Source organism: Pituophis catenifer, unplaced genomic scaffold, assembly GCF_029215685.1.
Source record: "Pituophis catenifer annectens isolate HBS135680 unplaced genomic scaffold, rPitCat1.0.hap2 SCAF_3, whole genome shotgun sequence".
In the NCBI taxonomy this organism is placed as follows: domain Eukaryota; kingdom Metazoa; phylum Chordata; class Lepidosauria; order Squamata; family Colubridae; genus Pituophis; species Pituophis catenifer.
This window is the reverse complement of record NW_027256883.1, coordinates 68,281,349-68,425,527: the sequence shown is the minus strand read 5'-3', so window position 1 is coordinate 68,425,527 and position 144,179 is coordinate 68,281,349. Positions and strand designations below refer to the sequence as shown.

The 144,179-nt window shown below is 38.8% G+C and overlaps 2 protein-coding genes across 7 annotated transcripts; one reads left to right on the top strand and one right to left on the bottom strand.

Moving 5' to 3' along the window:
• Positions 1 to 31,876: 31,876 nt before the first annotated feature.
• PHACTR1 (phosphatase and actin regulator 1) lies at positions 31,877 to 131,088 on the top strand. Its single transcript, XM_070940994.1, has 12 exons — positions 31,877 to 32,030; positions 82,253 to 82,333; positions 88,499 to 88,666; positions 91,053 to 91,259; positions 98,864 to 99,188; positions 106,120 to 106,331; positions 108,218 to 108,374; positions 114,984 to 115,039; positions 118,283 to 118,344; positions 122,333 to 122,473; positions 122,990 to 123,066; positions 130,965 to 131,088. Exons 1-12 carry the CDS (start codon positions 31,892 to 31,894, stop codon positions 131,086 to 131,088), a joined length of 1,749 nt encoding a protein of 582 aa, XP_070797095.1. The 5' UTR covers positions 31,877 to 31,891.
• A 73-nt stretch (positions 131,089 to 131,161) lies between these two features.
• Positions 131,162 to 141,312, bottom strand: TBC1D7 (TBC1 domain family member 7). 6 transcript variants are annotated; one of them, XM_070942497.1, is made up of 9 exons: positions 141,234 to 141,294; positions 139,366 to 139,452; positions 138,987 to 139,106; positions 138,714 to 138,794; positions 137,040 to 137,227; positions 135,097 to 135,234; positions 131,886 to 132,031; positions 131,472 to 131,601; positions 131,162 to 131,327 (listed from the first exon to the last, which is right to left on the bottom strand). In XM_070942497.1, the coding sequence occupies exons 3-9, from the start codon at positions 139,096 to 139,098 to the stop codon at positions 131,241 to 131,243; spliced, it is 882 nt and encodes a 293-aa protein (XP_070798598.1). In that variant the 5' UTR covers positions 139,099 to 139,106; positions 139,366 to 139,452; positions 141,234 to 141,294; the 3' UTR covers positions 131,162 to 131,240. The 6 variants fall into 6 exon arrangements, with proteins under 6 accessions (XP_070798598.1, XP_070798599.1, XP_070798603.1 ...); XM_070942498.1 differs by having other exon boundaries at positions 140,868 to 141,259; XM_070942502.1 differs by lacking the exon at positions 139,366 to 139,452 and having other exon boundaries at positions 141,234 to 141,312.
• Between the last annotated feature and the right edge of the window lie 2,867 nt (positions 141,313 to 144,179).

Sequence of the window (144,179 nt, the reverse complement as noted above, 5' to 3'; positions counted from 1 at the left end):
AGACAGACAGACAGACAGACAATGATAAACAGACAGACAGACAGACAGACAGACAGACAGACAGTTATTTGAAAAATTATTGTCCAACCTCACCCACTGAAACTGTATGTGGAACATTCTGTGTACCTGGTTCCATGCAAGATCAGATTTTTTGCAATCAAAGTTTTTAGGAACTTAGAAGGTGGAAAATAAATGTGAAGTCCCTGGAATAAAGCCAGAAAGTTTAAAACTGAAGCAATGAAGATAAAGTAGAAATGGGGTGGGGGAGTATAACAGCAAGAGATCCTAGCAAAAGGAAATCAAATGGTAAAGACCATTTGGCTTAAGATACAAATTTTATGGTAACTATGGTCACTGGGTTTTATTTAAATAGTTGACAAATTACAGTCTTTCCTCCCATTTATTTTAGTATTAAATGAAAATTTGATGCCCAGTTCTCAAGATTTCTCAACAAATTTACAATCTGTGTGGTTCTTACTAAGAACTAAAGATACTATATGGATTCATAGAATGTTAATCATTATATTGTGCAGTTATGAAGAATATCGAAATTATCTATTAACTCCAAAAGATCTGTCAGAATCACTACAAGAAAGCAGGTCATGCTGCCAGGCAAAAAATTAGACAGCTACATGCAAGTTCCCCTTTCCAAGAGAACATCAGAGTCCAGACGGTCATCTGTCACAGTTGCTTTATTGGATCTTATGATGAGTAGTGAGTTGGATTAGATGACCTCTATGATCCCTCCCAATTCTACGATTTTATGAAAACCAATTATGCTGAAAATTAAATTCCAGGGTTTAAAAAAAAACTTGAATATTTTTATGCCAAATGTTTTAAAGAAATTTATTTAGAAGTTATAAGGAAGATTCTTCAGGTGGAAATGGAGGATGACTCTAGATCCCGTTCCACAAGCTTCCACATTTCCATCAACTTTTGGTTCAGGCATTTCTTGGTAAAACAGAGGAATATGCATTTGTGCAGAAGGGAGTGGTAGCCACAGAATGCATTAATTAAGTAGCCCAAAAAATATGTTGTGCTTTGTTTCCATGCTTTGGGTTGCGAGCCATCCAAAGGTTACAAATAGAAATTGCAGGCCATTTGTAGAATAAACAATTTTGTCATTCTTTCTTCCATATCATCCCTATTCACTGCTAAATTTGAGGAAATATGATTTCTCTGAACATGACTGACAATTGCTATTAAATATCGCAGTATGTTGGCAGATGCTGTAAAAAGACTAATTTTTCTACAGTTCATTTTCAGCACTTTTTGTGTTTCACGCTGGCCTACAAACATATTCTCTTTGATGGACAGGGTTCACAGGGTCAATCATTTTGCAACATTTATGATAGGTCGCTTCCACCTGGGGCCTTTTCACTGTTCCAGAAGTAACTTGGCACCTGTGCAGTCTCATAACATCACCTGCATTTGATTGCTGAGCCAATACGTTTCTTGCTCAAGTGCCACGTGTTGTATTGAAAAGATGGTATTTCCATTGGCAGTGCTGAAGTTCTGCCGAGCTTGCAGGTAAGCTGTTTTTGCATTGGCAGGAGTTTGGCTTCTTCCACCTGGCATCTGAGCTTGTCAGCCATTCTCCATAGTTCAGTAGTTGTAACATCATGCTGAGACAATGTCATCTCTCTGGCCTTAATGGCAAATGGTTTGCATCTCACCCTTCTCAACACACATTCATTTTCCTCTGGAAATCACTAGGCAAAGGCATAAAAATGTAGATGGGAGGTAGGACAGTTACTGGTAGCAATTTTTGCATTATACTCTTTGTCTGGAATGAAGACAACTGGTTCCTACTGTTCTCAGCATTTTAAAGACAGCTGGAGTGAAGACTATTTACGGTTTGGCCTCAAGCAGCTCTTGAGGGACTGGCAAGAGGTAACAATGTCAATATGAAAGCACCCATTGTTTGACATTTTGACCATTTTGTTTTAAGAGTAGCAGTCCAAAACCTGTGGAGAGCACCAGCTCAGAGAAGGTTGGGTTGGGTTGGGTTGTGTGGCTCCACAACTTCGTAGATTTCCTGTTGTCTTAGCTTTACAACTGGTATGGGGGGAGGAGTGGAGAAAAGTCTATATTTTCCCAACAGAGCAACTGGGTGATGTTGCACTGGTTCCTGTGATCACCATTTTTCTTTTAATTATGGTAAATTATACTTGATCGTTTGCTGTTTCTCCACAGAACCTGTCCCTATTCCAGACAGCGCTCACATTCTCAGCCAGTATAGCCACTGTTATGAAAGTCAGATACACAATAGTGGCCAAAATTGTGGAAACCTTTTGGGAAAAGTGTATTTTTGAAGTTCGATGGCTAATAACACCATTTTTATTTTTGGAGTTTCAAGATAATCATATTCCACTGCTGGAATGGCCTGGGAATAGCCCAGACCTTAAACCAATTGAAAATCTATGGAGCTGGCTAAAGAAACTTGTTAGTCAGACTCAGAAGCGACCCTGCAATAAAACCCAGTTAATAGAAGCAATCATTCAATCTTGGTTTCACATTATAACAGCTGCAGAACTGAAAGACTTGGTTCACTCCATGGGAAGATGTTGTAAAGTTGTAATTAATGCTAAAGGTTACCCAACTAAGTATTAACTGACAATTTTTGTATATCTCATTTTATCTATGGTGATAATTTTTGTATATCTTGTTTTTTCTACGTGTTTTATTTTTTTTTCTTTTTACTATAATTGCTATTCCAATAGCAAATCCTTCATAAAAGTTATTGCATTACATTCTTAATTAAATTATCTTTCCATTGGTATATAATTTTATGGTACTACTCTAAAAAAAAGTGGTGTTATTAGCTAGTTTTAGAAAATACACTTTTCCCAAAAGGTTTCCACAATTTTGGCCACTACTGTATCTAGTGATTACCAGGTATGGGTAGCTACTCTATCTGCTATCTGAACAAAAAGGAAAGTATATAGCTGTGTTTTAATTTTTGTTTGCTTGATTTGTCCCTCTTAGCCTTTATAACTCATTACAACTTCATTCATTTATATTGATATTGTTTCCTGATTGCTTATTTGTACCTTATGACTATCATTGTGATGTACCTTAATGATTCTTGATGAACGTATCTTTTCTTTTTATGTACACTGAGAGCATATGCACCAAGACAGATTCCTTGTATCGCACTTGGCCAATAAAAAATTCTATTCTATTCTATTCTATTCTATTCTATTCTATTCTATTCTATTCTATTCTATTCTATTCTATTCTATTCTATTCTATTCTACTCTACTCTACTCTACTCTACTCTACTCTACTCTACTCTACTCTATTCTATTCTATTCTATTCTATTCTATTCTATTCTCAGGCATGATTTTTCTCATTTCTTTCTCATTTTCTACCGGTTCCTTCAGTTCCTTGATCTGTTTCTTCAGATGGGAGCATCCCATAGTGTTCCATATTCCTTTCTCACGCCATCCTTAAGCTTAGTTTCCTTAGAGTGACCCAGTGTCATCTCGTCTTAAGCCAGGTGGGACGGCAATGTTTCTTCTTCAGCCAGCTGTCTAGATTTGACAGATTTGGATAAAAGTTTTGTTTAAACTTTATTGAGCTTTTCATTGGCTTTCAGTGAAGGGGGGGGCGGGGAAATCCAACAGATTTTTGTAAAGGATGATAAATATAGTTTTTCCAGGTCAATGGCCCTTTGGAAAAAAAGGGATGATGGGAAGGTATTCATCCTCAGATTAGCAGTCTAAACTGATTCAATGAATCTGCTCTTCTTTGTGTTGACCCTTAACAATCCATCCAGAGGGGAGGATCCAAGTGCAGATAGTGCCTGCCCTGCTCTCAGTCAAACTCTGCCAACTGTGGTCCATGGGTATCATTGTTAAAAGCAGGACAGCTATAGCTTTTCATATTTTAAAACACTAAATATTTAAAAAAAAACCGTATAAAAAATGAAAAGTAAAACAATTTAAAAGGTGAAATTAAACTTGATTTATTGAAAACAAACATCATCTTACCTTGGGTGTCAGTTGGCATAGGGACCTGAGAATTTCCTTCTCAACCTTTCACGGTATTCCCAAATTTTGAGAGAATTGCTGGACATGTTTGAAACCTACATTTGGATCTATCAATCGAAATTGGGGAGTTATGATCCAATTAGGGTTGCAACCTAGGGGACAGGATTAAAATATTTAGAATTTCGCCACCTATGGCTGTTTTTTTATGCATAGTTCATTTCAAAGCCAATAAAACTTTTTTTTTTTTAAGAAAGAAAACCTGTCCTTTTTTAATCCTGTTTTTAAATTCAAACTGGTGCACTTCATGATATCAGAAGCACAAATGGGTCTTAAGTGACTGTCCCAAGCCTGGATCTTTTCTCCAAATAACTTTTCTAGATGAATATGTAGCAACAGAAAAAAATCCCACGTGTATTTGAAAGAGTGGGAAAAAAATAATGGACTGGTGGCTAGGGGGACACTCCCCCCCCCCGGTTCAGACAACCTGAGTGGTTACCATGGACACCAGGCAATTTGAAAATGACATACCCCCAGAGACTGGGATGCTAACAGATAGCAGCTGTAAAGATATGGAGCATAGATGCCTAAAGCTAGGCTCTTAAAAACTAAGCACAATGTGGCATGGTCTAACTTTGGGTATCTGCCCTTGTTCACACATTGTGCTACGTCATGGATACATAAATAAAGCACAGGGACAGGTTCTAACAGGCTAAACCAAATTAACCATTTGGTGGTTTAACACAGCAGGTGTTCTCAGGGACTATGAATGTCAGCATTTTCTGTGACTTAGTATTTTCTCAGCTTTCTTTCCCCCCCAAAAAATAAATAGCAATAGCACTTAGACTTATATACCGCTTCACAGCCCTCTCTAAATAGTTTACAGAGTCAGCATATCGCTGCCATGGAACCCATGGCAAAGCAAGATCTCTTGAATTATCCTAATTCCTTGCTGGTATGAACACACACCAACCTTTATAGATGTCTATGGAGATTCTCAGTCATCCAGGTCATGGTTGTCCCGAATGTGCTTTTTCAAGAGGCAACTAGACTTTCTTGTTTTTTCTTTGAAGACATTTCACTTCTCATCCAAGAAGCTTCTTCAACTGACATTTCGCTTCTCATGCAAGAAGCTGAAGAAGCTTCTTGCATGAGAAGCGAAATGTCTTCAAAGAAAAACAAGAAAGTCTAGTTGCCTCTTGAAAAAGCACATTCGGGACAATCTTTATAGAGCATCTCTTTTATACTGCCCCCTTTTAGTTTCTTCTCCTATTTTTCTATCACCAAAGTAGCTGAGATTCGTAAAGAGATTGGGGAGGGGAGATACTGAAGCCTCTGTTGCTTTTCACTGGGAGACGAATTAAAGAGTTCTTTGCCTGAGGCATGCTGTGTGTAGTAATAAATCAAAAAGTAAGGAGTATCGCTTGGCACCATCACCTTTTTTGATTCATGTTATAAACTCTGCTGGTTGGGATTTCCCCACTATGCAGAGAGCATGGCTTTTAAGCGTAATTTAATTCATATTTTTAAGCCTCCTTGAAGGTTTCTTTTTCTAGACATAAAGTCATCTATTCATTTTTCCTTGCCACCCTTTAGTTCTCCACTTAGAACCTAAAACAACAGAATTGGATGGGACCTTGAAGGTTATCATCTAGTCCAACTCCCTGTACAAGCAGGAGAGTCTATACCATTTCAGACAAGTAGCTGAGTCCAGTCTCTTCTTGAAAACCTCCAGTGATGGGGCACCCACAACTTTTGAAGGCAAGCTGTTCCCCTGGTTGATTGTCCTCACTGTTAGGAAATTTCTCCTTAGCTCTAGGTTCCTTCTCTCTTTGATGCGTTTCCATCCTTTGGTTCTTGTTTTGCCTTTCAGGTGCTTTGGTAAATAGTTTGCCCCCTTCATCTTTGTGACAGCCCCTCAAAACTTTCAGGGCAGTTTCAGTTTCCCATAAAAGAGAAAAAGATGAAAATCAAGGAAGGAAGGAAGGAAGGAAGGAAGGAAGGAAGGAAGGAAGGAAGGAAGGAAGGAAAGGAGGGAGGGAGGGAGGGAGGGAGGGAGGGAAGGAAGGTAGGTCTGCCAAGAACAAGTCCCTGAATCCCAGGTGCAGAAATAGAATACTAAACCATGTTTTTCTATTATTAAGTGGCCTTAATGGGTGGCAGCACCTTGCTTGGGCTCCAAAGCTGAGCTGGGCCAGGTCTCCTGTATAATGCAATTTTTTGCATTATACTCTGTCTGGAATGAAGACAACTGGTTCCTGCTGTTCTCAGCATTTTAAAGATAGCCGGAGTGAAGACTATCTATGGGTTGGCTTCAAGCAGCTCTTGAGGGACTGGCAAGAGGTAACAATGTCTATATGAAGCACCCATTGTTTGACATTTTGACCATTTCCTTTTAAGAGTAGCAGTCCAAAACCTGGGGAGAGCACCAGCTCAGAGAAGGTTGGGTTGGGTTGGGTGGCTCCACAGCTTCAAGATGAGAACTTCCCAGGAATTCCAAGCTTGTGTGTGAAGTGGGAAATGTCCTCTATGAAGACCCATCCCTGAAGTCCTCCCAAAGCAAGCTCAACCTGAGGGAGTATTTTTATAGTTCAGTGGGTTGAAGAGCAGCGGCTTCTCCTAGACTTGCAAGAGAAGCGTTTGCCTTGTGCTTCAGAGTCAGGAGCGGGATCAGAAAAACAGAGCTGTGGGCATTGCCAAGACGGGCAGGGATAGTAAACAGAGTTGTGGCAGCGAGGGGTGTGAGCCTGAACAGCTCTGCTTAAAGACAGGAGGACCAGAGAGGTCACCCATAAATAATGCTTGCTTTCTTCCTTTCCTTTCCTTCCCTCCCTCCCTCCCTCCCTCGCTCTCTGCCTTCTCCTCACCATCCTCCCCTCCCTCCCCTTTTAATTCTAGTGTGTATTGAGGGGGATGAGGCTGAATGTGGCAGAGAGACGCTAGGGAGAGATAGAGAGAGACGCACATACACACAGAGAGAGAGAAAACGCGCGCATGGCGGACTCCACACACCCCAGGCGGTCCCGGGTGCTGTCTTGCTCGTCCTCTTCTGGCCGCAGAGATGGTTCTTCTCCAGACAGGGCTGAGGCGAAGCCCAAAAAGCGAGCTTTCTATCTGGTGAGAATGAAGCCCCTGAAGGAGCCGGCGATCATCAACAACAACAACAACGTGTCTTTCGTGATCCACTGTCACATAGGCAAGGAGATCAAGCACATATGCAGCAACTGCAGTTGCGGGAAAGAAGCCCGTGACGGTGAGTGGGATGGTGATCTGAGTCGCGAGCAAGGAAGAGAGGAGAGGAGAGAGGGAGAGAGAAAAGAGAGAGAGAGAGAGAGAGAGAGAGTGAAGAGAGAGAGAAGAAAAGAGAGAGAAGAGAGAAAGAGTGAAGAGAGAGAGAGAGAGAGAGAAGAAAGAGAGAGAGAGAGAGAATAAATCTTTTTTGGTGAGGTTGGTCCATCTCCCAATTCTGGAAAGCTGCGCTTGCTGCTCCAAAGGAGGAGAGGGAAAAAAAGCAGGCAGGGATTCAACGCCTCGGCTCGCCGTTTGGCATGACAAGCAGAGCAGAAAATAAATAAATAAAGCGCCCGCCCTTTTTTCTTTCTTTCTTTCTTTCTTTCTTTTCTTTTTTTTTTTTTTTTTTTTTACTATCACTTGCCCTGGTCCGTAGCGTTCCCGGGAAATGAATCCATAATGGTCTTTCTTGAGAGGGGGTGGGGGTGTCGTGTTTGTTTTAATCGCCAGGGTTTTTGTTGTTTTTTTTCCCCCAGCCTTGGCACATCAACTTTTTTCCTCTGCCGCTCCTCCTCTTTGCAAACATGCCGCATTACGAGTTCGGCTAAGTTAATTAGGAAGCTTTAGGAGCCTGTTTGTATGGGATGGATGGATGTCGTGCGATGTTCCGTCTGTAAAATTAAACTGTCTTGGTTGGAACGAGAGGAGACAGCGAGTTTTACTGGCCAATGTCTTATTGGGATGAATCGAGCATCTTTAGTCAGGCTGTGTGGTCAACACTTTCCCTTGCTCTTTTTTTGACCCACAGTGCAATACTCAAAGGGGGGGGCTTCAAGTAGAAGTCAGTGGAATTGAAAGGGTTTTTTTAAAAACAGATCGGCCCAGCCCCTTCTTTGTGTTTGTCAGAGGCGAAGAAAAGGTTTCAGATGAAGGGTAAAAATAAAAAAAAAAAGTGTTCTCGTTTTATCTGAGTCAGCAGCCGAAAGAGAAAGGGGAAAGTGTCAAGAGGCATAAGCAAAAGCCAAGCAAAAATATGTTGGAGGTGTTATCAGCCATCTCCTATTAAATATGTTTCATCCTCCTGGGCTGTGCGGTGGGGAGGAGTGTAGGGATGTTCTATATTTTACTTAACATGTAAATCTACTTGTGGTAGGAGCAGTTCAGAGGAAAATGCCAGGCAGTGTTCATTCACTGAAGGTCAGTGAAAGGTTTCTAACTGCAAATTAGAAGATAGAAATTAGAAGAAGATAGAAATTAGAAGAAGATAGAAATTAGAAGAAGATGGGACTCTCACAGCTGTTTGTTATCTGAGTTGCCACTGTTTTATTTTTCTAACTTTTTAAAATTAGGTTGTGAATTTTGAATAGCCACCATCCTGCCTGGAAGAATTAAATAGTACCCGTATCTCAATTCAGGTGGTACTGAAAGCAGTGCAGCAATTAAATAATTGTGATGTACAGTTCCTCCCCACCATTCTCCCTTTCACAAATGGAAACTTACTAGTGTCATTAAAATTACACACAATTACACACAAACAGGCTGAACTGAGATTGCATAGAGCAACAGGACAGCTTTTTTCCTACCAATTTTTTTTCTTTCAGTTGTGCAACTGGGACTAAGAAATAAAATTCACTCGAATTTCTATGCCTTTGTTATCCTTCTCTCCCTTCCCATCCCTTCTGTGTATTATCTATGTCAGCAAAGTTTACTAGAAGTTAAACCAAGGAATTTGCAAAGCAAGGGCAGTACGTTGCCTTATGATTTTAGTGTGGTTTGTGGGTTTCCCAAAACTGGGCTATTCCACTTATTTAACAGATACACTAAAACAGGCTTGGATTTAATTCATCTTTAGATTGCAGTGTGTTTATTAGCATCTTTGGTCTCAAAATGTATCAAGGCTAACAGAAGAGGAAAAACATTCCTGATCATCTAGATTTGTGCAGCTTGAATACGGTAGACCTAATGCCTATCTACAAAAAGCCAATAATCTTGTTAAAATGTGATTCTAATGGCTTGAAACACATTGCAACAACATTGGTGGACCTACACAAATAAGACCCCTTCTGCAGAGGTTTTAAGTTGACACTCAGTTGTTAAGTACCATGTATGAAGTTAAAGAAGTACCATAAATGATCCAACTTGTAATAGTAGCAAAGGCGGAAGAAGAAAAACTTGAGGTGACTTCTAATTTAGATGTTGCCAATTTCAGTTCTTTTTGCTTTTTTCTTCTTCTAATGCTTCTTTTTTGAGAGTGGCACAGTCACAATCAGTTAGAATCTTGTTCCCTGAAAGCCTCTTGAAAGCCAATTGAAAATTAGTAATAAGCTCATGTGCAGATTCTATTCGTTTCAGTGAGACTGGTATTACAGAAGGTCTCAGTGGATTATGTCCATTGTTCATAACCTGTGTGCATGCATGTGTGTGTGTGTGTGTGTGTGTGTGTGTGTGTGTGTGTTTCCATTCAATTATGTCTGGTTCTCGAAAACTACCTCGACAAGTCATTGCAGTTTTCTTTTGCAAGGTTTTTCAGAAGCGGTTTGCCATCGTCTCCTTCCTAAAGCTGAGAGAGCGTGATGCATTCAAGGTCACCCAATTGGCTTCATGTCCAAGGAGGGACTAGAACTCACAGTCTCCTGGTTTCTAGTGCAGTGCCATAACCATCACACTATACTGGCTCTCTACAGCACCATATACCTCACAGCAAAACAATGCTCATTTTGTGGAGTCCATCATTCAAGTAGCACATAAATCTTCATGTAGGCCAGGAGTGAGCAATCAGAAGCTCCCAGAGATATCTTTGAATATCTTTGTTGAAAGCTAGCGAAGTAGTTCTCACCATCTTGAGGTGGAAAACATGAAAACGGAAGTCTAAGTTTTGAAATAAGCATATGTCAGTGCAAAAACAAAGAGAACCTGCAAAGTTCCCCCAGCCTTTCCCTTATTGTTTCATCCTTAGTTATCTCTAAGAAAGAGATAACTTTCTCTGCCTTAGACATTACAGTGTCTTCCTCAGAAGAAAAAAAGGCAAGAACTTGAAAACAATTTTGCCCAAGGAGCAAGCTTTTCATTTTCCTGTTTGCTGTTCTTGGAAGGAAGGCATATTGGATTTGTTTTTAAGAATAAGTCTCAAGGATTGCGCCTGAGATCTGTTTACAAAGGACACAAATAACTTTTTGTTTCCCCAAAAGGGAATGTATTCTATGTACCCGGTGACATTGATTGAGTAACATTTGCATATCCCAAATGCAGAAATAAAAGCCGATGATATCGATAAACGTGAGATTTCTCTCTCACCACAGTCCGCTGCTCAATTTATTATCGTGCTGGAAACAATGGATCAAGAATTTAAACATTTCTGCTCTCTATACTCATCATTCTTTCTTTTTGAATTGTACTTGAGCGGAACAATTCTTCAAATAGAACAGGAACTTGAGGCTCTTGGGCATAAATTAAGCCATTCCATCTAGCTCATTGGGCTCTAAGCCCCTAACCCCAAAGCCCACTCTGCCAACTTTAATACACATCTTTTGCAAATTACTCTCTATCAAACACTTTGTGGCTTGGTTCCTTTAGGAAAAGTATGTTGTGATCAAGCTGAAGAAAGAGGGTGGAGGTTTGTTCTCCGAGCTTGTGGGATGGTTTCCGAATATTTCATTACCAGGCTAGTTAACATCTGCAACTGAGTTTAGGGAATGTCGGTGTCGGTGTTCTTCTGTTTATAAGAGCTACATGTGGTCAGTAGGTCTTGTGATGGGGAGGTTAGGGTTAGGGTTATACACTACAGTATAAATGAAATTGGTTTGAAATATTCTCAGCAGTAATGCTTCAAGATTTGGTAGGCAGCACTGTAACAGCCTAATCAGAAGTCTCAAAATCCCCAGATTATAATTCAAATACATTCCTACCCTGGATCAAATATTCAAAGGGAGAAAGGGTACAATTTTTCCGTGCTACACAGATAAAAAGTTTAAGAGGGTATTGTACCAACATAGGGATATTAGAGATGGGGTAAGTGTGTTACTAACATGTTTATACATTAAATAATGAGCAGAGAAGTAATAGTTAAGAAAGCTCCCGCTCAAGAGTCACTAGTCACCTCATCACATAGAAGTTGGGGGGGGTGCATTCTGTTGGCATAATGGATGGTTTTGAAAGATCACTTGTAGTAGTCCTTTAAGGGGTCTGAGTAGATGGGCATAAAAGAAGGACCAGAAATGTTTCTATAGACTACTATTTAGCACCTCCAAAACATCAGCCACAATAGAATTTAGTTTTCAGTCTGATCAAGATTCTATTCTCGCATGCAAGAATCTAAGGATGCTACAGCAAGAAACAGTAAACTCTTAGGTAAACACCTGCTAGCCATTCATTCCTATTAACACATTGCTTTTAACTATTATCCCAAGCAACTCAGGGAAAAGAAAAGATTTAAATGCTTCTTAGGAATAACATTTGATGTTGAGTCTGATGAGATCTAAACCAAATCAAATGTTTGGGTTTTCATAGAAGTGAAAAAGATATCTCAAAATAGATAGGTAACTAATAGTTATTATATAGAGAGGTTTGATACAGCGGTATTTGGTCCCTTACCACATTCTCCTCTTAGTCAGATGAATAGAGATAGATAGATAGATAGATAGATAGATAGATAGATAGATAGATAGGATGGATGGAACCAGGGGTGAAACCCAGCAGGTTCTGACAGGTTCTGGAGAACCGGTAGCAGAAATTTTGAGTAGTTCAGAGAACCGGCAAATACTACCTCTGGCTGGACCTAGAGTGGGGTGGGAATGGAGATTTTGCAGTATCCTTCCCCTGCCATGCCCATCAAGCCACGCCCACCAAGCCACACCACGCCTACCAAGTCACGCCCACAGAACCGGTAGTAAAAAAAAATTGGATTTCACCACTAGATAGAACCCTGTTTTTATCTGTCTGTTAAACCATGATCTCTGGCAGTATTTCATGGATTACAGTTTGTTTTTACATAGCAACCACCTACCAAGGAGACAATAAGGACATCTATCTCCAATTGGGTACCTGTTTGGATTACAATGCCTATCATTCTCAGACAACTTGGCTTTTCATTTTCTTTGACCATGTTCGTGTATTATGAACAGGGCAGTAGTCCAATATATCTGCAGAATACCAGGCTGGAGAAGATACTGGACTTGTACAGTTTCTTGCAAAGGATTCTCCATATTATTTGAATACTTCTTCCCCATTTTTTCCCAGTACAGAATATCCATAAATGTGAAATAGCAAAGGAACTGAGGCTAAACGCTTATCCTGTGCTTGTAAGCAATCTAGATGCATGGGAGATCTTTGATTCATGTGCAGCAGAATTAATGTAATTGTTACTAGTTGATGGTGTTGATTGTGAAGGATTGTGTTGCTTTTGATTGTGAAGTTGTGTTGCTGGCGAAGCGCAGCAGGAAAACCCTCGAGCTTTGGCTAATCACAAAGGACAATAACTTTATCGTTTAGAAAGAGTGGTTTCAATTCCCATCTGGATATTAAGACTTTTGACTCAGCTGTTCCAGTAGAAAGGGAGGGGGGGAGGAGGGATTCTTTGCTGTTAAATGAAACATTTTCTGTTAAATAAATAAGGGGTTTATTTTGTTGCAATTAAAAGTAATTATTGAATCAAATCACTCTTTTCTAGGGAGGTTATAAACCCAGGAGTTTATGTTTTTCCATTGCTAATTGGAATACAACTCCAGGAACTTTAGCAGTCTTTCCTAACCAATTCTAATATGAACATTACAGAGGCAGCTACTAATTCTTTGAAAAAAATTAAGTCCATATTTACTCAAAGCTGTCTCGGTACAACCTTTAATCTATCCTGAATAGTGGCCAGTGAGGGGGTGGGACAGATACTTGAAGCATGGAAAACAAAGGTGAACTGTAGCACCATTGATTTCATGGTAATAAGTAGGAAGAAAGGGGAATAATAAAAACAAAATTGTGTGATATGAGATTATGATTTCCAAGAGGGATTTGTACAAACCTGGAGATCCTGTTCTGATTGAGGAAATATACAGGTAATCCTCAATTTACAAGAGTTCATTTAGTGACTGTTCAAAGTTACCATGGCACTGAAAAAAGTGACTTATGACCGTTTTTCACACTTATGACCTTTGTAGCATCCCCATGAATGATCATGTGATAAAAATTCAGATGCTTGGCAACTGATTTGTACTTATGACTGTTGCTGTGTCCCGAGGTCATCTGATCCCCTTTTGCAACCTTCTGACAAGCAAAATCAATGGGAAGCCAGATTCGCTTAACAACTCTGTTACTAACTTATCAACTGTGGTGATTCGCTTAACAACTGTAGCAAGAAAGGTTGTAAGATGGGGCAAAACTCACTTAATAAATGTCTCACTTAATAGCAGAAATGTTGGGCTCAATTGTGGTCGTAAGTCGAGGTCTACCGGTATTCATGTCTTAAGTCCTACTGATTCAGATTCAGATGGATAACTAGATCTCAAATATTTGAATAACAATTTTTAAAAAGGTCACCTTTATTATTTATTTGTTTCTTCAATCTATCTGGCTGCTTATCTCAGCAAAATACATGAGGAAAAATTAAACAGCGAGTTGACATAGACATTATAGGTGTCAGCTGGGGCAGGAAATCTGTTGCACAGCTGGAAATCTTCCACCTTAGGATATTTATGAAAGAAAATTGGGGTGTATATTATTCTTCTTTGTTTAGCCTATAACTGTGCTTGAATTAACTGCAAAAAATATAATGAAATGGGACTATTTTGGGCTGATCTTGTAAACTATGAGTTGCGCTGGAATTGCATGATTTCAAACAAAACAAATCCTGAATCTAAGACCAGGGAATATAATACTAACGGCAAGTGGAATTGTTTGCTCAGTGCTTTAGGCTTTCTGAATCCTAAGAGAATTTGGGAGGGCCCTTGGGTAGAGGTTAACTATATGGTTGTGAAATCCCACAAGTTTTACATTGTTTGTATTTTCTCCTACCTAACAGCCATCTGCTTAGTTAATATGTGCAAATCTAAGATATATTGGTTTAATGCTTTCTAAGATGTCTTAGATTGACCGTCCCCCACATAGTTCCCTCCAGATGTCTCACTTCACAGGTCTAGTATTCCCCAACTACCACAGCCATTGTATATCTGGAGATCACCATGCTGTGAAAGACTATTCATAGAGCCACTGGCAGAGCTCTTCATCATTATGTTGTGTTCTTTGAATACTGCCTTGAATCACTGGGCAACTGGGTGGCCTTAGAAAATAGAATTAAGAACAATAATGGTTTTCATGCTGCAAGGAAAGCAAAGTAATCAGCAAACATGATCTAAATGTATCACTATAAATCCCTTGTTCCACATATCCAGTGTTTCAAATGATCATATCACTTTCCCTGGAATAATACTGTAAACCTGCGGACTCCAAACTTGGCAACTTTTACAACTTGTGGACTTCAACTCCCAGAATTCCTCAGCTAGCCATGCTGAGTGGCTGGCTGAGGAATTCTGGGAGGTGAAGTCCTCATGTCTTAAAGTTGCTAAGTTTGGAGACCCCTGTTGAGAACTATGGACGTTTTTCTCCATTCCCTCAATTAAACACCTTGTTGCATTTTTCCCCCTCAATGGTTTATTCATTTCTTTATATTTATGTTGTTGTACATAATTTATATGCTTCCTTAGTCATAATTCTGGATAGCTGACAAGTAGCAGATAAAAGAATCATAAAATATAAAGCCATGTAAAAACACTGTATAGTTAATTCATTAGCACAAGATAGAGTAGGATCATAATCTTCCAGCTAGACTCCATAAGCCGGGTTGAAGAGGAGAGTCTCCACCGCTTTCCTACAGAATAACCAGAAAAATGTCATCCTCACTTTAAGGGGGAAGCAATTCCATAGCATTAGGGCATTTATGTGAAGAGCCTGCTGCCACAACTCTGCCCATCTAACCTCTTGGAGAGGGGAATCTAGATCTGAAGACAGTAAGGAGGAGGGTTTTGATGGTGATCATTCTAGATCTGTTGCCAAGAGGTAAAATGTATTTGAAGTGCAGAACCGGAAGATAACATTAGGAAGTGAATCAGACAGGCAGCTTTCTAATTCACTAAACTATAAATAGCTGGAGGAAGTATCACATCATCGGACATGCAAGATTCTATTATTATAGCCACTCTTAAATAAAAGTAGTTTTAGCTATTCTGTGGAGTTGATTTCTTGGTTTGTTTTACCTAATGGGACTGACAATATCCACCTACCGGTAGGTAGAACATATAAAACTCTGATTGCTTTTGGTAAACTAGCTCACGAAAGGAGTTGAAGATCAGAGCTGTTCAGTCTTATTCTGGACCATTTTGCCTCCAGATTTTTATAACATTGCTATGACTGTCTTTAAGGACATCCTGCTCTCCTGATGCATGTGGGCAGTATTGCCTGATGTAGGATTAATAAATATTCTATTTCTGTTCCTGCCTTCTGTGCATAGTGCAAAGTGAATATTATTTTTAAAAGTTAAGAGAACAAAAAGCTGTGGCTGTTTCTTTTGTCCTTGAAAATAAAATTTGATTTTTTTAAAAACAAAAATCAACATTCTTGTCCAGTATGATGTAAAGATGTAAAGATCAGCTGAATCATGCTTATATATTGCAAACAGTGAAACTACAAATAAGCATGTAATACAATAAGTTTATGCTTGTGGCTGCAAATTGTAACAACATAGCCAGAAACAAAAAGCAACAGAAAATAAAATGTAACCACAAAAAAAAATAAAAAAAAAATAGATTGTTCATCAAAGAAATTTCTTGGAAAAGTTAAACACAATAAAAGCTATTGACATGGAAAATAAACATACTATATAACTAATTGAAGGAGTTTCTCTTTAGCATGGAGAAGTCCCAACTTCAATCTAATACTTGAAACCTTCTTTAGATGTCTAATGTCCTAGACAACCAGTGCCAAACAGCTTAAAGAATAAAGAATAAGTTTAAAGAATAATTATAAAGAATAGTGTTTAGTGTGCAAACCCTATTCTAAAACCTTCCAAAAATGTGACAGCTACACTTCTACAGTTGTGCATTTTTGGAATGCTATTGTGCATCTGCTTAGTCTTTTTTCCCCAATTAAGGCTCACCATTAATGGCACATCTTCTTTTGCTTTTCAACAAAGCATCCAGAAAAAAGAAAAGATACTGCTATGTATGGCCTTGTCACTGAAGTCATAGGGCTTTTTAGCCTTATGCTTTAGACCTTAACTCATAAATAAAAAAGCAAGTCTTAAGCAGACTGTACTCATTAGCAGTTTTTAGTTGGATAAAGACAGTTTCACATATTGTGCTATTGATTGACACTCTAAATAGAGTGTTACTCAATTACCCAATGCTGCATATCCCATAGTAGTAAACTGTAGTTTCGACAATTGGTTAAAAATAATTAGCTCTTCAGTCTGTCTAGGATACATTTTTGTTTTTTTGTTTTTGTTTTGTTAGTTGTATGTTCTTTTTGTGACTAGATTGTATGGTCTAGACCAGGGGTGTCCAATTCAAGGCCCGTGGGCCAGATCCGGCCCATGGGGTTTTTAGATGCCCCCACAGATGCCCCCGCAACACAAGTGATGTTGAGCTGGCCACGCCCACCGTAGCCATGCCCCCTAGCCACACCATGCTCCCCCAAGGTCAAACACAACCCTGATGCAGCCGTCAATGAAATCAAGTTGACTTGTGAATCCTGTCACAATGAGAAAGCATGCTTTATTTACTTTCTTGCTAATGTTCCTCTTCCACAAGAGAGGCAAAGTTACACCACCAGCAGCAAAGTGTGGAGAATGGCATTTTTCTGCGTATGAGAATATGCATTTGAAGGTGGGTAGAAGATGGTAAAGAGGTTTATTGGACACTAGATTAACTGTGCAAAGGAAAAGACTCTTAGCATAGATCGGAAGGTGGAGATTACTAGTTTCTATATCTATGTATTTATTTCCCCTTATTCAAACATCAGATAGATGTTAAAATTAGAGCCTTCTTCCAGAGCTTACATTCACTGGATTTTTTAAAAGCAAACTCAATGAATCTTGAAGCTTTGGAAGAAGGATGCTGAATGGATAATCTTTCAATGTGGCAATATCATATTTGAGTCACATGGAGTTGAGAGAGGGGGTACTTGAACTTCCTGTTCCTGTGCAAGAATACGTATTCTATTGGTTGTTGTAGGGGTCACAGCTAACTTTGTAGGCTGTCTGAGTCCCAGACTTGGTTGAAGCTTGCTGGGTGATGCAATGTCCCCAGTGATTGTGCCATGTGGTGAGCTCTGCTGCTAGATGGGTTAATCCTATTATGTCCTGGAGACTCATGTCTTAATCTCATCACCCTGGAGCTGGAGGTCTTTTGTCTTGTAGATAGGCTGGCCCAGTCTTAATGAGCACCAAATATTTGCTGGGGGCAGGGAGCTACTCTCTTTCTTTAAAATATGTTTCTTCTTTTATCATCCAGAGAAATATAATATTTCCCAAAATATTTCATTTTTCTAGGAGGGGGGGGGTCCTAACTTTCTATACTTGGGGCATATTGCTAAGATTTACAGGTATCTTTAGATATCTACCCTGTTTCCCTGAAAATACAACAATCCCTGATAATAAGCCCAATCAGGCTTTTGAGTGCATGCACTAAAATAAGCCCTCCCTGAAAATATTTAAACGCAGAGCTGGAAATCAGGTAAGATGGCAAGAGGAGCCCCATCTTGCTGCACATGCCCCAAAATAATAAGACCTCCCCGAAAATAAGGCCAAGCGCTTATTTTGGGGTTAAAAAAATATAAGACAGGGTCTTATTTTGGGGAAAACATGGTATGGAGATTCTTAGTCATCCAGGTCATGGTTGTTTCAAAGGTGCTTTACAAATGACGACTGAATTTTCTTGATTTTTGCCTTGAAAGTGTTTCACTTCTCATCCAACAAGAGAAATATTTTCAAGGAAAAAAAACTAAGAAAGTCCAGTTGCCTTTTGGAAGAGCACCTTCGGATATCCTTAGATAGTTCTGCGGATTAGAATTGTACTTTGTGGACTTATGTGGTGGGATGCCATGATGCTTAACGAATCCAAAGCATCTTTCAGTTTGTAATGTAGCCCTGCATAGTGAGAAGTTCAGGAGGAATACTGGTGTCTATTTCAAAAGAATTGATGGTCTCAATGAAGTTGTTTGGTATCCAGATTGTTGTTTAGACCATAAGCAAGCCTAGCATAGACTCATTTATGGGAGAGAAAGGAACTGCCTAATTGAGTACTATGGGTAAAGCTTAATTACTAACTAGTTTGCTTGCCTCATAATCCATAGTTGGATTATGACAATGCAAGTTAGGCCTGCCTTTACTTAAATTCTTTCATTAATTTGAGAACTGCTATAGCTTCAAATAATGGCAGATGTTTACATTGTGATTCTTTCCTGTCTCTAGTAATGTTGCATAGTAACAGCTGGATAATTGGTCAGTTGAGAGAATATGTGAATTTAAAATGTATACAGTAGCAGTACATCTCCAAGTTTTCCATTAAAAAAGCTCAGCACTAGAAAAGAACTTCTATTTGAATCTTCAGAGCGATACCACCTGGTAAGAAAACGGCCCTCAGCAAGATGGACCTATACTGTAACTGTAAGTAGGGCAACCATATATGGGATTTCCATCTGCCTATAATTCATCTGTTCCAATCAAGGCTCACCTCTCATGTAACCAGCTACGGCTTGAAAGCTATAGAGGCAAAATTACAGGGAGTAATTTTGCTTCTTGATGCCTTGCTAATCCTTTTTCTAACTAAATGTTTCAGCACTAAACTCTCACAAACTGGTTCTTGGTGATGGTGTAGTCAAGAATTTGCATAGCCAGAGAGCTCCAAACTATACGCTATCAAGATAAATGGAAATAGAAATGGTATAGTCGATTTTGTTCATAATCCATTGCTAATAGAAACTTTCTTCATAGCCTATAAATAAAATGATATTTGTCCAAGAGCCGTGGTGGTACAATGATTAGAAGGGAGTACTATAGGCTACTTCTGCTGACTGCCAGCTGCCAGCAGTTCAATTCACACAGGCTGAAAGTGACTCAGCTTTCCATCATTCAGAGGTCAGTAAAAGGAGGACCCAGATTGTTGGGGGCAATATGCTGACTCTGTAAAACCACTTAGAGAGGCCTGTAAAGCACTGTGAAGCGGTATATAACTCTAGGTGCTATTGCTATTATTAGGCAGTCTTTCTCAGCCTGGTACCTTCTGGATATGGACTTCAATTCACAAAGTTTTCAGTCAGCGTTGCCATTAGCCATGCTGGTTGTCATTTCTGGGGAGACGCACCAGGTTGGAAAAGTATTATTAAAAATCGCAGCTATCTCATTGATAAATCTGTTTATTTCATGGAGGTGTAATGATGCTGAACAGTGTTATGTTGTAAACAGCTATGTGGTGCCAGTCCAGTTTTAGTGCAAGACTAAACTGGGCTATATCTTTTCTACAATGCATTTGACTTCATCCTAAATACGCTGTGCCATGCCATGTTTGTGTGTCCCTCTATTTTTTCTGCCATAAGACTTCTATGGCCAATAGGTCCATATGGAATGGAAATGGTAAGGAAACTAGGTCCATATTGTTGGTGGGTGGCAATTTTGATAGGCTTTCCAAATTCAGAGTGACACAGCACATCCTTTTGATAAGTGAAAGACAAAAGCTGATCTTCATAGGGCTACTAGTGCAAGATCATTCAATAAGACCACCAGAAAAGGAATGTTCATTTGTTCCTAAAGCAGGGGTGGGCAACTGTGGCCCTTTTACAACCTGTGGACTTCAACTCCCAGAATTCCTGAGACAGCCACACTATCTCAGGAATTCTGGGAGTTGAAGTCCACAGATTCTAAAAGGGCCACAGTTGCCCATCCCTGCCCTAAAGTATTGCAGTAATATTTAATTTAAATACAGGTAGAGCACAACTTACAACAATTCATTTAGTGAATGTTCAAAGTTACAACAGCACCGAAAAAAGATACTTTGTCACACTTATGATTCTTGCAGGTCACATGATCAAAATTCAGATACTTGGCAACTGGTTCATATTTATGACGGCTGCATAGGGTCCTAAGGTCATGTGATCAGCTTTTGTGACCTTCTGACCAGCTAAATCAATGGAAAAATCCAGATTCACTTAACAACCACGTTACTAACTTAGCAAATGCAACGATTCACTTAACAACTGTGGCAAGAAAAGTCATAAAATGGAGCAGACTCACTTAACAAATGCTTCATTTAACAGCATAAATTTTGGGCTCAATTGTGGTCATAACTCGAGGATTACCTGTACGTGATTTTTTTTTATTATGACCCTTTTCAAATGTTTGTAAGAATGTATAAAATTACACATGGAGAACAGGAGGATAAATACAGTATCCTTTTCTCCAAATGTTACCCTCCACCTTTAGAGAATGAATGGAGTGAAGAATTTCTATTCAGGAAAACTGTCCCAAGTGAGTTTGCACATTACAACCAGGCAGAGAGGTTATAGCATCCCTCCCCCACCCCGCAGAAGTCCCAAACAGATAGTCCTTATTTAGCAACCACAATTGGGATTGTCAACTCTGTCATTGGTATAAAGTTTGATGCAGGGAGGATGGGAAGCAGCAATTCCCAGACCAGGGATTACTACCATGTAAATATACTAGGGTTTGACTTCAAGACCATCAAATGTACAAACATCCACTGATTCAGACAGTGTAAGAGGAAGGAGCTGTGAGTTTAAGCCTCTGTAAGTATAATTATCTTTTATCCTTTTGCACTAGCAATCACCTTTTGTGTGTAGTTTCACTCTTTACTTCAAGGAAGATTCTAATCTAACCAAGATGTGCCTGAGAATTTTCAGCCAAATAAAATCAAACGGCTGAACTTAAACTATTAAGTGTCAGGAGATCTGTGATTTATTGCCAAGAACAGGCCAGGGAGCCTGGCAGGGTTGATGAATATAATCTTTGCGTGTCTAGAACATCTTTAGAATTTTTTATGATGTTCTAACACATTGTAAGCCCAATTAACTGACAGAGACCCTGCTCAAAGGTTTCCACGGGGCATTAAAAAAAGAAAACTTTCCAGTTCCACCCAGGTAGCTCATTGACAGGATCATGTAACTTAGATTGCTCATCTGTAAAATGCAGGGATCCTGTAGCACCATGACTTGAAATAAAATTTCTTTAAACCATGCATTCTGAACAATTATATTTCAAGTCACCACACTATAGGATCTCTCCTATTCCACATTATTACAGTGGAATAATTGGGGCTCTTCAAGTTATATCTTTAGCTCTAAATGAAGAGATAATCAAAGGTCAATAGAAAAAGCTTTAATTAATTAATTAATTAATTAACTTAGTCATATTTTTATGCCGCCCACTCTCCCAGGACTCTGGGCGGCTTACACCAAAGACAGTATACTAAATAACATATTGCCCCCTAACAATCTGGGTCCTCATTTTACCCACTACGGAAGGATGGAAGGCTGAGTCAACCTTGAGCCGATGAGATTTGATCCGCTGATCTGCTGAACTAGCAGTCAGCTGAAGTAGCTGTAGTACTGCACTCTAACCACTGCGCCACCTCGGCTCTTTTGATCGAGATGCAACATCTGGTCTTTTTGCATCTCAAACTAAGTCTAGAAAAGATTTGTTCTGTGACCCTGAGGTATTGCTGCCAATCTGAATAGAATCTCCCATCCCCTTCTGCTGTGCCTCAGATATGTGGGGATTCTAGTTCTATTCCCAAAACATCTGGTGGGTAGCTGGTTAGACAAGCTAATCAAACTAAAAAGACTAATCTGACTAGTGGGCTCAAATGATTTTCCAGGTTCTACTAATTCACATTTTAAACATACCTCCCCTCCCCCCCAAAATAGGCCATCTGGCAAGAGCATCTCTTCAGGAAGTAAAAAAGTAAAAATGAAAGCTACTGTCCATGATTGAATCCCCCTTTTTAACATGTGTCAAGTATGCAACACATGTAAAAAAAGAACACAGCTCCAGTTGCACAGTTAACAAATGCCATCTTAACTTTTTGGATACTCCTTCATGGATACTCCTGTTTGGAACCTCTGACCCAATATTTTTATGTCGGCCTTTGGCAGTGGTGGGCTTCAAAAAATTTTACTCCCAGTTCTGTGGGTGTGGCTTGGTGGGTGTGGCAGGGGACGGATACTGTAAAATCTCCATTCCCTTCCCAATCCAAGGGAAGGTTACTGCAAAATCCCCATTTCCTCCCGATCAGCTGGGACTTGGGAGGCAGAGAATAGATGGGGGCAGGGCCAGTCAAAATTTTTACTGCCAGTTCTCCGCTATCAAAATTTCCGCTACTGGTTCTTCAGAACTTGTCAGAACCTGCTGAAACCTCTGGCCTTTGGGAGGTGTACCCAGGGTGCATTCAAGCAGCAAGTAGCAAAAATTCTACTGAGAATATCAATAGGAATTATAAATAGTATGTTAATGCAGTCATATTTCAGATGTAGTTCAGAAGGATCTATGTTGCATTTTCTACATAATGATTCCGAGATTATCACTTACTACATGCTTATATGTTTTAGGATTGGTGAAACGATATCTCTTTTCAGAATTCAAGATGCTTATTTTTCAGAAAGATATAGTTGTCAGTGTTGAAATTGTAGACTTTAATCGTACTTTCTACAAGTTTACCAATAAGTATTATTACCAGGAGTTATTTTCTGTATGCTTCTTTGATCCTTTAAAAACTCTGCATTCTGTACTTTACAATTCTTTACTAATTCTTTACTAAGGAAACTGATTTAGAAATACAGTGATTACCTCTTCTTTAAAGTTATAGGTTTTTTTCATTCTAAAAAAAGTAAAAGTTCTATTAAATCTAAATTACTCATATGGTAATATAAAAGCCAATAGTCTTTTATTTGGAAGTTGTTTGGCTGGTATTATGCTAGCTTTTGGTGAAAGTTTGGTTTCTAAAATGAAGTTACTTGTAAAATGTTGATACCTCTTGTAAAATTGCCTTATTTAAGCTCAAGGCTAGGTAAACAGATATAAAGATATATAAACGTTTGGCCATTTGGGGTTTAACTACTAGACTGCCATAAATCTTCCAACAGAAATTAAGGTAGAGATAGAAGCAGCATGCTATTAAGAGAACCATAAAGGCTTGAAAAGTTAAAGGACAGAATTTTTGCTGTGTAAATTCTGCCAGTACCTTAAGGCTGCTTAATGGAAACAACTGAAGGCATAAAATCTGGGTCATCCAAGAACAGCCCATGGGTCAAGAAATGAAGAAAAGCTCTTCTAAAAGTAGAGAGAAGTTTCATTTACAGAACAAGCAGAGGAATTCACCAGAGCACCCTGGCAAGAAGTAGAAGGGTAGGTTTTTTTTTTTGTTTTTTTTACAGTGTTTCAAGAGTTACAAGCAACTTTTGTCAACATTCTTATATAATCAGAGTTGCTGGTTTTAGTTATTTAGAGCAGTTGATATGCTCTCCTCTTGAAGAATTGTGATCATTTTTACTATTCAGCACTGCTTTACTAGAAAGATGACTTAGATCCGTGATGGCGAACCTATGGCACACATGCCACCTGTGGCACACGGAGCCATATTGATGGGCACATGACCGTTGCCCTAGCTCAGGTCCAGCATGCATGCTTGCGCTGGCCAGCTGATTTTTGGGCCTTCTGGGCCCAATGGAAGTCAGCAAACGGGCTGTTTCAGGCCCCCAGAGGGTCTCTGGGGAGATGGGGAAGGCTGTTTTTGCCCTCCCCAGGCTCCTAGAAAGCCTCTGGAGCCTGGGGAGGGCAAAAAAACGGGCCTATCGGGCCCACCGTGCCATCACATGACAAAAGCAGGAGGAACATGGGGGGGGTCGCGCATGCATGCATGGGGAGGCAGGGCGCATAGAATTATGGATGTGGGCACGCACGCACGCAACCACCCTGCACTCCCCCAGCTTTTGGCACGCGATGGCAAAAAGGTTAGCCATCACTGACTTAGGTTATGGCACTTTCAACAAAGTCAAGCCCTCACTCTTTGTTATCAAATTAGCAGCCACTTGTATTGACTTAGCCCTCAGCGATGGCTAACATTCTGTAGCCTCCTGAGTTACAAGCTGAAAATCTCTTGCATCTCCTAGAATCAGAGGAATCCATAATAAAATCCTGGCTCATGCATCTCCTCCAGGTTTGTTGATAATTTTAAGAGCAACTGGAATGCCACACTGGAAAAGTAGATCAGCGTGAGAAAGAAATTCCTGAAGAGAACTATACTTGTTAGTACAGTTATTTTCATTTACAGTACCCAATGTAACCTGATGAAAGTGGAGGTTCTACAACTGTGTGAACTTCTTCAGTTTTAATAAGCTGGGGGTGAGGGAATTTATGGAATGTCTATATTTTCATCAACGAGTTGCATTCATTCCAGCCTAATTCCATGAGTACTCAAAACTCTGGATAACGTTTTCCTGGATAAAGAGCAGTAGTGGTTTCCACTTACCTTCACTACCAGTTCAGAACTCTGAGTGTGCATGCACGGCGCTTCTGAGCATGTGCAGAGTATCCGTGATGACGTCCGGGCGGATGGGTGGAGCCTCCCGCCGCCACCACTACCGGTTCACCCATCTGAAACCCACCACTGCCTAGGAGCACAATCTACCCAGAGCTAATGATATTTAAATCTGATGGTATTAGTGAGAAAGCCGAGGTGGCACAGTGGTTAGAGTGCAGTACTGCAGCTACTTCAGCTGATCGGCGGATCAAATCTCATCGGCTCAAGGTTGACTCAGCCTTCCATCCTTCCGAGGTGGGTAAAATGAGGACCCGCATTGTTAGGGGGCAATATGCTATTGAGTATACTGTCTTTGGTGTAAGCTGCCCAGAGTCCTGGGAGAGTGGGCGGCATAGAAATGTGAATAATAATAATAAATAAAAAGCTGGACATATTTAATCTAGTCCACTTAAATAATTGTTTGACATATTGTATGGAAAAAAAGAAAAGAAAAATTAGGGCTGCCAGATTTAGGCTGCAATAATGTGGACAACTAGTGATACGTGCCTAACTGGGGTTTGTAGCCCACAACTGATTTCCCTAGAGAACATTAGAAGAGGCTGAAAGACTTTTATAGTTCATTTATTACAATTTATTCAGTAATATAATGCCAATCCTACAAGACTCAGGACAATTAGCTGTGCTGTACATCACCGTAAATAACTGATAAAACATTTGCACTATCCTCAGTAAAACATACATAAAACAGCGATGATAAAGATAATGTAATTTAAACATTACATAACAGTTCCGCATTATGTATCACGAAGTGATTAAAGGAATGCCTTGAGGAAGCTCACCAAGAAGACATGAGAGGGACGGCTCCCTTCCGTTGTAGCCCTGAGTGCTTGGTATCTGCTGTTACCAAGTACTCAGTATCTGCTGAGACGATAACCCTCTATTCCACAAATTGTCCAAACTCCCCTATAAATTTGTCCAAATGGATGGCTATATCTGTCAGCAGAGAATGCAGTAGTTTAAATTTGTGCTCTAAAGAAAGAAGTATTTTCCCTTTGCTTTCAATCCTTCTGCATTTGCACAACTTCCGATTGCGCCCTTTCTTAGATCGTCATTGCACTCAGTCGCTCATGCCCTGGTTAGTCCATCTCCCGCTTGGACTGTTGCAATGCAATGCACTCTACGGCATGGGGCTACCCTTGAGAGCATTTGGAAGCTACAGCTGGCACAAAATACAGCAGTGCAAACAGTCTTTGGGGCCCTTAGGGTGGCCTACGTTACACCACTGTTGTACGAATGGCACTGGTTGCTGATTTGCTTCCAATTCAAGAGTTTGGTGATCAACTTTAAAGCTCTTTATGGCATGGGTACAGGTTACCTGTCTCACCCCAATTGGATTGGCCTCCCTCCCTCACTCTGGTAGAAAGAGACATGGTCTCCATCCCATCAGCCAAGGAATTGCAGCTGGCATAGTCCAGGAGACTTACTTTTCTGTCATGGCTCCCACTCCTTGCAATGTGAGACCCATCGCCACCCTCTTGGTCTTCCAAAAGACCCTGAGAACCTCACACTACCAACCAGGGGTGAAATCCAGCAGGTTCTGAAGGTTCTGGAGAACTGGTAGCGGACATTTTGAGTAGTTCAGAGAACCAGCAAGTACCACCTCTGGCTGGCCCCAGAGTGGTGTGGGAATGGAGATTTTGCAATATCCTTCCCCCTGGAGTGGTGTGGGAATGGAGATTTTGCAGTATCCTTCCCCTGCTACGCCCACCAGGCCACACCATGCACACCACGCCACGCCCACAGAACCGGTAGTAAAAAAATTGGATTTCACCACTGCTGCCAACTGAGTTGGCAATGGGAGGGAAATTTGAAGCTGGCTAATAGATTAGAAGATTATACCAATTATGTCCATTTATTATCTTTCCAATGTTCTTTCTATAGATTGTGGGGATAAAAAATTATGGAAGTTTCACATTGGGAAATACTCTAAATGTGCTATTATTCAAAAGACAATCCCTCTGTCTCAGCAGTACCTACTCCAACATGCTTGGCATTCATTTCTGCTTTGTAACATGAACGTTTTCCCAAACAATGTGGGAAAACATATTTCTGAATGAGATTTTACATTAAAAATACTAGCAGGACATCCCTCTTACGCTGTTCACATTAAATCTCTGCTGTGAATTGTTCAGAATGCTGGGGGTTTTTTTTCTTTTTTTCTTTTTTGGTAACAGATTCTGCTTATTAGAGTTCACTCTTTCTTTGGCAGTAGCTACACAATTAATGTAGCCTCCTTAAAACTGAGGGGGAGAAGAAACCGCTGAGCCACTGAGAGAGAAAAAGTATAATGGCTGCCATAATTGCCATCCGCTGAGTAACTGAATACAAGCAAGGTGGAGTTACAGACATGATATACTTTGATGGTTTTTCATTATAGAACTAGGCGAACAGGGATCCATATAGCATCATTCTGAACTACTTTAGAGCAATTTTGTTTAATTCTCAGGTTTTTGTTCAGCAAAATGGTTGTAACGGGTCCACTTCTATTCAGCATAACAATGAATATCAGGATGATGGGGCAGGGCTTGTGTGAAAGGAGCCTAATGCTTTTTTTAAAAAAAAATGCCCTTCCTTTAAGTATATGTTTGGTTCCAGATTTAGCCCTATGGAAATCTGTTACTTATGATTCATATAAGTGTAAAGTGTTCTTCAACACTTCAAGAAAACTAAACAAAATGTGGAGTAAAAATAAAATGGAATAAGAGAAGAGATAATTACTGCTTTCCGATTCTCCTAACCCCTGCAAGTCAACTATTTAAACTATGTGGGCCATATTTTCCTGTCATTCCTACAGCAGAGGCTTCATCTTGAGGGTTTAAGCATCACCATTGATTCAGTTAAATTAAACAATTGGTTGTGGTGCTCTGAATTTGGAAGAGAAAGAAGTGGATGTGGAAGGAAAAAAATGTGAGATTCACCTAGGATGTTAGCTATGGGTTAGCTAAGCACAATGTGCTTAGCTATGATTTATTGAATAGAACACAGTTGTTAGCAGCTATATAGTTTGCTAAACCATAATGTATGCATTGCAAAATAGGTAGCCCTTGATTTACGACCATCTATCATAAATATGAACCAGTTGGCAAGCATCCAAATTTTGATCATATGATCATGGAAATGCTGCAATGGTCGTAAGAGCCTTGGTAGTACAGTGGTCTAAGGCACCCTGTTATTAAGCTGGTTATTAAGACCAGCTGCCTGCAATTACTGCAGGTTCGAATCTCGCCAAGGCTCAAGGTTGACTCAGCCTTCCATCCTTTCTAAGGTAGGTAAATTGAGGACCCAGTTGTGGGGGCAATAAGCTGACTTTGTATAAATATACAAAAGGATGAAGGCTATTGCTGAGCACATTGTAAGCCGCCCTGAGTCTCCGGAGAAGGGCGGCATATAAATCATTTTTTTAAAAAAAAAAAGTGTGAAAAATGGTCCTAAGTCATCTTTTCAGTGCAGTTGTAACTTCTAATGGTCACTAAATGACTAGTTGTAAGTTGAAGACTATGTGTATTGAACCAAAACAATAGGACAAGTCTGTATCATATACGGAGGTGTTCTCTCCATCATTTTCTATTTCTTGCATAAAGAAGTGGGCAACCAATGCTGTTTAAACATTCTTTAGACTGTCCAATAAACATGGAAAATATTGCTGAATTAGCTTTATCTTAAATATCCTAAAGATATGTTCAGTATGAAGAAGCATTTTAAATGTCATCAGGTTGTAGGAGATGACCAGGCTGAGATTGAGAGAGGAGTCAAACGCATCATAAGTCATGAGTCCCTGCATGCCCACAAGAGATCTAAATCCAGCCTACCTTGAATGCCTTTCTTATCTCCCGCTCATTTCCCTTGATTGTTAGTTGGTCAGATTCCTGTAGAGAGCTTAAGTTTGCAATAAATCTTATACACATTTGAACTGCCTGAATCTCCTGATTTCCCCAGCACAAATAATCTTATTACTGGTTTGTCAGCATAGGCTATATCAACTCTGCATTCCAAAATTCTTGCAAATAACAAATTTCTACTTTGAACATATTCTAGTCTATAGAAAAACTGGGGTAGAATCATCCAAAATGTTTTTCACTATTAGTAATATTTCAAGATCTTTATAAAGCTAAGACATTTGGACCAGTGGTGGGTTTCCAAATTTTTTACTACCGGTTCTGTGGGTGTGGCTTGGTGGGCGTGGCATGGGAAGGATATTGTAAGATCTCCATTTCCACCCCACTCCAGGGGAAGGTTACTGCAAAATCCCCATTTCCTCCCGATCAGCTGGGACTTGGGATGCAGAGAATAGATGGGGGCAGGGCCAGTCAGAACTTTTACTACCGGTTCTCCGAACTACCCAAAATTTCCACTACTGGTTCTCCAGAACTGGTCAGACTCTGTTGAAACCCACCTCTGATTTGGACCAAATTTTGAAATTATAAAGTATTCTAACTGAATTTTGAGAATTAATTCTCCAACAGCCAGTGGGAAACAACATGGAGGCACATTTGATCATTGCAAAAGCAAGGAACAGCTGAAAACTGCTCTCTAGTTTCTATAGAAAAGAGGGCCAGGCAGAAAAGAGATATTCAAGTCACTTTGAATATTGCTTTTATATACAGGGCTTGTTTTTAGAATAAATCAGTGGTGATCATTGATTATTTGTGGGTTTCTAACTTTTCTTCAAAAAAGATTATTTATCAGTCATTATTGGATTCTTATAAGGTTGTCTAATTGCTCCTGCTACTAATAGTTGGGGGAAACCTGCCATATATAAAGTGATACTTGACAATGATCATGTTTAAAATGGATTAATATTGATTTAAAATATTGATACCTTCATTCACTCAGGAGTTCCCTTCAAAAAACTTTACCTGTGATTTTTCAGACTGGGTTTATCCCAAAGGGTAAGCTCATGATATGAGTAAGGATCAAAATTATATTTCTCAGTATTTTCCAACCTGCCTTTTATGTTGAAAAAATATAGTTGAGCATTCACAAAAAAAAAAAAGGCATGAAACCCCTGCCAGATCAGAGGAGTCAAATAAAAACATAAATCTGAATTTTCATTTCAGTTTTCTAAATTTCATAAAAAGTAGAATTAAATATATCGTATGCCCCCAAATAAAGCTGCAAATGAGTGAAATTGAAATCATTTTCTTTGTAGGGGGCTGTTCTTCCCATAGAAGCTTCATAAATTATTTACCAGTCTGCTTAAAACACCTGAAAGATATTGACATAGGAATCCCTTGAAGAAAATTCTTATCAACAATTATTTATCTTTCCCCATACACTCCTGAGGAGTTTTAACCATCTATTTATCTCAGTGCCAACCTGAGACAAACAATTTGGTGTCAGTACCAGCACTTTTGAATTCCCTTTACACCTTTCGTCAATTGCCCTATTCTGTATTATGTTTTAAGAAAAATCCCAAAATTTATTTTTCTTTAGCTTATTTAGCTGTCTTGCGCAATAGCTTATTTGCTGTCTGTTTTTATTGCTGTTGTGTATTTTTATGTATATTTTGCATGTTTCATTGACTTTTTATTTACTGTTCTCATGTAATAATTTGATTTTGATAATATCATGATAATTGCAGATTATTCTGTGTGACTTTTATTTGGTTTTTATCATTAATATTTTACTATCGTTTCTAATTTTAATTGCAGGGGCTTGGCAGTAATTGGTACTGAGTATTTGTGATTTACATATTACATAAATAAATGTTCCCATCTACAAATACAATCTTTTTTTTTTGAGTATTTATTGAAAGATATTTAATCAAACATCAAGTAACCCACCTTTTTTTTTTCCAAATATCCACAGACCACTTTAAAATCTCACAGGGAGGGACTACTCAGGGTACCGTCAGTCAAATTATATCGACTGGAGACTCCCAGGGGGAGGGCCTTCTCTGTGAGGGCTCCAACCCTTTGGAATGAACTGCCCCCGGAGATACGGAATATCCCGGATCTCCGTGCTTTCCGCCGTGCCCTCAAGACCCTGATGTTCCAACAGGCGGGGCTAAACATATGAACATATGAATGATTTTTTAAATGTGATCTAATTCTGGGTTTTATTTAATTGACCAAACTAAGTAATAATTTTAATTAGCAATTTTATGATGTTTGTGTGTCTATATTTTTCTTGACTGTACACCGCCTTGAGTCCTACGGGAGAAAGGCGGTATAGAAATATAATAAATAAATAAATAAATAAATAAATAAATAAATAAATAAATAAATAAATAAATAAATAAATAAAATCATTGAAGGGATATATTCCAATTTGAACGTCAGTAAATCTTGCTAAAAAGATCCATAATGATGAAACAAACTTAGCTTCAGCCACCTCTATATCCATAATGTTCTTTGATTGCCTGAGACTTCTGAATAAAAAATACAAATATTAATCAATCATATGTGAGGCTTGACATCTTTTTAGGGAAGACAGATTGCCCAGGATGGTGGATTAAAGGAGATATAGTCTATGATGTATGTACAAAAGTCACTGTTGAACATTTAGCAGCAACATTTAATTAAGAATTTGAGCAATAACTTGCAGTAGCTGTGTAGAAAGTCTTCAACATCCCTGGTATCTAGGCCTCCTTCAATGAAATGGAGGAAGAGGGAAATTAAGAAATGTATCATTGTAAGGGCACACAAACTGCATCTTCAACTTCCTCTTAAAGAAGCTGGATTCCCAGACTCGCGCACTAACCAGCATAATTCTTGGACAATGCATGTTACAGGAGTAGCAGGCAATGACTTGAGTTCTAGCTCTAGGTTGTGTCATACAGATCTCTTCTAGTTCTCCCATGTATTTTAAAAGATAAACAGGAATCTCTTAAACTTCCTTCATAATCGAGAAGGGAAAGTTCTATCTGACTCTGGGGTCCTCTTTTCGGATTATTGGTGACCATTTGTTGCAAAGTGCTACAAATTAATGTGGTAGCATTTATTTGGTAGCACTTTCCAAATGGGGCTTCAACATGGAGAAATATTTCCCATCTGTTTTACTAAGATGGCTTTCTTCTCTTTTCTTCTTTTCCTTTCTTTTGTGACAACCCAGCTGAGGAAGTGGAGAGACTGGCTGCAATGCGTTCAGACTCATTGGTTCCAGGGACACACACCCCTCCTATAAGGAGGAGAAGTAAGTTTGCCAATCTAGGAAGACTTTTCAAGCCATGGAAATGGAGGAAGAAGAAGAGTGAAAAGTTCAAGCACACATCAGCAGGTAAGTTGAAAGCCTCTTTTCAGCACTGAATTGGATTAATATTTGTTTTTGTTTTGTCCCCAAAATGAAATAAATGGCTATTCTACAATTGTCTCAACAGCTATAAACTGTTTGAGTGGTTGGTACAGTAGTTCTATTGTAATTTACAGAATAGCAGTATCTTAGGTAGAAACAGAAAAAACAAGAAGACAAAACCAGAAGTCCCTTAACACTTTTCTCTCTACTGCACGGGTGTCAAATTCACCGCGTCACATTGCCGTCATGTGACATATCGCAATGTTTTTCCCTTCACGGGGCTGGGGTGGGCATGGCCTGTGTGTGATGCATCCGGCCCGTGGGCCACCAGTAGACTGAGTCTACTGCTTTGCCTCCAGGTTTAAACACCTTGTTAGTTCATGGTAGGGGTGGGCAATTGTGGCAACTTTACGATGTGTGGACTTCAACTCCCATAATTCCATGCTGGCTCAGGAATTCTGGGAGTTGAAGTCCACAAGTCGTAAAGTTGCCATAGTTGTCCACCTTTGGTCTATGAACCAAATGAACAAGGGCATTTCTTTTATGGAGTGGAAATGCATCACAACATGTGCCATTTTGTTACACAGAAAAAGGTGAGCACACTGTGGTGTTAGAATCCATCTTTCTCCATGGCATGTCTTTACTCACCAAGTCTCAATTTGTACAGATGCTTCGTTGGCATACATTTTCATCAATATCCTCTCCATTATCCATCTTTGTTGTTGCTTCCTGTAATATATAAGATATGTCTTGACCAGATTTTCGAAACTGCAGCACATCCAATATGTCTCTTAATAGTTGATACCATTCATTGCTTCCAGAAATCAACCCTTTCTAGGTTTCTCTTTAAATTGCTCAACATACTGTGCTAAAAGTGCTTTTCTATAAACTAGCCAAGGTGGTAAGTGGGTGTTCATTTGCATGAGAGATAGGAAGCTCATTCAGGAAGCCAAAGAGAATATCAAGGTAATTAATGTATGAGATCCAATTAAAATGTCTTAAATTTAGAGTAAGAGCCCTGATGGATCTGACAAAATGTCTGTTTATTCAAACATCCTATTTCCCTTCATGGCCAACGAGAAGGCTTTGAGGAACTTTTCTTGCTCTTTCATCCCAGTAAGTGGTCTTCGCCACTCTGTTTCCTAAAACTAGGGTGCAACTGTCAAGTATAGGTAGTCCTCAACTTACGACCACAATTGAGCCCCACATTTATGTTGCTAAGTGAGGCATTTGTTAAGTGAGTTTTGCTCCATTTTACGACTGTTCTTGCCCCAGTTGTTAAGTGAACCATTGCAGTTCTTAAGTTAGGAGCATCGTTGTTAAGTGAATCTGGCTTCCCCGTTGACTTTGCTGGTCTGAAGGTCGTAAAAGGAGATCACATGATCCCAAGACACTGCAAAGGTCATCAGTACGAGTCAGTTGCCACTGGGCTGAATTTTGATCACATGACCATGGGGATGCTGCAATGGTCCTAAGTGTGAAAAATGGTCATAATTCACTTTTTTCAGTGATGTTGTAACTTTGAACGGTCAGTAAATGAACTGGTGTAAATCGAGGACTACCTGTATAGCAGAAAAGGAGCCTTGATGGCGCAGCGGACTAAAGTGCTGTTAAGTAGCACTTAGCTGCCACTGCCTGCAATTACTGCGAGTTCAAATCTCACCAGGCTCAAGGTTGACTCAGCCTTCCATCCTTCCAAGGTAGGTAAAATGAGGACCCGGATTGTGGGGGCAATAAGCTGACTTTGTATAAAAAAGAATACCGCTTGTGGGGGGCCAAAAGCCCTACTAAGCAGGCATATAGAAAAGTATGAAGGCTATTGCTTAACACATTGTAAGCCTTCCTGAGTCTCCGGAGAAGGGCGGCATATAAATCGAACCAATAAATAAATAAATAAACTTTTGGGTGGATGAAGAGGCAGGGGGAAAGAGGAAAGAGTTACTTGAGGTGGTGGGAAACTGTGGCTCTGAAGATAAAATCTTATCATTTTGTAACTGGAACTGTTCTATTGGGGCAAGTAGTTAAATGTAAATGTTCCTTATGACCCAGGGCCAAAGTTAGGGAGTATCAGTGATTTTGCTGAATGTGAATGGTGATGAACTTGCATAGGAAACCAAGTGGCACGCCAGTTGGTATGCCGTATTGTAGGCAAACTCTATCCACAGCCTGGAATTCAATCCTAACAGGGCTCAAGGTTGACTCAGCCTTCCATCCTTCCGAGCAAGGTCAGTAAAATGAGGATTGTTGGGAGGAATAATGCTGACATTGCAAATCACCCAGAGAGTACTGTAAAGCACTATGGGGCGATATATAAATCTAAGTGCTGTTGTTATTGTTATTAGTTGCTGTTGAAAAAAAAAGTCGAGGCGGATAGTCCTCGACTCACAACAATTCATTTAGTGACCGTTCGAAATTGGCACTGAAAATAGTGACACATGACCCTTTTTCACACTTATGACTGTTGCAGCCTCCCTTTGGTCATGTATCAAAATTCAAATGCTTGGCGAGTGGTTCATATGTATGACCTTTGCTGTGTCCCGGGGTCATGTGATCCCCTTTTACGACCTTCTGACAAACAAAGTCAATGGGGCAGCCAGATTCACCCAACAAGCGTGTTACTAATTTAACAACTGCAGTGATTCACTTAACAACGGTGGCAAGAAAGGTTGTAAAATGGGGCAAAATTCACTTGACCACTGTCTCGCTTAGCAAGAGAAATGTTGGGCTTAATTGTGGCTGTAAATCAAGGACTACCTGTAATATGGCATTTGCTTGTTTTATTTTTTTATGTGCTTGTTTGTATCCTGCCTTCGTTGTTTTTATAAATAATTCAAGGTAGAAAACATATTCAACAACATATTCAACAACATATTCTACCTCCTCCTATTTTCTCCATAACAACAAACCAGGATTGATCTGAAAGAGAGTAAATAGCCAAAAGTCACTCAGCTGGCTTTCATGGCTTAAGGCAGGACTTGAATGCAAGGCCTCGTGCTTTCTAGCCTGATGCTTTAACCACTAGACCAAACTGCATCTAGCTATCCTTTACATGTTCCATTACCATTTACCTTTGCCATACTGTAGATTTGTAGATTAAGTTTTCAGGGCAGAATCTATTATTATTTCTATTAAGTTTATATTTTGCTAGACTATGTATGGAGTAGAGAGTTGGTCTGTGACAGAAAACCACTTGAAGAGACTAGAAGCATTTGAAATGTGGATTTACAGGCGGCTGTTACGTATTAAGTTGGGTTGACAAAATTGGGAAATGAGCAGGTGATAAGTCACCTAGGAAAGCCAAATGAAATCATCAAAACCATACAAAAGCAGAAGTTAGAATATTTTGGATATGTGATGCGACACCCAGAAAAATACAGCATACTTCACTTAATCCTCCAAGGAAAGATTGAAAGCAAACGAGGTCCAGGCAGAAGAACATCATGGCTTCAAAATCTAAGGGACTGGTTTGGATAAAACTCAACAGTACTTTTTCATGCGGCTGTTGATAAAAATAGGATCGCCAATGTCCGATGACGGATATGGCACAAGAAGAAGAAGGCTATGTATTTTAATATCTGATCCAAACATATGAAAAACGCAAACTATACATTTGGGAGAACATTCTACAAGTAGCATACTGTACATTGGTTAGCTCAATATGGTTTTTGCATAGTCAGAAGACTATGGTATGCTGAACTCTGATGCCATGTTGTAAGCACCTTTTTCAAGCATCACTTCATCATCTTTAAGAATAAAGGCTCAATCATGGACTCCAATTTTCTAGTCTCACCGTGTGGTCCTGCCTTGAACATGGCAACAAGCTTTTGCGATGTACAGAAATGCATTGAAATAGTAACTAAGTGCTAAGTAACACAAGATAGTGGAAGCCTCAGCAGCTGCTAAGGATAACACACCACAGCTAGTCCTCGACTTACAACCTAATTGAGCCCAAAATTTCTATTGTTAAGTGAAGCAGTTGTTAAGTGAATTTTGCCCACTTTATGTCCTTTCTTGCCACAGTTGTTCGGTGAATCACTGCAGTTGTTGAGTTAGTAACACGGTTGTTAAGTGAATCTGGCTTCCCCATTGACTTTACTGATCAGAAGGTTGCAAAAGGGGATCCCATGACCCGGGACACTGCAATATGAACCAACTAGCTGGCTACCCGTGCTTCGCTACAAAACTATGTGATCTGGCTTGATAAATTGACACATACAGCTTGAAAATTAATGAATAGTTATGGTTGGCCTCTCCTCTCCCCTTCTCTCCCTCAGGCTTGCTCCACAGAAGCCTCCCCTTTCCTATCCCCTTCTCTCCCTCAGCCTTGCCCCACAGAAGCCTCTCCTATCCTACCCCCTTCTCTCCCTCAGGCTTGCTGCACAGAGGCCTCTCCTATCCTACCCCCTTCTCTCCCTCAGCCTTGACCCACAGAAGCTTCCCCTATCCTACCCCCTTCTCTCCCTTAGCCTTGCCCCACAGAAGCCTCTCCTATCCTATCCCCTTCTCTCCCTCAGCCTTGCCCCACAGAAGCCTCTCCTATCCTATCCCCTTTTCTCCCTCAGGCTTGCCCCACAGAAGCCTCCCATATCCCATCCTCTGGTTGCTGCTGTGAAAGTAAAACTGAAAGTGAAACTCCTCTCCTCTGCTTGTATTTTGCATTTAGAACAGATTTCTTTTCAGATGGGGAGAGGGAGTAGAACTCCTTAACATTAGAGTGTGCTAATCATAATATAGGAAATACTAATGGTCTGATGGTCATTTCAAAAAATCCTTTCTTAGTGAGCATCTAGAAGCCAAGAGGAACATATGTGGCAAATTTCAAGTTTGTAGGCTTTATGTTTCTGGAGGTTTCGTGATTACAGTGTGAGTGGTTTTCGCTTTTATATATAGAGATTGCCAAGTGTCTGAATTTTGATCACATGACTATGGGAATGCTGCAATGGTTATAACTGTGAAGAGCTGTCATAAACCCTTTTTTTAGTGCCATTGAAACTTTGAATGGTCACTAAATGAACTGTTGCAAGTCGAGGACTACCTGTACTTGGAACAAAGTAGTCCTGTATATGTAGCCATGACTGTATAGCATGTAGTCGTATTCTAGTGCCTGCTCAGAATCATTTTTAAGCAAACCTCCTTGTTTTTCTTTCAACCTTTTGCTAATGACAAAGCAATACTGTACCCTCAAATCAATTTCCATCTGAGAGGGAGAAAGAGAGCAATCTAGAGCTTATTCAGACATTTAATCACTTCAAGCACGGTATTGAACAATCCAAACCCTCAAGGGGAAGGCTTGTTTTTTTTTTTTAAATCCTTTAATTATGTAAGCACCTCAGTTCTACTTATGTCTTGAACTTTCTGCTATTCTACTTAGGGCAACAAAGCCTGCGTCCCTCGGGAATGTAGACATGAGAGCAGGTGGTGGACACTTTTGTAGAACACTGAAAACACTTGGCCTTGTTCTCGTCTGATGAAAATATACCTGCAATGTTATTTCCTGCAAGACATCCTAGGATTTTGATGAGTTGCTTTTTAATTACGAAGGTAGCATAATTTCTCCCCAGAGTCATTGAGAATATTGTTAACCTTTTGGTGATCACCAAAAGAGGAAAACATTGTCAGTGGCTTTTCTCTGTAAAATAGAGGTTTTAGGGATTGTCCAGTACCTTCCACTTCTTCATTCATATTCTCAAAGGGATTTCCTCCCCCCTCCTTTGGGAGAGGCATATGAAATAATAATTAGTGGAAGACACCTGCATAATCAAGTCTCTCACCTCAACTTCTTACCACTCATAGTACTTAAATTCAGTTTCAGCTGAGAATTCCTACGAATGTCTAGCCATGATAGGTACTTTTCAACTTGCAACCACAATTTCTGTTGCTAAGTGTTGGAAGAAATATCCATCTGGTTCAGTTCCAAGCAGGGAGAAAAACACTGGAAACATGGAGGCTGATTGGAAAGGTGGTTTATTGATGGACAGGATCACATGGGTTTGAGGTCCTGGGCAGCTGACCACATGGAGTGGAGAGTGAGAGTTATTTATACCCTCTCTTGGGCCTTGCCCTTGAGCTTCCTGTACCTGTGCAAGAAATGTATTCTATTGGCTGTAGTCAGACTCCCTTGGAACCATGTAGGGTCATATTTGTCTGAATCAAGTTTGGTTGAACCCTGGAGAGTGATGCAATGTCCCCAGGTGATTTTGCAATGCAGTGAGTCCTGCTGTTAGATAATCCTATTATGTCCTGGAGGGTCATGTCTTAATACCATCACCCTGGAGCTGAAGATCTTTTGTTTTGTAGATAGGCTGGCCCAGTCCTTCTCAATGGGCACCAAATATCTGCTGGGGGCAGGGAGCTGAAGCTCTGAGTTTCTGTCTCCCTTAAGATTTCTCTTTCTCTTTTAGGGGAAATATAATATTCTACCTCTTTAATATTTCCTAAAATATTTCATTCTTCTAGGAGGGGTAAGTGCTAACTTTCTACATAAGCAAGGCAGTTGTTAAGTGACTCATGTCCAATTTTTTGATTTTTTTTTGCCACAGTCGTTAAATGAATCACTGTGTCATGTGAATCATGTGGTCATTAAGTAAATTTGGCTTCCCCCATTGATTTTGCTTATCGGAAGCAGGCTGGGAAGGTTGCAAATGATGGTCACATGAATCCAGGATACGGAAACTATTTCCACGTGCCCGAATTTTGATCACATATTCATAGGGATGGGGCAATAGTTGTAGGTGCAAGTACCATTTGTAAGACACTTTTTTCAGTGCTGTTGTAACTTCGAATGGCCACTAAGCAAAGTTGAGGACTAGTTGCAGTATTTTATTCCTTTTTTTTTTTTTTGCTTTAATTTATATGCCGCCCTTCTCCAGAAACTCAGGGTGGCTTACAATGCGTTAAGCAATAGCCTTCATACTTTTGTATATTTATACAAAGTCAGTTTATTGCCCCCACAATCTGGGTCCTCATTTCACCTACCTTTGAAAGGATGGAAGGCTGAGTCAACCTTGAGCCTGGTGAGATTTGAACTTGCAGTAATTGCAAGCAGCAGATGTTAATAACAGTGCTTTAGTCCACTGTACTACAGGCTCTTTACCGAGCCTGTAGTGAATCTGTATTACAGATTCAAAGCTAAGTTTTATATAGAATGTGATCTAATGAGCTGATTGAGTTGAAGAACCACTCTGGTTGGGCTGATGCATAATGTTAAACATAAACCATAGCTTAAAATCCCAACCTCTGGGTTCATGCTAATTAGCATAATATAAGGTGACCAGATTTTAACATTGGTAAAGAGGGACATTGTGGGCGTGGCTTATTTTGTGGGCGTAGCTAGCTGGTCATGTGACTGGGTGGGCGTGGCTAGCTGGTCATGTGACCGGGTGGCCATGGCTATGTCTATAGGGTAAGGTGAACAGATTTTAACATTGGTAAGAAGGACACCATTGTGGGCGTGGCTCATTGTGTGGGCGTGGCTTGGAGGCCATGTGACTGGGTGGGCGTGGCTACCTGGTCATGTGACCGGGTGGCCATGGCTATGTGTATAGGGACTACTCAGAGGGCTGAAAAGTCATTTCTGACAGGTCCTCACACTTTTGACTGGTCCTCACACTTATGACCATCCTCACATTTATGCCCGTGCAGCATTCTTAACAACCATGTCACTCATTTCACAACTGCTTCTCTTCAACAAGGTGACAAGATAGGGCAAAAATGTAAAATGTGAGGACAGTCGTAAGTTCGAGGACTGGTCAAAAGTGTGAGGACCAGTCAAAAATAACTTTTTCAGCCCTCTGAGTAGTCCATATGCACAAAAGGACTAACCAGAGGGCTGAAAAAAGTCATTTCTGACAGGTCCTCGCACTTTTGACTGGTCCTCACACTTATGACCATCCTCACATTTATGCCCGTGCAGCATTCTTAACAACCATGTCACTCATTTCACAACTGCTTCTCTTCAACATGGTGACAAGATAGGGCAAAAATGTAAAATGTGAGGACAGTCGTAAGTTCGAGGACTGATCAAAAGTGTGAGGACCAGTCAAAAATAACTTTTTCAGCCCTCTGAGTAGTCCATATGCACAAAAGGACTAACCAGAGAGCTGAAAAAAGTCATTTCTGACAGGTCCTCGCACTTTTGACTGGTCCTCACACTTATGACCATCCTCACATTTATGCCCATGCAGCATTCTTAACAACCATGTCACTCATTTCACAACTGCTTCTCTTCACCATGATGACAAGATAGGGCAAAAATGTAAAATGTGAGGACAGTCATAAGTTCGAGGACTGGTCAAAAGTGTGAGGACCAGTCAAAAATAACTTTTTCAGCCCTCTGAGTAGTCCATATGCATTAAAGGATTACAGCAATAGAGAGGGATGAAGGAATGGAAATTAGAGTAGGAGTGAGGGTAAGAGAGGGAGGAAGAGAGGAGGAGAAGGAGAAAGAAAGAGGAAGTAGGGAGGAGAAAAAGAGGGTGGGGGGAAGAGAAAGTAAGAAGGAAAGAAAAGAGAGAGGTGGTAGGTTTGAGGAGAAAGATTGCTGTACAATAAAAAAGATGAAAGGGAAGAAAGCCAACCCCAAGCAAATATAAAGATATTAAGATAAAGAATGAATTGTTAAACTTTAAAGAATAAAAGAGAACAAATATGAATAAATAGCAATAATTAGAAACACACATACAAACATACAATGTATTTTCTTTGAACAGAATATTTGGCTGGTTCACAAATTTAAACAGCGTTTAGTCATTTCAATTAAATTTACAATTTCTATATTTCCTTTTTGCCATATTTATTCCTCATCTATTTTTTAAAAAAACCAATATTACCCTTCATCCTCATCTCTAATCTTAATCAAATTCAATTTTTCCCTTCTATTCTATATTATACCCCTTCCCATTGTCATCTATTTTTATATCCATCCTCACATTGTTTAATTATGTAATTATGTAATACAGTTGTTTAATACAAATTCAACATTTTAATATAAATCAATTAGTTATAAAACTATCTTTTTTGTATATTAATCAATATGAACATGAATATTCCAATTATTTCCATGCAATCCAATTTCTTACAAATCAATTAATTATATTTACCAATAATAATAAACCAAATAATTTCTCCCATATATTCCTCCGAACCACAACTTAACCATTTCTGCTTTCAACACAATATACAATTAATAGTATCTCAATTATTACAATTCCCTAGTTAAATACAGCTTTTTTTCCTTTGTGTTTTAAAATCTTGAACTCTCCTCCTAAATTTCCCATTGTTTGCAGTTTTTCACCTACCTTTTTTGGAGAGGAAAAATAAAAATAAAAATAAATCTCTCTCTGCCTCATTTTGTCACGCTGCACCAAAGACCCTGGTTTCGGTTTCGTTTCTGAAGCTTAGCTAGGGGGGAAAAAACTGCTTTACACTGATTGCCTGTAGGGCGGCCCTTTGAAGCCCTGGGCAAGAGTTTAAACAGTTTTTTTTTCTTCTAGCCATCAGCTGGGGCTCAAGAAAAATCGGGACTTTTTTGAAACGCCGCGGGACGCGGGACAAATTGCTCAAAAACGGGACTGTCCCGCCAAAAGCGGGACGTCTGGTCACCTTAGCATAATATGTATACTCAGCCCTACAATGTTGGGGTTCCTGACATGGGACTGTTGTGACCTAGGCCCAAGTAGTTATTACCAGACACAATCAGTCCTAAACAAACATATTTTATTAGAACAGCTGAGAATTACTTCATTCCCAGCTTAGTCCAAATTAAGTCCAAAACAAATTCTTCATAAACAGTCCTTCGGCCTTATCACCAACCTTTGTCTACTTTGGCACTCTGCCAAAGGCTTTTCTTGGCAAAAGTTCAGAAGCAAGAGACCCCAACAAGAAACAAATGTAGCAAGACCAGAAACAAATGTACCAATGTTGCTTTCCTACAAAGATCCCAAGAGGAATTGCTGCTCTTTTAAGCCTTCTGGGAGGGGCCAATCATCTCCTGGCCTTACTCCCGAGTCATCCTTTTTGCTTTAGCTGTTCTTGCCTTCAGGCAGCTCTTCACATGAGGGCACTAGGAACAGGCTCCTCCTGTTCCTCTGCCTCTCTGCTATCTGCCTCTGGAGACTCCGGAGTCCGCGCAGAGCTCCCAGGTGGCCCTGGCCCCATTTCTGCCTCCAACGGAGAGTCCTCGTCCGGGCCTTCCCCTGACTCCAGGACTGGCCCATTCTCCTCCCAAGTCTCCTCACTGTCCGACTCTGCTGCCAGTTCCGCAGGCTGCTGGCAGACCACAACAGGGACAGGAATGTTGTCAGAATGTTAGAATAAAGAAGGGGGATCCTAACTATGAATTCTACTTTCTGATTGATTGATGTTGATATATTTTTCCAAATGTAAATCTTCAGATCAGAAGGCATAATATACAAATGTTATTTGGTGAATCTCTACTATGACAAAAGTAGTTCTTACCTAATGCTAAATTGGCATTAGTTGTTGCAATTGTCTCTTTTTTTAAAATGAGACTTTGATAATATGGACATCCAATGAAAAGAGATCTTTATTAAGATTCTCTGCAGCTGAATCTTTTGCAACCTCTTAAAAATCTGCTGCATTGCAAATTTATAACCATTAAGAAGCAAACTATGACTTACTGGATTGAAAAGGCTTTTTAAGAATGTACTCACGCTCATGCTTTTGCTTTAAATGACACATTTGGGGTGGGGTGGGGGGGAGATCCTTCAATGTATCCAGACTTACAGGGAAAAAATGTTTAATGAGACCATTTGGATTTTATGCTAATTACACTTCCAGCTGCTATAAAGATTATGTACAACAGCTTCAAACTGCAATTTAGTAGTGCCATTCTAAAATGGTATTTTCCTCTACCAAAGAAGAAGAAAAACAGTGTGAAGTTCATCTGGAAGGAGGAACTTTATATAAACAGGATATAAAGCTCTAGCAAGCGAAATAAAAGTGATTCTCTTATGTTTTCTCTGCCATAACTGGTGGAATGTGTCACATCTCAAAGGATCTGTCATCAAAAGTAACAATAATGATGTTCCAGGAACTGCAGATACAATTTTTTAAAAAATGTTTCTCCTGAATAAGATAAATGTGTGTCAGTTGCAGCTGTCACACTGAAAAAATTTGCTGCCATCTAAACAAACTCAGTGCCAGATATCTACTAATGCAATCAGCCACATAACAACTAAGATTTATTTTATTTATTTTCAGAATTTGGAACTGAAATTTGAAATCCATGTCTAACACTATGATATATAACTCTACTCAGAAATAGCTTTTGCTGCTGATGACTGGCTGGGGAATTCTGGGAGTTGAAGTCCATGCGTCTTAGAATTGCTAAATTTGAGAAACATTGTTCTACACATTGGTGCACATGATTGACTGCTTTATTTATGCAGAGAAGAGAGTTAAAACTAAAACCCACCACGTTCTTGGACAAGTTTCACTTTTTGCAATAAAATCTTAAATGTCACACAATGTTTTTAACTTGTATCATGAGAATGCTCTGAAAATAACCTATTTTTCTACAATGTGTACCTGGGCCTTCCTGCCTGAAAGATTCTCTTATTTAATCAAGAAAATCCTCCAGATCCATTTTTCTACTGAAGGTGTTCAGCGTTTTAGGAAACATGATGAGTGTTTCCTTGACTATATGCTCAATCAAAAAATTCTCTTGATAAGTGTAATAGCACTGTGTTTTTTGTTGTCATAGATCACAGGCTACATGATTCAGATCCATACTTTAAAATATTTTAAATATTACCAATGAATTTGTCAGATGTAAATGCCTTATTCTCTAATGTGTAAATAATGTATATATGGAACATCAGGGGTTAACTTATTACTTGAGCTTTAATGTATTCATATTTTACCACTCCCATTCCTGGCTCCGCCCCTTGTATATAAAAGGAGCCATCCTCCCCATTTTCCTTGCTTCTATCTTGAATATTCAGCGAATATAGAATGCCTATTATGATTAAAGAGAATTATATTTAAACCTATAACTTCTATTATCTTTATTGAGTCTGATCCTGAAAATATTGCAACAAGCTGGTAGCAGAGGATGGTTAATTGACTCAATAAGTAATTAAAAATGTCCAAGAAAGATAGGCCCAACACCAGGGCCTACAGCAAAGAAATAGAAACTGATCAAGAGATGATCAACGAATCCACTAATGCGATTTCGAGAGAATCCGAAGAATACACCACTGAAGAAGAAGAACTGATGAGTGAAAATAACGACCAGGAAGAAATCGAGATAGAAAATAACGAACTCAGGTCAGAAATATTAAAAATACTAAAAAGCCAAAAGAATGATGAAAGCCTCATCGCGGACCTCCAGGAGATGCTGAGGAACAGCGGAGCAGCGAGAGAGAAAAACATCATTAAAGAAAAACCCAAAGATCAAAAAACTGTGAGTGAAATGACTACTGAGAAAATAGTTGTAAAAAAGAAAAGATGTGACCCCGCGCGAAATTTTGAACGGCAGCCATCTTGGTTTCAACGAACTTCAAAAGAGAGTGAAGCAGAGCCAATCAAAACGCTCAGTTCAAAATTTCTGGCGCGAAAAACGCTATCAGACGAAGAAAGTGAAAAAGAAGTCTCAAACTCTTCAGATGAACCAAAATCAGAAAGTGAAGACGATTTAACAAAGTCTCAAGTAGAGTCAGCAATGAAAACACTTTTTGCTGCTTTTGGGCCAAGATTGAAAATTTCTAAGACATCAACGAAGAAGCAAGCAATCAAACCGACAACTCAAGACCTGCACGCTCCCATCCTGACTTCGAAAACGACGACACCCGAGCCCAGAGAGCCATGCCGATTCCGTCCTACACCGCAGACAGAATCGAGTGCCAGCACACACAAGAGAAAGAGAAGAACCGCCGCCATCACCAAAGCCCCAAAAACCGAGCCAGAGACCGACTCATCTGAAGAGGAGCGGATCGAGAGAGCTGAAATGGAGAGAACCTTCCACAACGGCGCCAAAGAAGAAATGAGCAACGCGCATGTGCAAAACTACGTAGACGGCCCCGAAAGACTTGAACTGGCCAGAGAACCGCGCAGACTCGTTACAAGCATCCCAATGCCGTTCTGTAATTTCCTGCACTTGAGAGACCACGGACTGCCTCAGGTTGTAAGTAATGGACAAAATAATGTGGGGAACTTACCCAGTGACTTCCCAAAACTTAGAGTTGATGGCATTAATTTACAAGAGTGGTACCAACAGCTTCAGGTTATTTTTATGAAAGAAAATTTACTATTCTTTATAACTAGTCCTCCAAGAAGACCTTGGACTTTAAAAATAGACTGTTTACATCATAGAGCATTTTTCATAATAATTTCTAGCGTGTCTCCTGCAATGTATCATAGCATCAAACCAAACCTAACTGTATCAGAAATAATTCAATGCATGTTTAATCTATTTCACAGCGATAGCGTAGCCACAACCACAAGAATGTCTAAGGATTTCTTTTCTTCTAGAGTGAAACCAGGGGTTTCTATAAGTGAACATTTGATAAATCTAAACAAAATAAGAGCTGAGCTGCAATTGAGGGGGGAAGTGATTTCAGATCAAACTATGAAAAGTGTTATTATCAATTCACTTGATCCATCATGGGATAGCTTTATGTCACACTTAGATACCATTAATTTGGGATATTTATCAATAGAAAGTCTATCTAACAAATTGATAGCAGAAGACAATTCAAGAAAAAATCGTTCCAGTAACCAAACAGAACACAAATCTTTTAGGAAAGTAGTCTTTCAAGATAAATATAATGAAGCCTTTAGATGCCACAATTGTGGATCCAGGGAACACAGTAGAAGAAACTGTCCCAAAGTCCCAAGGGAGAGACATAGGCCAGAATATAGGAGCAAATACAATTACAGACAATCTTCCACAGATAGACACAAATATAGAAGTCCACCAAACTACAGAGAAAGTAGAGGGGGTAGAGAAAATTCAAAAGAGAGAAAATCTGGGTCACTAAATGGGCTAAATAAACAAGACAGCACCAAAACACAACAAGATGAGAACAATAATTGGCTTATTGATTCTGGTGCAACAAATCACACCACTAATAACAAAAGTATATTATCTTCATTTACAGAAGATAAGTTTGTGATAAAGGTAGCTAATCAAGAAAAGGTTCAAGTATTAGGCAGAGGAAATGTGACCTTGCCTGGTTTAGGGAAAATAGAGGGGGTATTATTAATCCCAGAAATACCTCACAACATACTAAGTGCTATAAAACTAAGCAGAGAATCTGACATCAATATAGTTTTCTCAAAGGGGAAAGCAACTATAGAAAAGAACAAAACAAATGTAGGCACTGTGATGATAAAAGGGGGTCTACCCTATCTGATAACCAAAGAAAGATGGTTACATAACATTGATTCAAATATGGAAGATTGTATTGAAGCAGATGATGAAAATGTCAGTAACAGTGACAATGATGAATGTAAAATAACTCATGATAACAAAAATACACACAATGAGAAGAAACCAAAAATAGGTAAACCAATTCATGATGAGTGTGCTCATATCTTACATAGGAAGTTAGGACATGCAAGCTTTCCTGTAGTACAAAAAATGACTGAACACGCAGAAGGTGTAAAAATAAAAAATTGTGAAAATTATTTAGAATGCTCAGTATGTAAATCCACCAAACTAAAAACCAGTCCTAGACCAAAAAAATCTAACAGATCAACTAACAATATTTTTGATTTGGTACATATGGACTTAGTTGGTCCATTAACTCCATCAATTACCTATAGAAAACGTTACTTCCTAACAATAGTGGATGATTACAGTCGCTATGGTTTTGTTTACACATTAAAGCACAAGGATGAAACCTTTCAGAAATTTAAGGAATTCTACAAACGCATAGAAACACAACATAATATCAGAATAAAACAAATTATGACAGATAGGGGATGTGAATTCATGTCTAAAGAATTCTCCCAATGGTTAAAGGATAGAGGGATGCTACATTTCACGTCCAATCCATTTTCTGCCTTTCAAAATGGGATTGCAGAGAGAAAGAACTCCACACTACAAACCATGATTAGATGCACATTAGAGGATGCTGGTTTAGGCAAACAATTTTGGTCAGAAGCCTTACATTATTCAAATTACACTCAAAATAGAACATGGTCCAGTATTGTGAATAAGACACCATATGAGGTGATGTACAATAGAAAACCTAAATTAGCACACATGCACATATTTGGAGTTACTGCAGACGTGCACATACCTAAACAATTGAGGAGAAAGGGAGAAAACGTATCCAGGAGATTAAGATTCATGGGATACGAAACTGGAACCAAAGGGTACAGATTCATCGATAATAATAACAAATTTATAGTATCCAGAACAGCTGTGTTTCATGAGCAGGCCAATTGGTCTAAGTTGCACCTTAATGAAATTTTTCCTAATAAAAGCAAAGATAATATATCTTGCGAGGAAGGAACAACAGAAAATCAAAATATTAACAAAAGTAAGAACAAAACCAAAACTTGGACAAATAGTCAGCATAAAATAAAGACAGACACATTAACAAAAAAGGAAGCCAGATATTTGCATGACAACCATAGCAAACCTGAAAGAAATATTAGAAATAATAGAAACCAAATACCAAATAAATACAAAGATTATATTATGCATATGGATGGAGAACAAATAACACCTAATACATATGAGGAAGTATTGAAACTTCCCCGTGAAGAAAGAGAAAAATGGGAACTAGCTATGGAAAAAGAAATGAAAAGTTTACAAGGATTAAATGTATTCACACCTGCGATCGCACCTAAGGATAAAACAATTATAGGTACCAGGTGGATTTATAAAATTAAGAATTTAGAAGGAGGTAATACCTTATACAAGGCCAGACTAGTTGCACAAGGTTATGCACAAAAATATCCAGAAGACTATACTGACACATATTCACCCACAGTGAGAACAGAGAGTGTCAAAACAGCTCTTGTAGTAGCATCTGCACTCAATCTAGACGTGTTTCAATATGACATACAGACTGCATACTTACATGCAAAATTAGATAAGGAAATATATGTAAGAGCACCACACAGTCAATACACTAATAAGAACGAAATTTGGTTACTAAATAAGAGTCTGTACGGATTGAAGCAATCTGGCAAAAGATGGTACGATTGTTTGGTAAAAGTACTAAAGACCATGGATTTCAACGCCACCACTGCTGATAACTGTTTCTTTGTAAAAAAGAGTAATGATCATATTGAATTTGTATTAATTTATGTGGATGATATTTTATATATTGGAAAGCATAAAGAGAGCAGGGAAATCTTTGTAAATAAGTTAAACGAACACTTCTCATTGAAATCACTAGGTAGAGTGAATAAATACCTTGGTGTACAAATTAACAAAACAAAAAGGGGATTCAAACTTACCCAAAAAGATAAAATCATTGAACTCCTAAACAAATGTAACTTAAATAATGCCAAAACATGTGACACACCTATGCAAACTGATTTTCTTAGAAACAATGATGAATCTTCCCCTGAGTTTAAAGACAACACATTTTACAGATCAGTTATAGGTTCACTCCTTTATATATCTAATTGGACTAGGCCAGATATTGCATTACCTCTCAATTTATTGTCAAGATATGTTAGCAAACCAACCTTGTATCATTGGGAAGCTGTCAAAAGAATTTTAAGATATCTGAAAAGTACATTAGATTTTTGTTTAATATTGGAACCCAATAATGACAAAGAACCAAAAATTACTTGTTATGCTGATGCAGATTGGGCTGGTGATACATCATGCAGAAAGAGTACCTCTGGTTATGTTTTTCTATTGAACGATTGTCCAGTTTACTGGTATACTGGTAAACAAGAACTGGTAGCCACCTCTACCACAGAAGCAGAATATGTTTGCTTGTCTAAAGCTGCAAATAACCTTGTATGGTTCAATGATTTGATCACAGATGTTTGGAAGAAACCTACTTTACCATTTATTATGCATGAAGATAATAAAGCGGCCATTGAAATTTCTAGATCCGATGCAATTGGACAAAGGTCCAGGCATATTGATATAAAATTTAAGCACGTGAGACAACTATCTCAAGACGGATTCATCAAAGCAATACATTGTGATACTTCTGAACAATTAGCTGACATATTAACAAAACCCTTACCTTCTAAACAACACAAATATTTAACTTCTAAATTATATGTATTATATTGTCCTGAATCTGAATGTAACTGGTGTTGTATAACGAACCGGCATTTAGAGGGGGATTTGTCAGATGTAAATGCCTTATTCTCTAATGTGTAAATAATGTATATATGGAACATCAGGGGTTAACTTATTACTTGAGCTTTAATGTATTCATATTTTACCACTCCCATTCCTGGCTCCGCCCCTTGTATATAAAAGGAGCCATCCTCCCCATTTTCCTTGCTTCTATCTTGAATATTCAGCGAATATAGAATGCCTATTATGATTAAAGAGAATTATATTTAAACCTATAACTTCTATTATCTTTATTGAGTCTGATCCTGAAAATATTGCAACAGAATTCTCCCTCTGTCCTCAACATAACGTTGAAACTCAGCCATATAATTTAGAGGAAAGTGGCACTCATAAATCTCCCATGATCGCATCACAGTCTCCTGAGCAGAATCTTGGTGAAATCTGTTGGGGTGCTGATTGAGAAAGAGATATCCTGAGTCAGAGTGGGTTGCCAACCCTTCATTAAATGCATTTGTTCACATTCAGTACTTGATGGAAGTAGCCGTTACTCAACGGTAGAACATTTGCAAGATTTTTTTGCTCTCTAAAATTCTCCACTAATCTTGGATTGCAAAACTCGTGATGCTGTGTTCATCATAGCAGGGGTGGGTTCTACTTACCTTTACTACCAGTTTGCAATGGGGCTGCGTGCAAGCGCAGAAGCTTCTACGCATGCACAGAAGCATTTTAATGACGTCAGGGTCAGTGGGCGGGGCCTCCCGCTGGTTTTACTACCGGTTCTATAGAATCGGTGCGAACTGGGGGCAACCCACCACTGCATCATAGTCATCTCAGTAGGAAATGGTGGAACTATATTCCAAGATGCGCGTAGGGCATCTGGGGAGATATCCATAGACACTAAGCAAAATGTGACTTCAGACAAAAGACTGTTCAAAAGAAACTTCCGTAAATAATCCTTTCAGAACTCTGCCATAAAAAGGTTAGACCCTTCCTTTGCAGCACAGTATGGCAGCAGGTGGTAGGAAATGAGAAACAAAAGGAACTTTGAGCTTTGAGACATTCTTCCCACAGGAATATAACCTAACATGGTGCTCTGTATTTTTCAGAGCTCCATGTTATTCGAGAAGTTAGTATAATTTTTGGCCAGCTGTTTTCTTTCAGCCAAACCTACCTCACAAAACCAAGCAAAAAGCAAACAATACCCCAAGCACGCTAACAATAAACAGCCCAACCAAAGAACCTTCAAGACCATTCCCGCCTACTTTGACAGGGCAAACTACCAGAATATAAAATGAGAGCAATTCCCTCTCCCACGAAAGCTGATGGTGTTATTTAGTTTGGTAATGAAACATCTGCAAGAAAACCACCAAGCTCGGAGAGCACCAAGGACCCTCACAAACTTGTATTATGGAGATAAAATGAGGGAAAGTCTTTTAAGTATCCCACCTTGCTTTTTCAAGAGAAGAAGCAGTATATAATTGTAAATAGCTAAAACTAAATACCTGTTATGGAGCGCCTTTTCAAGTTATCTATTATTTTTGCATGTCCTTTGAGTACTTATCTGATGATTTAAGGATGCAGCCTGAATGGGGTGATATGGTTATGCAGGCAAGTATACTTTTCAAATTAGTTTGCATCAACCTTCGCCAGTTTGGTGGGCTCCAAATATCTTAGATATCATGAACCCGATAACATGGCTTCATGGAGTCATGATTTACCATATATTGATCATCATGTCCTCTTCTTTTCAATTATACACAATTTCCTCTTGTATAAAAGGGTAAGTTAGAATCCATTTAGCTTAATTTTTCCATATTTACTTGTCTTTCATTAATCTTGCCAATATTAACATTAAGGTCCCTACCAGCTGATTAAAAGGTTGCCCTATTACAAGAAATTGTAGGCAGAATTTAGAAAAACTCATGATTGCTTATGAATCATTGTATGAACATTTGCAGGTACTTGGGAAAAAATGGGGATGAAATCCACTGAAAAAAGACACGGCAATACTTATTACTACTTAATGAAAATATACCATAATGTGACTAGGCTCTGCTTATACTGATTTCCATGGTTTTCTTTAACAATTTCTTAAGCAGTGTTTTTTTTTTCCCAAAAACATTTTTTTACCACGCATTGCAGCATGAGAGTTATTCTCTAGTTGAAAGAATTGTTATTTGTGGAGTCTGGGGGAAATTAATCCTGTGCCTGTTGGTTTCCTACAAAATACATTGAGTCAAGAATCTCACCACAGATTTTATTTGTCTGAATAAAATCAAATATTGTTGCAAATAAGGCCTTAGATTATGCATATATTCTATGTGGTTTTCATCTGATATAACTGCCAGAACCAGATAAATGTTTGTTGCTCAATATATGTGAATATATGAGATGTTGCTTACATAAATATTCTTAATGTATACATTATTTACAACATGGGATTCATAGCAATATAATCTCTTACTAAAGATCCTCTGCCTAAATTGAATGTCATTAGAACCAGAATCAGAATAGAAGGAAGGGACCTAGGAGGTCTTCTAGTCCAGCTCCCTGCTCAAGCAGGAGATCCTATGCCTGGAATGATGAACCTATGGCACGTGTGCCAGAGGTGACATGCAGTGACCTCTCTGTTGACACGCGAGCTGTCACCCCAGCTCAATTCCGCGCATGCTCAAGCACCTCCTGCCGGCCAGCTGGTCTTTGGGTCTCTGCTGTGCATGTGCAGAGGGTGGAGGTGGGGCGCATGCAGGGGTGCATGTGCAGAGGGCATATGGGGGCCACGTATGCATGCGCGGGGGGGTGGGATGCATGCCCGAGGCCACGCACATATTGCATTTTGGGGTTTCAGGCGCACAGCGCGCACTTTGGGCACTCAGTCCAGAAAAGGTTAGCCATCACTGTCCTATACCATTTCAGACAAGTGAATGTCCAGCCTCTTCTTAAAAATCTCCAGTGATCAAGTACCCACAACTTCTGAAAGCAAGCTGTTCCACTGGTTAATTGTCGTCACTGTTAGGAAGTTTCTTCTTAATTCCAGGTTGCTTCTCTCCTTGATTAGTTTCCATCCATTGTTTCTTTTCCTAGCCTCTGATGCTTTGGAAAACAAATTAACCCCCTCCTCTTTGTGGCAGCCTCTCAAATATTGGAATACTGCTACCACCTACTCCTTCTTTTCTTTAGACTGGCCAAACCCAAATCCTGCAACCGTTCTTCATATGTTTTAGTCTCCAGGCCTTTAATTCTCTTAGTTGCTCTTCTTTGCACTTTTTTCAAAGTCTCACTATCTTTTTTGTAATGTGGTGACCAAAATTGGATGCAGCATTCCAGGTAAGGCCTTACTAAGGCTTTATAAAGCAGTACTAATACGTCATGTGATTTTGATTCTATGCCTCTGTTTATACAACCAAGGATTGTATTAGCTTTTTTGATTGTTGCCGCACACTGCTGACTCATGTTTAAGTGATTGTCTGCTAGGACTCCAAAGTCCCTCTCACAGTTACTGTTTTTGTATCAGGTTTCGCCTAATCTGTACTTGTACCTTTGGTTTTTCCTGTCCAGGTGTAAAACCTTGTTTTTCTCTACATTAAATTCTATTTTGTTGGATAGGGCCAGTGGTGGGTTTCAAAATTTTTTACTACCGGTTCTGTGGGTGTGGCTTGGTGGGCATGGCATGGCTTGGTGGGCGTGGCAGGGGAAGGATACTGTAAAATCTCCATTCCCACCCCACTCCAGGGGAAGTATACTGCAAAATCCCATTTCCTCCCGATCAGCTGGGATTTGGGAGGCAGAGAATAGATGAGTGTGGGGACAGTCAGAATCTTTACTACCGGTTCTCCGAACTAAATTTCCACTACAGGTTCTCCAGAACTGGTCAGAACCTGGATAGGGCCCATTGCTGAAGTCTGTCAAGATCTTTTTGGATCCTGAGATTGTCTTCTGACAATATCAGGATCTGAGGTGTTGGCTACTCCTGCCAGCTTAGTGTCATCTGCAAATTTGATGACACTAATTTGATTACAGTATGCATTGCTGAAGGCTCTGCTATGTTCATTTCTGTCATAGAAAATCTAGCACCAGTTTAAAAGCCAAGGAGATGTTTACTTTTTGGCTTAGAAATATGCTTCCTAAACATAATGCCCAATCTTAATATTGTCTCATGAAACTTAACAGTGGCACAACTTGAGAAATGGGAATCTACTATTCATGTGCAGTCATTTATATGTATTAGAATATATATAAAAGAAACTGAGTGTGTGCACAGATGTATTTTTAAAAAACACCAATAGATTTAGAGGTTTAGGAATCCTTAAAAAGATATACAAGAACCAATTTGGTGTGGTGGTAAAGACTTCAGGCTTTGACATGAGTCAATGGTGGGATTTATTTTTTTTTACTACCGGTTCTGTGGGCATAGCTTGGTGGGCGTGGCATGGCAAGACTTGGTGGGCGTGGCAGGGGAAGGATACTGTAAAATCTCCATTCCCACCTCACTCCAGGGGAAGGATACTGTAAAATCTCCATTCCCACCCCACTCTAGGGGAAGATTACTATAAAATCCCCATTTCCTCCCAATCAGCTGGGACTTGGGAGGCAAAGAATAGATGTGGGCGGGGCCAGTCTGAGGTAGTATTTACCAGTTCTCTGAACTACTCAACATTTCTGCTACCGGTTTTCCAGAACTGGTCAGAACCTACTGAATACCATCTCTGCGATTGGTTCTAGCCCCACCTTAATAGTAAGCCAGTTAGGTGACCTTGGTTCAGTCATTTTCACTCACCCATAGGAAGAAGGCAATGGCACACCACTTCTGAAAAACCTTGCCAAGAAAACTCCAGGAACTTGTCCAAACAATCTCTGAGAATCAGACACAATTGGATGGAAGGAAGAAAAAGCTAGTAAGAGGAAGAAGCTGTTTTTTCCAGAAAAAAATCAGAATCACTTGATATGAGATTACTTTAGATCTGGTATTCCCATTCAGACTGGTAGTTGTGGGATTTGGAAGCCCTTACATTAGTAGGGCAACAGAGACGAGAAAGCTTCTCTTAAATTCTGAGTCTCGCGGTCTCAAAATTACTGCCACAGATATGAAAAATAGAGAACCACTCCATGTATTAATGTGTTTTTCTTCTAATTCTCATCTGGGAATGGTGGAAGAATTCCAACTCCATTATAGTTTAAACCTATAAACGTTCAATAACTTTTTCATTATAACTCTACAACAGGTTGAACTCTGCCCTAAATATTAACATTACAATAATAGGAAGTGATTGCTAATAAACAGTGGGAGGAATATCAAATTACATTGTGAAGTAAGATCAACATAACAATATCTATGCACTGAAAACATGAAAATCAGTGATTGGGTCATACTCGGTGCTAATTGAACTTCTAATCATTTTTTTTTGCTTAGATTTTAACAAAGGAACATCAGTTGTTACTTTAGCTGGTGAAAAGAAGAAACACTGGAGCACATCACTGTGGTGCAGCGCAGTTGATAATGTACAGATTGCATTATTTTGTACCACAGTTGCTGCCCCTTTGCTAAATTCTTCAGTGAAATGATTAGGAAACCCAATTGGTCAGCAGTATTTAAGACCCCATATAGTCTTTGTTGCTAATAATAGGCAAGCACTAAGCAAACTGGAAATATACATAATTATATATATATGTATGTGAAAAAGGCTAAACATAAGAATTTCAACCATTTTGTTAGCATTTAACAGAGCTTTAAATTAATTTACCGGTAGATGGAAGTCAGTCATATAGCCTTATGAGATCAGCAGGAAGATTTTTCTCTCAAAATACTTGGACGGGGAGATTGGATTAAAGGCTTCCTTCCGCTATGCCTAAGTATTTGTTAAAAACCTCAGTTACAAAGCAATTGTTGGGCAAGAGCAAAATGGATAGAGGTTTTTATTTTACAAAGAGTAAATTTTAAAAAAAATAATTTTTATTAAACAGTTTGTCTTTAAAAACAACACAAAAAACAATCATACATATATAAAAACAAAACACGTCAAGACATAACGTATTGAACATTACATACCGTCAATGCAGGGGTGAAATGCTCCCGGTTCGAACCGGATCACATGATCTGGTAGCGATGGCAGCGGGTGGTTCGGGGAACCGGTAGCAAAAATCTCTGCCCCCCCCTCCCCTGCCATCCATGCCCAGCTGAGCTGCACAATCATCAGAGGCTTTTTTTTTTACTTTTAAAAGCATTTTTTCTACAACCTCTTCTGCCAAACAGGTTGTTAAAAAAATGCCTTTAAAAGGTAAAAAAAAAGCCTCTGACGATCACAGCTGAGTTGCCACAGCTGATCACCCCCCCCCTCATGCGCTGTTCTACTTACTGCATGCCTCCTTTTGGCGTGCACTGCGCACCGCCCATTTGGTGCATGGTGCACACTGCGCATGCGCAGCCAGCGAACTGGTAGTAAACAGGTTCAGATTTCACCACTGCATCAATGGTAATTTTACAGCATTCCGTATCGACATACGTATTTTGCTTTTGTAGTTCTCTATTCATTTCTATTTACTTCTCAATAGTAGAATAATCACATTACTCCAACGTATATAAAGAGTAAATTTTAATTCACATGTGGGGGTTTGATTTAAAGAAAAATTATTGGATATAATTTCTTCAGCAAAATATTGTCATTAATTGTTTGATCCAAATGCTTAGCCTTCACCTAAATACTCTTAACAGAGAAATAAGGCCGTTCCATGAACAACTGTGACAATTTACAACAGTTCCTAAATGAAATCAATGATATCCACCTCTGTAGGTCACGTAGGAAGCATCTTAAGCAACCTTTCCATGTAAGGTTCAAATGTATTGGCTTTAAAAGGACCAACTTCAAAACAACTGTTGTTTACCTGGTTGAAAAGAGCTTCTGACATCTGAGGAAAGTTTTCTTTTAGAGGTAGAATGTGTGCCTTTTATGGAAGACTAATATATAACTCACACCAAACAGGCACAGAATCTAGAGAAATCATCTCTGCTTCAAAGCTGCTGAAATCCTATAAAAATGACAGCTATCCCACACTAATCAGATATCAGAAACAAATGGATTCACCGGAGTCTACTAATATAGGACAAGGACCAGTGATGGGATTCAGCCAGTTCACACCACTTCGGGAGAACCGGTTGTTAACTTTCTGAGCAGTTTGGCAAACTGGTTGTTGGAGAAATCATTAGGGCAGAGAACCGGTTGTTAAATTACTTGAATCCCACCACTGACAAGGACCACCTTTAATCCCGAATCCATCCTGACTTGCCTTTTTTCTTTCTGCAAAATCTCATTACAAGGCGACTTGTAGCTGATCCATCTCTGTTTATCAGGGCAATCACTACTTATGGAGATCCAGCCCCTGATATATCTCTGTTTTTACAATATGTTTTTTTCCATTGAGGATAAAATATTATTTGTTGCAAGCATTGTCATTATTCAGCCCTCATCTCCTTCCTGCTGGTGTTAAAATTTCTGTGGCACTTGTTGTAGGATGACCTTATTGGAACTTTCTTAAAAGGAGATGCTTAAGGGGAAAAATGGGTTTGCTTGAATCCAATTGCACTATGTGCATAGCAGAACTTTAATTAGATAATTCATGCTCTCCCATCCCTGCATGCCTTCTGTCTCTCGGGTCCTAAATTTAAAATAACTGGGACTAGAAGTAGCATTTGCCATTATGGAATAATCCTTCCCTGTGCCTAAATCACAGCATCCAAATAATGAGTGCAGGACTCTTCCTCTAGGTTAACATCAGACCCTAAACTATAAATGAAACAATTGAAGCCCCACCTGCTTTTAATATGTATTGCATGATGTAAAAAGAAGCAGAGCCTTGGTGGCGCAGTGGTTAGAATGCAGTACTGCAGGCTACTTCTGCTGACTGCCAGCTGCCAGCAGTTTGACAGTTCAATTTTCATTGACTCAAGGTTGATTCAGCCTTTGATATTTCCAAGGTCAGGAAAATGAGGACCCAGATTATTGGGGACAATATGCTGACTCTGTAAACCACTTAGAGAGGGCTGTACAGCACTGCGAAGTGGTATATATTGTAAGTCTAAGTGCAATTGCTTTGGTCACAAAGTTATAGCTGGCATTTTGACTTTTGGGACCCCTCTTCCCAGGGCTCCTGATTTTTGTTACAGAAGATGCCCCAGACGTTGTCACATGATGTATCATGACTTTTTTCCCCTTTGCTAAACTGGGGGTGGGTGTGGCTAGCACATGACGCATCCAGCCCGTTGGCTGCGAGTTTGACATCCCTGTGTTAGAGCATCTCTTGAAGGCAGACATGCAGTTGGGACTGGATTTACACGCCTGAAACTTGTGCTGCATTGAGCTGACAGTGGCTGCATCACGGGCTGAAAGGAATAGACAAGAATTAGAAGCTGCAAACTATCTTTACTTCTCTCAATAAACCCATGAGCATAGGCAGAAGATATCCAAGATTGGGCCAAAATGCTTAGCCTTCACCTAAATACCCTTAACAGAGATACAAGGCCATTCCATGAACAATTTGCAACAACTGATAGCAGTTCCATGCAGGGAAAGTAACCTCTCCCTTCTCCCAGCCCAATCCTGAGGCTTCTAAGTGATCGGGAGAAGAAGAGCTTTCTTCCTATACCTTTTTGTTAGATCATCTGCTACATCATAACAAAATCCTGGAGCCTTTGATATTTTTGAAAATCCAATTAGACAACGATTTCAGGACTGGGAAAAAAAGGATATATCCAGGAAAAACTGGATGTACCACACAGTAGTATGTTGTTCTTATCCTGGACTTCATGATTTGGTTACTGTCACTTCTCCTGACCCTTGTCTCTTTTTCGCAGCTCTCCCGTAGAGAGCTCAGGCAACCTATTGACAAACAATCGATTAAACCGCTGAGCACTCAGCTGTACCACCAACTGAGTCAATGGGATGAGTTTAGGGCAAGGACAAAACAGGGAGAAGATGACATTTGCCATTAGCAAAATGCTAATAGCATTTTGTCCTGTGTGCTGTACCACCCAAACTTTGAACTTGAAATGTTGAATAGAGCAGGGGTCTCCAATCTTGGCAACTTTAAGACTTAGATGCCTGAAAATGGTATAAATCAGGGATATAAATCATGGCTGGCTCTGGAATTCTGGGAATTGAAGTCCACAAGTCTTAAAGTTGTCAAGGTTGGACACCCCTAGTATAAATGTTACTGTGACTTCAAAATGTAATCAACATTAATTTAACTTTTGTCACCAATTTTGAATACCACTTTTAGCATCGAAGATTGTTATGAAACAGTATTGCTTAATTTCATATAGCAGCTCATAATACAGGATAAATATTCAAGAAATAAGTCCCTTCAGTAGATGACTAGGATTGTATTGCAATATTTACTTGTAGTTTTCTATATTCATGCCTAAAATGCACATTTCCTAATTGATGATAATATTCTACACATCTGATCAAATGAAATTGTCAGTTAAAACTTATGTCATAATCATTTGGTTAATATTTAAGGCAAACTCTCCATTGTGCTTACCTAACATTTGGATTTCAATTCCTAAGTTTGAAAGGTGATTAAAAATGAGACAAATTGCTTCTTTTAGTCTAAGACACAAACACAAATATTTCAATGGAAATATTTCCTCTCTGCTGGTGCAATATACTTGGATATTTTAGCAATGGAGTATTTTTATTAATTTTTATCCCATTTTTATCTTGACCAACTCAAGGCAGCATACTACCTAACGATCCTGACCCCTATTTTCCCAACAACAACAATCCTGTGAGGTGGACTGAGCTGAGAGAAAGTAACTGACTAGCCAGCTTTCGTACCTGAGGGAGACCTAACACTCAGCGTCTCTTGGTTTCTGGCCTACCACTTCAGCCATCAAATCAAACTGGCTCTCAGTTGCAAGTAGCTCATCTTTTAAAAAGTGCTTTCACTGGCTAATAAGTCATCCTCATTGTCAGTCCTTGACAATCTATTTATTGCCACAGCAGTCACTTAATTTAAAGTATTTGTGTCACAGGAATACATGGGCTGCAGTTTTTGAAATGGAAAGCCATTGTAATGAAACAAAAATGGTGTGCATGTATATGATTGTGCATGTTTCTTGTCTCTTGCCTTTTCCTCTGCTGTCCAAAATTAATTTTAATTAGGATTATATAACCTTGTGAGAAGACTGCCGACAATTAGAATTTGCAGTCATATCCAGAGCTCCTGGCTTTAATTACAGCCTTCATGGCTAAAAGTAAGACAGGGTATATTAAGGCTTTTATACATTTAAGATGAAGGAAGTTATGTAATTGTCTTTCATATTGGCAGCCAGAAATAGAGGGGGAGGACTAATTGTCCTCAACTGTTTAAAGCCCGTAGAAAACTAAATCAGTAAAGGAAGAGCACAAATTCATTATTTGGAATATTTCAGCATTATCCAGCATCTACTGTGCCAGAAACAACCATACACAGATGTCTTCCCAAGCTGTTTCTGCACTTTTCTTTGCCTTCCAACCTTTTCCATCCCAGTTTCTCTCAATAACAGCAATAGAAAAGTCGCAAGGCCTTCAGAACTAAAATGAGCATTGCCCTTGACTTTCAGGCCTCACTGCGCTGTCGGAGAAGGATTAGGGCCAACTAGGATGTTTTCTGAAAGAGCAAGAATCCATCTCACTCCTGAACTTCTTCCAATAAAAAGCATTGTTGATGGAGGAAGATGTGGATTTCCAGAGCAGCATGATTAAAGGGACAGCACCCTATGTAGATCAGAATGTATGTAAGATCCAAATATCTTCCCACCAGCATTATTTCTTTATGACTAGGCTCAGGGCCAGCAGTTGATGCTGCCAGCACACAAATCAGACCACAAATCAGCAGGCACATCACTTCTGCTCACAGCTCACCCCTTGGTCTCTTAAACCATGCTTCTTCTGACACATAAATATTGCCTTAGAGTCTTTAAATGGTAGTTGGAATTCAGCAATCTCAATACACATGAGAAACGTTAGCAAATAAAGTTGAATTCCTCCAGAGCTGCCAGGGCATGGTTTCATAAATGGGCAAAATGTTATACACTGTCCAGAAATACTCTAATGTGAGATTTGTGGCTATACAAATATGATTAATAAATAAAAAATGCTATCTACCAGTATATGGTCCGCTGAGAAAACTCATTTTCCAGGTGGAAATGAGAGTTCTGTAGGTCAAGGGCATTATGTGTTAATAATATGTTTTGCTCCAGTGCAGTTTGTATACAGATAGTCCTCGATTTACAACCATTTGTTTAGCAACTGCTTGAAGTTACAACGGCACTCACAAAAGTGATTTATGACCAATCCTCACACTTATGTCAGGCATAAGGCAGTTGACAACCGGCGTGTATTTACCACAGTTGTAGCTTCCCAGGGTCACATGATCTACATTTGCAACCTTCCCAGCTGGCTTTCGACAAGCAACCTCAGTGAGGGAAGCTGGATTCATTTAATGATATTAAGTGGTAATTCCCACTTAACAATCTTGGTTAAAAAAAAAAAGGCCATAAAATCAGGTGTGACTAACTTAACAAATTGCTTTGCTTAGCAATGGAAATTCTGGTGCCAATTGTGGTCATATGTCAAGAACTACCTGTAGTTACAAAGAGCTGTTCTTCAGGGGTGGAGTTTTGTTAACATTCTTAACAGTGGATTCATGTAAGTTAGTGGAGTTGGAGCAGTGTGTATTGCTTCAGTTCTTCCACCAGAACACTGTAGGAGATGAGTAGGCTGAGCCTGAGGGAGGGGTCAAATGTGTCATCAGTTTGGAGTCACTATGCTCCCACAAAAGGCTTAAGTCCAGCCCTCTGTGATTTCCGTTGACTATTATCTAGCGCAGTGGTGGGCTGCAACCAGTAACAACTGTGAGCATGTGCTTTGCCTAACGTGCTTGTGCTAAAATACACAATTTGAAGCTCAGCTGTTTATCTTCTAAGTCAGCCCCGGTAAGTAGAACAGCAGAGGCGTGGAAATCAGCTGAGCCAGAAAGAAGGAAATGTAGGACAGGATAATTGTCGGAACTACCGGTTCACCCAAATTGGCAGTAGCCCACCACTGATCTTGCGCCAGAAGTTGTGGATGCTCCAACACTGAACGTTTTTAAGAAGAGATTGGACACCCATTTGTCTAAAATGGTAAAGGATTTTCTACTTGAGAAGGGGGTTGGACTAATAGACCTCTAAGGTCCCTCCCAACCCTGTTATTCTGTTATTCGATTTGCCTTGATCGTTAGTAGTTCAGATTCTTGGGTTTAAGTAGCATAAAATAAACTCATAGTACTTTTGAACTCATCCTGGCTCCTAGTTTCTTGCGCCTGACAAAGATATCATGGTGGGTTCTAAATTTTTTTACTACCGGTTCTGTGGGCGTGGCTTATTTTGTGGGTGTGGCTTGGAGGTCATGTGACTAGGTGGGCGTGGCTAGCTGGTCAGTCATTTCTGGAAGGTCCTCACACTTACGACCAGTCCTCGCACTTACGACCCGACTCATTTGTTTGCTTTTAACACTGATCAGCTGTAGGACGGCCCTTTGAAGCCCCGCGGCAAGAGTTTAAACAGTGTTTTTCCCTCTAGTCATCAGCTGGGACTCAGGAGGCAGCAATAGATTGGGAGTGGGGCCAAATAAAAGATAAGAATAACGTGGGGGGGAGGGCCGGTTCGGTGACGTCATATCCTCACTGCTACTGGCTCGGCCGAACCGGACCGAACTGGGAGGAACCCACCACTGCATGGAACCCTTCTGCGTTTTTATTTGGAGAGTGGGGGAAAGTGCCATAGAAGCTTGCTGTAAAAGAGCAGCTGTACGAGGGATGGAAGACAGATTTGCTGGCCTTTTATTCAGAGGGAGTTTATTCTGGAACAAAACTCTGCAGTCCTGTAAGTGTGTATGCATGGAGACACAAGTAGAAGAAAAAGCTGGTTTCTTTTCTATGTATTTTTCACCTGATTCCACCAATTCTAAAAGCTTTGATTTGTTGTTGTTGTTGTTGTTGTTAGAGCAATGAACTAGTGGTGAAGCAGCAGAAGAAAATGTTCCTAATTGTATATTTCAGAGGATGCCAAAACAGGGAAGAAAAGCTGTGATTTGTGATATCTTTGTCCTTTCACTGCAGCTGCACAAAGCCAAGGTGCTGCTAACACAGGTGTTGGTTTGCCTTTCCAGCATGTGTAATTATATGCCTTTTTTTTTTTTTTTTAAAGCGGCCTCCCTTTGCTCTCTTGGAGGTGTTATTTTTTTACATCCCTTTACAAAGGCTGCGGCACCAACATGTGAAAGCTACGTGACTGATATTCTCGAGCAAAGTTGTAACTCCATTTTACACTGCCGGGTGATTAATTTGTTTAGAGAAACTTCACAGGGTTTTTATTATTCAAGAAAAAATTTGTTGCAAAATGCACGTGGATATTGGCTTTCCTTCAAATCCTGGCTATTTCTGCAGAGAAATACCAAAAGCAATTTTTGGCATGAGAGCTGACAGGAGGTTTGAGGTATGTGTGTATGTACACACACATATGTATACACACACACATCTGCGTATGTGAAAGCATATCATAAAGAACATTAAGGGTCCTATAACGAAAGGTAAATTTTATGTTAAGTGTAATGTCTATTATTTTTTTTAATGGAGTTTGTATTTGTTTGTTGAGCATTGTATGATAGAAATGAAATGTGTGCTTTAAATCCTGAATATGAAGCAGTTTTTAAACTCTATAATAATAGAAACTCTGGCTTTCAGTGTTCCTATTCACTCTATTTTATTGAGGTGTCTATCGAGTTTCATAACTAGGCTCCAGTTAACAAATATATAAACAGACTTCTCCATCTGTCTATAATGTAACTATAGCTACTATATATAGTCTTCTTCGTAATTTTCTTCTGCCTGAAGACAGGAAGCCAGAGCCATCTCCTGGTTGAACATCACATTCTTTTTAATTAGAACTTCTTAGTTTAATTAAGTGTTCTGAATCTGACCACATACAAGACTTTTTTGACCGAAACAAAAAAGAAGCTGTTCTTCTCCCAAACTAAGACATAATGCTAAGAGACAAGTTACAGGTTAGTCCTCAATTTACATCAGTTCATTTAGTGACCGTTCAAAGAACAACAGTTCATTTCAGGCAAGAAAGCAGGAGACCATGAGTCAGTGGTGGAATTCAATTTTTTTTACTACCGGTTCTGTGGGTGTGGCTTGGTGGGCGTGGCAGGGGAAGGATACTGCAAAATCTCCATCCCCACCTCACTCTGGGGCCAGCCAGAGGTAGTATTTGCTGGTTCTGTGAACTACTCAAAATTTCTGCTACCGGTTCTCCAGAACCTGTCAGAACATGCTGAATAGCACCCCTGCTTATGACTGTTTTTCATATTTACAATCAATGCAGCATCCTGATGGTCACATGATCAAAATTCAGATGCTTGGCAACTGATTCATATTTATGACCGTTGCAGTGTCCAGGGGTCATGTGATCACCTTTTGCGACCTTCTGACAAGCAAAGCCAGTGGGGAAACCAGTTTCAACATTAACAACCGTATTACTAAATTACCAACTGCAGTGATTTACTTAACAATTGTGGCAAGAAAAGTCGTAAAAAGGGGCAAAACTCACTTAATAAATGTTTCACTTAGCAACAGAAATTTTGTGCTCAATTGTGGTCATAAGTTGAGGACTACCTGTATATTGAACACACGGCCCTCATGAAAAACAGGCAGAGCTTCAGTAGCATCATTGTGGCTGCCATCACTTTTGTGAACATACTGAGTGGATATATCAGTATCTTTAGATTTTTTGATTCAGCCTGAGATCTTGGACTCAGTTTCTAACAAGAGCACGAACATGAGTGGGTAGTGTCTTCCTTTTGATTTCACAAATGCAAAGACATGGACCCAGCTTTAAAAAAAAATAGACAACATTTTGTCAAAATCTGTAATAAAGAGTTGGCAATGGAATGCATCTGATGTCACCATTATACTATTTTATGAAAAAAACTGCAGTCCTTCCTGCACTTCCAATATCATCTGATTAATTTCTTGATTATGTTAGTTTTAGTTATTCAGTCACTCTATTGATTCCTCTGCATTTTTTGAACAACATAACCCAGAATAACAGATGGCTCTGAGATCTTTCAAGTTAGCTATCTAAAAATACCATTTTGCTTTTTTTTTCTTTCTGAAGAGAAAAAGCTATGCATAAAATGCTACAGTTACTGCTTCTACTGTTTTAAAATGTTTTTAAAATGTTTTAATTTTAATATATATTTTGAATTGTGAGCAGCTCAGAATCATTTGCTAAGATGGGCAGCTATAGCAATTGAATTAATTAATTAATTAATTAATTAATTAATTAATTAATGGCCATGGTCAGCAGCACTTAAACATAACCCATGGAGGCAGACTTAAATAAGAAGAGGCACAATGGCATACACCCTCAATGGAAGAAAGACAGTCAGAAGTATAGTTATGACATGCCATATAAAACCAGTTTTCAGAGCATATTCATGCTGCACCGTGGGGGGATGAATCCTTAATACTCTTTATTTTCTTTATTCAAGCAAAAGTTGTATCAGGGTCTTAAAACGTATAATTAAGGAGGCCCTGCTCACTGTCACCCATGCCCTTGTAACCTCTGATTTAGATTACTGCAATGGGGTTGTCCTTGAAAGGCATTTGGAAATTTCAACTGGTGCGGACTACCTGTTGTGCAAGTAGTCTTGGTCCTAGACACACACTATATATAATACATCAGCTTCATTAATTACCAATGTATTTCCGAATGCAATTCAAGGTGCTAGTTGTTAGTTTAAAGCATTACATAGCTTGGGACCAGGTTCCATGAGTTTTTACCTGTCCAATTCTATCAAGCAGATTGGGCGTGCTACAGATCCCATCAGACAAATAGTGTCGGCTTGCGGGGACTAGCAGATGGATCTTCTCTGCTGTAACTCCTGCATTGTGGAATATTCTCCCTTTGGAGAATAGACTGGCCCCAATCCTGTTGGCCCTCTGTAAGACTTTTAAAAACATAGTGGCATACCTGAGCCTAATGCTCCAAATATGATAAGAACTCCATTTTTTTATTTTTATTTTTTGCTTTACTGTTACTAGGTAACTATTTGGTTGCTGTATATATTTATTTTTGGATGATGTTATTGTTTTAAATATTTGTTATTGTTTTCATGGTCGTAGAACTGTTAGTTGCCCAAAGCTTGGACTTACTTGGTTGACATGAGCAGATATAGAAATTAAATAAATAAATAAATATTGCCTTGAAGCAACCCAATGTGTGATCCAGATTATGCAATGACTTTATAGCATTTGATCCAGTGACAGATAGGGTATGTCACTGTTTGACAGCTAACACTTTAAAAAAAAATCAAATTGTGATATATAAGAATTTGCTGCAAGCCTCTTAAGAACTGGGGGATGGGGGCTGAAAAATGAAGATATGCTGGAGAGCAGAGAAGATGGAAAAGGAATTATTCCATTGGTTTTCATAGCTTATTTAATAGCATGCATTGTTCCTTCCTTCTTTGAATTTTGGAATAATATTATTATGTTAATCGGCGAAATTAATTCCAAACAATTTGTCCTAATTTGCTGTTATTTCAAGTTTCAGAATATTGTTCTCAATAGATTTTATGCAAATCTTTCTCATTGCATGACTTTGTAAATAGATACCTTTGGATTATTTTTGTCCTCATAATTTGGCAAGTAGTAATTATGTGAGATGCCACAAGTCCTATAGTCAAACTTCCATTTAGCCTACTGACGAGAGCAACACTGGTTGGCTTATAGTCTCTAGCTAAAAAGAAAAGTGTGACTTTGCCATGTTGTAAATGGCAGATACTTTTACAGTTAAAACTCAGTCTTGCCATAGCAACAACTAATTATAAAAAAGCTTTAGCTTTTTAAATACAACTCAAGTATCTTAACTTGGCCTGGTGTTCTTTGAAGGGTATTGTGTTGGCAAAAGGTACTGTGAACAAGGACGTTGAGAAATGTAACTTTTACTTGAACAAGCATATGGCCCAGTTCTTCATTCATTCAGGCATACTTTTAAGAAATTGCTTTTTGAAACATGAAATTATGCCCACAATCAACCCATTAGAACTCTTTTGATCAACTTAAAAGTTGTCTGATTAAATTAAGAAGTACATTTAAATCAGCTACTTCCACAATATAGGAAGAAAGTAGGGATAGAAATTATGGAAATAAAATATTTAAAAATTAAGTGTAATGCAAAAAAACCCCCAAAATATTATTGATAGGTATTCTGTGACATCTTGCTTATTAAAAAGTAGGTATCAATCTGTATAAAATATCTATAGCCTAATGTATATGTGGAGAGGGAGAGATATGTAACAATCTGCACTTTCGATCTATATAATGATATACTGATTATTTAAGTTGTGTGAAATATCTACATTATGGTTTTTTTCTAAAAGATCACGGTGGCATGTATTACTATTATTTCTAACCTCCAATTCTGCTTAAAATATAATGTTACTACCTCGAAATATTGAAAGTCATAACTGAAGCTGACTTTTCCCCATTCCTAACAGCTTAATGTTTTGGGCTAGCCCCAAAACTCTCTATTTTAAGTTGAACTAAGAATCTGTTATTATAGAGATGAGGACTCCAACTGTTAGCTTGCTTATTATGAAGTCCAGTTGATCTTTGGTGTGAAGATGACAATACCAAAATATCAGCTCTCTGTTTCTTGTGATTTTTTTTAATGATTTGGAATGGATAGAAGAGCTTCTTCCAACAGTCCACTAGAGTACAAATCAAAGTGATGGCTTAAATCCATAAAACTTTATACGGTTTGGATACCAGTTGTCTATGAGATAGCCTCATCCAAATTCTGTTTGCCAATCTGCTCATCCTTCTTGTGAGATGATGTCTCGGGTACCCTCAGTTTAAGAGATGCAGAGGCTGTTCTCTATGCTCTGACCTTTTAGAATAAGCTCTCTTTCCTCCCCCAAGATCAGGTTGACCTCTAACTTAAGACATCTTCCTGAAACTGTTAGAATATGCCTGTTCTGACAAGTCTTTGGAGATTAATACCTGCATATTCCATGCCATCTGTTTGGCATTTTGTTCTCTTAATGCTATCCTTGATTCTAATGAGTAATAGGATGTGTCTTTATGGTTTTGCAGTTTTACAGTTTAAATTTATGGAAAACTTAGATGTGTGTGGCAGTCTGCAATATTGGAAAATAGATTAAAATAGGTGTGGAGGACACTTGGCCAGCCTGGTGACTACAATCCTGGAGGTAACAATTTATAGACAATAAAATCCATATTGCTACTACAAAATGCACTAACCAAGGATGATTTAAAAAGTCAAGATGACAACTCACTAGTGCAATCAAACTTCTGCCTGGTTTTGTATATGTCACAACACTCATAAAAAGCAGTAAGAACTTCAATTGCAAGTCACAGCTGCCCTCTTGACATTTTTAACCATATCCTGTGGACATCCCTGATGATATAAATTGTAGGTGCATCGTCCTCCTGAAACAATTTGTGAATAAACTCAGAATTCAGAATACGGTGTCAGAATTCCAAATATACTTACCAGCCTAAGATTTGCCTATCCACACATTAAAATAACTAAATCAAACTCCCTGTCTTCTGTTTAATCAAAAAGCAATTATTTAATAGAAGTAAAAGCCTACAAGATTTCAGAAAGCTAATCTTCATAGGGTGCAGTTATGTCAGTTTTGTGTTGTTTTTTTATACACTGAATTATTCACCAAGTTTTACTCAAGTGGAAACTTCCTAGAGGCAACTTAAAATGGTACTGACGTTCAGAGAAAGATCAAGGGCATGTGCTCAAACTTTTTAAATTCCCTAGGTATTTTAAAGCAATTATTTTTGGAGGTTGAGCATTATTCCATAAATCTTACAGTAATCTGCTATTAATTTTATGAATACATTAGATAAACAAGATTTTCACAAAAATTGTTGCCATTGAATGCATACTTAGAAATAAGAATTATTGACTTCATCTGCATGTAGTCCCTAGACCCAGGGAAATTAGTCTCATGTTAATAACAATGAATTATCTATTCTTGACCCTAAAGTAATCTATGACTAGGAGAAACAGCGACTAATGCAATAGCCATGGTGGCGCAGTGGTTAGAGGAATGCAGTATTGCAGGCTAATTCTGCCGACCGCCAGTAGTTCAATCCTAACCGGCTCAAGGTTGACTCAGCCTTCCATCCTTCCAAGGTCGGTAAAATGAGAACCCAGGATCATTTTTGACTATTTTACAAGGCATGCTTTTGTATGTAAATAAATCTTAAAACAAAGAAATAAACTTTTTAAAAATGGAGCACTGTATATTGCTACACTGACTGCAAGTCTGTCCCCCTCAACTACGTATATACTGTGCAGGCAGGGCATAGAATATCAATTATCTTAATTTGAATTTTTTAAAAATGAATGTTTATGATTCTAAGGCAGAACTCACTTCGCTTTAAAGAATTATGAACATTCTAGCTTCAACTAATGAATTCGTTATGTTCAAGTTTTAGCCATATTTAAACCTAATACAAATATTAGAAAAAGGTCAGGGGACTTCAGAAGACTTTCAGGCTGGATATTAAATTAAACAAAAAATAGTCAGGCTAGTCTGGGATGAAAAATTAATGGTGTTCCGTTATTTCCAGTTCTCAACTAAATACAATAATACATGCATAAAATATTTATTTACTAATTAGTACTAAGTAACAATTACTTAACTGACATAAATCTATACAAGTATCATAAAATTAAAATAAAATCAACTTAACTTGAACTGACTCATCCAGACAACTTCAGTTCAGACAATTGTCCTATCTGTTATTTTGGGATGATGTCTAGACAGAAATTTTGGTTGGTTGCATCCAGTGGTGGGATTCTAATAATTTAACAACCGGTTCTCTGCTCTAATGATTTCTTCCAACAACCAGTTCACCAAACTGCTCAGAAAGTTAACAACCGGTTCTGCTGAAGTGGTGCGAACTGGTTGAATCCCACCACTGGTTGCGTCTGAAGCACACTAAAGGAATCCATTAAATCAAGATTCTAATTCATAGCAAACTGTTAGGAACATGGTGGTTCCAATCGGGTTCAGAGGTGGGTTGCAGCAGGTTCTGAGCAGTTCTGGAGAATCGGTAGTGGAAATTTTGAGTAGTTTGGAGAATCGGTAAATGCCACTTCTGGCTGGCCCAGCCCCCATCTATTCTCTGCCTCCCGAGTCCCAGCTGATCGGGAGGAAATGGGGATTTTGTAGTAACCTTCCCCTGGAGTGGGGAGGGAATGGAGATTTTACAGTATCCTTCCCCTGCCACGCCCACTAAGCCATGCCCACAGAACCAGTAGTAAAAAAATTTGAATCCCACCACTGATCGGGTCCTTTATATATTTTCATATTTGAAGTAGGTGAGAGGAATCATGTTACAAGTTTGTATTAGGCTTCCTCATAGAAATTATGATTGGTTTTCATTCATTTATCTTTCCTGAACAGCAATCTGTACTTCATGTTGGTATAGTTAATGAATAATTACATACCTGCAGTGTTTCATGTATGTCATAATTTGTAATTGAAGTTCAGCATTTACTTCTACAATATTCTTAAATCTCATTTACTGGGGAGGCTTTGACATGGAGTAGAAGCAAATTCCATTGTGAACTGCTCACATAAAATATAAATATAATATTTTGATCTTGTGCATTGTTATTTGAAATCAAATCAAATTGTCTTTATTCAGATATTCCAAGTAAGCATGTATAGGATTAATGCCGGACATTTTTTTTTACTTGATGGAGGAAGTACTTTAATGTTTGGCACTTCAGTTTCAAATAGCTTCTCCATTCAATAAAGGGAAAGTTATTATATTAATAATATAATAGTTAACTATTTGCCTTGTTAAAAAGGCAAAAATAGTTGCCTTTTTGTTGAAGGAAGCAAAATCAAAAGACGTTCTCCATTCTGATAATTATTTCATTTCCAGTTTTGTTTGAAAGAAACTGTGATATATGTTCTTCCTGCACCCCAAGATAAGATTTGCCTTTTCAAGACCTGCATGATACCATTGGCTCGAAATTTAACTTGTGTCAATAAGGATACCAGATTCTTTTCAAATATGCCACCACCAAACGAGGTCTCCCTATCTTCTACTTGTGCCATTCATAGACAAGTTCAAAAGTCTGCAGTTTCACCAGTCTTCTTTATTCCCTTTTTTTGGAGATGAGGGTAATGCTTTAAAAAGTTAAAAAAAAAAGTTGGCCACACCCATCCAGTCACATGACCACCACCAAGCCACGCCCACAGAACCAGTAGCAAAAAAATTCGCATTTCACCACTGATAGATAGATAGATAGATAGATAGACAGACAGACAGACAGACAGACAGACAGACAGACAGACAGACAGACAGACAGACGTGTGTATAAATGGACAATAGAATATAGGAGATAATATATTAAATTAAGATAAAACCATAATATTGGCCCTCTGTATACTTCTCTACAGATCACCATAATATGGAGCTATAGAATCGCAATGGGATAGAGGTTATAAATTGATATCTAAGGAAGCTAGCCATCTAACTGCTTCTAGTGTGGCTGCGATGTGATCATCCCAGGTGCCTTGAAATTTCCTTAGGAGACATTCTTATGTCTTTTACATGTGTTATAGTTTGTTCCAGTGCAATCACATAGCTGACTTCCGGCCATTCCCCACTTTGCCTTAGTTCTGGCATGGCCTGTCCTGATTCTATTCATGTGGCTCCATATTTTGGAAGGCAACTGCATTCCTGGAAGTGGTTGTGTTGGATCTGTGTGATCTGTTTTGTTGTAGTTATTAAAAGTCACCCATCTTAATTGCCATTTTTCATCTATGTCACAAGACTGTGGTATGCTATTCCAAATTGGTTTCCTAAATTTAAGCTTGGTGAGAGGCGAGAGGTAGAGAGTCTAATATTTTATGTATTGGAAGATCTCTAAGAGTCAATTAGGCTTATCAGGTACCTGCAGTGTAATTTTACATATGCCTACTTAAAAGTAAATCCCACTTTACTTTCAGGTTACGACACTGACTTCTAAGCTGCAGCATTAAATCTGTGTACTGATGTAAAGGACCCAAATTGTGGCTTGAAGCTGTTCTGTATTATTTGGACCATTGGTAGGATCACCAGATCTGGGATGCATATGCTGGCCGCTGGAGGATCACTTGATAATGGAAAATCAGCAGAAAACCTCTGCTGCTGTCTATTGAGTATCTGAATTTTCCAGGTGGCTTGATACCCTTCGTTGTGATTAATCCAGGGGACATGATTGGGATAGCTATTTTTAGAACATCCTAATATGGCTTGCTTTGCAGTTAAGGACTACTGACTAAATACATAATGTTCTTGCTATTCAACCAAGTAAAATATGATGTTTCTCACCTTGCTCCACACCTGTTTGAAACTGAGATTAGGTTTCTGTTTTTTTAAATGCAACCTGTCCTTTCGATGTTCTCCTTCTTCCTTAATAGAAATATCTATTAATGGAAGTGTGAAAATACCTGAAGTGGGTTTTGTAAGCAATTCATCACATTGTCATTATTTTTTGTAAGCAAGTTTTATTGGAAATTTTCTTTCATCATACCATATTTTTTGGAGTATAAGACATACCTTTTTTCCCCCAAAAAGAGGGTGAACATCTGGGTGCGTTTTATACTCTGAATGTAGCCCCACCCAGCTTCTCAAACAGAGGTTTCAGAGGCTGAAAAAAGCACCAGAAACAAAGCTTCAGAAAAGAGGCCCCCAAACAGAGCTTCAGGGAGAAAAAAACCAAACAGAGCTTCAGAAAAAAAGCCCCCAAACAGAGCTTCAGAGGCTTTTTTTCTGAAGCTCTGTTTCGGAGGCTTTCAGAGGCAGGAAAAAAAAGCAAGGCACAGAGCTCACAACCAAGGAACCTGTTGCTAAAATTCATTTCTGGGAACAGCTGATTGGGGGTATTCCAGGAGGCCAATCCACCTGCTAATCAGCTTTTTTCTTATTTTCCTCCCCAAAAACTAAGCCTTATACTCCGAAAAATACGGTACATGTTTTATGAACAGAGTGTTGACCGTGTCACATCTTATACATTTTATATATATCAATCTTTATAATCTATTCCAATCTTCCCATTTTTTCCATATTCATCTCTTTTATATAATTCTTTATCTCAAATTAATCATTTTTCACCATATCTTGTTATTTCAGCTTCTGCCATATTGTTCTTTTTTTTTTCTCTGTATGGCTGGAACATTCGGTTAGATACACACATAATTTTGCTGATGGAAATTGCAAATGAAAGAAACCTACATTGACACTGAAGGATGACTTTGAAATCTGGATGCATGAGGAAGCCTATTCACTAGGTTTGAAGCTTAGTTGACACAAATAAGTGGGCAATCTGAAGATCTCTCTTTCCAGAGACATTTTGCTGGCCCAGATCCTGCATGCAGCTATAAGTTTCAGCGGTAATGTCATCCCCATTTTTCAGGGACATCTTTGGTTCTCTATATCTCACCAGAAATCTTGATTGACAAAAAATAAGTTAACTACAATGAAACTGTTTATGAAATGAATCGATACAGCATTATTTTATGCTCAATGGAGGTCAGCGAAAGGCAGGACTATCCAAACAATTGAATAGCTTTCTCATCACAGAGTGTGTCAGGCCCAAAACCAAGAAGGCCATGTGTCAATTCTTCCATACTTATTGTTTCACACCTATAGACAAAATCTTCCCAAACTGAGCACTGCATCAACAAAGAATTAGGAAGGAGCTGCCTTCATCTTCTTTTTTCCAGACATAAGATCATGGATCATGGTCCATGATCATGGATGAGTTGCCTCCTACTCCTCTGGAATGCACCTCCTCCTTCCTGGGAATCCATATTCTTATTACATTCCATGACAAAACCTAGTATTAACTTTTTTGATTTTTTTTATCATACACCTCATTCTGGAAAAAAATGATTGTGATGTTGCCACATCTTGCGTCTCTCTTTACAAGCTAATAATAAGAAGGTGGAAATGAAAAATTCCTTGACTCCCTGTAGAAAATTATGTTACATGTTCCTATAATTATGTGTTAAGGGCAGAGAAAGGAAAACTAGAGGTACATTGTCATTTTCAGCTACAATTCCAAATCTGTTATCATGTCTTCTTCCAACCACAAAGACATAGTTCCGGTGGCTGTAATAGAGATGGCAATCTCCAGCCCTCAGTAGAAAATGTCATCCATCTGGCTTCCTGTGATGATGGCACTGGTACAAATTGAGGGAGAGCTCAAAGACATGCTTGTGGTTTCTCACAAAGAAATTAAACAAAAGGAAAAAGCACTTGCATTATAGATGGCCTACCCACTCCCTTTATTTTGGTTGACCTTTAAGCCTGCCTAGGTTTGGTTAAAATGGCTTTCTTTTGTGCCTTATGGATAAACATCTTTTGTTTTATCAGGAAATAATATAATTCAATATCCCTTTTCAGTTTGCCTATGCATAATTCATTCTGGAATTTCTATCCAATCTAAAGCATTCTCTTTTCAAGAAAATACTTTCTTCTTAAACTAAGGTGACCAGATTTTAACATTGGTAAAGAGGGACATTGTGGGCGTGGCTTATTTTGTGGGCGTGGCTAGCTGGTCATGTGACTGGGTGGGCGTGGCTAGCTGGTCATGTGACCGGGTGGCCATGGCTATGTCTATAGGGTAAGGTGAACAGATTTTAACATTGGTAAGAAGGACACCATTGTGGGCGTGGCTTATTGTGTGGGCGTGGCTTGGAGGCCATGTGACTGGGTGGGCGTGGCTACCTGGTCATGTGACCGGGTGGCCATGGCTATGTGTATAGGGACTACTCAGAGGGCTGAAAAGTCATTTCTGACAGGTCCTCACACTTTTGACTGGTCCTCACACTTATGACCATCCTCACATTTATGCCCGTGCAGCATTCTTAACAACCATGTCACTCATTTCACAACTGCTTCTCTTCAACAAGGTGACAAGATAGGGCAAAAATGTAAAATGTGAGGACAGTCGTAAGTTCGAGGACTGGTCAAAAGTGTGAGGACCAGTCAAAAATAACTTTTTCAGCCCTCTGAGTAGTCCATATGCACAAAAGGACTAACCAGAGGGCTGAAAAAAGTCATTTCTGACAGGTCCTCGCACTTTTGACTGGTCCTCACACTTATGACCATCCTCACATTTATGCCCGTGCAGCATTCTTAACAACCATGTCACTCATTTCACAACTGCTTCTCTTCAACATGGTGACAAGATAGGGCAAAAATGTAAAATGTGAGGACAGTCGTAAGTTCGAGGACTGGTCAAAAGTGTGAGGACCAGTCAAAAATAACTTTTTCAGCCCTCTGAGTAGTCCATATGCACAAAAGGACTAACCAGAGAGCTGAAAAAAGTCATTTCTGACAGGTCCTCGCACTTTTGACTGGTCCTCACACTTATGACCATCCTCACATTTATGCCCATGCAGCATTCTTAACAACCATGTCACTCATTTCATAACTGCTTCTCTTCAACATGGTGACAAGATAGGGCAAAAATGTAAAATATGAGGACAGTCGTAAGTTCGAGGACTGGTCAAAAGTGTGAGGACCAGTCAAAAATAACTTTTTCAGCCCTCTGAGTAGTCCATATGCACAAAAGGACTAACCAGAGGGCTGAAAAAAGTCATTTCTGACAGATCCTCGCACTTTTGACTGGTCCTCACACTTATGACCATCCTCACATTTATGCCCATGCAGCATTCTTAACAACCATGTCACTCATTTCACAACTGCTTCTCTTCACCATGATGACAAGATAGGGCAAAAATGTAAAATGTGAGGACAGTCATAAGTTCGAGGACTGGTCAAAAGTGTGAGGACCAGTCAAAAATAACTTTTTCAGCCCTCTGAGTAGTCCATATGCATTAAAGGATTACAGCAATAGAGAGGGATGAAGGAATGGAAATTAGAGTAGGAGTGAGGGTAAGAGAGGGAGGAAGAGAGGAGGAGAAGGAGAAAGAAAGAGGAAGTAGGGAGGAGAAAAAGAGGGTGGGGGGAAGAGAAAGTAAGAAGGAAAGAAAAGAGAGAGGTGGTAGGTTTGAGGAGAAAGATTGCTGTACAATAAAAAAGATGAAAGGGAAGAAAGCCAACCCCAAGCAAATATAAAGATATTAAGATAAAGAATGAATTGTTAAACTTTAAAGAATAAAAGAGAACAAATATGAATAAATAGCAATAATTAGAAACACACATACAAACATACAATGTATTTTCTTTGAACAGAATATTTGGCTGGTTCACAAATTTAAACAGCGTTTAGTCATTTCAATTAAATTTACAATTTCTATATTTCCTTTTTGCCATATTTATTCCTCATCTATTTTTTAAAAAAACCAATATTACCCTTCATCCTCATCTCTAATCTTAATCAAATTCAATTTTTCCCTTCTATTCTATATTATACCCCTTCCCATTGTCATCTATTTTTATATCCATCCTCACATTGTTTAATTATGTAATTATGTAATACAGTTGTTTAATACAAATTCAACATTTTAATATAAATCAATTAGTTATAAAACTATCTTTTTTGTATATTAATCAATATGAACATGAATATTCCAATTATTTCCATGCAATCCAATTTCTTACAAATCAATTAATTATATTTACCAATAATAATAAACCAAATAATTTCTCCCATATATTCCTCCGAACCACAACTTAACCATTTCTGCTTTCAACACAATATACAATTAATAGTATCTCAATTATTACAATTCCCTAGTTAAATACAGCTTTTTTTCTTTTGTGTTTTAAAATCTTGAACTCTCCTCCTAAATTTCCCATTGTTTGCAGTTTTTCACCTACCTTTTTTGGGGAGGAAAAATAAAAATAAAAATAAATCTCTCTCTGCCTCATTTTGTCACGCTGCACCAAAGACCCTGGTTTCGTTTTCGTTTCTGAAGCTTAGCTAGGGGGAAAAAAAACTGCTTTACACTGATTGCCTGTAGGGCGGCCCTTTGAAGCCCCGGGCAAGAGTTTAAACAGTTTTTTTTTCTTCTAGCCATCAGCTGGGGCTCAAGAAAAATCGGGACTTTTTTGAAACGCCGCGGGACGCGGGACAAATTGCTCAAAAGCGGGACTGTCCCGCCAAAAGCGGGACGTCTGGTCACCTTATCTTAAACAGATTTTCAGTTTATGAAAGATCTATATGTACCTGATTTGAAGTTTCTCAGTACATTTCTCTCTGTTAGCTAAGGCTTCTAGCATTGTTCAGATGCCACTGATTTGCATTTCCTTGGGTTTCATTGAACCCAGAGTTCATTGAACCATTGTTCTGAACCTTGCGACAAAAAATGTATTTATCTCATTTTTCTTTGACAATTACATTAATCTATAGGTTCCCATATATTCAATGGCTATAATAATTAAAACATAATATAACATCATAACATAAAATATAGAAGAGACTGGGTAGGGAGAAAATAACCAAGCACATATCAATCAAGGGCTTATATTTAAATGCAAAGATAGTTGCTAAAAACTGCCAACTGGCATTGAGACTTACTATATAGTTGATTTGTAAGACTATCTGAAAATAATACCTGAAGAAGTACATTAGAGAAAAAACACTTTATTAAGTTAATTCTTAAGGTGGGAAAATATTTTCTCCATGATTAGTCTCCTTTTATTTGATATTAAACATCAGGACATTCTTTAAATCAAAAGTAAATACAAAGTAGGTTTTAGTCTGTAAATCCCCTTCCACTGAAAATAAGAATTAAAAAAAAAGTTCCTTGCTAACAGCAGGAGCTTTTTTGGTAGGAGTAAGAATTTACATGAGAAAACTAGATGTTGGTTAAAGTACTGGACTACAAACTGGGATATTGGAGTTCTCATCACACCTAGGCCAGAGAGTGGACCAGTCACTCTCTCTCAGCCCTATGAAGGAGGCAATGGCAAACCACTTCAGAAAACCACTTCATGCCAAGGAAACTGCATGGTCCATGCAGTCATCAGGAATCAACACTGGCTTGAAGAGGAGGAGGAGGAGGAGGAGGAGGAGGAGGAGGAGGAGAGGAGGAGAGATTTCAGTGGGGGAGGGAACTTTATGGTAGTTTGGGTTCCTCTGCAGAAAGACCAGTCCTTATTAGAAGGAAATCTGAAGTTGCTCAAATAACACATAAAGTCAGGTTTGTTTATGTTTTCAAGATAGCCTTCTGCCACAAATTAATGTACAAGCCCTCTTACCAAATGGTAAATGTAGAAAACTCTTACCAAGCAATGAAGTTTCCCACCTTTGCTAAAATGCAGATCATTTTTTCATTAACACAGATTCAACAAACTTGCCAAACAAACTTGTAGCTGGCCAGTCAGTGAATAAGTTGTTCTGCATATTGGCTCATTGCTCTAAAACATTTTGATGTTGATAGGGAAAATATTACATCATAGAATTGAAACTGCTCATATTTTCTGAGGTGTGCACATGGATTCTTAAAAGTGTTGATGTAGTGATTAAGCTAATTTTTGGTAAGGAAACATAGCTTTCTCAGCCACTATATCTGGGCTTCTGATCAGATACAACCACTGGCTTTGCATCTAATTAGATCTATACTGCAGGTGAAGGATTAGCGCCTACCCTAGGGACTAATGGATATATACTCTTCGCGGAAACTGTGGCAGCTTAACTGAGGTATATTCTAGAAGGAAGAATATACCTCACTTATCACTCATTTTTCTTGAAATCCATATATGCCAGAGACAATAACAGTGGCTTTCTCTGAGGTCACAATATAATTATGAACATTTGTGTAGAAAAGTATTGGCACGGATGTTTCGCTTAGAAGCTCTGTTTGGGTAAATATTTAGCAGAATCAAATGAAGGAAGCAAAATCATATGAAGATCAGCAGAATCAGTCTGGAGAGCTATGTTGATATGAAGTATTAAAAAATGGTCAAGGAAATGAAACATGGTGGGATTGGTTAGACTTTAGGGAGGACAATGAGACAATAACATTGTAAAAGATTTTAAGAGAGCTAAAAGGAGTTATTCATGGCACTATGTAACTTGCAACTATGATAGTAACAACTATCCCGCACTCAATTTAGATGACATGTATGGTGCTGGTTTTCTTGATGAAAGAACGAGAAATCAAAATAGCTATTGATGCCTGACAGAATCACAGAAGCTGTGCACCTGTTTCTCAGTGGGACTCAATACTTCAGTGATAGATTCAGCAGGCCTGGCATCTTAAGAAACATCTTTGAACAGCATGTGTAATTATCTCTTGCAATGAACAGGAAATAAAGAGATTTGCAAATTTCCTGAAAGGTCACAGATTTATTTTTTTTAAAAAAAATCCTTTGATGTGAACTGGCAGCAATAGGTATATACTACAATAACAACTAAACTGCGACCTTATTTGACATTTAATGCCTGAGGGGAAAAATGACAGTTATTGTATAGACTTTTTCCTATGAAATAAAAATTATGCAAAACATAACTACATAATCACGAAGGTGGCAATTTGAAAAATCCTTTTTTAAAATTCAGTTCCCTCAAGGAAGGAAACTTCTAGTAAGGCCAGAAAAGCATTTGAAAAGTGCTCAAGTCTGCATAGGTGCTCTTTTTCACTGTTAAAAAAATACCATTCTTGTTCTAGCTCGTGCCTGATAAATCCATAGTTTTCCATATAATGACAAATCCCACTTTTAAATATATAATTCAAAATCACATTCCCATCTTCAAGTCATATGAATGATTTGGTCCCCAAACAATATTAACAAATATATGGATTTGAAAGCCAAACAAAACAATGCCACATCATATATGTAAGTGCCTTGTCTATTAGTAATTAACTCCTCTATTTACATGGAAGTTTCAAACTATGATTGTCCCAAAATGTAAGTTTACCATGTGAATAATGATCAACCTTTGATTTCTGTCCAAGACTTCTTAGATATACCTTGATGGTTTTAATACTAGAATCATAGTAGAATTGTTGCTGTAATGAAAAAGAAACCAAATCTCTGCCAAGATATGAGAGGGGCTAGATAATATAACTGTGTTGCTTTTTGCATGATTGCTACTTATTTCAGATTCTTTAAATTCTTACGTTTACAATTAAAATGTCCTTTCATTCAGGATTAAAGATAGACACATCCAGCATTTTCAAAGTTGTCATTCCGAAGGTCTTTAATGTCTTGGAAATAGTTAATTAGTCAATGGCTTGATTAGAAAGTGAGGTTTGCTAACATAGTGTGCTTTAAAAGTCTCCACTACGGTTGCAAGCAAGATGGCTAATCATGTCATCTCTTGGTACTCAAACTGTCCTGAGGACTGCTCATGTGGAGCAACGGTCCAGAACACGTGTGTGGGGGGGGATGTTCATCCTCTCTTTATCCTGAGAGATTCCATGGAACCAATCTGCTCATCGGTTCCTTGCTGTTTGCCACAGTCATTGATTCCACTTTTGCAGAGTTTTCTTCAAATGTTCACCATAACTCCTCTGGGTATCCAGACGTCATAGAACATATTTCATACATTCTATATTGAATTGAATAACCTGGGGTAATGGTATGTGAGCAAGACCTTGAGAGGCAAGTCAAAGAAATGCTGCCTATGGAATGGTCAGATAAGAGAAGGCATAGCCTGCAACTGAATAATAGGCAGAGAGAGATGCTGAGAAGGAACACACACATCACTCTAGCTTTTCAGGCTGTAAAGGAGACAGTGAGAGATTTCTACTTTCAGACTTGCAGAAGTCCATTAATGTAGTTTTACAATAAAATAGACCAGACAGGAAAAATTGATCATTTTCCCTTTTGGTCTATTTGGGAAGAATGACATCTAATAGGTGTTATTACACAATATTAATAAAATTTGACATAAAATATTCATAATGATCAATAATATGTAAAATATCATTAGCATATAATAACTCCAGCTGAAATTTTATTGTTAGAGTGTCCTTATTAAAACAGAGCAGAAATTCCAAGGTCAGGTTCAGTGGTGGGTTCCTCCTGGAACCTCCTCGGTTCTCTTTGTTTGGGAGCTGGGGCCCCCTGCCCCCCCACCCCGCATTATTCTTACCTTTTATTTGGCCCCACCCCCAATCTATTGCTGCCTCCCGAGTCCCAGCTGATCGACTAGAAGGAAAAAAAACTGTTTAAACTCTTGCCGCAGGGCTTCAAAGGGCCGCCCTACAGCTGTTCAGTGTTAAAAGGCAGTGTGGTGGTAGACCGGTGCCTCCAAAAACAAATGAGTAGACCAGTGCCTCCAAAAACAAATGGGTAGACCAGTGCCTCCAAAAACAAATGGGTAGACTGGTGCCTCAAAAAACAAATGAGTAAACCGGTACAGCTCTGCAAGCAGTTAAAAGCCTGGTAGACCAGTACCTCTGCTAAATCCTAAAGAATTGTCACATGACCATCAAGCCACGCCCACAAAATAAGCCACGCCCACAGAACCAGTAGTAAAAAAATTTAGAACCCATCCCTGGTCAGGTTCACTATATGAGTTAATCAAGAGCTTCCTTGAGAAATTTAAGTCAATTTAAGGGGTGAAATGATGATTGAAAGAAAAATCAAGGTATTATGAAAAAAATGCTGGTTGAAGGATTAAAATACTACATTTTAAACCAGTTAATTAAAAAAAAACCCAAAGCCTATTATTTCCTGAATAAATAGACACAAGCAGTTTCCTATTTATGTTCGGAAGAACCATATTATTTTTTTAAATCAATAATTCTTCTTAATGATTTCCTTTCTGTCAATTTTCTCAGTATTGGAAATTTAAGCATTAAAAAATAGAAATGAATTATGATTAATTGGTTTATTAAAATAGAAACATTATTTGTGCTGAATTATTCATCTTTTCTTGGTAGTAAAAATAAGATCACTGTGTTATTGTTACTGCCATTTCAGTTGACAACCTAATAATTTACCAGGTCTTTTTCCTACCTAAACTGAGCAACTTTTGTCTCAATTGAATCGATTACTAAAAAATTCAACTCTAATATTTTTTGACTGAAAGCATCGAGTATTCGTTTTAGCTCCAAAAATTTTTAATTCACAGATAAATATGTGTAAAGACAGTGGTTCTAAACAAAAATAATAATCCATGAGAGAGAGCCTTTAAAGTTGTTACCTTTCTCTCTGTGTTTTGTTTTGTTTTTTCATTTTGAATTGGGAATAAATCGGGGTGAAATCCAAAATTTTTCCCTACCAGTTCTGTGGACATGGCTTGGTGGGCATGGCAGGGGAAGGATATTGCAAAATCTCCATTCCCACCCCACTCTGCAGCCAGCCAGAGGTGGTATTTGCCTGTTCTCAAAATTACTCAAAATTTCTGCTACCGGTTCTCCAGAACCTGTTATAACCTGCTGGATTTCACCCGTGGAATAAATTCATCACCAGCTCAGTCTTTCAGCTGATCTTCAACAGTCTGAAGAAGCTGCTGTCCCTCTGAAGAACAGGAAGTGATTCCTGTTTTCAAACCCTGTCTTCCTGATTTCAAACCTATAATTAATCTAATGAAAGACACTACAACTCTGTAATTTAGGCAAAGAAAAACAAAAGAAGTTTTCTGCTTACTAATTAAGCAATCAAGCAATCAAAAGATCAGATGATCTCCTTGGAAATTCATAAATTCAGCTCATCACCACACCAAACAGAAATCTTAACATTAAAGTCAGATGTAAAATCAATTAATGGGAGGACAATAAGGGCAGATACCTTTTCGTAAAGTTAAAAATATTAGCAAAAATAGAAGATGTAAAAGCATTTCCATAATTTGGGTTTATTCAAATTTTCAGGATTATATAAATATTTCAAGGGATGAAAACAGTTTTGCCTAATATTTTTTGAGTTTATTATTTCAACTTGTATTTTTTTTTCTTTTTGTTAGCACTTGAAAGAAAAATATCAATGAGGCAAAGCAGAGAGGAACTTATCAAGAGAGGCGTTCTGAAGGAAATATTTGATAAAGGTAAGAAACACTGTCAACTCACAGTGGGAATTGAATGGGAGGACGTGGATAATATTATCTGTTTTTGCAAGAATTTCTTGTAGCAAGTCCAGGACTTGGATATGGATTTTTATAATAGCTGGACTCCAAACTATTGATATATTCAGGAGCAGCTTTTATATTAAAACATGGTTTGATTGGTATTGGAATATTTTCTACCTCAATTATCCATATTTTTACAGCATTAAAAGAGAGAGATAAACTCTGTTCACATTTTTACAAGAAAGGGCAGTCATAGAGACCATAAAATCCTATTCAAGTTTCAGAGTTATATTCAATGTTACAAAATATTCAGATTAAATATTCCGTTTTGAAAAGATGGATGCCAGATGCTCATAAATTGGATTGCTTCTTCTTCTTCTTCTTCTTCTTCTTCTTCTTCTTCTTCTTCTTCTTCTTCTTCTTCTTCTTCTTCTTCTTCTTCTTCTTCTTCTTCTTCTTCTTCTTCTTCTTCTTCTTCTTCTTCTTTTAAACAAGTTTTATTAAAAATGTTCCTTTTACATACATATTTTATGAACAGAGTACTGACCGGGTCACATTTTAGACAATTTATATCATATATATATATATATATTATAATCCATTCCAATCTTCTTTTTTGGTTTTTCCAAATACAATTTACATATTTCAATTTCTGCCATAATATTAATTTTTCTCTACTTTTTTATTTTCTCTTAATCTCTTCTTAATACAGTGTATAAACAATATTATCATCCGCTCTTCACATCCTAATTCATAACATTGCTTCAATTAATTATCTTATTTCTCCATTTATATAAACAACATACTTCATGTTATTCAATTTTTATATTGAAACCCTTTAACTTAAACAATATCACTTCCATCCTTAATTCCTGATTTATTTATTTATTTATTGGTTCGATTCATATGCCGCCCTTCTCCGGAGACTCAGGGCGTCTTACAATGCGTTAAGCAATAGCCTTCATGCTTTTGTATATGCCTGCTTAGTAGGGCTTTCGGCCCCCCCAAGTGGTATTCTTTTTTATACAAAGTCAGCTTATTGCCCCCACAATCCGGGTCCTCATTTTACCTACCTCGAAAGGATGGAAGGCTGAGTCAACCTTCAGCCTGGTGAGATTCGAACTTGCAGTAATTGCAGGCAGCTGGTGTTACTTAACAGCACTTTAATCTGCTGTGCCACCAAGGCTCTTATTTCTTATTATATTATATATTATATTATATTTCTTATTATAACATTAATTATTTATCTTATTTCATCACTTACAACACTTCATTTAAAATCCCCATCACAATTTCAATTCTTCATAAATGGACCAAATTATCACTTCATATTTCATCTAAATTGGATTGCTTCTTGAGGTACCCAATAACTGAGGTTATTAAGAAGTCACCTGAAAAATCTGTCCCTATAACATTTAATGCACATCAAATCTTAGGACATTCTTCATAAAATGAATTACCAGTTTTTAGCACAAGCTACTGTATCTCCAGTCTTTTGAAAACAGATCAAGAGTGCTTGGCTACCAAACCATTGGAATGGTGCCCAAGCCATGAAACAAAGAAAAAAATCCATTGTGACACCAAGGGAAATATAGGTGGGCATAATGAGCTAGCATTCCCCTCCAGTTCTGCTTAGAAATAAGACTCAAATCTTCCTTCTCATCAGCTGTGTCCCAGTTCAACCAATTTGTTGGTGGAATTTAAGTATTTGCTAAAAAAAAAAAAAAAAAAAGCAACAACCTAAAACGGTTACTAATTGGAAGCCTACTTTATTGTCTGAAAATAACATTTGTGACGTAAGCAAAAAAACATCTGGGTTGTATCTACCACGGCTTTTTGTGGTGCTAAATTATAAAGACTCTTTTAACTGTATGAGTCTTTGAGTCCAATTTCTGAAGCCCAAAAATACATCAGTAAGTAAAAGCAAATTAACAGATCATTTCATGAAAAATGAATAATAAATTTAGGAATAGAATACCGTACTAAAAAGGGGCAACTTTTTTCTAAGCCCATTAAAGAAAAACACAACACTTTAGAGTAATTTGTTCTGTATAGTTGCAAGATTGCTGTTTGGTTATAAAAAGATTAAAGTTATTGAGTTTTTTTTTTTCATCTCTTGTATACTTTCCAACCATCTAACTCAACAGATGACAGCAAGCAGCTTGATCTTAAATCCTTCTGTTCAGTGAAATATTAATGAAGAGACTACGCAGTACTCAAATTTAACATTTATATATGCAGTTCAAATGTCTTTCATTTGACTTAGCAATATTCAGTGCATTTGACTTAGCAGTTCTCAACTGATGCATTTTGTATTGTTATTTTTATATATCGTTTAGAAATGGAAGACAGTAATACAATTATGATTGGCTTTACCAATTTGCTTTTATGTAATTGTTTACCAGACAGCACAATCAGGTGCATGTTCGGTTGAATATAAGTCTCATTGATTCCAGTCAGGCCTGGGGGGAAGTGTGAAGATAAACTTAAGGATGTTTATCTAAAACTTAAGTCCCTCTAAGTCAGGGGTGAAATCCAGCAGGTTCTGACAGGTTCTGGAGAACTGGTAGCAGAAATTCTGAGTAGTTCAGAGAACCGGCAAATGCCACCTCTGGCTGGCCCCCGAGTGGGGTGGGAATGGAGATTTTGCAGTATCCTTCTCCTGGAGTGGGGTGGGAATGGAGATTTTGCAGTATCCTTCCCCTGCCACACCCACCAAGCCACGCCCACCAAGTCACACTACACCCATCAAGCCATGCCCACAGAACTGGTAGTAAAAAAATTTGGATTTCACCACTGCTCTAAATTCAATCTGCTTAGGACCATTTCCATCCAGCACCATTTCCAAACTCTCTCTCTTAAATTAAAAAAAAAAAACCCTTTGAAGTTGGGTATATTGTAGACTCCTTCTTTCCTTCTGAAAAAAAAGGTTGAGAAAAGGCAGCCCTCCCTTGAAGCAACGTTCAATCATTGCCCGTAATGACAAGTCCTTGGATAGCAAACACACAAACACATAAACACACACACAAACATAAAGAAAGAAATTTCCTAGCTAATTCAAAAGAAAAGATATTCATATCGGTCATAAAAATCATCCAAAATTTCTTTTGGGAAACCAAAGAACTTTTGGGAAATCAAATTGCTGCTGTTTATATACCATGTTTCCCCGAAAATCGGACATGTCCCGAAAATAAGACCCTGTCTTATATTTTTTTGAACCCCAAAATAAGGGCTTGGCCTTATTATCAGGGTGGGGGTGTCTTATTATTTTGGGGGTGCAGGAAACAGCGAGTGTGGCCACCTCATGGCTTCTGCTGTGTTGCGCCGCTGGTCAGCTGTTCGCTGGGGAACCAAAGGTGGGAATCTCCCTAGCATTCTTGGCACTTGCCCGCCTCCCATTCATCCATCTATCCCCCTCACCTGCAAACTCCCGCCCCGCTCCCATCTCTCTGCCAGGTGACCCCCAGCAGCCCTAGACGCCCAAAGCCCGTGGCTGTCTGGCTCTCTTTTCCACAGTGCCCAGCTCTTTATTGAGGGGGTGCGGGAGAAGCGAGACGCATGGAGCGAGACAGGACTCGCTCTTCTTGCCATCTCTTCTCCCCCTCTCGCCGGGCATGGCAGGGCTTCCTGTCCCTGCCCAAATTGGATGCAATTTTGGGGTAGCAAGTAGGGAGGGGTGGGGCTGGGGCTGGGGAGACGTGAAATGTGTCTTACCTGCCTTGTAGCTCCGTTGCTTGTCTTGCCATTGTCTGCAAGCAAACATGTTGTAGGGTAAAAGAAACCTCGCGAGTTCAATCAAACTTCTCGAACGCGCAAGAAGTTTGGTTTTACCCTACAATGTGTTTACCTGCAGACAACAGCAAGACACGCAATGGAGCTACAAGGCAGGTAAGACACGCGTCTCGTGTCTCCCCGGCCCCACCCCTCCCCACCTGCCACCCCCAAATTGCATCCAATTTGGACAGGGGCAGGAAGCCCTGCCATGCCCGGCGAGAAGGGGAGAAGAGACTGCAAGAGGAGTCGCGTCACACTCAATGCATCTCGCTTCTCCCCTGCCCTATCTGCCATCCCCCTCAACAAAGAGACGACGGGAAAGGGCAGAAGCCAGGCTGCTGTTACGATACCATCTGGGGTGCATGGAGCCGTCTTACCTTCCTTGCAGCTCCATCGTGTGTCTCGCCGTTGTCTGCAGACAAACAGTAGGGTAAAAAAAATCTCGTGAGTTCAATCAAACTTGTCGAACTTGCGAGAAGTTTGGTTTTACCCTATGTGTTTGCCTGCAGACAACAGCGAGACACACGACAGAGCTGCAAGGCAGCTAAGACATACGTCTTGCGTCTCCCCAGCCCCTGGCAAGGAGGGGAGAAGAGACGGCAAGAGGAGCGAGCCCCATCTCACTTCACGCGTTTTGCTTCTCCCCCACCCCACATGCAACCCCCCTCGATAAAGAGCCAGGTGCTGTGGAAAAGGGAGCCAGGCGGATGCAGGCTTTGGGCATCTGGGGCTGCCGGGGGTCACCCGGCAGAGAGGTGGGGGCGGGGCGGGAGTTTGCAGGTGAGGGGGATGGATGGATGGATGGGAGGCAGGCAAATGCCAAGAATGCTGGGGAGATTTCCACCTTTGGTTCCCCAGCAAACAGCTGACCAGTGGCGCAACACAGCAGAAGCCATGAGTTGGCCACACTTGCTGTTTCCTGCACCCCCAAAATAATAAGACCCCCCTCCCAATAATAAGACCAAACCCTTATTTTGGGGTTCAAAAAAATATAAGACAGGGTATTATTTTTGGGGAAACACGGTATATGGCTTATTATATATACAAGGGTCGCGGTAAATCAGTGGCTAAGATGCTGAGCTTGTCGATCGAAAGGTCAGCAGTTCAGCGGTTCGAATCCCTAGTGCCGAGTAACGGAGTGAGCGCCCATTACTTGTCCCAGCTTCTGCCAACCTAGCAGTTCGAAAGCACATAAAAAATGCAAGTTTTGGTGGGAAGGTAACAGCATTCCATGTGCCTTTGGTGTTTAGTCATGCTGGCCACATGACCACAGAGATGTCTTCAGACAACGCTGACTCTTCAGCTTTGAAATGGAGATGAGCACCGCCCCCTAGAGTCAGGAATGACTAGCACATATGTGCGAGGGGAACCTTTACCTTTACCTTTATATATCTGGATTTATAAATAATGAAGACTGGGCAATTTCTAGCTTGTATTTTCATTGGTCCAAACAGGTGTAAACTAGTTTTAGACAATTCCCTGATTAGTTGCACATTGTTTCTTGTAATTGATTAATTATAATTAATTAATTAATTAATTATAATATGTTATTTAAATCCATTATAATTAATTATAATTAATTAAGCGGTGTTTTCTTTTTGTGTTTAGTAATATTGATATCAGTTCCAAGATTTCCCCCATAAATGTTAATTTATGAGCAAATAGAGACTTTCAATAGAAATGAAATGAAATATGGGTGTCTCAAGCATTTTGTTCTGATGCACCAATCAAGAACCTGTGCAGGAGATGTGCCAAAACTTGCAAATCAGAAAATACTATATTCCAGTCTGTAGATTATTGTACGGAAGAGTTCAAGTGGGACCAGTATTGCACTCAAAACCTGAAACAAGATGGAGGGTGAAGGTTGAGAGTGCAGGGAAATTAGCCCTAGGTGCCCTGCTCTAAGAAGCTCAATGTCAAATATACACTGAACAATCCTGTTCCAGTGTCTTTCCTTCATTACATTATAATGTCCCAACAACCAGTTACCATTTTTATAAATATATCCAAAGCAGAGATATATATGTATTAAACAAGATATACTTGGATAACTAGGTTTATTCCAGGGGTGAAATGCTCCCGGATCGGCCCGGATTGGCCAGTCCGATAGCGATCTTGGCCGGTGGTTCGGTGATCTGGTAGTGATGGCAGAGCAAAGCTCCACCCACCAGCCTGGGTGTCATTCTGCGTATGCGCAGAAGGTTTTGCGCATGCACAGAAGATCTGTGTGCGGCCTGTGCGCTTCCGAACCAGTAAGGAAGGTAAGTAGATTTCACCCCTAGTTTATTCTATTCTGTATTAAGGGTTTTTTTCATTGATTTTTCAATTGCAGTTATGATCTTTATCCCATACTATTGTGCTTTCTTTTAGATGGAGAGCTTTCTATACAGAATGAAGAGGGATCATTGGAGAATGGACAGGCGTTGAGTTCCAGCCAAGTATCACTGCAAGCTCTATCTGAACTGGAGCCATGTTCATTATCTGGGGATTCCTGTAGTTATGAAGTACTCCAGAATCCAGAGGTCATGGATGGAACAGGTAGCTTTTCAATTTCATCATGAGTCACATAATTTAGAAAGAATCTTTTGAGTCAACCTTGACTCCTGGTGATTGCATGGACAAGCAGTTTTATCAGCAACTGTTTCCAGAATTGGCTTGCCATTGTCTTTTTCCCTAGGGTTGAGAGAATATGACTGGTCCAGAAATCACCCCTCTGGCTTTGTGCCTAAGGCAAGACTAGAACTTCCTGGTTTCTAGCCCAGTACCATTAACCATTACACCAAACTGGCTCTCCAGAATAAATAATGTAGTGATTTCCTTAATACTTTAGTAGTAATATATCCAGACTGATAACAACTCTAGATTATATTTTATCTATATGAATGTTAACAGTCGGCCTCTAATTCAGTTAATAAATATGAAGAACTAACATTCAAAAGGTTTGCCAATGTCAGTGGGTGAGTTAGTACAGTAGGTGACATTATTCTTTAGTGAACTAACTTGCCAAAACAATATTATTACTTTTGTTTTAATGGTGGCATATGTTTATTTCAATTTGAAATGATTGTTTACGATCGGAATGATAAGAAGAAAAGAACTCTACTGACCCGCAGATAAAAAAAAAAGGTTTTTAGATTAAGTAAAAAAAAGATGGCTAAACTTTTTATTTTTATTTTGGGGCCACAGTTCAGGAAGCTGAGCTCCAAATCCTTCTGAATTGGATCAGGTTGGGGAAAACTAAAAGAGTACACTCATTTATTTTTTCCAGTGTCTAATTTGTAGAATCTAATGCGGTTAGTTGTAGTGTTGACCACTCCATTAGAAAGCTGTGAAAGGAATTAAGTATATACAAAGAAAGCAGTGACACTGGTGTTTCTTAGTATGATGGCTGAACAATATGGAGATATTTGCAAGAAGCAGGGCATAGAAGAGCAGGAAAGGATTATTATTTTTATATTTTCCATACTTTCCATAGACAACAGAAATATATGGAATGTAAATCCAACCCAGTAGCTTGTATACTAGTACTTTAATGTTGCCTTTCCATTGATCTAATTTCAATATAGAAAACTCATTTTATGATGGAAGAATTCCTGCAAAAAAAAATATTGGCATATTCATGAACAAGCTCAAAGTTTACCTTATGTCGTCAATGAGATATTCTCATCATCTCTCTCTGTCTCTCTCTGTCTCTCTCTCTTTCAATATATGGAGGTAACAAAGTACCATGTAGTGAAAAGGGAATGTGATGTCTTTATGAAACAAAGGGCAAATTAGATTGTTTTCAAATTCAGTGGGGTTTATTCTTCTCAAAAGTAATGTTTATAATAACTTGACAAGACATGCTGGTCCTTGGCAACAGTTGTACAGCTTAAGTTGTTCAGCTAAGCCAAAAAGCAATGAGTTTTTCAGTGTATTAATACTATCCTGAGTTAGAAAAGAGAACTGAAAGTTCCCACCATCAATATCCAAGCAGAATTGCTCTTGGATTTTTAAGATAAAATTATGTATCTGAAAATTATTTAACAGGACAGAATAATGATGATAACTTTTAAAAGACTTGGAAAGTTGGTGAGACAGACAGACAGACAGACAGACAGACAGACAGACAGACAGATATGGTAATAAGTAGAGATGAGATAGAGATAGAAGATGGATGGATGGATGGATGGATGGATGGATGGATGGATGGATAGATAGATAGATAGATAGATAGATAGATAGATAGATAGATAGATAGACAGACAGACAGACAGACAGACAGACAGACAGACAGACAGACAGACAGACAGACTCACTGAAGAACAATTATAACAAGAATCCCTTTTTGAAACTTCTGCATTTCTTCTTGTCTTTCTGTGAGATATGCAGTCATGAGGGAAATATTCTAGGACATTCTAGAATATTCTAGCCTTTGAGGACAAGTGATATACCTGACAATATATCTCAAAATCTTTTGCAATATACAGGATATTTTGCAAGTCTGGTCAGTGGGAAAGACCTCAGTATAAAAAAACTTGTTAAATACTTCTGTAAAGAGTTGTTTACATCCTAAATAACCCATGGATTTTAGAAAAAGGAATATCGAAGGCACTGTTAGGATTCTAAAAGCAATACCGATGTGGTACTACCAGTTGTGGTATGTAGTCAGTTGACTTCAGTAGAAGCAAGCTGAGCAAACAAAAAGCCAGAGAATTTGTCCCTAGATTGTTGCTAGTGAGGGACGTACTAGTGATAGGTCTGTAGTGAAAGCACCAGAATTTCTCTCTCTCTCTCTCTTTTTCTGCCTCCTTCTTTTCTTTGTACGTCTGAGTAAAATATGGCTAATTACATTTTTAAATCTGCATTGCTCTGCTGCCTTTGTCTTTCTGCTGCTGCTTTGCTTGTAACCTTGTTGCGTCTGTGCTGTGGTTGTGTCCTCCAGTGTCTGAAGAGAGTCCCACGTCCAGTGAATCTGGAATCCACCTCCCTCAAGAACCTACATCTAAACCAGTCTTGCTACTCCCCCCTAAAAAATCTGCTGCTTTCTCTGGAGATCATGAAGACACCCCAGTGAAGCAGCTTTCCCTCCTCAAACAACCCCCTGCCCTGCCTCCTAAGCCCATTACCAAGATTGCCAACCATTTAGCTGGTAAGTAAATGTTCCTGTTTGGTTTGTGCTGCCCTCCCCTGAAAAAAATGCACTTTTCCTCACGTCTCTAGACAAAACGTTATTTTCTTCATGACACAGTCATGTAGGCCTCTCTGCTGTTTTTGCATCTTTCGTTAGAATACCTGGGTTACCAATCTGCAAATACATGAGAACACGTGGCTATTAGACCATAGAAAAAAACATTTTCTAGCATTAAATTGTTAGCTGGAGTCTGTTTCAATCAAATGTCGGTTTAATGTCTCTATGTTTCCTCCAGTTTCTTCCAAAAACTTACGGGTTTGTCTTAAGGAACTGGCGTTCCCATTATAGCTCATGGGAAATAAATAATGAGAGCTTAAATCTCACTCATACATGGTTTTTTTTCTTTGCTATGTACCGGTAGTTGTTTCAAGAGCTGATTGCTCTTTTTTTTAAATACACTAATATTAATAATACTATCTTTTCGATTTCATTCCTTTCTATTTATGTGTCAATGGGGGAACTCACTGTTGTTTGCCTTTATTTGTTATCTCTTTTATGTCTTCCACTGTTCCTCTACTCTGTTTTCATCCTGTTATAGAAGTTTATTTGATACTTGTCCTTCTTCACATAAACTGTGTTTTCTTTGCTTTCTAATTACGTGGTTGGTTGGCCACACTTGTCCACAGAACAGGTCTTCTGCCCCAAATGTATTAGAAGAATGATCAGACTCCAGAGCTTTTGAGCAGGAAGGCAAAATAATGTGACCTGATTCAATGAGTTTTAGAGCCTTCAACATCTGGCTTCACTTGGGACCTTATAAACTTTTTAAACCTGGCTTCAAGTGAGGACTTTCATGTCTCCTTTCTGTTTTGTCCCCTCAAGGTTTCTATTAACACCAAACTTCTCTCCTCCCACAATACTGTGGAAGAGCTGTGATTATTTTGTTCCAGCTACTACTTCAATGTGTTATATGTGAATGCTGCAAAGTTCATTTTTGCATGGTTTTTGTTCAATGAGAAGGACTTTTCGGCTTATTTCCTAATTCTGGAATTTCAAGTCTTATAAGCTTTACTTATTTGACATATTACCTTTATGGCTATATAAAACTTTTTAGTAGTCTAGACAAAATAAGTTTGAGATAAAACTGACAAATGTTTTTCTCGTTTTGCTTTTCTTTTCAGCATAAAATTAGCTGGACTTGTGGAAGCTTTTTCTTTTTGTTGCTTCAAAACTCTCAGTAGCTCGGTATGGCGGTGATTTTCACTTGTTCTTAGTTTTTCAAATCAGCAGAAGTGGAGTTAATCATAATTTGCCATCAAACCGTTTCTGTGATTTGGGGAATAAATATAGCAGGTTTGAGAGGTGAAATCATAGTTTATGCAATTCATCCTGTGTTGAAAAGGAAGTGTCTTTTTTCTAACCAGCTCTTTTGTTTGTGAAATGCAGTGCTATACATGAGATACTAGATACTAAATTTTGGATTTTGGAAGGAGGATTAAGGACTTTTACTGTTTAGCTGCAATGTGAAAATATCAGGAGCTATAGACTTGGTCATTACTGTTCACTGCTGCAAGGGCTGATGTCAAGAACATTAAATTCTAAAACAGCATTATTAGAACTGTCTTTCATATCCTTACTTTGCCCTGTTCTGATCAATTAGAAATCATCTAAAGATCATTTTGAAGCTTCCAATTCCTTATCTTCGTACTCCTAGCCAGCTTGTCATCAGACACATGGTTTATTCTTCTTTGCTCAGTTAGAGGGCATTTTAGGTTGTGAATAATGAGATTAAAGGGAGAAAAATATACTGATAGGGAAAATTTAATTAGAACTCGAATGTATTCAAAATAAACACACCAATCTCTTGAAAAAAAACTTGATAGGTGGTAACACAAAAATTTCACATTAGTGCTGAATTAATTACTATATATAGTGCAACATGCAATTATTGTCTCCGCAGAAACCCAAATGAACAGAACTGAATTTCTGGATGAGTTGTAATTCAAGAGATTCAGGATAGAGCGTTCCTTTGCAAGTCCTTTCTACAAGGATGGCCACTTCAAAATCAGTGGCAGAGATTTATATGTTATTAATCAAGCCTACCATTTGTGGACTGCAGAAATCCAGACAATAATTAGATGGTAGCAAGGAATTTTTTTCCCCTGGATTTTTTCCTATCTAGATATTCACCGCCCTAATATAACTTTCTTTGGATTTAGTTTTATTAATAAATATCCCTTAATAACATGAAATGAATGAAGATTTATGTAAATCTAGTACAATTTGGAAGTCAGAGAGCATATTGTTGAACACCATTTGATGTAATATTATGCCCAGAGTTGTGGGGTCCTTGGTGCTCTCTGAGCTTGATTGTTTCCTTGCAGATGTTTCCGTACCAAACTAGGTAACATCATCAGTGCTAGTAAGGAGTGGAGTTTGCTCTCATTTTATATTCAAGTGGCTTGCCCTGCCAGTGTTGGTGGGAGTGGTCTTGATGGTTCCTTGATTGAGCTGTTGTTTACAATTAGCTTGTTTGGCAGTTCCTTGATTGGGGTATTGTTTTCTTCTTGATTATTGGTCTAATGTTAATCTTGGTGTTAATTTCTGCTCATCTGGGTGTTGATTGCTGGTGAGGAGTTGTTTTAGTCTTTTAGTTTCCCTTTTGGCTTTTTGACTGTCTCTTTTGAATAGTATGTAGATGTTGTTTATGTCTATGTGCTGTTGATGGCCAATTTGTCTGAGTGCCAAGCTTCCAGGAATTGTCTAGTGTTTTTAGACTTGGCTTGGTCTAGGGTACTCACAGTTTCCCAGTTAAACTACATATGGTTAAGTGTCTCCACTGTGAAATTAAGGAATATGTCCAGTATTTTATTCTCTAAGAGGTAGTGCTTTCCAATAGATAGTTTCCCCTCTCATTCCTTGCCTATTTACATTCAAGCAGCTTCACACCTACAGATAGTCCTTGACTTACAGCAGTTCATTTAGTGATTGTACAAAGTTACAACGGCAGTGGAAAAAAAAGGACTTATCACCGTTTTTCACACTTACAACCATTGCAGCATCCCCATAGTCACATAATCAAGAATTGGATGCTTGGCAACTGACTCATATTTATGACGGTTGCAGTTCCCAGGGTCATGTAATCTCCTTTTGTGACCTTCTGACAAGCAAAGTAAATGGAGAAGCCAGATTCACTTAAAAAACTGTATTACTAACTTAACAACTGCAGGGATTCAATTAACAACCATGGCAAGAAAAGTCGCAAAATGGGGCAAAATTCACTTAATAAATGTCTCATTTGCAACAGAAATTTTGAGCTCAATTGTGTTTGTAAGTCGGGGACTGCCTGTATTTATGTTCTTGGATACAGTATAGGGCAGGGGTCTCCAACCTTGGCAACTTTAAGCCTGGTGAACTTCAATTCCCAGAATTCCCCAGCCAGCCAGGTATAGGGGACTTATTTTCTTGCAGATAAAATAATGGCTAAGAAATTGCTTAAGGGTTAAATATTCCCTTTCTACCTTTCTGCCTGTTCTTGGCTCCTTCCCACCTGAAGATGATCTATAGTGGAAATGGGACAATTAATTTAAATTTATATATAACTGAATTTGAATATATAGGTTCATTTATGCCTTGGTGAAATCAAAACTCTTATTTGCCAATAGATGTATTTATAATTCAGGTTGTATGGATCATAAATCAAAAGATCTTGTTCATGGGTAGAATTATGGATTATGTTGCCCTGTTGAGAGTCTTGAAATGAGCAGTTAATTCCAGTACATCCTTCTTTCCAAAATGAAAATGTCACATATGGATTGCATTTTAAGAGATGCATTTAATGAAACAGACAATGAAAATGAAAAACCATCTCAATTCTCAATAAATTTCCACCGTGAGATGATGGGTATGTGCTTTTGTTTAGACAAAACATAACCAGTAGCAAGTTGTGATGGACAGTTTGCTTCTGGCTTTATAGAAGCTACCATATGATTTAATTAAGGAGGGGCTTGCAGAAACTGTTTCGGGTTTCATCTTTTTGAGAATGAATATTTAATACAGAAAAATAATTTCCCTTTAATTTAATATCTGGTTTCTCTTCTCATTGTTGTCATCATATTATGATTTCTGATCAATTCAGATACTTTGCTTTTGTTTTTAAATTTAATTGAAAATTAGCTGTGGTTAATCGTATATTTGTCTTTCCCTTTCTACCGCATTAATGCGTTTTGGTTACAAATAAAATGGAGGCTTTTTATGAAGATGGCACACTGCCCTGGAGCTGTGATTGTGTACATTTATTCTGAAAGATGCTGAAATCTATGAATTGGAACATAGCTATATTTTCTTACACAGAGGCAGCTCAAGGCATTTTCATGCTTGAGGCAAAGACAGAAATAGTATTTTCCTTTGTGCATACAGAAACCAGTCAGTGTTTCACCTCCTTTAACACTTTTGATGAGACAGCCTTCTCCAAGCCAGCAGACCAGAGCAGATTAACCTCAAATATTAGGCCACACAGGTCTTCATAAACATCTCTCTCCCTGACCTGATTGTATGGCAGTGTTCATTTAGCATGTTGTAGCGTGCTTAGGTTACCAAATACAAAGATTTGTTTCAACAATTGGGCCATCATTCAGTAAAAAAAAAAACTGCAAGAGCCAAGGGAAACAAAGAAAATGCCATACATTTAAATTCAGATACTTGATTCATGTTTAAACAACAATTACAGCATATTTTTTTACATTTTTGCCATACATTAAATAAATAAATAAATAAATAAATACAGACATTGTATTAAAACTAAAGATAAAAGAATCAGGCTGCAAACCAGGGGTGGGTTTCAAATTATTTTACTACCGGTTCTGTGGCTTGGTGGGCATGGGAGGGGAAGGATACTGTAAAATCTCCATTCCCTCCCCACTTCAGGGGTAGGATACTGCAAATCCCCATTTCCTCCCGATCAGCTGGGACTTGGGAGACAGAGAATAGATGGGGGCGGGGCCAGTCAGAATTTTTACTACCAGTTCTCCGAACTACTCAAAATTTCCGTTCTCCAGAACTGGTCAGAACCTGCTGAAACCCACCTCTGCTGCAAACGCATCTGTCAGGTTTGCATGAATTCATTCAGAAATAGCTATTCCATCCAATTATTACTGACTAGGTCTATTAACTTTTTTTAATGCCAAAAAAGTTCACTATTGTTAAAAATATAAATATGAATATTGGTATGTTATTTACTATTCTTTTTAATAATTTTAATAAGGATTATATTAAACAGATAAAGCAGATACAAAAAGCTAATACAAAAATACATTAAAGAAGAATGTTTTTTTAAAAAAGTGCAGAGAAAAGAAAAAGAAACTATATGAAGAAATTTCCCCCTTCATCTCCAGCAAGTATATTCAATATTAACGTGTGACTATAACTTAAAAATACTACCAAATACATCTTCATTCCATATCTCAACACATTTTCTAAAAACTCTTATTTTTGTCTCTTCTCTCAAAGTCCTTGTCATATTTATTAAAATCCATTTGCAATTTCAATGTACCTTCTCTGATAGTCCAATTTAAATGAGTAATACACATCTTTTTGATATCTTATTTGTGTATCACTTGTTTTTTTAATATTCTTCCATTTGCAAATCCATCTCTCTCTCTTGAAGATTACAGTTTTTGAGTCCCCTATAATATCCTTTTTGATTTTATTCAAAGAAACGTGATTCTCTTCAACACTTTTTGTTCAAAATATAAGGTTAAGTAGCTCACACTGTTCTTGAGTCCACAAATCTAACTTTCCTTTAACATAACCTCTAGTGCTTTCTAGTGATTACCCTTCAAGCCTTCTTATCAGCAATTTATAAATTGGGAAATTCTCACAAGAGAAGACATTTTTAGTTAGTTTCCATGTCTTTCTTTAAATCAATTTTATGCAAATTTTAGCATTTTAAATACTTTCCAAAAACAACACTATACTCATCCTTCTGTGCCTATTACAGAAAATAAAATCTTACAGAGCTGGAAACACACATATTTTCTTCTTTTCAAATGGATTAAAGAGGCACTAACCCAGCTAATACAAAGCTTGCAGTTCTGAAAGATTTTCACTCTTTAGGAAATAATAAAAAGGAAGTTCAACTCCCAAGGTGTTTAAAAAGATGAGGCTTGGTTGAACTTTGACTTCTTAAAAAAGGCTATATTAATGGCTCAGAGCATGATAAAACCCACGATTCCCAGCTGATCATGAGCAGCTACAAAAATATCTATTTCTCTATTGACTCACAAAAAAAACCTCCAGCTTTGTAGAATACATGAGTATGCTCTAGTGGTGGGTTGCTCCTAGTTTGATCCGGTTCTATAGAACCTGTAGTAAAACCGGCAGGAGGCCCCGCCCGCCCACCACAACGTCATCAGGGGTGATCTGCGCATGCGCAGAAGCGAGTGGATGCGGTCCCATTGCAAACTGGTAGTAAAAGTAAGTAAAACCCACCCCTGGTGTGCTCTCAAGACTTTCCTTTAATCCAAGGAGAATTATTGGCAGTTTAGATCCTGCATCCAACCGCATTTCTGCTGTACTGTCCCCAGCAAAGCAATGGGCATCTATTCACCTACCTTACCCAAAACGTTCTCCATATGTTATTTACTAATCTATGCTATTTTTGAGGGATGAGACCTCAAAAATTTAAAGAAAGGCATTTAATCTAAGAATTACACCAATTCACATTAAAATGCACTTGATTTTCTAATTGACACTGTAGATTTTATATGGCCCATTCTTAAGACTGTTTTTACTTTATTCTTTCTCCCCTCTCACTCATATATCTGTATTAATATTGTGTCTTATACACAAGACATGGAAATCATGTACATATATAATTAGTATAAAATTACAGTTTTTAAAAAAAATGTAGTAAAAATGCAGCAGTTTATATAGGATAGTCTTTTACTGAAATCCTATTACCATAACATAATCCTAAACCAAGCAGTTTCATTCATTTGTTTATCATACCTCTATACCACCCATCTCACTTAAGCAACTCTAAAACATATCAAAATATATTAGTGTGCAAAGCGTACGGAAGCTAAGGTTGATCTTAATAAAATTAGTGAGCTCTATTCTAGTCCTAATGAAACTCACAAGCGTCGATGGGGAGGGGAAATCATCGTTTCTTTTTCCACAGGTAATATATGAAGAACTGTAGCTAAAAATGTTAGCCAATGATATGAAGAGAAAAGGAGAAATGGGATTTCTTCCATCTTATTCCTCTTTGCGTCTCTTCAGATGTTCTTTATACATGTATATGTATTAGAGGTTTCAACTGGATGACCATGTAAATTGCTGCAACAATCTACAAAATTCACTTAACAGATGTCTCATTTAGCAACAGAAATGTTGGGCTCAGTTGTGGTCATAAGTCAAGGACTACCTGTTTACAGATTGAACCAGGAAGGATGGCATGATATATATATATATATAGTAATCTCTCATATCTATTTGAACTGCATGAGATGTGCAAGAGAAAAAATGCTTTCAATGTTAGATGAGTCAATGGCTGTGGAGAGAATCAAAGTACCTTTTTCCACCTATGTTCATAACCGTGTTTCTCAACCTTTGTTTTTAAGATCCTGGTGCTCCGATGAAGCTGCCTTGTATGCCAGTCAAACTATCACCTCCGCTACCTCCAAAGAAAGTCATGATTTGCATGCCTTTAGGGGGACCCGATCTCTCCCTCACATCCTATTCCACACAGAAGAACTCCCAACAATCATTGACTTCGCATCATCACACAGTCCTACCATCACAGTTAGCAGCGCACCAGCATCAGTACGGCAGCCACAGCCCACATATGCCTTCTGGATCCAGCACGTTACCCATGCATCCTTCAGGATGTCGCATGATCGAAGAGTTGAATAAAACACTGTCCATGACCATGCAGCGGCTAGAAAGGTAATTTGAGCATCTCAACTCTGTTCATATTGAGAAGAAAAGCTGTGTAAAAGAAACATCTAGACCGGGGCTGTCAAATTCTCGGCCCGTGGGCTGGCTGCATCACACACTGGCCATGCCAGTTTAGCGAAGGGGGGGAATCCCAATACGTCATGTGACACCACCGTGATGATGTGAGTTTGACATCCCTGATCTAACCCTAATCTCTTGCGAGCAGGCTGGTTTCCAGAGTCTGGTTTGTCACTGTAGAATACAGGATGCTGAATTAGATGGTTTCTGGTTAAATCCAACGAGGCTCTTCTTATGAGCCCAAATTGTTTACTCAAGAAGAAGTGATTTTTTTCGGCCATGACTTCTTTCTGGTGACTTAACCTTTAATGCAGATGTCTGTGGAGATTCTCAGTCATCCAGGTCATGGTTGTTCCAAAGGTGTGGGGGGTTTTTTCCCCAAGAGGCAACTGGACTTTCTGTTTTTTCTTGGAAGATGAAGCTCTGAAGAAGCTTCTTGGATGAGAAGCGAAACATCTTCCAAGAAAAACCAGAAAGTCCAGTTGCCTCTTGGAAAAAAAGAAGAAGAAAAAAGCATGTTCGGGACTTTAGTGCAGATAATTCTCCACACTGGGAACAAAGAACTGTGGTGGCACAGTTGTTAGAATGCAGTATTACAAGGTAATTCTGTCGAATGCCAGCAGTTCGATTCTCACCAGCTCAGCCTTCCATTCTTCCCAAGGTGGGTAAAATGAGGATCCAGATTGTTGGGGGCAATATGCTGACTCTGTAAACCACTTTGAGAGGCCTGTAAAGGACTATGAAGTGGTATATAACTCTAAGTGCTATTGCAATTGCTATCCATAATGGAAAGATGCAGCACTCTGAGCATTAGAATCCAAATCGAGCTAGAAAACACTTGTATAGAGCCTTGAATCAGTATTGACAACGCTGGGTGGATAGTTCAGTGGTCTGAGTTGATAGAAAGCATCATCTCCCGTTAGAGATAGATACCAAGAAATGTGATCAATCAGGAACTATAGAAATAGAGCTTTTTGAGCATAGGCAATACAGAGGTACATTTTATACATCAAAATTTTGAGATTATATTCTGCTACATTATTTATTCTTGGTGATGATAATACAGTTATCTCCATCATTTCTTTTTTCTTGGTAAATATTCATTTTGAGGTCTTGTGTTTGTTATGTCAAAATAAAAGCTTTGAACATTGTAGACTATGTACAAATTAGACAGATTTCCATTATCTTTGAGATAATAGTGGTATTTTTTTAGAGGTTAGAGTAATCTGGAGATCAATTTCTCTAACACCTCTTTGAAAATTGTTTGATACTAATACTGTACCTTTACAGACACTGTTACGAATCGGAAACATTCCTGCATCACATATTTCTGCTTCCCATTTCATTTGTTGGTTTCATGTTTCTGTTCTGATAGGTCAGATCCAATTAAGGAGATGAAGAAAATTACTACAATTACCCTTACTGCCTTTATTTTGCATACTGATATTTATGTGTTTGTGGGCGGAATACCATAATAATTATTATGTTCGTTATTCAGATTAGGCTAAATCAGGCAATTTGTAATATAAGGTGTTCATTTTTTAAAAAGCAAATAATTATTAGATGGATGGTTGCGCCGTGCAGTGTGTTTATGGCAAAGAATCGTTTCAAATTCCTGACTTGTCATGCAAAGACAATAGTCGCTGCCAGGTGCTTTATTAATCATCCCTATATAATTATATAATCCCTATATAATGGTATAACTAATCATCCCTATGATATATTGGTTCTGTCCCTATTATACTGTATATCAGTTATATGTCATCCCTATGATATATCAGTTATATAATAATATAACCAATTATCCCTATATAATTATATAATCCCTATATAATAAATCTGCTATGAGTATTTCCTATTGTCAACTGCAGTTTTAGTAGATGCTCTGAATGTAAGGCTAGACCAAATGTTCTGAACCTCTTTCTTTGTGTAGTTGTGGTTTTCAATAGTGGTTTTCAGCCCATTTTATATATCAGAATTTAAAAAGCAGATACATTTTGAACGACGTTTCACGCTCATTTCCATAGCTATTATATTCATCTCAATAATTTATCTGCAGCAGTCTTCCGAGTGGGGAAAAGATTATGCTTGTAAAATTATCTGCAGAAATCTTACAGATCATGGGTTGTCTGGAAGCACAGATTAGGAACTACCGTGGCAGAAAAATGAGTGTTTGGGGATTTTTTTTTTCCCTTATAAGATGGCATTCTTTAGCAACACGTAAGCAGTGTGCAGCAGGTGCCAAAAAAGCCAAACAGTTCTAGGCTGCATAAACAGAGGGATAGAATCAAGATCACGTGAAGTGTTAATACCACTTTATAATGCCTTGGTAAGGCCATACTTGGAATACTGCATTCTGTTTTTGTCGCCATGATTTAAAAAGGATGTGGAGACTCTAGAAAGAGTGCAGAGAAGAGCAACAAAGATGATTAAGGGACTCGAGGCTAAAACATATGAAGAATGGTTGCTGGAACTGGGTATGTCTAGTTTAATGAAAAGAAGGACGAAGAGTGACATGATAGCAGTGTTTCAATATCTCAGGGGCTGCCACAAAGAAGAGGGAGCGAAGCTATTCTCCAAAGCACCTGAGGGTAGGACAAGAAGCAATGGGTGGAAACTAATTTAAGAAAACTAAGGGTTTCCTGCCTGGGCAGGGGGTCAGACTAGAAGACCTCCAAGGTCCCTTCCAACTCTGTTATTCTATTTTATTCTATTCTAATAAAGGAGAGAAGCAACTTAGAATTAAGGAGAAATTTCCTGACAGAACAGTTAATCAGTGGAACAACTTGCCTCCAGAAGTTGTAAATGCTCCAACACTGGAAGTTTTTAAGAAGATGTTGGATAACCATTTGTCTGAAGTGGCGTAGGGTTTCCTGCCAAAGCAGGGGGTTGGACTAGAAGACCTCCAAGATCCTTTCCAACTCTGATAGCATAGCATAGCATAGCATAGCATAGCATAGCATAGCATAGCATAGCATTGCATTGCATTGCATTGCATTGCATTGCATTGCATTGCATTGCATTGCATTGCATTGCATTGCATTGCATTGCATTGCATTACATTACATTACATTACATTACATTATATTATATTATATATGTTGTAGTGGAGACCAAGCACTTTAGAATGAAAGGCCTGTGGGGCTGATACAGCAGTTCACTCTTTTCCAAGTGTATGAATCTTGGGAAACATCAGATTTACAGGTATGGGCTTAATGGGGCTCATTTAAAACATCATGCTGGGGTTCTAACTAGCCCAGTTCTTATTAATAATAATAAATTGTTATGAGATTGGAATTGTATTTCATGACACTTGTATTGGGAGTCTCGACTCACAATAAGACAATAATTAGACAAGATTCAGTCAGATGGCAATTCGTTGAAAAAGGATAGAAGAAGAGAATACAGAGAACAGTAATTAATGGTCCCCATGAAAGAAATATGCCAAAGAACATGGAGCGCTGTCTCTTGTGCTTTCTGAGTTCCTGGAGTCAAAGGGAAACCTACTTATCCTTGCAATTGTGCACAATGTAATGAGAAAATTTAATACACTCACCCTCCCTCTTCCCCGTACAACATGATCTACATCAAAAAACGCTATTTGAATTTCAAGAGAAACTGGAGACTGTTCAAGTTTCATCTTGCCGACTATTTACATAACAAAAAAAGTGTCATTGTATTCATACGCAATTTACTTTACCCCTAATCTGATCCTAACCCTACAACTGTAAAGGAAAAGAACAAGAGTGCAGGTTCAAAGATAATTCTGTCATTCAGATTCAAATATTATGTATCTAGTTGTTTGCACCAAGATAATTCCTTTGAAAACGTGTACTGTGTTGTAGAATAGTTCTTCCTATGCATAATCTCAGTAATCCTTCTAACAAACCTGTTGCAGGATATATATATATATATTTTCTTGCTTTGCTGATAAGAGACTGGGACTGCCAGTCAGTCTCTGGATACCAGGAAGTAATTCCCACTGAATTTAATAGGGCTTTACAGGAATTCCAGTCTTGCATGAATAAAAATAATGTAGCTAAAACCTTCATGGTAGCAGAAGGGAGAGATGCAGGGGTGGACTTCAAAAATTTTAGCAAGGGGTTCTCTGTCCGGTTGCTGGGTGTGTGTGTGTGTGGCCATGGTGGGCGTGGCCTAGTCAGCCTCCTGCACTATGGCCGAGGGGGTGTTTTTGCCCTCCCCAGGCTCCAGAGGCTTTCCTCAAGACTCCAGGATGGTGAAAACGGCCTCCACAGGCTCCGGAGGCCCTTTGGAGGCTGGAAATGAACTTCCCGAACTTCTGGTAGGCCCATTTTTCACCCTCCCCGAGCCTCCGTGCGCGCCCTCCACTTACCTGCATCCAAAATTTATTTTTATTTATTTTATTCATTTATTTTATATGCCGCCCTTCTCCCGTAGGACTCAGGGCAGTTTACACAATAAAAGAACATGATAAAATACTAAAACCAAAAACCAAGTTAAAATCCCCAGAATTTAAAATCACACAGCCGATCAGGGGATTTGCCGAAAGAGCCATGTCTTCAGGTCAGTGCAGAAAGTGCAAAGGTCGGGAGCCGTCCGGAGCCCGGTGGGTAACCCATTCCAGAGGGTCAGTGCGGCCACAGAGAACGTTCTCGACCTGGGGGCCGCCAGTTGACATTGTCTGGCCAACGGCACCTGGAGGAGGGCAGCTCTATGTGGACGCACTGGGTGATGGGAGGCTGGTAGGAGGTGGTCCTGCAAGTACCCTGTGCCCATGCCATGAAGGGCTCCTGGGAGGGGAGGGGTGGGCGGGGCCAGCCAGGAGTGGGATTTGTGGGTTCTCCAAACTGCACAGAATGTTAGCTAGAGGTTCTCCCAAACCCCTACGAAGCCCCAGCATCCCACCCCGGAGAGATGATGGCCTCATGAAGAGCTCAAACTTTTATTTGACCATTAAATCAATACTAAGCTTGGCAGTAGCAGGTAGACAAACATAGTTGATGGCCAATAGATAAACAGGTCAGATTTGGAACTACTTGGATGAGAGACCATAAGGCACTGTTTGTCAACTTTGGCAATTTTAAGATGTCTGGACTTCAACTCCCAGAATTCCCTAGCCAGTATTAACTATCAAGCTAAAGATAGAAATCCTCTTTGTATTACAAAGTAATTCAGTGCTATCTGAGGTACCTTTACCTTTGCAGGACTAAACAATTCCAGGAGAGCATTTGAAGTCTCCATTGATGAACTTGCTCTGTAATTGGAAGATGTCATTTTTCAGATCCCGGAATGGGACAACTCACTTGGCCAACTCACCATGGCCAACTCACCACTGCCATTTCACTGTGGCCAGTTCACTATGGCCAACTTGCTGCAGGACAACTCTCCACAGGACAATTCAATAATTCAATTTTATTATTTAAAATAGTTTCAAAACTTAGTTTAATTTTGTCATTCACATTTCATTCTGTCCCTCCTTTTGCATCCTTTCTTTAATGATTCTATCCCACTATTTCTTAGATATTAGTGTAACTCTTGTCGCTTGATGAGTTGTCCCATGATGAGTTGGCTGTGAGAAGTTGACCATGGCAAATTGGCTGTTGCAAGTTAGTCACAGCAAGTTGCCTGAGACCTCTCAGGCCCTTGACTCCAAACCACTCCACTCTTCTCCTTAACCTGCGTTTTATGGAAGAATGGAACCAGCTTGTAAGCATAGCATCCTATAAAATCCTTTCAGATTTAAGATTTAACCTTTCAGATAAAGTTTCTCTTTGGTTTGGGTCAGGGGTGAAATTCAAAATTTTCCCCTACCGGTTCTGTGGGCGTGGCTTGGTGGGCATGGCAGGGGAAGGATATTGCAAAATCTCCATTCCCAACCCACTCTGGGGCCAGCCAGAGGTGGTATTTGCCAGTTCTCGGAACTACTCAAAATCTCCACTACCAGTTCTCTAGAACCTGCTGGATTTCACCCCTGGTTTGGGTTAATTTGGTAGGGATTCTATTTTGCCTTGTATTTCTTTAGCACAAAACAATGCTCTTTGTTCAAGGTTAGGTTAAATCCAGCCTACTCTTTTAATGTTGCTTTGTTAATAATTTATAAATTGGGAATTCAGACAGATGCTAAATGATTGGGAAGAATTACAAAAGTGGCACATGTCTATTTTTCATAATCCCAAAGCAGGGTTTCAAAATAATGGGCCAATTATTCAGTTGCCATCACTGTCGGAATGGTATCTGTTAACTTCATCCTTGTGAGATTAAGCAGCTGATGGCGTTTTTTGTCTGAAAAAGCAGTTGCCCTTTTCATAACACATGTGGGCAAAGCATCTGCAAAACCCACACATCTTGATGCATTATAAATTTCTTTTGTTTTGTTTTGGCAAACATGCTTATCTCTGAAGAGATTAATGTAGATTTTTTAAAACAACGTGTTTATTTTAAGAAGTCAGTTGTGCCACGCAGCGTCTCTTACGGATGTCTTTGATAGCATTGCCATTTACAGTCTTGCTGTAAAAGAAAAGTTAATCGCCAAAGAGTTTGCAAAGTTGGCGGCCACAGACATTTATGAGATTTCTTGAAACCATATCAATGTGTCCTCCTCAGTGTCAACCATATATATATATATATATATATATATATATATATATATATATATATATATATATATATATATGTCAGCATAAAACAATGGCACAAGCCCTGCTGAAGACAATGAAGAGATGAAGTCTGAACATCACTTTATATATGATTTCACAGTAGTTGAAATGATAAAGGTAGTTCTTGACTTATGACCACAATTGAGATCAAGCGAGACAGTTGTTAAGTGAATTCTGCCCCATTTTATGACCTTTCTTGCCACACTTGTTTCTTGATTCTAAAGCTCCAGTTTACATGGCGGTGACAGCCACTCAAAAACTGGATCTGGAGGCCTTGCAGACATGAGACAAGTGCCAACTGTTGTGATTGAATGTGATGACAATAAAGAAAATGTGCCTCATGAATCTGACTTTGGCGATTCTTCATGCCTCTATGCAAGAGAAGAAGAGGAGGAGGAGGAAGAAGAGGAAGATGATGACAGCTCGTTATATTCAAGTAAGTGGAGCTCATTATTTACAAGTCACATTTACATGTTCTTTTCACGTGGTGCTAGAGAAAACAGTACTGGTTCTTGCAATTGCTTTGAATGGATCATAATGAGAAAAACTTGCCTGGTTCTCGGATGGAGAACTTTTCTGGAGTGAAATAGTTCATTACGGGAAATAAAATATATGAGAAAACCTTAGCTTAAGAATGTGAAAATTCTCGGAATTAACAGGTCCAGATAGAAAAGTAAAAGTGATAGATCAGGAAATGTTATAACTTTTGCTTGATCTCTCGTAGAGAGTCTCAACACAACCTCTTTGAGTCCTTTCATAACATCTGAAGTTATTGTTGCAATTGAACTGAAGGAAGGCCAATGGTTCATGAGATCACCAAACCTTGTGAGATTTTTCCCATATCACCAGAGAAAACTTGGAGAACAATCTTAAAATGATCTTACAGATGACAGTGGAGTACAGTGAGATTGGACAAAATCTGAAAAGGATTGATGACACATGATCTATCTGCTTAAATCTTTGCATATTCGTATGTGGATCTGAAAAAACACTCAATGTCTTGCTCCTGCCAGACCAAATCTCCTGCCAGACCAAAGCAACAAGGCTCAAATGTTGCTTGAAAAGACAAGTTACTTAGTTTTTCCAAGTCTGTTATATGGAACCCTCAGGTTCTTCTTCTTGTTCTCCTGACAAGACTGTTCCCTTTACTGACCCATTGATCAGATTCCGAAACATTGGGTATGTTGCTTTTCAGCCTGAGATTTCAGAAAAAGAAACTGGGTTACAACAATCCAATCCTTTCTGTCTCCATTGTCACCTTGCCTCCTTATTTCCCTAGCTGCAAATACAGCAACACAAATATGACATTCTTATCCCATTGCCACAAAAAAAATATATATATATATCTGGTGTTGAACAATATCCAATGAAGCAACAATTGCTTCAGTTTCATTGGGAATATGGGAATATGGCCCACATGGGAATATGGCCCACTGCAGAAGCAAGGAAAAATATCTAGTGTTGGACGTAATAATGTTCTTGACAGATATGATCAAATTGGCAGGATGTAACATTAAATGAAGGAGGAAACAGGTGTTCCTTCTTTTTCTTCCTGTCTATAGGTTAAGGACTAGCAATTTTTATTTATTTCGTTCTTTATTCATTACATTTCTACACAGCCCATGTTACCGGGATGAATCAGGGCAGTTTATAACAACACAGTAGAATAATGTAAACACATATGTAAACAGAGAGGTTGAAAACGGAGTATAGATCAAAATTAAAACATACAAGGTAAAGTGAAATTCAGTTAAAAACTCAAAAGGCTAAAAAGTTGTTATATTATTACATATTGTGCTTTTCTACCATGACAGGCATTCTTTCAAGGGAATATCAGTTTCCTTGAACTTAGGATCCTGAGGCAGGGAGGAGAGCATTAACCCCATTTTCCTTTCCCACAATTCTTCATCCCAACTATGGTTGTTTTTCTTACAGTGGCCTATCAGGTCCGCTGCTCTTTTCTACCCTGGAGATGGCAAGAGTAAAAAGTCTTGGGCCTGAACTAGCTGAGATTGGAACCTTGAAATCACTTCCATATGCGCATTTGTCTCACATGCAAAATAATCCACTTTGCATTCATGGAGGGTTGAGATAACATTATAGTCAGCACTGAAACATTCACCTTCACAAGAGAGCACACTAAGCGAGAGGAAATGCTTTTGAAACGGGCTCTCTCATTCAATATTCAACGTTTCCGCAAGGGTAGAGGTCTTAAAAACAGATTTTATTTTATTTATTTATTTATTAACAAAAGACATGGAAAAGTAAGCTCCTGTGCCTGCACTGCAGCAGTTAAACTGAACGTGATTCTTTCTTTCCAAGGCTCCCTGGCAATGAAAGTTTGCAGGAAAGATTCTTTAGCTATCAAGTTGAGCAACAGGCCATCCAAGCGTGAGCTGGAAGAGAAGAATATCCTCCCCGTGCAGACAGATGAGGAGCGGCTGGAGCTCAGGCAGCAGATTGGCACCAAACTGACAAGGTAGGAAGAATTGTCTTTCTTCTCAGCAGCAACAAGCGTGAAATAAAGCATGTTACAAATACAGATAGCCCTCAAGTTACAACAGGTCATTTAGTGACCACAATTGCAACAGCACTGAAAAAAGTGACTTATGAGCATTTTTCACACTTATGACAGTTGCAGCATCCCCATAGTCACATGATCAAAATTCAGGTGCTTGGCAAATGGCACGTATCTATGACCGCTGCAGTGTCCTGGGGTCATGTGATCACCTTTTGCGACCTTCTGACAAGCAAAATCAATGAGAAAGCCAGACTGACTGAACAAGTGTGTTATTAACTTAACCCCTGCAGTGATTCACTTAACAACTACCACAAAAAAAGTTTATAAAATGGGGCAAAACTCAGTTAACAAATGTAATGAGCTCCCATTACAGTCATAAATTGAGGATTACTTGTATAGTTGACAAGCAACCCTCTACTTCCAGACTGCACTGACCACAGAATTAAACTTTGCACCTTTCCAGATGCCAGGAAGCAAGAAGCAAAGGTTCTCCCAACTGAACCTAGAGAGAGGTTTAGAAACAAGGGATTTGTTAGGCCAGTTTGCTAAACTGAGTATGGTAATAGGACAAGACAATAATGCATACATGATTGCTTCAGATTCCTCCAATAGGCAAGACAGAAATAATCTTGCATTGGGAGATTGCTGTATCTTGCTTCTATTTTCATAGATGACAGAGTTTAAACATGATCAAAAAAGGACTCCCTGGTGTGATAGGCATGAGATGCTATCTGATTATTGGCTGGGTAAATAGTTAGCCAGACAAACCACCATCACCACTGGAGAGGAAGGCTGACCTCTGATTTTTGGGGGGAGATAAGTATCAAAAACATTTTGTTTTTAGGTCATCTTCAGTGCTGGCTCTCCTGCTCCTCAAAGAGATAAAACATTAGGCAGATAAACTGTAGTTTGCTGTATGTGCTTCAGTTCTATTTCATTTTTCTTCCAGGATGATGAGAAGCCCTCTAGCAGAAGTTAAAGAGTCGTCTTTAGTAATCAGTTTTGGCCAGGATTTAAGGCAGTTAAATCTCATTTGGGTCTCAAAGGGGGACAGCCTGACTTCCAAATTTAGAAGGAAGTTTGAAGTGCATTCAGTGACTCAGAGCATCTCTCTCAGAAATTTAATTTGTGTGACTTTCAGAAGACTTGGATCTTTATATTGCAAATCTGTAAGTCACAGTGGAGGAGATTTCTCACCTTGACTTTGAGGATGTTTTAGCAGCAGGCACAAAATTGTCTCACTGCTGCCAAATGCAGAATTACATTACCTATATTACAGACCCACCAGAAGTAGCCTTTATTTGTTTCCTCCACAATGCAGAAGATTGAAAAATGACACATACAACCCTCCCAGATCGTTAAAAGCCTTAATTTGCTCTACAGATAGTTCTCGAGTTATGACTGGTCGTTTAGTGACTATTTGTATCCCCTCAAAAAATATTTATGATCCGATATCTGACAAATCCCCTCCCCCACACATAAACAACGCTGCATTTATGGACAATTCCAGCATCCTTCATCATATAACTGAGATTTATGACATTTTTGACAAAAATGGATATTTATCTCGGGGTTTAGGGAAAAAAGCTCCATAGCAGACAATGAGTTCATTAAATGACGACCGTATTCATTCAAATATCATGGGTTCATTTAATGATCTTAGTGATTCATTTAACAACAACCACAAAATAGTTATAAAACAGAGTTGGTCATTTGATGAGCCATTTTTATGACAATCCCAACTTACTACCATAATGGGCAGGCTCCATCACAATCATAAATCAAAGACTGCTTGTATATGGGTATTTATCTAGTTGTAACTGTCAAGTGTTTTAGAGAAGCTCCTATTTTTGTTTTGGCTTCCCTAATAATAAATTAGTAAGGTGCCCAGAGGAAGCTTTTTTTTTAGCCTCATTAGTATTAAAGCTGACACAAATAAAGTTCATATAAGAAAATGTGTATATTTTTCATTTCCCTAATACATATATTTTGCAAACAGTTTTTCACTAATGGATTTTTATACGTTATTAATATGAGGTCATTGAAACAAAAATCAATCATGAGTGAATGTAAAGGTTATTTGAGCTTCAGTTCCTTTACCGAATCAAAAATTTTGTATTAAAATGAGGACTGATCAAATTTCTCTCACATCCCTCATAGGTAAAATTCAGCTAAAGAAAAAACTAATTCACCCTCTTTAATTATTTCAATTAATTCTTAGGATTGTGTCAAATAAAGCATGCAAAGAGATTTTGTCGTTCTCTTTGAGCAGTGTTTCCCAAACTTGGCTATTTTAAGATGCATGGACTTCAACTCCCAGAATTCCCCAGCCAGTATGCCTGGTTGAGGAATAGTATGCCTGGTTGAGGAATTCTGGGAGTTGAAGTCCATACATCTTCAAAGGGTCAAGTTTGGGAAACACTGTCTTTGAGAGTTAACCTTTAAAACTGAGAAGGAAACAGTTTGTATTGTATTTCCAGTTTCACTTTCAGCCTTTCTGTTGTCATATCACTTCCTTATTTTGCCTTTGGCTGCGGGATTTAAAATAATAACAACAACAATGTGCTCAGACATTTAAAGCATACATAACAATCCTACTACAAGAACCTCAGCTGGTGTAAGGCATTGATGGGAACAAGATGCCCTCCAGTTGTCAGTGGTTGGGATTGTAGTAATTGAAATTCCAGTGTCCAAAGTTGGAGGATTTTTGTTTTTTGATATCTACCTCCTCCTTCTTTTTGCATTCTCATTCTCCAAAGTTTATACTTCTTACCTCAAAAGAATCTCAAACTCTTCTTTAATATATTGCAATCATTCATTCAAAGCTTTTTTCATAGAGAATTAGAGTTGGCATACTAAGCTATCTGGGCTCGGTAAGAATATCAGAAAATAAATGCTCACTAGAGCTCTTAGCAAAGTCAAGGAAAACTTTAAAATTATAGTCTTTTGAGAAGGTTGAAATGCTAAGTGTTATTGAAAATTTAATAATTTTGCATTAGAAATGCAACATTCTGAAGAAAGTCCCTGAAGTCTTTAAACAGCCAGCTGATTAAATTAACTATATTCATTCCAGTAGGAACAATAACATTTTGAACCTATGACTCCTTGGACAATAATCATACCCATCTGCTTTCAACTAGGATTCTCCATTTTCATAAGAAAACTGATCTAGATGTTTTTGAAGAATGTTTTCTATTGCTTTAAACTCAGAAGAAAGCATTAGTAGAGAGGTTTTAAAAAAGGCTAAAGGAATCCCTGCAGATTTTAGTCCACTAGTCGTTGCTGATTATAGGGAGTGGTGCTCATTTCTGTTTCAAGGCCATTAAGCCAGCACTGTCCAAAGACATTTCCACCGTCATGGGGCCAGCATGACGTCACGGAATGCTGTTACCTTCCCATCAAAGTGGTATCTATTTATCTACTTGCATTTGCATGCTTTCAAATTGCTAGGTTGGCAGGAGCTAGGGTAAGGACAGGAGCTCATCCTCTGTCTTGGTGCTCAGGTCTCAAACCTGGGCTGCTGGCTTTCCAGCCAACAAGCTCAGCATCTTAACCACTGAGCCACTGAGCCACCCAGTAGAAATGGTGGTAGATGAAAATTAGATCAGTAAAAAACTGATCTTGGAATTGTTATCACAAACAGGAGCATATTTCTTCACGGCTGTCTTTAGAAGGGCATATGACGGCCGTGGCCAGGGGGGCTTTTTATCAGGTTCTCCTGATACGCCAGTTGTGCACCTTTCTGGATCGGGACTCCCTACGCACAGTCACTCAAGCACTCGTCACCTCTCGTCTGGATTATTGTAACGCTCTCTACATGGGGCTCCCCTTGGGGTACACCCGGAGGCTCCAACTGGTGCAGAATGCGGCCGTGCGGGGGATTATGGGAGCGACTGGGCGCTCCCATGTGACTCCTCTCCTGCGCGAGCTGCATTGGCTTCCGGTGGATTTCCGGGTGCGCTTCAAGGTGTTGGTGATCACCTTTAAAGCGCTCCATGGCTTAGGGCCAGGGTACTTACGGGACCGCCTTCTGCCACCAATAGCCTCCCACCGGCCAGTTCGCTCCCACAGAGAGGGCCTCCTCAGGGTGCCGTCGGCTAGACAATGCCGGCTGGCGACCCCCAGGAGGAGAGCCTTCTCTGTGGTGGCACCTACCCTTTGGAACAATCTACCCCCAGAGATACGAGTGATCTCCGACCTCTGGACTTTTCGTCGGGCCCTAAAAACTCATCTCTTTCAGTTAGCTGGTCTCTCTTGATTTTATGATTTTATGGTCGGTTTTAAATTTTGATATGGATTTTAAATTGATAAATTTTAAACTATGGGCCAAATTTAATTATTTTAAATCTATTTTTAATCGTACTTTATGTATAAATGATTTTATTTTGGCTGTTCACCGCCCTGAGTCCGAAAGGAGAAGGGCGGTATAGAAATTCGAATAATAAATAAATAAATAAATAATAAATAAATAAATAAATAAATATTGGATGATAACATTGCACTCTCTGACAAATTGCCAGGCCTGGGATCAATTTATTCTGATTATTAAAATGAGTGATGCCTGAATTAAAACACTGTAATTATCTAATAGTTGTTAAATGTGGATCTTGTTGGAGTATTGTAGAGTGCTGATTTCTAGTTTAAGGAAAAGGAAATAGATGTATAAAAAGGACACTGCAGCAGGGGTGGGTTTCACTTACCTTTCTTACCGCTTCACTTGCGCACGCACCCCGTCTGCACATGCACAGATCACATTTGATGACATCCAGGCGGGTGGGCAAAGTGTCCCACCGCTGCTGCTACCGGTTTGCCCAAATTGGGGTGGACCGGTAGCAACCCACCACTGCACTGCAGTAGTGTTCACACTATATAGTTGAAGAAATTTGTACCTGCATTTGCACAATAGGTGAACTGTGTTTGTTTTAGTCTTGGCTTTTGTTGTCATTGTTAATTAATTGTTTTATTTTTGTGTTTTGTTTTATTTACCTGTGACAGTTTTCACAGTTGAGATCAGAATTTCCATTGCTAAGCAAGGCAGTTGTTAGACGAGTGTCACTCCTGGTTTTATGATCTTTTTTGCCATGGTTTGCCATGGCAAATCACTGTTGTTAAGGGAATCATGTGGTTGTTAAGCAAATCCAATTTCCCCATTGACTTTGCTTGCCAGAAACAGCTGGGAAGGTCAGAAATAACAATCACGTGACCTCAGGAAACTTGCATCTGTTCTAAACACATGCCAGTTGCCAGGCACTCAAATCATGTGACCGAGGAGATGCTGCAATAGTTGTGAATGTGAAGACTGGTTGTAGGTCCCTTTTTTCAGTGCCATTGAAATGTTGAATGATCACTAAATGAATGGTTGTAAATTGAGGACTGCCCGTTTTGGGCAGATTCAGAAAAGAAGTTCAGTCAGTAACCTGGTTAAAAGTTTGGTTACAACCTGGAGAAAGGAAAAAATTGGTTACTAGCCTTGGTTCTCCTGTGCTCATAGTCCAGTAATACCTCTTGGGATCTTTTTCAGCCACTGTCTACTATAAACTGCTCACTGTTTCCAATGTCAGGAGGCTGTTTGGTGATTTGTTGTGTTTATTTGTTAGATTTTTATCCTCCCCACCCCACCCTTTGCACCAGAAGCTCAAGATGGCACACTGAGCACTTTCTCCTCCAATAGGAAACAGTCCTGTGAGAGAGGTTGGATTGAGAAAGAATTGAGAAGATTGAGAATTTCCATAGCTAAGGGTAGACTTGAACTTGGATTTCCCAATTCCTAGTCAGCAACTTAATCACTATACCACACGGGTTCCTCATATTTCTGAGCTAGGAAACAAAAACAATCAGATGAGATTCTATTCACAATATATTCCCAGCTATTGAGAAGACTTGTTCAATTTTTTCAATTTTGATTTTGGTTTAACAGATTGAAAAGTCCATGTTGAATTGGCAGGTTGAAATCCTTGCACAAGTTGACCACAACTGCTCACAGCAGGCAGCTTTCTACGCTTACTTTAAGGCAGCCACCCGTAATCTGATGACCTTCATGCTGGCTGGAGATCATCTCATTTCACCTTCTATCCTCCCTCCAGGTTTTATTCCAGAATCTGAAGACAGGTTTTTAGATGGAAAGCCTGATCTGAGGAACAAAGAAAAAGTCCTAATCTTAGCATAGTTACCATGCCTGGTAATTTCCCCGGATTGCTTTGATCTCTCCATAGTTTGGAGGGTCACACAACAACAACAAAAACGCAGAACTGATGTCACACTCATGGCAGTCAGGAAGCTAGTATAGAAGGAAGGAAATTAAGTAGAAGAAATCTTCCTCATCTAACTTTCCACTGGTTAGCCTGAAGGGGTAATGCCTAATATGACACAATCTGTTTGGTTTCCCCTCGGTTTGCAATAAAGGAAAATTCAAGTGTTACGTTTTACTCAGTAATATTCGTATCTACATAGGAACAATGTCATTTCCTGAGCTCTTGCATTATCTGTTGAAGAGTGACTCTGGCAAATATTGAAGGCTGGAGAAGGTCTTGATATGGTGAAAAAATTGAAATTGAAATTTTTCTACAGGCGGCTGAGCCAGAGACCGACTGCTGAAGAATTAGAGCAGAGGAATATTCTCAAACGTAAGTAGCTTCAAACCTAAATCAAGGAAAAATCATACAGTGTAAGTATGCCCCAGGGTAGAACAGTATTTCTCAACCTTGCCATCTTTTAAAATGTGTGGACTTCAACTCCCAGAATGCTGTCTGGGGAATTCTGGAAATGGGAGTCCACACATCTTAAAGTTTCCAAGTTGAAAAACATGGCTCTAGGGTGATAGTTCTCAACCTGTGGTCTGCAGAGCCCTGGGGGGCTGCGATGTCTTCACAGGGTGTCCATGAAGAAGATGTTATGATTTAAATGTTGAGTTAAGTCTTGGGGGGTCCGTGGCCATGGTCTGTGGCCACAAAAGTATTTAAAGGGGGCTCATGGTGAAGAAAAGGTTGAGAAGCACTGCTCTAGGGGATCCATCCAGGATGGAGTTTCCATTTTTCCATTCTTACCTGTCTGAGACAGGCATATATTATGCTCTTGCACTGTTATTATTACCCAAAAGAGATTGCTTATAAAGAAGACATATTTATGTTTTGGTAGTTTAGACTAAAGTTGAAATGAGAACATACTGAGATCAGCCCAGGATATTCAACTAAAGGATCACCATTTTCTCTTATTACCAAAATGTCCTATACAGGTTTATTCAGAAATATTCTCCACTGACCTCCGTGTGTTTACATCTAACATACTGTGTATGGATTTCAACCAAAAATCTAATCTAATCTATGCCTGTTGAAAAATGATCCAGTAAAATGCAATGGAGCTAATCCTAGATAAAGACGTGGCCAAATATCTAAGAGTAGTACACAAGTCATTCTTACAGAAATATATAACTACATTTTCATGCCACATTTTTTTTAAACAGAAAAAAACCCTTATACTAGAATTTTGGTTGTACAACCTGAATTAATGATATTTCATCCTCAGCAAAAAGCCATACTGGCACAAATATATTTAATGTGAAAATAGTTTAAGACACTTAGCCGTAAATAATTAAAGAGAGAAAATAGTTTAATTACACTCCTCTTGCTGTAGGACATGAACCTTAAGCAAAGCAACGTGAACATAAATTCCAGCGAAATGACTGGTATTTTGATGCAATTAATAACTGAATACTAGTAAAAATGTGTCTCAGCCTGCATCCTTTGAGAAGCAAGCCAATTATATATCTGCTTTCACAGTCTTATAAATGCTCTTTTGACAATCACAAGCTGGAGGCCCTTCAGATAGACACACATGCCTTTGTCTTCACTAGCCAAATGTGTTCTCTATGGGGCTGACTTTGAAAATCACTCAAAATCTTCAGCTGGTCCAGAACACAGAGGCATGAGCAGTGATGGGCATGCCTCAGTATGTCTGTGTGACACCTCTGCTCTGCAAGTTGTACTGATTGCCACTTCTGGGTGCAATTCAAGGTACTTATCATTTACCTCCAAAGCCCTATATGTGTAAGGTCAGTTATTTGACTGACTACTGCTCTCCCATGGTTTCTGCCTGGCCAGAATGTGCCGACAGAGTTGGGGTGCTTCAGGTCCCTTCAATTAAACAATGTCATCTATCAGGATCTGGGAAGCGTGACTTCTCTGTCACAGAGCCTGCCTGTGGAATGAGATCACCTCTAAAATCCATGTGGCTCCAACCTTGTTGGCATTCCAAAAAACCTTGAAAATCTGGCTGTTCTCCCAGATCTTGATTGGTGTGGTCCCTTGCTGGGTGTATCTATTATTTTCGCTTTCTCGATGTATATTGTGCCCAGAGCCATCTTGTTTTGGGGTTGTACTGGTTTTTTATGTCACTCTTTGTGAACAGAGTCAATTGGAATTAGGCAAACTAAATAAAATAATAAATAGTCATTTTGAGACAAATTTCAAACCTACAAAAAAATATTTGTAATAGAGATTACAAACAGTGAGATCAAAGATGCATCTTTACATGTCCCAGCTAGTTAAAATTCTTATTATTACTATTATTGTTGTTGTTGTTGTTGTTGTTGTTGTTGTTGTTATTATTATTATTATTATTATTATTATTATTATTTCAATTTATATAGCCACCCTTCTCTCATACATGATTCTAGTTCACGGTTGTCTATGGCAGGGGTCCCCAACCTATGGGCCACAGTCCACTAGTGGGCTGTGAGGGGCTTGCAACTGGCCGTAGAAATGGCAGATGAGCGCATGCACACGCATCCCCATTTGTGTGAGCAGTGGGTGAGCGTGTGCACACACGCTCCATTTGTGCTTGCTGGCCACTTGCACAAACCATCCTCCCCCCACCCCCACCCCCCAACCCCGGTCTGCAAAGCCAGAAACATTGGGGAACTCTGGTCTATGGAGATTCTCAATCATCCAGGTCATAGCTGTCCCAAAGGTGCTTTTTTCAAAAGGCCACTAGATTTTCTTGTTTTGTTTTGTTTTTTTCCCTTGAAAATGTTTCGCTTCTCATCCAAGAAGCTTCTTCAGGTTTTGGGTTTTTTTTCAGTTCAAAACTGAAGAAGCTTCTTGGATGAGAAGCCAAATGTTTTCAAGGGGAAACCCCAACCTCCCCCTCCCTCCCCCCCCAGTAAAGTCCAGTTGCCTTTTGGAAAAGCACTTTTGGGGATTAGTTCGTGGTTTTTTGCAGCTCCTTTTCAAGGCTTGATCACTATCCATACTGTGGTTCTTTCAATAATAAAACATGCCTGCTGCAATCTTTCAGTGGTTATTTGACTACAACAATGTATAACCAAACAGTAGACACCTAAGTGATACATGTGTAATTGCAAATAATAAAATGTTGTCACGATGGGTCGAATAAATATTGTAAACAAAGCTTTATGTTGAAACACATTTCTTATATAGTTGAAATTCATCAGATATGCATGGAAGCTGTGTTATCTTTTTGTAGAGTGCCTGCAATATCTTTTAGAGTCTAAAAATTCTAGAAGCACTCCAGAAACTCTTCCCTATTGTTTGCCCCATCACAATTATTCTATACTTTTATCTGTTTTTGATAAATCTTGATAAAAAGTGCAGAGATTAATGATATTTTGGCATTGCACACGATTGCCGTCATATGTATGCTAACATATAACTACTTATTTATTTATTGAAATCATTTATATAGCTACCCATCTTATAACCAATTCTGGGTGGCTCCCAATTAGAGACTAAAGAACTTAAGTGTTCTTAAGACGTACAGAAATTTATATCCAAATGACCAAGGAGCACTAATCACCCTTTGCCATTTTTAAAAAATGCATGCATATTTAGAATTTTGTCAATCTTTTCTAGCACGGAATGAGCAAGAGGAACAGGAAGAAAAACGAGAAATCAAGAGAAGATTAACCCGCAAGGTAAGAAATTCCTTTGTTTTGTCCTTTGTGGCAACCTTGAAGCTTTGAAGCGGATGTTCTTTACCATATACATCTTTGATGTGTTTGTTTCCTGAAAAGCATATTTTCCAAACACTTTATTCCTTACAAGGAATCCTTCAGGCATTTTCTCTTGGTAATAGCTTTGAAGTCCTAAATGTGGATAGAGAAACCAGCAGAGGAAGCTGTCAAAAAACCATGAGGAATTCAATAAACTGCTTGGAGCTGCAAAAATTGAGGAAAGGTTTTCAAACACTCGAGATGTTGCAAATTACATACTGGGCTTGGTAGATCAATCTCCACGAATACAATTCTCTCTTTTATTTTTTGTTTTAATACATTCATGCAATGGTGTGTCCCCTAAAATTGTTTTCTTTTAATAGGCATAAAGGATATATTTATTAGATTTTTCTCATTTAGCCAATAGCACACATTTTTTAAAAAAAAATGAGAAAGTATATAATAATATATGACAATCATTTTTATTTAAACTCTAGTGGGTGAAAGCCATCAACTTTAACATTTGCATTTACCTCTATAACCAGCCTGTACCACCTCTTCCCTCCCGTTTAGAAAACCAAGCAATAGAAAGAAATCAATTGAAGGCCAGCAAATTTTCTTTGCTTCCCTCATATTGGCTCAAGTCAGCAGGGAATGTTAGAGATAAAGGGATCTTGAGAGTGGTGTGACTAGCCAAAGGATAGAAAGATTAGAAAGATTAGGCAACAATCTTTCATCAATCTTTCAGACATAGATGTTACATTTGGTTCACTTGTGTTTCTGATAAAAAGGGAATAGAATAGAATAGAATAGAATAGAATAGAATAGAATAGAATAGAATAGAATAGAATAGAATAGAATAGAATAGAATAGAATAGAGTTTGTCAAAATAAGGATTCCAGTTTTATTCCTTCTCAGAATAAAGATCCCAGTTTTATTCCTGGTTGTCTTCTCAGAGCTAGATCTGAGCCCTTGCCATCATGTCTTAATCTAAATAGAATGGAGAGGGGTTTTTGCAGTAGATTAAATTATCTGATGACCGATTCTTGCACTGTGCAGATACAACCCAGCAGAAAGTTAGAACAGTACACATATGGCCATAGCACACTGGACTGCCCTTAATGTGCCTTTCTGTGCATAATATTTTCCCTATGAATGTTATTGTATATTGTACTCTGATGTACAAGGAAATAGGACCTTATTGAATATTGGTTTGTCAAGTAATAGAAACATTTGAAGTAAATATCTGCTGATATTTACTTGAAAAGTAGCCTTCCTTGGTGTTCATATATAACAGCCAGTCAATAATTCACACAGTACCATTTTGGACTAGGATGTGCCAGTTACAGGCTTGGCTTTGGTAAACCTATTGGTATCTGCATGTCTTTTGGTTCCATATTTTGATAGAAAGGCAAGGATGGACAAGAGACGCTCCAAAGCAAATTTTCATGAAGGTGTGCAAGGTGTGTCGTTATTGTATGATTTGCAAAGCAGCTGATCCCAAATTGGTCACTCACAACCTGATCTACAATGACATAGTCCTTCCTTGGTCACATTCATTTAATCTATGAAGAATGACTGACATAGCATCTCAAGAGTCTGTCAGAGAGACAGCCATCCACTCATGAAATCCAGTTTTCTGGGCTCCTTTCAGTGGTGGGATTCAGCCAATTCACACCACTTCGGGAGAACCGGTTGTTAACTTTCTGAGTAGTTTGGTGAACTGGTTGTTGGAAGAAATCATTAGGGCAGAGAACCGGTTGTTAAATTATTTGAATCCCACCACTGGCTCCTTTGATATTGTGGAGTCATAATACAGGTAGTCCTCAATTTACAACAGTTCATTTAATGACCGTTCAAAGTTACAATGGCACTGAAAATAGCAATTTACAACCATTTTTCACACTTAACGACCGTTTTAGTATCCCCACAGTCAGGTGATCAAAATTTGCATGCTTGGCAACTGGTTCATATTTATGACAGTTGCCGTGTCCCAGGGTCCTGTAATTACCTTTGGTGACCTTCTGACAAGCAAAGTCAGTGGGGAAGGCAGATTCGATTAACAACAATGTTACTAACTTAACAGCTGCAGTGACTCACTTAACAATTGTGGCAAGAAAGGGCATAAAATGGGGCAAAGTTCACTTAACAAATGTTTCATTTAAGCAACAAAAAAAATTGGGCTTCATTGATGTTGTAAATTGAGAACTACATGTATTCAGTTCAATGTATGTTGAAATATTCCAGATTATTGTTTAGAGCTGTGTCCACCTAATTAATGCTGTGCAGTGAAAGATATTTTAAATAGTCAGTACACCAAATAGGTGGCTGTCTGAATTCATTGGTCATTACTTTAGTGCAGGGGTGTCAAACTCACGGCCCATGGCCCAGATGCGTCACATGCTGGCCCCACCCCTGCCCAGTTTAGCAAAGGGGAAAAACTCCCGATTCGTCACATGATGCCGCCACGACGATGCGAGTTTGACACCCTGCTTTAGTGGAACTGACCTAGCTTGTGTTATGTTATTTAAGTATTACCTTCCTTTTATTTTCCAAATGCATACTTTTCTGGCAGCCATAATATTTCATTAGGTGACATGCAAAATAATAATTCTTCTCCCTCTTCCTCTTCTTCTTCTTCTTCTTCTTCTTCTTCTTCTTCTTCTTCTTCTTCTTCTTCTTCTTCTTCTTCTTCTTCTTCTTCTTCTTCTTCTTCTTCTTCTTCTTCTTCTTCTTCTTCTTCTCCTCCTCCTCCTCCTCCTCCTCCTCCTCCTCCTCTTCCTTCTTCCCTGTAACCTAAGTCTACTTTTATAGTAGGCTATAGTGGTCTTAAAAGTCTTGCTTCATTTAAATAGCATTCAATAATAAACTCTCAGAAGCGTTGACATTCGGTAATAGCCTGAGAATCCTTAACATATAATCCTTAGTGTATGTTGAAAGTGGGGGGGAAATGGCATTTTAACATGAACAAAGAGCACAAATCCAATTTACCTTTGCATATTTTGTGCTTATAGTCCTATCTTTGATATTTAAAAAAGGCTTTCAGGGGATTTTTGTTTTACTTATTCGGTTTAGGAACAGAATGGAAAATAAATAATCATTGGGTGGTTACCATAGTAGTGGCAACAACAATAATAAAAATGTAGACTTTGATGCAGACAGTTCAAAGTTAGTCAACACTATGAGAAGGAAACCCCTTTGTAATAAGTGAAAGGACCTGCCTCTTTTGATACTCTGTTGGAGAAACAGTGAACAAGAAGAGGACAAGAATCTGTATAAGTCTAAAAGAGGGAAGAAATGCAGAGAATAGTTTTCCTCAGAAAAAGAGGAGTAGAAATTCAGATTATTTTACAAGGGTTTTTAAATCAGGCTATCAACTACATGTGATCCTGAGGCTCACACCCCCTTATTTGATGTTATGACTTCTTGATCCCACTTTGCATGACATACGGTTTTGTCTAATAATTAAATAGCAGATAATAGTTCCCAGGCAATACAGGTAGTCCTTGACTTACAACCATTTGTTTAGTGACCATATGAAGTTACAACAGCACTGAAAAAAGTGACTGATGACTGGTTTTACACTTATGACCATTGCAGCATCCCCATGGTCACGTGATCTAAATTCAAACACTGCATTTATGACAGTTGCATTGTTCTGGGGTCATGTGATCACCATTACTAACCTTCCCGGCCAGCTCCTGGCAAGCAAAGTCAATTGGGGGAGGACAGCCGGATTCACTTAACTGTGGCAAAAAGGTCATAAAATGAGGCCCAACTCAATTAACAACTGTCTCATTTAACAATGGAAACTTTGGGCTCCATCGTGGTCATAAGTCGAGGACTACCGGTAAAATTAACTTGAAAATAAAGCAGCTTTTCCTTTATGGCTCTTTTGTTTAAGACATTTGGAAATGTCTTCTAGAAAGGACATTTTGGATATTCTTTTCCTATTTTGCTCTTCCTACAGCTAAGTCAAAGGCCTACAGTTGAAGAGTTGAGAGAGAGGAAAATTCTCATTCGTTTTAGTGATTACGTAGAAGTGGCAGATGCTCAGGATTATGACAGACGGGCAGATAAACCATGGACAAGGCTAACAGCTGCTGACAAAGTAAGTAGGACAAGCCTCAGAAACAGCCAGGAAGCTAAAGAAGCTTCTAAGATATTTTTGGAGGGAACCAGTAACCAGAGGATGTAGTTAAATTTATTTTCTGTGGAAGTGTACTACAACATCATCCTTGCCAGCTGAAAGTTCATAAGACCTGCCCAAGAGGAGCCAGAATTGTATGGTTTTTTTTTTCCTCTCCTTTCTTTTTACCAAGTTTTTTGTTATTCTTAGTTCTAGCTTTTTAGTTAATTTTGTTATCATGCACTTGCATAATAATTCTGGTTGCTTCCATACAAGCCTTTTATTCTTACTACAACATTTCCTCATTTATTGACATGTATAGGAGTGTGGAGGGCATCTCTTCCATTTGAAATGCTCTTCCCTGTGGAAAAGTGACACGTGACAGGAAACTGTCTTCCACAACCTCACCTGAGCAGCAGAGTTTGGCTGTTCCTCATCTAGTTTATTGACATATTTCTTTTCAGCTGGGCTAATCACTTATTCTTTTCTCCCACACAGGCAGCAATTCGCAAAGAGCTAAATGAATTTAAGAGCACTGAAATGGAAGTTCATGAATTAAGCAGGCATTTAACAAGGTAAGATAATATTATTTTAAGCAAAAGTTCTTAAAAACCACCCAAGTTTGAGGCTATTCCTATATCTTACTTATTTATCTTATTAGTTAGATTTTTTCTCCTGCTCAAAACAGCATAGGTAGTACTTTTTCCTCCAATTTTATTTCCATTTGCAACAACCTCAGAAAGGCTAGGCTGAGAGATGCAGATACAGACAGACTCAGAATCACCCAGGGTGTTGTCAAGGTGAGGGTAGACTTGAACTTGGACAATCGGCCCTATTTCAACATTATTATTGTTCAATAATATCAATATTATTATTAACCAATATTAACATAGTGAATGATCTCCTAGGCTTCTTTTCTACTTGATATTTTATATGCGGGGAAGAAACATAGCTAAATTCTTGAAGGAATCCATCATTTCAATTTCCAGCGATTGTCAGAATGCCTCAAAGATGCCACTGCTGAATTTTGCTTTTGGACTACTCTTAATAAGCAGAAATAAAAACCTTGCATTTCTCCTTGAAAACAAAGGCATAGATTCCTGATAAGGAGAAGAGAGGGGAAAAGGTGGGGGTTTTGGAGTATTAAAAAAAAATTGGGGATTCTTCTGGAGTCAGAAGAATCTCACTCTGAAAAACGTATTATGTGAAGCAATCCAGAGATGTGTAACTAAAAGTGGGATATAAATTATACTTTCAAGAGAAATGCTTCCTATTTACCTAATCTTCAGAACAGTTCCACATCATACTGCACTTCTGAGTTTCCTTTCTTGCCTTTTTCTTGTTTCTCATCCGAGACCTCCGATTTTTTTTTCACCTGACAAAAATAACTCCCCAAATCCTTTTACTGTAAATTCATGGTAGGGTTAATGTCCTGCCTTCCAATTCAATGGTCTCTTAGAACTTGGCATCAGGGGTGAAATTCAGCAGGTTCTGACAGGTTCTGGAGAACCAGTAGCAGAAATTTTGAGTAGTTCGGAGAACCGGCAAATACCATCTCTGGCTGGCCCCAGAGTGGGGTGGGAATGGAGATTTTGCAATATCCTTCCCCCAGGAGGGGGAAGGGAATGGGGATTTTGCAGTATCCTTCCCCTGGAGTGGGGTGGGAATGGAGATTTTGCAGTATCCTTTCCCTGCCACGCCCACCAAGCCATGCCCACAGAACCGGTAGTAAAAAAAATTGAATTCCACCACTGCTTGGCAACCATCAGTTATGTTGGGACTGCTGTCTGGGAGTTGTGGAAGTTACAGCTTCAAGTTATATAGAATGTGTCAGGCTGGGAAATACTATTTTGTGTGTGATATTTACATCAATGCTATCTGTTCTCTCATGTCCTCTATGTAGCTTGCTGAATAAGTAATTACTGGGAGTCAGCCCTGTCTATGGTCTGATAGTTTCGTTGTCTGCCATTTTCTGAGGCAAGTACATTGCCACATATTTTACTTAAAGTAGGGGTCTCCAAATTTGGCAACTTTAAGTCTTATGGACTAACTACCAGAATTCCCTAGCCAACATGGCTGGCTGAGGACTTGAAGTTCACAAGTCTTAAAAGTTGTCAAGTTTGGAGACCCTTGACTTAAACACTATAGTAAATAAAGCCCCTTCTTTAAAATTACTAATTACTAAGCCAGTTTTTGTTTGGTTGGTTTTGTCACTTTGATTCTTCTGAGTATGGGTGCTAATGCTGGTAGTAATCTATCTCATTTGTCTGAGCTTTTTTTCTTCACTTTTTTAGGTTTCACAGACCATAGGAACTGAATATGCTGCCATCTTGAGAACGTAATGGAAAAGAACCATAAGTGCTGATGTCATTCATTTCTCTGTTACGTACAGTGGTAAATCTTCTGAACTGCCTTTCTAAAACCTATAAAAACATGCAGGAAACGTGAGTTTTCTCATCCTGGGAATAACTTTCTCATACAATTTGTTGGCACAACATTCAGCAACTGAGGCTATCTTGGCAAGAATCATGCCTGGAGTTGGCACTTATATTTTAAATGCTGCTGTGTGGAGTTCCCAAGCCATTCATTCACATTAGTGGTCTTTGTTTGGAGCCCGTCAGTCCTCTTTCATCTCTGAAGGAAGCTGAGACCGTTGGTATTTGGCACTGACAGAAGCTCTGCTGGACACAGTCACTGTTCTGGAACAACATTTCTACCAAGCATTTCATTCTGTGTGGAGCACCTTAGAACTTGATGGGGTGAACTGGGGAAATAGAATCCACCTCAAAGGATCCATCTCACTTTGACTTTCCAAGCCCCACCACCCCCAGGAAGATCTTCGGTTGACTGGTGGATACTCTTGATTTCTACAGGACCAAGAAGGATTCTTCATCATCCATTTCTCCTCTTCAAATGATTCTTTTGCTGCAATGTTTGGAAGAGTCCGAGATTGAAGAACTTTTCATAGCAAGCTTATTTTCTACAGTGGAACGTGTCATACTGCCTTCTGCCCTGCTGACTATTTCATGTTTCATATGGTCCTGTGTAGCAGTTCGATAGCCTAGCTTGTCCTGGCGTGGCCTGTCAGCTTTACATAGGTTTTTCCAATTCATTAATGTGCAAGACAGAAAAGGCACAAGTTAAAGAGAACCCTAAGGTTGACTTTATGCTGTATGCTTGGATGTTGATTTTTCTTTTCTTCTTTTAACAGGAGGGATTTCTATTCTTCAAAGTGCTTCTTGGTATAACTAAATATGCTGTTGTGAATGGCTGAGTCTTAAATTGAGAACCAAAGCATTTAGCAAAAGGCTAGAGATGTGATATTGTTATTATTTATTATATTTTATATTTTATTTTATTATATTATTTCACATTTAAGGTATTGGTCTTCTCTTAATAAGTTTATCTTTGCACATTGGAAAGAATTATGAATCCACTGTATCAAAACACTTTGGTGATGTCTACTAACATCTACATCTAGTTCAGATTAAACATATCTGATTATGCCTTTTAGGTAGAAACTTTGCCATCTTGAACTTTTTGCCCATCCATACAAATCACTATAGATATGACAGCTTTAATTCTCAGACCTTCGCTGGTGTTAAGACTATAATCTGGGATCCAAATGTGGTTGTACTTAGAGGAGACCCGTTATAGTGAATAGAGTTTAAATAGACAATAACTTAAGTACTATTGATTTCAGTGGGTCTCCTCTAAGGTGATGGCTACTTAAGTTCAGGTGATTTTAGTGGGCTTCATCTATTTAGGATTAAATCATGAGTGGTTGATAAATTTTCTTTTAGGAAACATGTATATGGAAGCACATTTTAATGGGTGACTGCAATGATTCAGGTTCTTCTCCAAACTAAAACCTGAGTCACTGCAGTGCCCATTACAATCCTGAGTTCCAATGAATAGGTGATTAAACTAGACTAAGAAAATCCATTTTTTCTTATACAGTTTAGTTTTGTCTAGTTATGTTACTCTGGGCATAAGAAAAAAAGGAGATGAAGTAATAGAGTACTTTGTTTTTAGATAAAAGTACATGTATTTTTTTTACTTAAAAAATGCAAAAAAAAAAAAAAAGAGATTACAACACCACTAGTGGTCAGCAGATGAAGTAGGTGGGCTTGTAGCTGGGTGAATTGCTAGGACTGTGGAGATGGGAGGGTAGTGAAAATGTTAATTCATTTGCCCGGTTTGCACAGAGCAAATCTATGGCAAATAAACTGTTTTTCATACCTTGAAAACTGTCATTTTAACATAGCCAGTTTTCATTTGTCATAGTTTCATAGCGTTATGAAATAATGGAGACCTGCTTGCCCACCATACCAGCCTTTCAGTCCACCAACCCTTGGGTGAAGCTCCTCCCCATTGTTCAAAGACTTATTCTTCCCACCACCATGGATTATCTTTTTTTCTTTCTTCCTTTTTGAGAAGAATTAATAGGTTACAGAACTGATCCTCTCTGCACATCTGAATTTCCAGATGACTTTAACTCCACTTTGCTCACAATCCAGGTAGTTCCTGTCTCCTGCCTCTTTACCTATGAGGAGTAAAAGACCAGGACCACACATGAAGGTTCGATTGAACTGCTAAAAGCCCATGCACAAGAATCTTCTCAGCTAATGGTCAGCACTTGTTTAGAGCTAGATAAGGGTCAATGACACTCAACGGAGGATTGGACTTAGTTCATTTGAACTATGTAGAGATTCTAGGCTGATCCCCCTTTCACTCTGCCCCCAGCTACTGCCATTCCTTCTCTTACATCATCTTCCATAAAAGTGAAAGCATTTTTGTCCATGTTGAAGACACAAGGAATAGTAACTCCTTTATTTATTTATTTATTTTTATGCAGGTAAATGGATGGAATCAAGAAATAGGGCATAACTAATTCATACAATGGAACCATATGGTGTGTAGCTTATCAAAACGGAGGGTTGTTTTGCTTTCTGCATACAAATCTTTTCAGGCTTTTGTGTGCAAAATATTTTATTCCAATCCTTACCATCCATACAAGTTTCAAATCGTTGAATTGGGCAAAACTTTGTCCATTTTCAAAAAGTCAAAGTTATCAGCTGAGGTCCCACCAACTCAATGTTTAAATAACTGATTATTCCCTAAAACTCTTTGGTGAAAAATAGCTTATTTTTGAAGATTGAATGGTTTGGTCTTTCTAAAGCAGTCAGCTGAAACACCAAGTATACCTTACTGCTATGCCAAATTTAACTATTTTCACCACTAAAATCTATGGATATGGGCAACAACAAGCTATTTTTGTTGCCCTACTCCCATTCGCTTCACCAGGGCTTGAGTAGGGTGTATTTTATTTACAGGGAGACGAGAAGTCTTTTTCCTAGCATATTGAGTTTATTTCTAAGCCTTTGTTGTTCACATGAAGCTCTCACAGACATCTATTTTCCACTCCTGGGGGAACTATTTTCCCCCCTAATCTCTATGAAAGAATGATTGTAAATCTTGTAAAAGGCACACAGGATTGCAAGTTAGTCCCGCATCCAACTTGATTAGACAGCTTAACTTAATGGTTGCAGGACTAGAAATGAGGATTCCAGTTGCTCTCCAAGTTATTCTGAAACCGGTACATTTCCCAGGCCCTCTTCCCATCAAATGAATGTACATAGTTTTTGTCTTTGTATAGGAGTGAATGTGGTGACAGTCAAGACTGTGATCTTCCAGTATTGTAATTTAACAGATTATGGCTGTATGAAAAAACGATGATAAAATGTAAATATCTAGAGAAAACACTAAAGTGAATCTCTACATCTAGAGTTTCAATTTGTACATACTGAAACTGCATGGTATTTAAATTGTCTTGGATGTATGCAGTTTCTTTAAAAAAACATTTCAAAGAAAAAAATGTTCTGGTTTTCTTTCTTCTGTCTGTTACATGTTCAGAGACGCTCAGGAATCAAAATTTGTTCTAGGAGCCACCATAAAAAGACCCCACCAATCAATTTGGTCATTGATTTTGGAGATTAAGCAATCCCATTTGCCTTTTTTACATTTTAGGTTTTTTTTCATTGTTTCCAGTTCTTCAGAAATCATAGTTATGGTTTCAATTCACCAGAAAAAAATTGCAGTTAATTATTTTGTCAAATTCTGCCAAGTCTTCTCTTTTAATACTTTCTTTCAGCCCTGGACAGTTATTGATTGAAGAGTGTATCACTGAATTAATTACACTCCACAAAGCAAGCTGTTCCAGCCTTAATCTTTGTATGCAAAACTGAGTGATGAGTTTTCCACTAACATTCACATAGTAATATTTGACTTCTGAGCATTGTGGAAAAAAAACTTCTATGAGCTCTTTCTACACTAATCTAAAATAGATTTGTTCAGGTGAAAACCTTTGCAGAACATTAAAGAGAACAGCCTGCCTCTGAAGAAAGATTTGAATTTCACTAGTCTGGCACCTTATTTTTAAATAGCAATTCACGCTTGAAACAGTGAGGACTCTTGCACTGCTGTGGAAGAAAATAAAATTTGAAGACGGGATCAAGCCATTATCAGAAGTCATTTGTTGCTCTCACTGTCAATGTTACCTTAATCATAAAGTAATCTGCATTTTAAGCATAAGAATGGAAAGGCAATACATTTTATTTTCTATAATAAAAATAAATCCGCTCTATTATGAATTGCTGATGGCTGCAGGTTCTAAAACCTCTTCCAGAGGATCTGTGGAGGTGCAGTAGTTAGAATGCAGTATTGCAGGCTAACTCTGCCCATTGCCAGGAGTTCGATCCTGACTGACTCAAGGTTGACTCAGCCTTCCATTCTCCCAAGGTTGGTAAAATGAGGACCCAGATTGTTGAGGGCAATATGCTGACTCTGTAAACTGCTTAGACAGGGCTGTAAAGCACTGTGAAGCGGTATATAAGTCTAGGTGCTATTGCTATCTCTGATATTCAAACTCCGATCCCATTTCCTCTGTTGGTTTAGCAGCTTGGCAATTCCTGCTGCCAGAATCCATCTTCTGGGGTGGGGTAAGGGATAATTACCTCATTTGGTATACAATGTTTAGTCTTGGCATGAGAGGAAAAAAGCAGTCACGTCCAATGCTGCCCTTTATCTAAATAAAAAGTTCAAATAATTTATATAATGCCATTCCCTTACTGCATAGGATCGAGCAATGGTGACTACAGGATTCAATCCTTCTTCTCCCTTTGAGAGACAAACCAATCTCACAGGATTTATATATATATATAGAATCAAACTTTATTAAAAACCGAAAATGTAAAGACCAAAACTTATTTTGAAATGTAGTATGAAAAGGTAGACATTCAAGGTGGAGGATAATTACAGAGCTGTCCAGATCCTGGTCATACAGCAGCTTACAAATTAGTTTAAGAAAGAAAAATCTAAAAGAAAATACAATTCTCTAGACAGACCAGGAGTTGGACAGCGGATCTAATTCAAAGAGAACATTCTGTCCTCAAAATCTCTGTACAGACTAGACAGATTTCCAATTATTAAATTAATATAACAGAAGGAAAAAGGTATATTCATGAAAACAGGGTAAAGATTGATGTTAAATCCCAAATACAGAGTTTACAGGTTCTCAATGTATAACCATTCAGCCAGTGGCCATTACAAGTAATGATGGCACTGAATGAATGGTGGTTACAGTATCACTGGAGTTCCAGCCATCCCAGTGCACCCGCAATCACAGGGTCATGATCTGGATGCACAACACAAAGATCTATCCTCACCCAAAATGTTTAACCAGGTCAGATAAAGTTCTAACAGATGTACTCATATGTTTAATTTTAAACAAACATTCTTGGTTTGTTTCATGGCTTAGCAATGTGCAAACCTAGCCTATCTGGTTAGTTTATAATTCACTATAGTGTGCCAACCATGAAAAAACAGCCCAAAGCATTTTAATTGGACCTCTTTCTAATACCAACAGCCATTGACTCCTTTTTGTACATTGACTGATTTGCACATTATCTTTGTTTTGTACAGAAACTGAGATGTATAAAAGAACTTTTGCCAGTTTATTGCAATTAGTTTAGGCAGAGATAGGACCTGTTATACTAAGGGTAGGAGATTGTGCTACTGAACTGCTATGGCCCACATACTCCCTTCTTCAAATCTAGAGGAATCTGCATGATAAAAGAGCATTTACTGAATACCTCAGTAAACAGCAATAGCACTTAGACTTATCTATCGCTTCAGAGTGCTTTACAGCCCTAAATGGTTTACAGAATCAGGATATTGCCCCCAACAATCTGGATCTTCATTTTACCGACCTCGGAAGGATGGAAGGTTAAATCGAGCTTGAGCCGGTGAGAATCGAACTGCCAAACTGCTGGCAACCAGCAGTCAGCAGAAGTAGCCTGCAATACTGCATTCTAACCACTGTGCCACCACGGTGAAAATGAATGAGCACTATATTAAGTTGATCAAAACTTTCTTTTCATAATGCTTTGCTTTTACGTTTTCCTTTTCCCAGTTTGCCTCTTCCTAAAAAGTATCTGATAAAAAATATTTCTGATAGGAAATCTGTGACTTTCCAAATGTTGCTGAATTACAACATCCGGAATCCTTCACCATTCACAATGTTGACTGGAACTTGACTGTTAGGAGTTGTCATATTAGATTTCAACTCTCTGCAACAGGAGTAACACATCACAATTACAACCACTGTACTCACAATGTTTAAATAATTTTAATTATATATTTTGGAGAAGGAAACAGACATAAAACAAAAACAGAAATGCAGGTAATTTCAAACTGAATGAGCAGGGGTCCCACAATGTTTGTGCCACAGTTCAATAGCCTTGCTCACAATTGCATCAGTGTTATCTTGAGGTATCTATGAAAGATAAAAGCATAGCTTGAAATACAGAGTATTTTACAGTGCAGTCTTGAATATGTTTGGCCTTGGACTTCAAAATATTACTGAATTTAATTAAAGCACTATTTTCTTACAATTTAGAATGTATGAAAGAATACTTACATTTTCCAAAAAGTGTTCAATCTTTTCAGCACTAGTCAAGACTATCAACTTCATTTTAAAGGTTAATAAGATCTCAACAGCAACGAAGACAAGGATTTTGCAAGAACCACTAATAACCTTGTCCCAAACCCTAGAAAATTCAATGAGACAGTCATAAAATTGTCTGTTATTTTTACATCTACAATTTATATTATCAATATCCTGCCTTTGTGATTACAATTAAAATTTGGTGAAGCCCTAGAAAAGCTGAACAAAGCTTAGAAAAGCTGAAAAATTGACATTTTTCAGAATGCTGGCAATATTGCTGATTGTCAAAACATCATGTCTATGTGATTCATGAGCATATGCTCCACTGAAGACTACAGGGATGTATGTTTTTCCAGTCTAGGAGAGGTGGAAGGGAGAGAAACTTGCCTTTGTAAACTTGATTCAGGTAGGCATCCAGCAAAACATTTTCTAAACCAAAGTTTATAAGGAAGCTGTCCCATTGCTGAACACGACTTCAGATATGCAAGAAGCCGGTTGTCCTCAAGGCTCAGGATTTGTTCCAGAAGTTTTGGCTGTAGCAGCATAAATATAAAAAGAATTAATGAAATATGCTAAAATCAAAACTCTTCTTGCTCATATCATCAAATTCAATTCAGTGTGATATATGAAGCAAATGACTTCATTCATATTATTTCTTACAGGTCAGAAATATACAAAACAATGTATTTACAAAATCATTTGAGAATTCCTTTACAGAACCACAGTTTTGTTTTAAAAAGGGGGGGGGATCACAAGGCAAAAGGAGCACATTATGGCATTTTTACCATGGTACCAGTTTCTGTCTGCTAATCAATCGGATGTTTTTTCCAGTGATTCTGCTTCACACATACATTTTGCATGCATACAGGACTGTATCCAACATCTTCAAAATTACTGGTCACAATTTAAGAATAACCCTCCCCTCCCGCAAAAAAAAAATCAGGTTTTCCAGGTGCATTTCATGAATGTAAGCATCCTATGGTCACCTGATCAAAATTTGGACACTTGGTAACTGGCATGTATTTAGGACAGTTGCAGTGTCCTGGGATCACGTGATCACCTTTTGCAACCTCCTGTCAAGTAATGGAAAGCCATTACTTACTAACAACCATCTTACTAACTTAATAAGTATAGTGATTCAGTTAACAACAGTGGCAAGAAAGATAGTAAAAAGCGGTAAAATTCACTTAACAACTGTCTTGCTTAGCAACAGAAATTTGCGCATCAATAGTGGTCCTAAATTGAGGACTATCTGTATCAGTTTTTCAAGGTCATAACCACCACTTTGAATTACATCCAGAACCAGGCATGTAATTAATGCAGCTCACAGAGAGAAGTGATGCTTTGTTGCTGGATTTTGAACCAGATGAAACTTCCAAGCTTTTTTCAAAGGCAGCCCTACATATACTGCTTTGCAAGACAAGGTATGAGTGACTAGAGCAGGGCTGTCAAACTCCTGGCCCGTGGGCATTACGCACTGGCCACATCCATGCCTTGTTTAGTGAAGGTGAAAAAAGCCCCGATACGTCACGTGATGCTGCTGTGACGATGTGAGTTTGACACCCCTGGACTAAAGCATGAGTGATCAAGTTTGAAGGGCCTCCTAAACCAGGAAAGTTTGTAGCTGTTGCACCAGGTGAAGCTGCCTAAAGGCCTTATTGACTACCGTTGCTACCTTTTCACCAAGCAGGAGCAGTGAGTCCAACAAGACCCTCAGATTGGGCACCATCCAAGTAGGGAGATGCAACTGCACCCAAGATCAGCAACAATCTCGCTAGATCCAGGCAGCCCTAACAACCATAGCCATTCGGTACTTGCAAAACTGAACTGAAGATGTTCTATCCCATCCTGGCCTGCATAGCCACCAGTCCCTGGGACCAAACTTTGATAGCCTCACTCTGCTAGTCTGGGATTGAAAGATATAACTGAGTAAAGGAAGAAAGCTGGAGAACAGTGCCTCCAATTCTCAATCCCTGGAGTTGATTCAGAAGGAAAATCGCTTTAAATCACCGTGGTTTACTTGAAATAACTAACCTCCAAATCAAGTAAAGGTTAGCACATTTTTAAAGTTCAGGTACAAAAATATAATGCAGTTAATCAAAACTGAATGTGAATGTTTGCAATCTACTCCTAGCAGATGTGCAAAAAGTAACAGGGGACACGTTAAGCCCAGCAGGAAGTTGGATCATTTATGACAATGAATCATCATATATTATGACAAACTCAATCTCTGCTATCACTCTTTGGTGCCACTTGGTTTTGTCGGCAACTCTCAAGATAATGAATTGTAACAGAAATAATCCACAAGAATTTATAGAAGCTGATCAGTAAGGTGTGTGTGTGGGTATACATACATACTGAGAATGTTCCAATCTCAGAGCAAGCACTTTTATTTTAATTATATGTACGTACAGTATATATAATTAAAAGTTCTTGCTCTGAAATTGGAACATTTTTTCAGTTATCCTATCTCTTACATGATTCATCTTGTCTGAAATAATTAGCTTATTTCCAATCTCTCACTAGTGTTCCAAGTGTCACTGGAGATCACACATACACACTAAGCAAAGGGCAAACAAATTTATCTCCTACTATATCACAGCCTATTTTCTCCAATCTAGACCACAATTCTTCAGTCTTCTTCAAAAATATGATGTATATTTCTAAGATACCTTGCCAGAAGCAAGTGTCAGAGTACATATAAGTGGATTGGATTTATTATAGAAATTATCTTCTTTTACCACAATCCTGAATCCAATTTTTATAACAAATGCAAAATAATGTGTCAATGGATAATGGATTCAATGGAGTCTATTATAAAGTTTGCATATGTACAAACTCAATGCATCAAAGTTTTATAACTACATGAATCCACAACAAATATTAGACATGGCTAACATGACTCTAGAAAGTTCTGATCCTAGGCAATTGGGTTTTACAGATGGTGAATATAAAGCCTACAAGACAAGTAAACAGCAGGAATCAATCATGCAATTTTTTAAATGTTCACATTTATATCTCATATGAAATTACTTAAACCAACAGCCCATAGCCAGAAACTAACTTAGATCATTGTAACTACCTTTGCTTCGCCCAAACATTTGCATGTAATTTTCCTTATCTTCCTTATCTCTAACAGTACGTTTGATACATATTATCAATTATAGACATACAGGCAGTCCTTGACAGTTCATTTAATGATAGAAATTATAAGAGCAATGAAAAAAGTGACTTATGACCATTTTTTACATTTATGACCATTGCAACATCCCCATGGACATGTGATAAAAAATCAGATACTTGGCAACTGACTCATATTTATGACGGTTACAGTGTCAAGGGGTCATGTGACCTTCTTACAAGCAAAATCAATGGGGAAGCCAGATTAGTAATAACTCCTGTGATTCACTTAACAACTGTGGCAAGAAAGGTCGTAAAAATGGGGCAAAACTCACTAAACTGTCCTCACTGAGCAACTTAAAAATTTGGGCTCAATTGTGGTCATAGGTCAAGGACTTACCTGTACCTGCAATCCTATTTCTATATTGGACATAAGCTCATATGTGCAGTTCTGCAGAGATAACACTTATTTTCTTACCAGCTGTGGCAATGACTCCTTGTACCTATTGTTTAACTGGTTCACAAAACTACTGACTAGCCAGTAGCAATCAACATTATCTTCCACCATTTCTTCCATTGCTTTAGCAATAGCAAGGAATATCTCGTCTTCGGATTGCTGGAAAACAAAGGGGGTGTGGCAGAGAATAAAGAGAAAAAGAGCATGTGCATCATACATTCAGTTAAAAATCTGCCATCAAGTTCCACTAATTGCAATGTGTTTGGTACAAATGTGCACTGAGGATGCTACCCAAAACTTTCTAAATCAGCAAAGCTTCTGTTCATCAGAAATGGTGAACAGAAAATGAGTTTGCTAGAAATGGAGCTGATGACCTCAGCAAAAGGGCTGGCAAGTAGCCCAGGTCTTCATGATTACTCTCCAAACAAGGAGAGGGCTTGAGATCTCCCACAAATGCTCCAGACAGTTAGAGTGAGGATATGACATCAGTGGATTTGGAGCTGCTAGGAAATGAGGACATAAGTCATATTTTGCTTAAACTTTGGCCAGTGCCTTCAAAAGGAAACTGGGTTGGCTTACAACGTTTTCTAGTCCCTTTCGGAAATTGCTTGTTAATTGTTTTTCAGTTACTAGGAACCTTTGGATGGACAGATTTTATAGCACAGGAAGAGTTTTCTTTAATGTTGAATGAAAGAAGTTTTAAATACAAAGGTTTGTTTTCTTTTGTTCTATCATGTCTGATTTTCAGAGACAGCCTGGGTAAGTTCCTGCAGTTTGTTTGGCAGTTTTTTTTAGAAATGATTTGCCACTGCCTGTCCTAGGGCTGAGAAACAGTGACTGGCCTAAGGTCACCCAGTTGACTTTTTCCTAAAAGCGGGATTAGAATTTACAGTCTCCTGGTTTCTAGCTTGATTCCTTAACCACTACACCAAACTGATTCTCTAAACATCAGACATTTTGAAAGGCATTTTTGAACAATGGACCCAGAAGATAATTTTAAGACTGTCCGCCTATATAGATACTGTGTTTAAAAGACATTATGGAAAAGAAACACGTTGTATCTGGGTCCTAAAGACTGGTTATTATAAGTTAAAAATAAAACTGTGATTGATATGATTTCAGGTGACCCTCATTTACCTTCAATAACCATCTGAACTTAAGACCATTCTGAAAGAGAGATACTTAATTCTGACTATTGGAGTGTCCATGTATTGGTAACTGGATTACAAATACGACACTGCAGTGTAATACAGTCATGTAATTTTTAACCTTCATTTCCAACTTCCAAAAAGCAAAGTCAATAAGGAAGCCAGCAGGAGGTTGCAAATGGCAACCATGTGACTTTGCACTGAACAATGCAGTGGGATTCCCTTTACAATAGCAACCAGAAGTGCAGGAATTGTGGTCGGATCGCACAATGTTGTACTTTGTGATTTTATCACTTAGCGACATAAATTCCAGTCACAATTGCCAACCACAACTGAGGACAACCTGTTCTTAGCCCATTACATGCACTTTATAAAAATGCCAATTTGAGGGTAGGACAGACTATAAAGACAGTTTCACACATAGGGGCCAACAAAGGGGCTAAACAATGGTATATTTCTTTTTAATTTTATCAACGCAATGGGAGATGCCCTAAGCCACGGGGGGGGGGGGGGGGGAACTATGGTCCTTTTATGACTTGTGGACTTCAACTCCCAGAATGCCTGAGCCAGCCATGCTCAGGAGATGAAGTCCACAAGTCATAAAGGGTCCACAGTTCCCCATTTCTGCCCTAAGCAAGTTTCATTCCCCCACACTGACTAACTAACCTGAATCTATACTGCTATACACAGATGATGCTGTCACATTACTGTAAATATCAACATGTTTTGAACAGCTATAGCATTTAATCTCAGACAGAAAAAAATCGGGATTTGTGTGTAAAAATCTTATCAAAAGCAAAATTAACCTTCACTGACCAAAGGAAAAGATGGATTTTGAGGTAACTTTCCTGATTCCAACTGATATATCCGGAGGAATACTTCAACCTGTGGAGTAGAATCTGTGATAAAGCGAATTACTTGAAGGGCACGGTATACATCCCCATATTGTTCCTTTCTATGTTTCATCACAAATGCATGAGAGTCATGGTGAGGTGGGAGAATTCCTTTAAAGAAAAAGAGAAGATGAGAGGTTTAAATTAAGTCTACCTGCTCTAAGGGTGAAACATTCATCTTCATACCAATTATTCTCAGATCAAATAAAAAAAGATCTAGCATTTGTTCATAAGAAATGCTTTGGTGCTGTTATTGCGAACAGTAGTTTATTATCTATATACAACTAAAATTCTCATTGTGCTTATAAGTTTGTTTTTATCCTCAAACTAGCCCAAACTATGCATGATATCGCAACAATTTTTGAATCAAGGTACCTAAAATTCGTTAAGAACGTATACAAAATCCGGGATCCATTATTCCTGTGGAATTGAAATTCCACAATGTTCACACCAGTTTTATTTGCAAAGTTGCAGCCACTGCAGGATCCCCGTGATCACAATTGTGAACATGTGAGCAGCCAAATTAGTGGGGAAATTGGCAGGTAGTCAGAAATCACTTCTTCTCCCACAGTTTTTCCCCCACACCCATAGTTCTTCTGTTTATCTTTTTAGGTTAAATAAATATTGACTTACTACTCAAGTTCATTTGCCACTACAATTATTTTTCCATTTATACTCTTCTTAAGACAATTACAAGACTGTGCAGCATTAGGATAAAAAAATATGGTTAGCCTAAAATGTCATTATTCATTCTGGTGACATCAGACTGCATCTCTCGAAGGATGATTCAACGGGTCATGCACTGCCTAATGTTCACTAATGTCTCTGCTAACAAGCTGCAAGGATAGTTTTCTTGCTGAAGACAGTGTACAGGAGGAATGAGCAGAAAAGCAAACCTCATACATGTACTTTTTTTTTAAATGAACAGGAGTACTCCCTGTAAATATATGTACATATATGGAAAGGGACTTAGGTATGACAGATTTAGGATTGATTACAGAATAAAGCTTTTATACAGAAAATTCCAAGCACAGTCCAAGTCTCCCTATTTATTAACAAAGTTACGGAACATTTTAACCATGTATTTGTTTTTAGGAAACAAAACAGGGAGACTACATAGGCCAGTCTTCCCCATCCCAGATACAGATGTGGTTGAGAAATTGAAATTTACAGTTCCAGTGTATCTGAAAGAAGCCAGGATTGGGAAGCTGATTAAAAACCACAACTGCCTATTTTGACTAATAGTAGCTATCTGAAAATTTCAAAGAGCAATTTTTCCCAGATCCACCTTAAAAAATCTAGAATAGAGCAATGTTAGAATATTTTCAGGGGGAAAAAATTTAAGCAGGATTCCTTCCTAAATACCCCAGGTTAACCAAAGCTACCCAGAGACATAATGCAAACTATTGGAAATTTCATTTTATGTGTGTTACAGTAGCTAATTATATTGCTTAGCACCACTTCTTAATATATTTTAATGGGTACACCTGCTAAGGCATCTATTGCAAGGTTTTATCAGGGAGCAGAATGCAAGCAGATCAGCAAAGCTACCCTTGTTATTTACAAAGAAGCCTTTGGTCTTCACCAATTTCCATACCTAGAAGCACTTTCCATACCAATGTCCGGTACATGGATGGGAGAGGAAACCTTTGACTAAATGTGCAAAGCTTCTCAATATCTGTAAATAAAGATATAAAAACAGTGTTTAACAATGTTAGGAGGCAGCTCTAATCAATACTGACCCGGGAACTCTGGCAGCAGAACAAAAGGCTCTCCAGAGAATATTCCCCCTCTGCTTTAATTCTGCCCAAATTCAAAACACACCCTTAGCGACTGTAAACATTATACTACATAGGTATATTGCACATACCCAACCGATCATCTTTCAAAAGAATTTCTAATGATTTTTTTTCTTCAACACCACGAAATCCTACTTTTTCATAGTACACAGATCGGAAATTTCTCTGAGGATCTTCAGCCATGTCTCATTCTAAAATAAAGACAAATTAAAGTATGTCACCAAATAAAGTGTTTTACTATAAGTATATCCAACAAGAAAATGTTGCAGTACAAAATTCTCCTGTTTGGTGTTATATCCAATCACATTCCTTTCCAAATAATTAATTCCACTGCCCCTTTTGCCTCACTTTTCCAAGGCTTTTCTCTGTCCACCCTTCCTCTCATTGGATAGATCAGTTCTGCTTCTAGTGTTAGTTTGCAATGTTTTAAAGACCTTGAAGTTTACCCACCCAAGTAATATTCATAGTCCTTTATGTGCAGGGCGAATGCAGATTTGATTATGCATGAACTGGAACACAGGGCAGTGTTCATGATTTCTATATAAAAATAAGACAAACACCTGATGTAATTGTAATTCTAAACCATGATGGGAAACAGGAATAAGCAGCAAAATTAAGGCCAGGATCTTCCCTTCTTTCCACTTTGCTATTTCTTTTTCCTGCAAAGTGGGTTTCAATTTCTGCACATCTCAATTTTGGTTAGTCATCAGATACATTTTGGGGGGTAGGTGATATTGTTTTGGTTGCACAATGGAATTCATACTTTAATAATGCAAAAATAAGAAGCAGACAGCATATGTTGTAGTTGTCACTAAAGGCATATAATAGCTCTAGAAAGGAATGTCAAACTGGTGGCCCATAGGCCAGATGCGTCAATCGCAGGCCATGCCCACCCCAGCTCCACAAAGGGGAAAAACATTGTTATGTCACATGACAATAACGTCAAGATGCTTTCACGTTTCAGAAAAAATATTTAAAGATAACTTCATCTTTACTTCTTTGCAATAAATAAAATAATGGAATGCACCAAGAAAGTGCATTTCACAAGTTTAAACCTCAGTGGCAGGCAGGTGAACTAAAGTGAAAGGATACTTGAGGTTTATTGCTAAACGTTATTAGGTTGGTGTTTTAAGGGGAAACACTGATAGTTACAGCATATTTTGCTTTTAAAAATTAAGGGTTTTTTTTTAATAGAACCCTGGAATTAAAACATAAAAAGCAATCCTGCACAATCTAGTTTCACTACAAATTATGTCATTAAAAGGATTCTTGCAGATCAAACTAAAAATTTCCAGAAAGCTAACTGGTTTTGGAAAAAAGATTTGTAATACTAATACTTTAAAAGACTTTCAAATATTTATTATGTGGATTAGCATTCCATTCATAAAGTGGATTATAGTACATGAGAGACTTTGCCTTGATAATATATTAATCTTCTAAAGCAATAAGACCAAACCCATTTCCATTGTTTCTGAAGTTAAAGTTACCTTTGTTTTCACTCCTATGCCAGAGGGAATAAAAAAAGGAGCCATAATCAATACTCTTTATCTTTCCACAGCTCACATATTATTTTCAGACCCGATTCTCAGAATAATCCTGGGACATGTATTTTATTTTGGCTGTTCACCGCCCTGCGTCCTTCGGGAGTAGGGCGGTATACAAATATGTATGATAGATAGATGATAGATAGATAGATAGATAGATAGATAGATAGATAGATAGATAGATAGATAGATAGATAGATAGATAGACAGACAGACAGACAGACAGACAGACAGACAGACAGACAGACAGATAAATAAATAAATAAATAAATAAATAAATAGGTTGAGTTTTGGGACAAGCTAACAAAGTCTTGGGCTGGACTTGAATCTAAGTACCACCCCCACCACCCCATTTCGACCTTCAAATAAGCAGACCACGGTGTATCGTTGTGATATCGAAGTACCTACTAATAGGAGCTGAAGCCTAACACAACCGGAAGGCACCAGGCTGCAAAGGACTGGCTTTAGGAGGGTAAGCAGTTTGAAAGCCACAAGGCAAAGGCGCTAGTCCGCAGGATAGCCACAAGGGCGCCCCCTCACTCTCCACTGAGAAATTGAGGCATCTGGTGGTAAGATGGCTGGAAAGAAGGGCACCTCGAGAGAAGAGCTTATGGTAAAAACAGAGCAGCGAGATAGGAAACCAGCAGATCGTTACAGTGACTGAATGCCGAAGAAAGGCTGACTTGGAAGCCGCCACGACGGGAGCAATAAAAGCAGCGGGAGAGACCCGGCTGAGGCAGCTAACAAAACACCCCGCGCCCCTTTCCTTCCTACCCGGCCGAAACAAGAGCCCCGCCTCGGCCTCGCCAAGCCAGTCGACAGGTCTCTCCCACGGCTCCACCGCGCAGACTCCAGCCGGCTCAGACGTGAAGGGAAGGGAGCAAACCACGGGGGCAACCGGGCGGTGCGAGGCCTGGGCGTTCGAGATATCGCGATTTCTTGTACGGCTTTGTTGCTTTCCCTAAAGAGAGAGCGAGAGCGAGCGAGCGAGCGAGCGATAGACGTTGCGCGGCGCTTGCCGCTGTGGCTGCCGCCTCTGGTGGAAACGTGTTCGAATCTCGGCGTCGGTCTGGCGGCTGACCAAAGCGACTGGGTGGGGGGCGGGGTGTCTTCTTGGTGGCGTTTTTTGTTTTATATTCCGAAGGGGGGGTTATTATATAATTATTTTAATAATATGTCAAAGTAGAGCCGTTAAAACCCGGTTAAGAAGAGGCAGCCGATTACCAGAGTACAGGTAGTCCTCGACTTACGACCACAATTGAGCCCTAAATTTTTGTTGCTGAGTGAAACATTTGTTCGGTGAATTCTGGCCCATTTTACGACATTTTGTGCTACAGTTGTTCAGTGAATCCCTGCAGTTGTTAAGTTAGTAACGTGGTTGTTAAGTGGATCTGGTTTCCTCATTGACTTTGCTTGTAAGAAAGTTCCCAAAAGGTGATCATGTGATCCCAGGGACACTGCAACAGTCATAAACACGAGTCAGTTGCCAAGCATCCAAATTTTGATGACGTGATCCTGAGGATGCTGCAATGGTCGTAAGTGTGAAAAAAGGTCATAAGTCGCTTTTTTCAATGCTTTTGTAAATTTGAACAGTCACTAAATGAACTGTTGTAAATCGACTACCTGTATCAAGCTGGTGCAATCTGGTAAAACGCCTTCTGCAGTACAGGTAGTCCTCGACTTATGACGACGATTGAGCCCAAAATTTCTGTCACTAGGTGAAGCATTTGTTAAGTGAACTTTGCCTCATTTTATGACTTTTCTTCCTACAGTTGTTAAGCAAATCACTGCAGTTGTTAAGTTAGTGACAGTTGTTAAATTAATCTGACTTCTCCATTGACTTTGCTTCTCAGAAGGTCACAAAAGGTGGTCACATGACCTTGGGATACTGTAACCGACATAAATATGAGCCAGTTGCCAAAGAGTCTGAATTTTGATTATATGGCCCTGGGGATGCTGCAAAGGTTATAAATGTGAAAAATGGTCATAAGTCACTTTTTTCAGTACCATTGTAACCTTGAATGGTCACTAAATGAAGTATTGTAAGTTGAAAACTACCCATAGTGCAATTGCTCTCTTGAAGTGACGACTCAGCTGCAATCCTTTGGCCTAAGGGATTTTTTAGAGGGGGGGAGCGCTTTCCCGCCTTTTTCCATTTAACATCTGGAAGATACTGGGTTAGGTGAAGCTGAATTTAGTTCAAAGTATATTTACTGATCCCAGAATTTTGGTCTTGCCTGACCAGAGAATATTATTTTCTGAGTCAGATCCAGGCCTGTAGGATGGTGGCTACCAGAACCTGCAAAGCAATAGCTTCCTCATGGCAGTTGCTCTGTTGTTATTGCTACTTCTCGGTTTTATTTTTCATTTCTCTGTTTCTAATATTTGCACTTTGTTTTCTCTTGAGCCATCTTGAAGTAATTTTAATCAAATAAAGCTGGGTGAAGACATAGTAAACTCCAGTTGATATCTTAGGCAAGGTGTGTCTAATAATTCAGTTTTAGAATAGGAATTATATTAAAGACCAAAGGTTGCAATGTCAAACTCGTTAGGTAATAAAGTATAAGGTAAAGGTAAAGGTTCCCCTCGCACATATGTGGTAGTTGTTTCCGACTCTAGGGGGCGGTGCTCATCTCCGTTTCAAAGCCAAAGAGTCAGCGCTGTCCGAAGACATCTCCATGGTCATGTGGCCAGCACAACTAAACACCAAAAGCACACAGAACGCTGTTACCTTCCCACCAAAGGTGGTCCCCATTTTTCTACTTGCATTTTTTATGTGCTTTCAAACTGCTAGGTTGGTAGAAGCTGGGACAAGTAACGGGAGCTTATCTTGTTATGCGGCACTAGGGATTTGAACTGCTGAACTGCTAACCTTTCAATCGACAAGCTCAGCGTCTTAGCCACTGAGCCACCACATCCCTAATAAAGTTGTACAAATGAAATCACAAAAAACATGAAAGGGGAAAGGACTGCTGGATAAAACCAGTTCTATATTTTACTGATGAAAAGCCTGTGAGTCACAATACCTTGATGATGATATATTTGTTAGGATCTTAAGGACCCCACAAATGTTACCGTTTTTTGGGGGGGGGAGAAATGTGGATGCAAAACAAACATTTTATTAACCAGTAATTAGCTATTCTGTAGATACAATTTTATCCTGAAGAAAAACATTTTTGTAGATAGAAGCCCATACTATTATATTCTGGACAACAGCTGCTTTTTATAGTGGGGGGGGGGGGGGGAAATTACTCAGATGCATTCCTCACTTTTTATTGCTGCAATTTACTGCAGGAGCAGGAGATGGCAGCCTTAAACTAGCTTTTCTTAAGAGCACCTGTTAGAAGTCCTGTCGATAAGCGGCATAGTTGTTCTGTGCATTTTATATCCTCCTACTTAGGAAAACAAATTTTATTGGTGTCACAAGATCCATGGGTCAGGATTTAACAAAGCCTGCTGAGGCACACCTAAGAGCTTGGGCATGTTTATAGGGTTGTAAAACGTGGGTAGGGTAGAAGAGAAAAGGTGTGTGTCTCTTCATTTTGTGAGAAATACACTACAGGTACATTTGAGAGAAATACAGTACAGGTAATCCTCGACTTACTACCATAATTGAGCCCAACATTTCTGTTGCTAAGGGAAGCAGTTTTTAAGTTAATTTTGCCCCATTTTACGACTTTTCTTGGCACAGTTGTTAAGTAAATCACTGCAGTTGTTAAG

What these genes read in the sequence shown, in the direction of transcription:
- PHACTR1 (XM_070940994.1), top strand. Translation starts at nt 31,892, where the DNA reads ATGCGTTCAGACTCATTGGTTCCAGGGACACACACCCCTCCTATAAGG. An exon ending in GATTGCCAACCATTTAGCTG is followed by an intron (nt 91,260 to 98,863) that starts GTAAGTAAATGT and finishes TTTGTTTTTAAG; the next exon opens with ATCCTGGTGCTCCGATGAAG. An exon ending in AGAGAAGATTAACCCGCAAG is followed by an intron (nt 118,345 to 122,332) that starts GTAAGAAATTCC and finishes CTCTTCCTACAG; the next exon opens with CTAAGTCAAAGGCCTACAGT.
- TBC1D7 (XM_070942502.1), bottom strand. Translation starts at nt 139,098, where the DNA reads ATGGCTGAAGATCCTCAGAGAAATTTCCGATCTGTGTACTATGAAAAA. An exon ending in AGGAGTCATTGCCACAGCTG is followed by an intron (nt 132,032 to 135,096) that starts GTAAGAAAATAA and finishes ATGCTGCTACAG; the next exon opens with CCAAAACTTCTGGAACAAAT. An exon ending in CCTGAATCAAGTTTACAAAG is followed by an intron (nt 131,602 to 131,885) that starts GCAAGTTTCTCT and finishes TGAATTTTCTAG; the next exon opens with GGTTTGGGACAAGGTTATTA.